Source organism: Ostrea edulis, chromosome 3 (assembly GCF_947568905.1).
Source record: "Ostrea edulis chromosome 3, xbOstEdul1.1, whole genome shotgun sequence".
Classification (NCBI taxonomy): domain Eukaryota; kingdom Metazoa; phylum Mollusca; class Bivalvia; order Ostreida; family Ostreidae; genus Ostrea; species Ostrea edulis.
Genome location: NC_079166.1, coordinates 832,502 through 976,680, shown reverse-complemented (window position 1 = coordinate 976,680; position 144,179 = coordinate 832,502). Strand labels below are relative to the sequence as shown.

General features: G+C 35.2%; 2 protein-coding genes and 6 long non-coding RNA genes across 21 annotated transcripts; 4 read left to right on the top strand and 4 right to left on the bottom strand.

Annotated features, from left to right (window-relative positions):
* Positions 1 to 4,908: 4,908 nt before the first annotated feature.
* LOC130053094 (uncharacterized) lies at positions 4,909 to 12,329 on the bottom strand. Its single transcript, XR_008801563.1, has 4 exons — positions 11,411 to 12,329; positions 7,959 to 8,098; positions 6,885 to 7,393; positions 4,909 to 5,150 (listed from the first exon to the last, which is right to left on the bottom strand). It is a non-coding gene; the product is annotated as an uncharacterized LOC130053094 (long non-coding RNA).
* Positions 12,330 to 25,933: 13,604 nt separating this feature from the next.
* On the top strand, positions 25,934 to 43,449 carry LOC130053088 (uncharacterized). Of its 13 annotated transcripts, none has more exons than XR_008801550.1 (13): positions 25,934 to 26,760; positions 27,005 to 27,145; positions 28,040 to 28,125; positions 28,376 to 28,479; positions 28,834 to 29,119; positions 29,591 to 29,724; positions 30,366 to 30,429; positions 35,646 to 35,690; positions 36,524 to 36,595; positions 37,095 to 37,147; positions 39,493 to 41,362; positions 42,851 to 42,955; positions 43,195 to 43,449. It is a non-coding gene; the product is annotated as an uncharacterized LOC130053088 (long non-coding RNA). The 13 variants fall into 13 exon arrangements; XR_008801546.1 differs by having other exon boundaries at positions 37,092 to 37,147; XR_008801549.1 differs by adding an exon at positions 30,956 to 30,975 and having other exon boundaries at positions 26,364 to 27,145; positions 30,366 to 30,425; positions 35,642 to 35,690; positions 37,092 to 37,147.
* Positions 43,450 to 58,594: 15,145 nt separating this feature from the next.
* LOC130053090 (uncharacterized) lies at positions 58,595 to 63,357 on the bottom strand. Of its 2 annotated transcripts, none has more exons than XR_008801559.1 (4): positions 62,600 to 63,357; positions 62,189 to 62,276; positions 60,968 to 61,076; positions 58,595 to 60,813 (listed from the first exon to the last, which is right to left on the bottom strand). It is a non-coding gene; the product is annotated as an uncharacterized LOC130053090 (long non-coding RNA). The 2 variants fall into 2 exon arrangements; XR_008801560.1 differs by having other exon boundaries at positions 63,109 to 63,184.
* A 3,191-nt stretch (positions 63,358 to 66,548) lies between these two features.
* On the top strand, positions 66,549 to 79,243 carry LOC130053095 (uncharacterized). Its single transcript, XR_008801564.1, has 2 exons — positions 66,549 to 66,822; positions 78,847 to 79,243. It is a non-coding gene; the product is annotated as an uncharacterized LOC130053095 (long non-coding RNA).
* An 896-nt stretch (positions 79,244 to 80,139) lies between these two features.
* Positions 80,140 to 84,266, top strand: LOC130053087 (L-rhamnose-binding lectin CSL3-like). The gene is made up of 2 exons (XM_056159683.1): positions 80,140 to 80,219; positions 83,878 to 84,266. The coding sequence occupies exons 1-2, from the start codon at positions 80,150 to 80,152 to the stop codon at positions 84,186 to 84,188; spliced, it is 381 nt and encodes a 126-aa protein (XP_056015658.1). The 5' UTR covers positions 80,140 to 80,149; the 3' UTR covers positions 84,189 to 84,266.
* An 18,517-nt stretch (positions 84,267 to 102,783) lies between these two features.
* Positions 102,784 to 106,215, bottom strand: LOC130053092 (uncharacterized). Its single transcript, XR_008801561.1, has 2 exons — positions 105,895 to 106,215; positions 102,784 to 104,310 (listed from the first exon to the last, which is right to left on the bottom strand). It is a non-coding gene; the product is annotated as an uncharacterized LOC130053092 (long non-coding RNA).
* Positions 106,216 to 107,748: 1,533 nt separating this feature from the next.
* Positions 107,749 to 108,975, top strand: LOC130053086 (E3 ubiquitin-protein ligase TRIM71-like). The gene has a single exon (XM_056159681.1). The coding sequence runs from the start codon at positions 107,782 to 107,784 to the stop codon at positions 108,907 to 108,909; it is 1,128 nt and encodes a 375-aa protein (XP_056015656.1). The 5' UTR covers positions 107,749 to 107,781; the 3' UTR covers positions 108,910 to 108,975.
* Positions 108,976 to 109,297: 322 nt separating this feature from the next.
* On the bottom strand, positions 109,298 to 120,830 carry LOC130053093 (uncharacterized). The gene is made up of 3 exons (XR_008801562.1): positions 119,828 to 120,830; positions 113,712 to 113,815; positions 109,298 to 109,377 (listed from the first exon to the last, which is right to left on the bottom strand). It is a non-coding gene; the product is annotated as an uncharacterized LOC130053093 (long non-coding RNA).
* Positions 120,831 to 144,179: the final 23,349 nt, after the last annotated feature.

Here is a 144,179-nt window from a genome sequence, read left to right as displayed (position 1 = left end):
TATTTGGACCCTTCTGAACCCCTAAGAAGTAGGTACAGTTTCTATAGTCATTTGGCCCAAAATATCAATTATTTCACTTGGAGCTCAAACCCTGACATTCAAACAAGGAATGGATTAGCAAACCAAAAATCTGCTCAGTTTGATCAGCACAATGATTTGTGTCATATGACGAGAGCTAGAAGTTGGCATAAAATTGCAGAAATGCCATTTTCAATGAAAATATTCACAATTTCAGGTGGTTTTTCTTTCAGGAAACATACAGCGCATGCGTCGAGCAAATTCATATTGAAGTATGTTTTTCATCTTAAAATAATGCACAATATATATCATTTTCATTTTGCTCGACAAATGCGCACATCTTTTCCTGAGCAATAGTCTGTATGACATTTGACAGTTTTCGGGCTTATTTTTAAAAAAAGGCGGGAAATGTCTTATTCATGATGTCATAATGCTATCCAATTAGGAATATCATTATGATTTTGTTGACATATTATACCTGGCATATATTTTACTTTTTTAAAACACTGAATAAGGTTAATTCCAGACACATTTTATAGAGAGAAAAATTTTGGGCCTTTTTGTGTATACAATCGTACCTTGTTCTTTAAAGGGCCAGCCCGTTTTGCTTGATATCGTAAGAAAGGCCTTGTCATTTTAAACATTTTTTGCTCAACAAGTATTTAGAAATTCTTTACCGTTCTCGAGCTATCTCTACAAGAAATATTTAGGGGCCAAACTGTAGCTCCCTAACGGGGCCACATAGGGAAAAAACGAAATGTACATATTGTTTAGATTATCATTCTGAACAACTTTTGTTCAATAATGCTTTTCAAAATATTTGTCGTTTTCAAGATATGAGGCGTCAATTATTTATGATTTTGGCCCTTAAAATCCCTTATTACGTAACATATGACCTACTTTTTGATTTGATAAGAACAAGCTCGTTTAGATGAACATTTCCGCTTCAATGACTTATTACAAAATATTAATAGTTTCTGAGATATTCTCATAAACCTTTGGACCCTTCTGGGCCCCTAATTTAAAGGGTCAGCCCCTTTTGCTTGATATCGTAAGAAAGGTCATGACATTTCAAACATTTTTTGTTCAACAAGTATTTAGAAATTCTTTACCGTTCTCGAGTTATTTCTAGAAGTAATTTTTAGGGACCAAACTGTAGCTCCCTAACGGGGCCACATAGGGTAAAATCGAAATATGCATATTGTTCAGATCATCATTCTGAACAACTTTTGTTCTTTATTGCTTTTCAAAATATTTGTCGTTTTCGAGATACAAGGGGTAAAAAATTTATGGTTTTGGCCCTTAAAATCCCTTATTACGTAGCATATGACCTAAATTTTTATATGAATAGATTTGGATTGTTGAGATGAACATTTTTTGTTCTTTGACTTATACCAAAATATTAACGATTTTTGAGATATTTGATCTAGACTTTGAGCCCTTATAGATCCCTAATTTAAGGGGCTAGCCCCTAAATCTTGATATTTTCGAAAAGATCTCGTAAATGTGCACAACTTTTGTTCTACATGTCTTAACAAAATATTTGCAAGAAAAAAGATATTGGAGATCAAAGGTCAAAAATCGCCGAACTCGGCGAAAAATTTTGGCATCCATTTTTTCAGGTCCAGGCGAGCTTTTAGGCAAATCGCCTCCGGTAAAATAGAATCCCCCACAAATCTTCTAAAATGTTTACTCTATCTTGTGTAGAAATTTCAAGACTCTAGCTTCAAAACTAACGGAGGAGATGTGTGGACAACAAGGCCCTTCAAAAAGTCACTAAAAGAGAGATAACTCCTGACCGGAAGTGACGTCAAGCACGAAATTTTGCAAGCAAAGTCTCGTCATCGAAAGACATCTTTCCTGAAAATTTCGTGAAAATCGATCGAGAAATGGCTGAGAAAAACGCGTGTACTACCAAGGAAAATAATAATAATAAGAATAATAATAATGAAGAAGAAGAACGCGAACAATAATAGTAAGGTCTTCCGCAGGAGACGGAAGACCTTAATAATGAAGAAGAAGAACGCGAACAATAATAGTAAGGTATTCCGCAGGAGACGGAAGACCTTAATAATAAGAAACAGAGTAAAAACAATATGTTCCCAAACTTTGTTTGGGGAACATAAAAAACTAGCTGTGTCATAGCTTTACAATTGCCTTTACTCAGGGGTAATTTTACAAAAGATTTTTCCTATGTATTACTATGTAATACTTCTGATCCTCTAATATGACTCCACCATTTTTGATCTCCTATTGTGGTCCCGGACATCTTATTCCATGGTGCCATAATTTGAACAAACTTGAATCTACACTATGTCAGAAAGAATTCATATAAATTTCAACTTTTCTGGCCTAGCGGTTGCTGAGAAGATTTGAAAATGACTCCACCCTATCTTTTTTATTACCTTCCCTTTGGATGGAGCATGGTCCTCCATTTTGCACAAACTTGAATCCTCTTTACCCAAGCATGGTTTGAGGCAAGTGTGGCTGATATTAGCCCTGTGGTGCTTAAGAAGAAGTCGAAAATGTTAAAAGTGCATGAAGAGACGAAAAGACTGATGCTGGACAAAATGTGATCAGAATAGCCCACTTTAGCTTTCAGCTCATGTGAGCTAAAAAGGGTTAATACTATATGCCCCAGCCATGGCATGAATGAGGTATAAAACATTTTACTTAATTTCATTAACAAACCTGTCATTTTCTACAGCAATAAAGCTATCCATGTCCTACAAAATGTTAGAGTCTCAGGGAAATTATCCTCATCAATAAGCTGGACATCTACGTAACTGCTACCTTGTAAAATTGATTTCAACATTAAGTACTAGGTAACCAAAATGATTTCTTCCCACCATTATATTATGCTATTAGAACACAAATATGTATAAAAAAATCCATGTAATCATTCTGAATGTACCACATTGATAACAAACCTAAATTTAAAAACACTCACAACACAATATCTAATCTCTGTATACTTCAAGTCCTATACGAAATCAATGAAAAGTTTCTCACCCCCTTACTTCCCAAAGTAAATTTCAGAAAATAGTCCTCCATCCCCTCTTGTCTCAATGCAAAGTTCAGAAAATAATTCTCATCCATGTCACCTCAGTACATAAAGTTCTGTAAACAGTTCTCCAACCCATCACATCTCGACGTCAAGTTCAGAAAATAGTTCTCCATCCCTCACCTCCCAACGTAAAATTCAATAGTTCTCCATCCCTTCACCTCCCAACGTAAAGTTCAGAAAATAGTTCTCCACCCCCTCACCTTCCAGCGTAAATTTCACAAAATAGTTCTCCAGCGCATCGTGTCTCAACATCAAGTTCAAAAAATAGTTCTCCTATCCTAAGGATATAAGGATTTTCCCCAAATGTTTACATGTAAAACTTTGATCCCTATTGTGGCCCCATTCTACCTCCAGGGTCCATGAATTTTATAAAACTGAATCTTCACTATGTCAGGAAGCTTTCGAGTAAATGTAAACTTCTTTGGCCCAGTGGTTATTGAGAAGAAGATTTTTAAAGATTTTCCCTTTATATTTGTATATAAAACTTTGATCCCTTATTTTGACTCCACCCTTCTCCTGGGGGCATATTTCAAAAAACTTGAATTTGCACTATGTCAAGAGGCTTTCTGGTAAATGCAACCTTTTTTGGCTCAGTGATTTTCAAAAGACGATTTTTAAAAGATTTTCCCTATACATGTATATTGATATGTAAAACTTTGATCCCCTATTATGGCCCTATCCTACGCTCGGGCGCCATAATTTTAACAAACTTGGATCTGCACTATGTCAGGAAGCTTTCATGTAAATTTGTATTTTCCTGGCACAGTCGTTCTTGAGAAGATTTTAAAGATTTTACCTATACATTTGGTTGTAAAAGTTTGATCCCACATTGTGGCCCTAATGAACCCCGGGGGTCATGGTTTTAAGAAACTTAAATTTGTACTATGTCAGGAATCTTTCATGTAAATTTCAGCTTTTCTGGCCCAGTGGTTCCTAACAAGATCATTTTAAACAACCCCACCCTATTTTTGCATTTTTGTGATTATCATCCATTTGAAGGGAGTATGGCCCTTAATTCATTTGAACAAACTTGAATCCCCTTTACCCAAGGATACTTTGTGCCATGATTGGCTTATATTTTACCAATTGTTTCTGGATAGGTTTTTAAAAAGTTGTCAATGTATTTTCACTATTTCGCAGTTAACCCCCATTGGAAAGGGGCATGTCCCTTCATTTGAACAAACTTGAATCCCTTTGTGTCAGGTTTGGTTGAAATTGACCCAGTGGTTCTTGAGAAGAAGATTTTTTTTATAGATGTTAATATAGTTTCACTATTTGGCTATTATCTCCCCTTGGAGAAGGGTGTGGCCCTTCATTTGAAGAAAACTTGAATTCCCTTTACCCAAGGATGCTTTGTGCCAAGCTTTGTTGAAATTGGCCCACTGGTTCTGGAGAAGAAGATGAACATGTGAAAAGTTTATGATGACCACTACGACAATGATGACGGAAAATGGATAAATTTCGGTAAGAAAAAATGGCCCCAATATATATCATTTCAGCCCAATAAATTTCAGAATGTCCCCACCGTTTTACAATAAATGGGGTCATTGGCCTGTTGTGTTTGTCCTTCCCAGGCACTGATAACCCTATAAATCCTATCCTCTGGAGTCAGACTTCAAAACAATTTACAATATGTCAGGAAGGTTTCACATGACTTATAAAGGTTTCGTCATTTCTAGCTCATTAGTTATATGGAGACGATTCTTAAATGACCCAATGCTATCTTTTTTCATTTGTTGATTATCTAACATTTGAAGGTAACGAATTTAATCCTTTAACGGTACTAAGTTTGGTTGAAATTGGGCTATGTGATTGTAGAGAAGTTGAAAATAAGTTTACAGACAGTTTGACAGACAGATGTACAACAGACAATTGGTGATCAGAAAAGCCCACTTGAGTTTATAGCTCAAACAAGCTAATAAAAGATAGAAATTTTACCAGCTCCATACAAAAGTTTGTCTCCAGAAATGGATCAGATGCTATGAGAACCTCTGTCTGCTTTTAAGAGATATCGGTAGGAACTGTTCCTACTGCAGGGTGTCACCATCTCATGAGGCCCAGGGAGCTGAAAAACCAAAGTGACAATGAGTGCTGGAATGACCAGAAATCAGACAAGTAAATGAAATTTTCAACAAATTAAAATCTTCATGAATTTTGTGAAAAGAAGCCTGCTTGTTATCTTCTAAACAGGAGACTCACTGGCTTTATCGGTCACCTGAGCATTGGTTATATGTAACAATAAGGATACAAAGGCAATGATAAGTTTCCTATATTGACCCTGTTTTGGAGCCTGACCGTGGCAATGTTTCATACAAAGAAGTAGAGATAAAACTAATCCAGAGTGAATTAAGGTAGAACTGCACTCTTTCTGACTTTCAATTTGGTCAAAGCTTACCTCATTTAAATAAGCAGAGGCCAAAATATTAGGTTTACATAACATTTTTGAGGCAAAAATTGTAACCCATGGGCCAGTGAAGATTTATGAACAATTAGGCTACCCTGCTTTGATTTGTTTTCATTGTTTGGGAATTGCAAAGTACAAAATGGGAAAATACCTGCTTTTTTAGCATGGGAATGAAACCTTATTTCAGCGCCCTAAAAACCCTAAAATTCCTGAAATTAGAGGGCATTTCATACATCATAACAAAGTATTCAGATGGTGGACAATGCATCCCATCTTAAGACAGACATACATACATTGCTGTACCATAATACGTCCCACCTACAAACGGGTTTACAGACATTGATGTATCATGGTATGCCCTGTCTACAGACAGACGTTCAGACATTGATATACCATAATACGTCTTATCTACAGACAGACTTACAAACATTGATATACCATAATCCATCCTATCTACAGGCAAACATTGCTGTATGATAATACGTCCCATCTACAGACGGACATACAGACATTGCTGTACCATAATACGTCCCATCTACAGACGGACATACAGACATTGCTGTAGCATAATACACCCCATCTACAGACGGACATACAGACATTGCTGTACCATAATACTCCACATCTACAGACGGACATACAGACATTGCTGTACCATAATACACCCAATTTACAGACAGATAGTGTTAAATCTAAAGCAAACTAGCATGGTGCTGCACCATGCCCCTTTTGGCTGGCGCCATGCCCTTTTTAATTGCACCATACTCTTTTTTCTCTATAAAATTTTTCAAAATAAACAATTGTTCTTTATTTCACAAGGTTGATTGAAAAGTTTAAAATCAAGGCAGCATGTACTAAGTCTTAAAGAGGCTTAATGATTACTCTATTAATATCATAGTATGATACAAAGAAAATGCCCGAAATTGTCTTGCCGTGACGAAAAATGCCCTTTTGAACATATGATATGTGTGCCCTCTCTAGATCCTAGATTTAACACTAGACACACATACAGATATTGCTGTACCTTAATACTCCACATCTACAGACGGACACACAGACATTGCTGTACCATACTATTCCACATCTACAGTCTACGGACATATAGACATTGCTATACCATAATACTCCACATCTACAGACGGACATACAGACATTACTGTACCATAATACTCCACATCTACAGTCTACAGACATGCAGACATTTCTGTATCATAATACACCCCATCTACAGACGGACATACAGCCATTGCTGTACAATAATACACCCAATTTACAGACTGACATACAGACATTGCTGTACCATAATGTATCCCATCTACAGACAGACATACAGACATTGCTGTACCATAATACTTCACATTACATCTACAGACAGACATACAGACATTGCTTTACCTTAAGTTAATACGTCCCATCTAAAGACAGGTATATAACATGTTGAATATTGGTAATGCACGACAGACGAAACACAGTGATGGATGCAGACCAACAGCAATAATCACTCAGGTAACCTGGGGAGTCAGGTACATGTAATCTACTGTTAATTCTGTAGGTAACTGTATGTAAACTGGTACAATACAGGCAGCCATGACTCATGTCTTTGACTACAAACCAAATTGACAACATTCAATCAACATTAATATGTAAAATAACATCATTAGCAAGTGCTGTATTATAATTTACATAGTCTAAGGGAGATAACTGTAAAATATGTGTTCATGCTCATTACATGAACTAAACTTTTTGCAATAAAAATGAATACTTCTCTGACTCTTCTCTGGGCAAATAAGGACACCCACTGATTGCTACACCCAGCAATTTTCAATAAAGTGTTCAGTCTCCAAGAGCAGGCAATGGTGGGGTGGTCAGTTAAATAAAATTCTTCTGCCCATTCATACAAGTCCCTAAAAATTTTCAATGATCAGTTATTGCCAAAATTGAGAATGTAAATGAGGCTGAGCTGATCGAGTCATATGTTGCCATCTGGTGAATGTCAAGACACTCGGGAGAAATGAGTACCTACATGAAATCCCTGTGTAGAGTGAGAAAACGAAGATGGCGTCGACTATTGCGTTAGTTTTATGTGACAAACAAAACCTAGCTCAGACTCATTTTTAAATATTATCTTTAAATTATGTAACAAAAAGACTTGATTTATTTCTACAAGAGATTATAAAAACAGTGTATATATTTTTTTCTTTTCTTAATTATTTGCTAGCAGTTAACATGGTTATTGGGTACAATATATATACTATGTGTAACAGTGTTAGTAAGTTTAACAATGAATGTTTGAAATCTAAGAACTGTTTTTAATAAAAGTGTTTTATTATATTCATGAATCATAAAACTTAAACCAGCCATTTTCATATCCATTGGGCCCAAGGGGCGGTGAAAGTTCACAAATGATTATTTAAAAATACAAGTTGATAGCCGGTCAAGTAACTAATTTAAAATAATGTAGCTCTGTACCTTGTAATGCTTCTTGAGAAACTTCTCTGATGGGACGAACAATCCTGGTCACTCTTCTGATAATGGACTAGGCAAATCCATTTCATGTCTGTGTGTAGGGTAGTGCTACGATCCCCACCATTAACTTAGTGGACAACATCCTAGATAAAATAAACAATACGAATTATAAAAAACATAAACAAATATCTCAGTACAAAAACAAAACAAGCTAGACATAGACAGGATTACGAGCCCGAGACAAAAAAGTGGACATCCTGAGCAGCGTTCAGATCCAAATCATTAGTTTTACAATTATTCTTTGATATTAATATTTTTTTTAGTTATTACACTAAATGATACATTTCTTATGCTGTGCCCCACAACGAAACCCCACAGGTGGATATAGTGCATCTTCCCCTACCTGGACTCAGGGGTCGCGATGTTAACTATGAATCTACAAGACATGGATATGCTAGTACACATAATTTAAAAAATATATATAATTCATCATGATTTGGTCCTTTAAGAGATTTTCATTAAAAATGTCTACTTTATTCATTCGTAATAATTACAACTTTTTTGTGACTCCATCCTAATCCCAGGGGTCATCTTAACATGAAATAACTGTAATCTGCATTGAATGAGGATGCCCATCTGAGTTGCAGCATTATCTCTTTAAAAAAAAAAAATCTCAGTTCTGTGTATTCCTTCTAGTGACCTCATCTTGAACACAAGAGTCGTGTTGTATACAAACTAAAGTACAAGATGATGCTTGCATATTTATTTGTAAAATGAATTTAAATTTTTGGTTCCTTAAAAGAAAATTTATCTTGGAAAAAAACACTTTTTCCTCATGTGACCTCACCCTGACCTCAGTAGTCATTGTGTGAACAAACTTGAATGTACACTTCATGAGGATGCATGTATATTAATTTAACTTAACCATTATAGTTCTTAAGATATATGACATAGACTTGATGGGCCTTACTGCTCACACGAGTTTTTGTATGTCTGTATTTCTGTAGCTGCTGTCCGATATAATTGTGTCTACAAACTAGAATCTACACTACATGAGGGTGCGGGCATTACAACATAAAGAATTATATATATCATGGTGGAATTTAAATGCATTTTGAAAGAATTTTTTTCAAATACACTTCTATATAAAACTTTAGACTGCTATGCTGTCCCATACTAATGGGTGGGTGGTGGTCACATTGGTGTGCATAAAATAAATTTTCTAAAATCCTTAGTCCTTACTACTAACACAGAGGTTACAATATTAAACAACTTGAACCTTTATATCAAATGTCATATTGTATCCTGTGGTTCTTTGAACCTCTTTTAATACGTCATCCTTGTCCCCAGAGACAGATGTGACCTAAACCAGTGGCGGATCTACAGGGGGTTAACACCCCCCCCTCCCCTCCCCTTAATCTCAGCGAGATTCGTCGAGGCTGGATATTTGGACTGACGCCTCTTCCGAATCTCAGACCAGTGTCACATAAAGTGATTCGGGAAATCTTGCCTGAACTTCGGCCGCTTGTTGCGATTAAAATGGGTTAAATTGAATTTCTTGTCCGCTTCAACTTTTCGCCTTAGACATCCTATTAACTCCCTATCACAATGAAACATGCATTTCTTACCTTTACAAGGTGTAAATCCCACAGTAATTCAAGTTGGCTATTTTCGAAGCCATTGCAAACGGCCACCATTTCATATTTTACCTTCTCAACACTGGAGAGTTCCGATATACTACTTCATGACAATTTGTACTATGATTGAAAATACAGAACTTACTGGTTGACAATTACTTTATACAAAGCATTTAAGCATAAAAATTAAAAGTAATAAAAAGAAAACTGTGTAATATTTAATCAATCTATTTGAAGGCGTCCTAAACTATCGGAACTCTTCAGTGTTGAGAAGGTAAAATATGAAATGGTGGCCGTTTGCAATGGCTTCGAAAATAGCCAACTTGAATTACTGTGGGATTTACACCTTGTAAAGGTAAGAAATGCATGTTTCATTGTGATAGGGAGTTAATAGGATGTCTAAGGCGAAAAGTTGAAGCGGACAAGAAATTCAATTTAACCCATTTTAATCGCAACAAGCGGCCGAAGTTCAGGCAAGATTTCCCGAATCACTTTATGTGACACTGGTCTGAGATTCGGAAGAGGCGTCAGTCCAAATATTCAGCCTCGACGAATCAGAGGCGTCAGTCCAAATATTCAGCCTCGACGAATCTCGCTGAGATTACCCTCCCCTCACATTTGGTTGAATAATTTTTTAAAAAGAAAGAATTTTTTGTCATTTTATGGCCTCGAGTAGAAAAAGTACACATTTAGGTCGCACCCCTTTATAATTGCCTAGATCCACCACCGATGTAAACAAACTCAAAGTTACGTTAGGCCTAATTTCTGTGCAAACGAGGGGGTTAGTTATATTCAGTCTTAGACCGAATGTAAATAATCCCCTCGTTTCCACAGAAATTACGTTAGGCCTAGGTTAGCTGCAATAATGTAGCCCAATCCATTTTTTTTTTATTCTGACGTTTTCGGGATAGGGCTACAATTCCATAGGATCTCCGTAATGGTGCAAAATAATTTTATGAATAACCGATAATAAACTCTGTGTATTGGTCCCAAATGTTGTTTACACCAAAAGGAGTACCAACTTTGTGCTCGGGCATGTCTAATAAAGGTGTTTTTCATTAAATATAATGTACAGCATGCAAAATTCTTCGTCTGCTCCGCCATGCTTGTTATCGCGAAATCTCGTAGGTGGATCTAATGAAAAGCCTAAACATTGACAATCAGCGCGAAAATGTAGTTACTCGAGCCACTTCGACAAAGGAAAGAAAATCATATTGTTGCAGAAAGAATTTACACTCTGTTGTTCGGTTTTTAACTTGATATTAAATTCAAACCTTCTCAATACCGACGAAATAGCTTTCGCCTCCATACTTGTCCATTGATGTAAATACCACCTTATATGGCATATGCAAATGACTTGACAACCGGAAGTTGAAACTTCAGTACATCAAACATGGCGCATAGATATGAATCGAGAAACTGGGATTTATCGAAATTGTTGAAAACGGTAGAATAGAGCCTCACAAATCTAAAGTTGCAGGTTGTAAATTTATATATTGACTAAGAAACATAGAATATCATTTTATTTACGTAAAGAAAGTCAGGAAATGTTTAGAATGAGCGCAAATGTTGCGGGAGTGACTCACTCCCGCATTTGCACCATTACGGAGATCCTAAGGAGTTGTAGCCCTCTCCCTAAAAAAAAAAAAAAAAAAAAAAAAAAATCAGAGAGGGCTACATTATTGCAGCTAGGCCTAGGTTGACAATCCCATAGATATTTCTTTTCTACAACTCACATATATAGATAAAAAACCAAACAAAATATTCAGTGTATTACCTAATAGCACTGTACCCGACAGTCAGTTTTGTTAAGTATACCTCTAAAGATCCCTAAATAAGCTTTTCTTCAGAATTCGGCATCCATTTCCGTTTTCACAGCAAGTGTCTTCTGCTTCTTAAAGAACGACAACTCTTGTAGATTTTAGTGGTATAAATGAACATGGACTGAGTTGTATTTCTTGATAACAAATCAGTGGCGGATCCAGAAAATTTCTTTCAAAAAGAGACCGCAAAAGAGCAAATGCTGATAATTTTTGGTTGATAACGTTCAAATAAAACCCACCCACTAGATCCGCTGCTGTAAATTATGTAGTGCTCAGCTAAAATTATCATTTCAAAATATCCGCGCATAATCTTCCGGCCACTCCACACACTTATTAAATTGTCCGAATACTGTACATTCACGACACATTTTTTACGCTTTGTCTGTAAGGTTGATTTGAACATTTTTTTCTCGCAATATTCAGATACAAAATAAGCCACAGGAAGACAAGCAGTCATTTCAAACCCCTGAAGATACCCCCCCCCCCTTAATTAATTTGTAAATGACAAATGCAGTAATTTTTCTATCGTTCACTGCCCTATTTCGGTGACTGTCCAGAATCGGTGACCTTTTGTTTACGTGTGCACGTTGTCGTTTCCGGGTGTAGATTATGTCATCAATTTCGCCGTAGTGTTTGCAAACATATATAGAGTACGTCTTTTTCCGAAAATGAACTACTAGAAGGAGAGTATGCAAAAAATGAACATGAGCATCCCAAAAATAGCTTCTCATTTACTTATTACTTTTTCAAGCAAACCTTCAAATTGATATAAAGTATACCAAAAGTCTAGAATTCTACACTATGTTATTATATTCATTGACGTTGAAGTCGCATATTCCTCCTGTATATATACGTTTTAACAGTTACAAACTGGTCACCGAAATAGGTGACGTCACCGTTTTAGGACCACAAAGTGACATGTGTTTTGCTACGTAAAATATATTCAATATTAACGTACATGTACCAATGAATTTGGAAATTTTGAGATGAAAATAAAGAACTTTAATTACTTTAAAGGTAGTTGTGCAATTTATTTATTTAATCCAAGTGATTAATGAGAAAATCGCGGTTTATCACTAAGGTCACCGAAACTGGTCAGTCGACGATACATTTTTTACAATGGTCCTGTGGTTTTGAATTGGGAAAAATGGTCAACATTTCAGTGAAATTGGGAAAATCAATTTTATCGCAATGTAAAAGTTATACGGTACCAATTTTGATGCACCAGATGCGCATTTCGACAAATGATGTCTCTTCGGTGATGCTCTTGAAACCCGAAATAAGTTTTAAAATCATATCAAACATTATATTATCTTTATTTTAGACATCTAATTTTCTTTAACCTTCTAAAATTTTCAACTATTTTATCCAAATCATAATTCTACGGAAGCCGATAGGTGCCAGGGTATAGAATTAATATTTATTTAACTGGCGACCGCCACTTAATTTATGTGGCGGCCGCCACTTACTTTAACTGGCGGCCGCCACTTATTATCTGGCGGCCGCCAGTTACGGGACTTTCGAGATACGGATCCACTCTGACTTTTATCGCGCGTTGAACGTAATTGTAGGGCATGTCACTTCCGGATTACAATAACAACTAAGTAAACAAACATGGAATATTTCAATTGCTATCAATTTCCTGCATTTAAATGCTATCTTTGATAGAAAGGAATCACTACAACCATTTTATAGGAAAATACCATTGATTAAATTAAGCGAGTCGGTGCGGGTAATAAATCTAGGGAATATCTTGAGGATATCGGTAAAACTTCACGCCTTGCATCCAATGGTACACGTCTAAATGCGCCTTTTCCCTTCCATCTAATTTACACCCAGGTACTAAGCACCAATAATGACTTGGATCGTCATCGTGGGACTGCGCATAGCTCTTTACGGACCGTCTGTTAGCGAAACACCATATGTATCGATGTCAACTTTGTCCTACAATTGGTTATTATCACGTGACCGTGGTGTATAAACGTCAAATATAATCGGTCGTTCCGGCATATCCCGAAAAACAATATAATTCGTATCGCTGAGTGATTATTTTGGAAAGATTTAGAATAGTACGCAAACACGCAGCATCGTTTTTCAAAGTGTATAGGGACAGTCGGATGAGAAATTGTCTTCTACAATTGTTGACAAGCAGAAAAGGAACCTAAAATGTCTCTTTTGTCCAAACTTTGTACTCCTAAATTGGAGGGAGGGGACTCCGTTCATCCTTCAATTGATCAGTTCATTCATTATTACATTTTTACCATTCATTACTACCACCCAAAGAGTGGGATGGGGGCCAATCCGCCAATTAATCTTATTTCACATGTGAAAATAATTTAGTTTGCATGTGAAAATAATAGAAATTGAACGTTGTAAAAAAAAAAAATGGAGCGTCAGCCCCGTGGTTCTACATATTTAACACTACAATCGAAAAACAATAATTTAATGCTCTTAATTATATATATATATATATATATATATATATATATATATATATATATATATATATTGTAAATTTATTGTTGTTTTGTTAAAATATGCATGTTTGCAGATTTTTTTTAAACAAAAGTGTTCTTATAAATTTGGGGGGTAGGGTTGTAAAAATCGTAAAAAAAAAACTAATTATCTCTGGTAAATTTTTTTTTATTTTATTTCATTTGCTTTATCATACATTGTTGCAAGTATTTATAACCAAATAACCCAAGCCAATCCATTTGTCATTTTTCTATGAGTTAATTTATAAACATCACATGATTTTTATGAGCCGAAAAATAAAGCAGACCTGTGATTTTCTTGACTCATTTTGCATTAAAAGCAACATGATTTTTTATTCACTATTTATTACAATAAAATTGGTTCTATTGATACTTGTTTTTATTGTGAGAACACTGAATTGAATGTCAGTATAATAGTAAATGATAATTTTTGCAAGCATACGATATGACATTCTTATACTTCTTAATATTTTGGTCAAATAGAAACAATTTCTGGATAAATATGTGTATTTATGATGTATGAATTGTATTTAATTTGTTTTGATTAGAAATTATCATTTTTAAAAATGTCCTTATTAAAAGGCATTACGGGTTGAAAACCTTAAGCTAAATGTCTACATCAGGCAGGTGTCTCCCGGTGCACTAGTGTAGTACTCTTTATATTGAAAATAATGATAATATCAATGAAAAATAAAAGAAATCGGCTAGTAAAGTGGATGGACAGTTATTCAAAATGTACCCCCCCCCCCTCGTGCCTTTTCTAAATGCAGGCCCCGGCCGTCCGATAGAACTTAACTATTTAAGTACACGGAGCAATTTTTATTATTTCTCGGCATAAGATAAATATGATTTTTTCACATCTATAAAGGTTCACAACCATAACCATTAACTCAGCTGTAATGTCTAATCATATTATCACTATTATAAACAGTAATTTATATCAACATCCATGGCGCAAATGAGAAGTCCGATAAAACTTGAAGACTCAGAAATGTACTAATTTTCAGCACAATTGACCCTCGAATAATTACCATTGTGATAATAACTTAGTTTAGTGCAATACATCAAGGAGGGTGGGTATGGTCCCCCCCCATTGTACTTTGTACACACACACACACACAGAGAGAGAGAGAGAGAGAGAGAGAGAGAGAGAGAGAGAGAGAGAGAGAGAGAGAAGGGGGTGCTGTAATTTATGAAATAAATGTCTAATGAGTTTGAATTAAAAAAAGTAGTTCAAAATTACTCGGCAATCTGCACTAATTCTACCCGCTAGATAGAGTCTCGCTCATTTGCTTTCATCTGTTTACCTTCACTACTTACCCACCCACACAACAATGTTTACAAATTTACAAACAAAAAGTCTATCACAAAGCATGTTCATTTACGAATGAATGAGAGAAATATATTCTACTTCAATTTATACGATAAGTCACTTGTGAGGTTTCAATTTAATATTACCAGAAGATTCCAGCGAACTTTCGTTTGCCATTTTCGGGCCATTTTCCGAAGGAACTATGTTAAATAAATCATTTAAAGGAGTATTTTTCTCTCCCTGTGTGTATGATTCTATGTATGAGTGTTGGATCACCCTGGACCCCACCCCCTTCAAAAATTGTTGCATCCTCCCCATGACCTGGAAAATATTGAAATAACATTGGAAATGTTCTAAATAGATCTCCTTATTTTGTTGTTATTGGTTGAATGTCAAAGGTGGATCCAGGCTTTTTTATTTGGATGAAAGGGAAGACGTTCATATACCACTCACTTTGATACCCCCATAATAAATTGTCCATAGGGCCATTTAAAAAATATGTTTGTTTGCCCTACAATTACATGTAGATCTACTTATTTCTAATCATTCCGAAATTTTCTTGTCTAATTCATAACTATTTCAACTTCATATGAAAAAAATCTACGTACTCGACCTTTTTATCCCGAGTCGGGAGAGGGCAAGCAAACCATTTTTTAAAAGATGGTTTAGGCTGAACTAATATATTTGGGGAGGGGGGGGGGGGAGGGGGAGGGGGGGTACATCTTACTGTTTACCAACAAAGCAAATTTCATCTCAGTCAGGGACCTAGCTTTTGTCATTCAGCATTCCAGGGACCTAGATACTGTCTCAGTCTATATACTATAAATATAGGTCCCTTTCTTCATACATGTATAATTTAAAAGGTGAAGATAACAAACAGAGATCCACCTCTTAGCTGTTGTTGCATGTACCATGCAAAACTTATCTAGGCCAGGCCTAATTTGCAATTTATGACACTTTTTTTTTTTACAAGAAGGAGGGGGGGGGTTCCCAAGTCAATTTGGCTAAGTCAATACGACACATAAATTTAATTGTGAAAGTTTAAATCCCTTCCCATCCATCTGCCGAATACTTTGCTGAGTATATTATAAAAAGATTACTGTCATTTGCAATTTTATGAGTAAAATTCGCGTCATCAATAACTGTGCACAAAGATATCAAAGGCGCGTCAACAACATGGCGGAAAATAGTCGCAAGATATCTGCAAGGTAATTATTGATTGATTGTATATTGTTTAACGTCCCTCTCAAGAATATTTCACTCAAGAATATTTCACTCATATGGAGACGTCATCATTGCCGGTGAAGGGCTACGAAATTTAGGCCTATGCTCTGCGATAACGGCCATTGAGCAGGGAGGGATCTGTATCGTGACACACCTGCTGTGACACGGGACCTCGGTTTTTGCGGTCTCGTCCGAAGGACCACCCCATTTAGTCGCTTCTTACGACAAGCAAGTGGTACTGAGGACCTATTCTAACCTTGATCTCCACGGAACTACTAATTATTGACAATTTTGGCTTTAAAAAAAAGCTTATTCAGTCACCTGGTGGGGTTTTCTGTTGTGATTAGGTTTTAAAATATTAGCAAACTGTTTTTATTAAAGTAAATCTGTTTTTAGCCTTTATTTGTATAGCAGCTAGATTTGGCCACTGTAAATTACAACTTGTTACATTTATCTAAGTAAGTAAATTTAGTATGTCTGACTGGATTAGCTTAGATAATAGTGGATGTTTTCCCGCAAGGGAGAGGAAGGTTTAGGGGTTCAAATGATCCCATGTATGCAGGTTACTGCATTTTGTTTGTCAATTATAACACAACGTTTAATTATCCAAGGTCTTGTAGCATCATTTCATTAAAAATGGGTGTGTTCGCCCCGATCACCTGTTTGCACCGAGTCAGTGAGTGACTTTGCCTTGAGTGGTTTGCCCCCTCCCCCCTTCCCCACCCACCCATTATACCTGTGTGACAGTATAAATTTAGCAATTATAGGTGTCATATTTTCAAAAGTTGATTTTAGTTTGTTTTGACAAATCGTGTCTTTGCTTTTTGCACTGGGAAGCTTTTTTGATGGATCTAAAACAGGGATACATTGCACTTATTTGAACAATAAAGTATTTATCAATAATTGTATAGGTCAAAATAAGATGGAGATTGAGGAAATGAAATTTATGTGACTTTAACCGACTTATTGCTTGACTTATTCATTTTACTTGTATAAACATAGATGAAGTATTCTGAAAAGAAAAGGTTGTATCATCTGTTCCTTAAATCGTAAATTATTTGGTATTGATCAGCAACTTATTGAATTTAATTAAAAGTGCTCATTAATCATCTTAATCTTTAACACCCACTGATCAAAGGAACCGCTAGAGGCAAATCCACTCAGTGAACAGGAGGTATCAGGACAACTCGCCCCAAGACAACTCGCTCTCAAGACAACTCGCCCCCTCTTCGGGACGACTTGCCCCCTCTCTTGAGATAACTCGCCCCTTCATATCATACATGTTTACAATGATTATTTTTGGTCTAAATCCAAGAAGTGTATTAGCAAGAGTTAATACATTTCTATTGATATAGCATAATATACATCACAGTCAAAAAGACATGTTCACATAAACAATGAACTTTGTGCCATATTATGCTGCTTGCAAGACGAAAGATTTTAGTAAAAATCCAGTGTATGGGTTAAGTAAATTCGTCATCACTTGTACGTACATGTAAAGTATATAATTTCAGCGGAAACAAGTTAGCGTTTGGTATAAGGAGAGTATTGGCTTGGTCTACAGCTGATGTAGTATAATTATCGAAAATTCGCGTCTGCTGTTAAATCTAATTGTTTGATCGATTTCCCCCAAGCTGTTATACAGTTATTTCAAACATTAAGGTACTCGTATTTTTCACTTTGAAATCGTCACTTAAAAAGAAGCCGTAAAGCAAAGCCGTTATGAAATTTCTAAAATGGGAATTGTATGATTTTTCAACAGGAATTATTTGTGAAATGCATTACATGTATAAGAATATTCATGCTTCACATTCACACTTTATATGTAGTGTACATACTGTATTGATAAAACGCACACATCTTCCAAAAAAAAGAAAGAAAAAAACCAAATCCCCAAATTTTATCAGTAATGGAGACAATTCATCAATTAACTGAATATCAGTAAATATAATTTTCCTAGCAGATTGAATAATGAAAAATGTTTGAAATGTATAATTAATTAAATATGTGTATAATTCTATTAGAATTTATCATGCGTTTTATTTTAAAGTATGAATTAAGACGTATCTATGTAGGGTTTAAAAGTGTAAAATTTTGTACAATTACACACACAAAATGAAAATAAAATGTGATAATATATTTATATCATATTGGGGGCGAGTTGTCTCAAGAGAGCGGGCGAGTTGTCCAGCATTCGAACAGGGAAGTGGGGGGCCGAAACCACTCAGCCGAACTAGTAATCGGTGAGAAAACTGCTGCGGTGGCCGAGAGGTTAGAGCGTTCGCCCCCCATGCGGAAGGCCGGGGTTCGAATCCCGGCCGCAACAGACCTAAGTCGTTAAAACAGGTAGTGACAGTTCCATCGCCAAATGCTCGGCATCAAGTGTGAATGTCACTAGTCCTCGGAGATGACCTCAAAAACGGATGCCCAGTGTCACAGTAGGTGTGGCACGCTAAAGAATCCTCACTGCTCAATGGCTGTAAGCGCTGAGCATAGGCCAAAATTTGAAGCCCTTCATCCGTCTTGGTGACATCTCCATATGAGTGAAAAATTCTCGAGCGAGACGTTAAGCAATTCAGATACAATACAATGCATAAATCATCTTGCATCTGTCCTCATTTGTGATTAGATTGAGTAATAACTCAAAATACTCTAAATACATACATAAGTGCCAGCAAGTTAACTCTATCATCAGAATTATTTTGACTGATGAGTCTTGTTCATAAAGATGGATTTTGTAGTAGACTTGAGTGTCTCTTGAGATATAAGACATATCATTTATTGACAGTATGTGGTAGGGCTCTGTCACAGTAAAAATAGTATGGGTCAAGTGGGGTAAACAATTTTAAGTCCTGGTTTTTAATCTTTTAAAAATATTTAAAAAATCATGAATTAAACTTTATTTGGTATTTAAAAAATCACTTTTAAAATGAACACACTGACTATGATATTGAGTTTACATTCAATTTGGTGTTAAATCTCAAAGATCCTCTGTTATCGCAATTCACCTTCGAATTAGTATGCTTTGGCCGATAGAGTATTGCGTTGTGTGAGGACACAATTGAATCTGTGTGTAATACAATTGCGAAATGCAACAGAAACTCTCATTGGTCCATATGTATAAGTCCGCCCAAATTCCCTTATACAGGAGTAATCAGCATTTGAAAACATGATGGCCAGATGCTAGATGAAAAAAAAAACTTCAAATGAAGAAAGAGAAAAAGTTGTATTCTTGTGTTGTTGTCTCATAAATTTAATATAAAAAAAATTCCTAACATATTTTCCTACTATACTTGTGTCCAAACATACCTTCAAAAATTTATTAAAGCCCCATACGACCCAAAAACTCGATCACAGCTTTTGATGATTTCGTTCGTAGACATAGCCATGTTAGGTAGCCAGTCAATTCGAATCCCGGTTCATTTCCATATTGGTACAATAGCGTCTAGATGTGTACTAATACCCCACAAATATTTTAGCTAAATTGTTTAAATAATATACCACCCCAGTCCTATTAAATGATAATTATTCAAATAGCTAAACTCACGGCAGTGCGGCTTTCATTAGTCATGAGCGGTCGCGCCGGCCGGTCTCCATCTAATGTCCTTATGTAGCATTTTCGTTCATCTAGAGCTTATTTTACTTTTACAAAAACTGGTACAAAAATGTTTTAATTTCTATTAATTATTTGTGTTGATAATAAATGAAGAGCGATTACATAACGTACAACCGATTTTATGAATATATACCAATAGCAAGAGTTCGAATTGACCGACTACCTAACATGGCTACGTCAACAAACGAAATCATTTGAAGCTGTGAGTTTTCGGGTGGTGTGTGGCTTTAATGAATATTTGAAGGTATGTTTGGACGCAAGTATATAGTAGGAAAATATGTTAAGATTTTTTTATATTGAGTTTATGAGACAGCAACACAAGAATACACCGATTTCAGGCCTCAACCGTCTGCAGCTTTTTGTGACCCATAAATCGAAGGTTTTTATAAGAGGTGGATCTTTTCAGAGAGCTATGTACAGTTCTCCAGCTACACTGAATCCGCTCGAGAAATCGGCCAATGAAAACTCTTGTTGTATTACATCAAACATGTCATTCAAATTGTTCAATCGTCTCATTCAATTGTGTCATCACACAACGCAATACTATATCGGGTAAAGCGTTCTAATTCAAAGGTGAATTGCGATAATGATTAACCCCTTTAGTGATCAGCCTTTCTGCATGTCCATCCATCTGTCTAGCTGTCCGATTCATTCTGATTTCAATACATGATTTACAAAATGGTCCTCTTCAAATACAGTTCTTTAAAACTACCTTTCTTCATAATGACATAGGCTTAATACACTAGGGCTCTGGTCTAGAAATAAGATTTCTAGTTATAGCACTCTATGCTGAAAAAGTGTTTTACCTTGGATGAAGTGATTCCAGTTGAATGTTTTAGTTGTAACAGACATATTACACTCTACAGTACAGTGATGGCTTTGTCTTTAACTATGTCATTAATTTAAGAAGATCAGGTGTAATCACACTTGGATTTCCTTGCCATCTTTTGATTTAAGACTGAATAAATCCATGAAAATCATTTTTTTTTAAAAAGCGGAATTGAAAAGTTCTTGAATCAAAGTTTTTAGTCATATTTAAGAACCTGACAGCCCTTAAATGTGCAAGATAAAGAATATTTGAGCTAGAATTTTGACTATGTTTTTGCTAAAGTTGGGCTTGCCAATTTTTATTTAAGTATCATATGTTTCAACCATGCTGCTCTTATCCTTGTTTTCTATTAATGTACTGTATATATTTAAAAAAAATGATTTACAGAAGATTAAGAAGTACATTCACTGTATATGCAAATTGTTATACTTAGTAAATATATTAGAGAAATGAATGGTCGGCACACTCAGGCTCAACATTAACCTTTTTTCCTACTTGTCCATTCGGACAAGGGACAAAGATATTTACTTGTCCGAATTTCAACTTCACTTGTCCGAAAAACAATTTCAAAAATGATCTAATATTGTCAACTTGAAAACTGTATTTAATTTACTTAAGATATTAGTCCATTGTTATACCTGCTTGATTGGTTTTTGATCTTATTCTCTTGATAAAAACAAAAAACACATGAAACAAAACTTTATCTAGACTTCCTATCTTGAATCAATGACTTCGTAAGATCCATGGATGATTGAAAATAGTACGCAAAAAGTGAACACCGATCCCGATCGAGTGTGACTCAGCTAGCTGGGAAAAGAGTACCAATTCATTTCCCATAGACCTCAATGTTAACCTTTGGCCCTCTCACTAATTAACTATATCGATTTTAAACAAATGACCGCAAACATTTCAAAGTTCATTCCAAGTGTTGATAAAAAATGACAAAAAATATATAGGGTCCCGTGCCTTTTATAGGCCATATTTGTACTTTTTTATAACACATAGCAATCTGCAGTAAATTACACACTTCATTTTAAGCACACCCCTACCATGGTAATTTCCTCAGTCATTTCTCGATTTTGTGCGATAATTTTTCATCCTGACAATGAATTTGAACCTCTATAATATTTCTTTCAATTCCAAATAATTTCACTCTTGATATTAGCCAATCACGCAACACCTAGACATTTATACCTCCGCTCAATCTTGGGTAAACTCTTTCCGGGTTACGCATACGGGGGTTTGGTACTCTCATTCCAGCTTACATAGCGATTGATATCGGGATTGAAGTTCATTTTTCATGCATTACTTCCGACTCTGAACTACCGATAAACTTTTCACCAAATTGTTTGGAGACTTCTTTGCATAAAAAAGCACTTGTCCAATCGGACAAGTGCCCATCAATACTCACTTGTCCGAAATGTATTTCCACTGGTACCGGACAAGCGGACAAACGTTAATGTTGACCCCTGCAGCAAACATTCTGACCTTACAGTATAATTTAAACTGCCATGGAAGAAAATTTGATAAACTGTACAAAGGGAATTTTTTTTATGAAAATGACATACACACAAACATATATATTTATTGGCATTGTGATGTTTTATTTAGAAAAGAAGGATGTCACCAGATTCTGAGGCTAAAGTTTTTTGCGAAGCAGGCATAGACAAGGACATTTTGATATCGAGTATATAATTATCAGACTAACCTATACGTACTATTTTCTTTCCTGTTGTAACTCAAACATGAGATGTTTCTTATTATACCCCCCGCAAACGAAGTTTGTGGGGGGGGGGGGTATACTGGAATCACTTTGTCCGTCTGTCCGTCCGTTTGTCAGTAGACGCAATTTGTCCTTAGTTTAATTCTAATACCGCTGGACATATTTCATTCAAACTTTATGCACATCTTCTATACAGTCTATACGAAAGTTTTTTGGACCACACAGGACATTCGGTCCTGTGTAATCAATGAACACACCGGACCGAACCAAATTTTGTCAGACCGAAAAACCTAATATAAAAAAGAGAAACACGTGAAAATGCAAAAGCAAGGAAATCGTATTTATTATACTAGTAATACTATACCAGGGATCCCTCCCGCATAATACTTTAGACGGTCCATGCGGTTTAATCACATTCATTTACGTATTTGGATTTGTGTGCTATTTTTTACTTATAACAAACATTTAATTGACTCCGCGTCAAAATAATAAAGCTTAAAACCGAATACTGAGACATCGGACATTCCGGTCCGGTGTAAAAAATGACACATCGGACCTGAGGCACTGCACATCGGTCAGGTCCGATGGTCCGATGTCTTTCGCATAGACTGTCTATATATTATGTAGTTGTGCATCTCCTATTTTCATTGAAATATTTTAAAAGTTATAGAAGTTACGCACATTTTCTTTTCATTTTGGGGGTTGCGCACTTTGTCCAGAGTTTGATTCTAATACCGTTGAACAGATTTGATTAAAACTTTATTCTCATCTTATATATATAATGTAGTTGTGCATCTTCTATTTTCATTGAAATATTTTAACAGTTATGGAAGTTACGGACATTTTCGGGTTTGGCATCCACATACTGTATCTGCAATCTTGTGACTTCTCGGTAAAACATAAAGTGGCTCATGTGTGTTGAATACTTATTTGTCAGATAGTATTTATAATCTCAAGTATCCCTGGCAATGGGATTCATAGTAAACTGCCTTTATTGCAGCTACTTAGAGTTGTTATACCAGTGGAAAAGATTACAATAATACCTTGAGTCAAAACATAAGAAACTCAACGAGTGTTGCGTGTTTTAAGAGAAATTATCTTAGAGATTATCACCATACTTTTTAAGCTTCATTTTGTATTCTATTTATCTTACATTCATAATTATTTCTTAAGTTTATATGTATTCTACTTCTTTTAATCTGTGTTTATTTTACTAATATCTATCTGTATGTATGTTATATGCAGGACCATATTGAAAACTAGCGTTATCGCTAAATATGTAATCCTGGTTAAATAAAGGTCTTATTATTATTATTATTATTATTATCTTACACCTCGGCCAATATGCATTTTATAAGAACCCCATATATTTCCGTATTATCCCTCCAAGTGTCTACATAACTTACAATATTTTCCTGTTTAACATTTTTAGCTCACCTGAGCTGAAAGCTCAAGTGAGCTTTTCTGGTTGTCTGTCGACTGTAAACTTTTACATTTCCGACTTCTTCTCCAGAACCAATGGGCCAATTTCAACCAAACTTGGCAACAAGAATCCTTGGGTAAAGGGCTTTTAAGTTTGTTAAAATGAAGGCTCGTGCCCCCTTCAAAGGGGAGATAGTCACAAAAATGCAAAATTAGGGTGGGGTCATTTAAAAATCCTCTTCTCAAGAGCCACTGGGCCCGAAGAGCTGAAATTTGCATGGAAGCTTCCTGACATAGTGGAAATTCAGGTTTATGAAAATCATAACCCCTGGGGGTAGGATGGGGCCACAATATGGGGTCAAAGTTTTACATACATATATATAGGGAAAATCTTTGAAATTCTTCTCAAGAACCACTGGGCCAGAAAAACTGATTTACATGAAAGCTTCCTTAATTACATAATTATGTTCCCCAAACAAAGTTTGGGAACATATTGGTTTTACTCTGTTTCTTATTAGGGTCTTCCGAGCTTCCTTCGGAAGACCCTTCTGTTATTCTACTGTTTCTTATTATTATTTTATTTTTTTTCCCCGCTTTTTTTGTACAGGCGATTTCTCGGAAACCTTTTATCTGATTATTATGAAACTTTCAGTGTAGATACATTGCATTAAGACCTAAAAACATTTTTTTCAAATTTTTGATATGTACCTCCGTTTACGAGTTATTGCCCTTTAATTGAATTTCGGGGGGGTGGGGTCTTTTGTCCAGCAGAAATCTCAGGAACTACAAATGATATCAGCAAGAAAATTGGAAAAATGTAGATAAGGTATTGTAGTTGTGCAGGAAGTTAAAATTATTGGCTAAACTTTTTAACTTCAGAAGCTATGTGATGGCAAATTTTGAGAATTTTTTTCCCATAGAATTTTGTTGCTTTTTGTGTAATATCTTTTAAGCTGGTATTAATTTGGTAAGACATATAGAACAAAAGTTGTGTGTAATTACAAGAGTTTTCGAATGAAATCAAGAAAAAGGGGCTGGCCCCTATATTTAGGGGTCAGCAGCTCATAAACGTGTTTTTTTAATACTTAAAAATGTTGACATATATTGAAAAAGTTTGAATGAAATAATCTTTAGGATATCAAATCTTGTCATTTGGTATGATAAGAAACAAGCTTTGTGCTATATTTATTTCTATTTCATAAAAGAAATGTGTGAGAATCGGACAGGAACAAGTTGTCTGTCCAGAATCAAAACATGAATGCTTGCGAAGAGAAGTTGATGAAGGCTATGCCTCTCGACTTCTCTAAAGAGAATAGTTATCTCGGACTATGTAAGGAGTCCCTTTTTTCATGACTCATGAAAGATACTGTCTAACCACTTTACCACTTTTGAATGAAGATAAAAGAATTTGTTACAAATCCTTATTAGTCTTTTGTCTGTCATTCTTTAAACAAAAATGCAAAAGTTCAACAATACACAGGCTAGAATAATATTAATATTGTTTATGTTGAATGGTTACTAAGTCGCTTTGTCCCAAAACGGAAATGCCCCATGCACAAACTTTCCAAAAAAAATGTCAGGGGCAACCAAGTTCATGTAGTATTGCCCCCCCCCTCCCCCAATTTTATTCATAAGTGCCCATAATACATATTCTGAGCACTCCAAATATGTGATACCTCTGACTCTAACCCCGCACATGTCACAATATAAAAGCAGGGGTTAGAGTTAGAGGTATGTTGGATTAGAGCACCCCAAAACTTAAACAAGCATATTCTGGAATGAATACATGAGTTGCAAACATTTGTTTAGAAAATTATATCATATGGATAAATATGTTTGTCAAGAGAAAAATTTTTAACCTTGGTATGGTGTTGAGTCATAAAGTTTAATGTTTAAAAAAAGGTGACCATAATTACCAAAAAAAAAGTTTTCTAAGCCATTATTACCTTTCTCAAATGTCATAAATGTTGAAATATTTTATCTTTAATGATTTATAAGCTAGCCTCTAGAGTTAAATTATTCTCTCAGTCATAAATGCACACTTCATGCTGCCAAAGTTTACAATTAATATACACTTAAAGGTCTTATGCAAGGAAATAGCCAATAAAAATGATTTAGTCAATTGTAGTTCTATATGTAATGGTTTGGGCCGTGGATATCGGCCTGGGTAGCTCAGTCAGTAGAGCACCTGACTAGTGATGCAGGGGTCCCGGGTTCGATTCCCGGTCCTACCATACCTAATCTCATTTCCTGTTACAGATTTGGTGCCGTTGACCACCCCTGGACTTGGAGGTGAAAGTCCTCCCAGGGGCAAATAAGAACTTGGGTTGCGTCTTCGCCCTTTGCGTCTTCGAGGGCGAAGACAATTTAAGGAGGGAGGAATGTAATGGTTCTGGCCGTGGATATTGGCCTGGGTAGCTCAGTCGGTAGAGCACCTGACTAGTGATGCAGGGGTCCCGGGTTCGATTCCCGGTCCAGCCATAGATTTTCTCCTTTCCTGTTACATATATATATAGAGACAATTTCTTTTCCTTTTTTTTCTTTTTTGGCATCTTATTTTAGGCCTACAGTATTAATTTTGGGCTCATTTACTAGGAATATTATAACTTTATTGGAATTGTCCCACTGAATTAAAGGGAACTCTTTTTTCAGGTGCGCATGATGCAACTTCCTGGATGGTGTGTAGTCTGTTTGTCAACATGTGAAACCCATGTGTATTTTGAGGTAGGTGTGTTTACTGTCAATTTTCTCTCTTAAATGCCGCATAAGGCGTCTTTTTCTGATCTCAAATTTTTGCCCAAGAATTGATCTTTATTTTCTCTTTCATTAATTATCTGATGACAGTCTATTTAATTAATTAATTTAATTAAAGCTATATAGTAACATATAGTGAAATTATTTCCTTGTGTGAGACCTTTAAAAGAGTAACAGGTAACGTTCATTTTGACTGCAATTTCTCTGATTTCAGGAGTAGCCTCCCCTGTTAAAGATCAATAATGGTGGATAAACAATGCAGGATGCTGTCATGTCATCAACAGAGAGTTTTGACACCCGTATACCCGTATTGCTACCAATCACCTCTGTAACCTTTGTTGTGTTCATCAGACAGGTAAGAAATACATGATAATTATTTTAAATAACTTTATTAAAATGAATAATAAAAGATAGAACAAATTCACTTGTACAAACTTCCTCGTATAAGAAAATGTCACATTTTACAATACGATTATACATCATTTACAGTCTATGCGAAAGTTTTTTGGACCACACAGGACATTCGGTCCTGTGTAATCAATGAACACACCGGACCGAACCAAATTTTGTCAGACCGAAAAACCTAATGTAAAAAAGTGAAACATGTGAAAATGCAAAACCAAGGGAATCTTGTTTATTATATTAGTAATACTATACCAGGGATCCCTCCCATATAATACTTTAGACAGTCCATGCGGTTTTAATCACATTCATTTACGTATTTGGATTCGTGTGCTATTTTTTACTTATAACAAACATTTAAATGACTCCGCATCAAAATAGTAAAGCTCAAAACCAGACACTGAGACATCGGACATTCCGGTCCGGTGTAAAAAATGATGCATCGGACCTGAGGCACTGCACATCGGTCAGGTCCGACGGTCCGATGCCTTTTGCATAGACTGCATTTATACATATCCTCATAGACGCAGTTGAATAGAAACAGTGCATGATAAAACATAACATTTATTACATGCAACACAATTTACAGAATATGTATTAAATACAAATTTCATACATTTAAATTACATACACAAATGATACACATCATCAATGCCCCCGCCCTTTTTTTTCACACTTACAACTTCCTTTTTAATTTTGGATCTGTTAGTGATTTACTGTAAGTGTCTTTTGATTTTTTATCTTAGAGCTGATATCTCTTAAATCTGTAGTATTTTCGTTGATATTTATATTTTAAAAGTTTTTGTTTCATTTTAAAGTAATTTTGCCTATTTTGTTGTTGTTTTAGATGATGGACCACTCTACTTCCTTTTACAACAGGTGCCCCTACAGATTCACAAAGTTTCAATGTTGATTTTCCATGACCCCCATTCAGTGAGTGCACAACTTTATGTATTCTACTTTCAAAATGTCTACTACTTGTAATACATTTTGGATTTGATTTTTAATATGCCCTAACCACAGATTCAGATTTTTGTGTAGAAGTATGATATTTAATTTTATCAAGATTATTTGGTCCTAAAGTCAAATTTATACAATCTTTTAACCAACATTTGTCTTCTTCTGTCATGTTTAATTCAAAGTCACTAGGCAACACTGAAGATTTTCACTTCTTGCTTTTCAGTCCGCGACAGGAAAAGGAATGAAGTTGACAGGATTTCCCGCACTGTCCTTGGTAGCAGCTTATGATAGAACGGACAGCAGTAGACATAGCCCGCTTCATCAAAGGTAAGTCTCCAGAGTAGTGTTTGTAGCAATTCTCGTACTCTGTCCTACTTCGAAGCTTCAGATCTAAGGCAAATCTCTGCATGTATTCTTTTATGGCTTTGGATCTTCCGGGAAACATGTGACTGCTGAACAGCGCCTTTGCTGTCTGTTTTCTTTGAGAGTCAAAGAAATGACGCAAGTCTTTAAGGTTTTCGATGACATGTTCTTGTTTTTCAGATGCCCCGGATGCAGCGGCACTATCCCCATCACTGGTATAATGGGAAATGTCTAGTGGATGGTCATCACCCTGCCTGCCTTATTTTCTTCATGCTGGTTTTATTCACATCTGTGATAATTTTTCCCACTTTGTTGCAGGTCTGCTGCATGTTGGTAGCTGATGCTGGTTCAATATTTGCGCCAAGAAGCATACCACGCATACCCTCTGTAGTAAGGCTGGTACCCATGTGACCGACAGCCATAGCCACATTTAGCTGTGCAGCTCTGCGTCCCCTTCTGGATCTCCCCACCTCTTCATACAGCTTTTCACTGTGACTTGTATAGTGGCACTTCTTACATCGGATGGAAAGGATCCATGCCAGGCCTCGTTTTTCCTCCCCATGCTGGTTCCAGTCCAGTGAACCATTACTGTCTGGAAACTTCTGTGAGTGTTCTTTAAATGCATTATTCCACAATTTAGCAGTCTTCTCTTGGTGAAGTACTTTGTATGGTTTTGAGTTTGGGTCATCTGACACAGCGTCCATGTTGGAGTCTACAGGCTGGACTTCACTTGGTCCGGGTCGCAAAATCTTCATTTCACTGCTTCGGCTCTCAGCATCGGTAACTGCAAACATTCCATTCTTCTGTGGCCATACAACATCCTGAAACTCTTCTTTACTTAGCCTTCTTATGGGTACTAGAGATTGGACTGGGCTGGTGGTCCCTGTACTATGCTGGCCCTTGTTGTGAGGAATACTTCCTTTTTTGAATTGATGTTGATGCAACCACTTTGGTCCCTTCTTTGGCATTATTATTATTTAACTGTACACTTGCAGACCTTTTCTAAGAATATGCTATTGTGTTGTGGTGTGCATGTTTATGTATTGTAAATTTTTATCTTGTTTATTTATTTTAGAGCTGCCTGGTCTTCTAAGAGAAACTCCATTCTTTGATGACTGATGGAAAAGCCTCATCACTCCCTACTGCTAAAGAACCACTTATCTTAATCACCAGCCATTTATCAGTGATCACTGTTATCAAAGCTCCATGGTACGTCATTGAAGTCTTTCTTGGCACCATTTTTTCCAGTCCCTGACTTTGTTTAGAATTAAGATTGACAATTTTTTGCTAATTACTTCCTTATAAATCAGTAAACTTCCTGTTTCTTAGTTAATTAGGGCTTGTTAATTAGAGTTGAAAAAACGTTTATGCAGATGGACACAAACTCCAACATCTCAGCTTGCATATCATTCCAAATTTTTTCCTAAATAATTGACTCATTAGATTTTTTGTGTTTTGAAAATGATATACTGGAGATCAATTTGACCAGAAATTTAGCCTAAAATTCTGCAATCTGTTTGGAAGAGTTATCTCCTATTTTTCATCCCTTAGGGTCAAAAATAGATTTTGATGCACTAGTATATGAGAGATAAATAACTAATAGACATTTTTCTGCAAATTTCATTTAATTTCATTAACTTTTAGTCATCTTAAAGGTCTTACGCAAGGAAATAGCCAATCAAAATGAACTTCGTCAATTGTAGTTCTATATATAGAGAGAATTTCTGTTCTTTTTTTCTTTTTTCGGCATCCTATTTTAGGCCTACAGTATTAATTTTCGGCTCATTTACTAGGAATACTATAACTTTATTGGAATTGTCCCACTGAATTAAAGGGAATTCTTTTTTCAGGTGCGCATGATGCAACTTCCTGGATGTTTGTCAACATGTGAAACCCACGTGTATTATGAGGTAGGTGTGTTTACTATCAATTTTCTCTCTTAAATGCCGCATAAGGCGTCTTTTTTCTGATCTCAAATTTTTGCCCAAGAATTAATTTTTATTTTCTCTTTCATTAATTATCTACTGAGAGTCTAGTTACTTAATTAATTTAATTAAAGCTATATAGTAACATATAGTGAAATTATTTCCTTAAACATGTTAAACAAACTTTCCCTTGACAGTCGTGTCGGAAAGCAAAATCCATTTTGATTAGTTTAACAAAATTGTTGTCAGGATTCATATTTAGTCAGTTCTTTAAACATGTTAAAAGTAAATATTATACTGTGCTAGTTATGTGCATTCATTTTTTGAAATGATGAAAAAATTCTACATATACCCCAAAGCATTACTTGAATTTCATTACTGTTTTTTACAGCTTGTACTAAATATCTAAGTGAAATACATGTACTTTTACATTAAAACAAATAGTGAATGGCTCTGAACACATGGTTTATAATTTATTTATCTATTAAAATCAAGAATTTTCATATTTGTTTTAGGTGCGACAGTATGTCTCCAGGTTAAGTGATTGTGTAGATTGATTCCCAGCATAACGATGATTTGCCAAAAGAGCATATGAATAGAAAATTGGTGATGCTTAAAAATATCAGCAGAATACAGAAATTAAGAGACACAGATGGACAAAAACCCTCTATTTAATATAATTTACATACTAGGTCTATACAACTAGAACATGTAACAAGTGAAATTTAAATGTATGCATATATTTACTGTAAATGTATTATATTCAGCGTGTACGATATTTGGCGGAAATTGATTTTTGAACAAGTTAGCGTGAATTTGATTTAGCGAATTCCTTTTTGTTTTTTTATTTATGTGTAGAGTGTAAGACATTTAGCGTTGTATTTGAATGAGCGGAAGTTGCTTTCCGCCAAAGGCGCTAAAAAGAATACACAACCAAATGTAATACGTTTACAGTATTAGAGCTGTTTTAATGTATACAATTGTGTATACATGGTTGCTTGTTTGTTGACTCAGTGTATAGAACATGTACTACTATAATGTACATCTTTCATGTGTTATTTCAATGTGATGTTGAATCACATTTAAAATACAGCAAAGCTTTTACAGCTGAATCCTGTTGTTGTTTTTTTTAATTATGTACAGTTTTGATTTCCAACAGATCAAAAAATAAACATAGAGAATTCTTCATTTCCTGTTATATTTATCTGAAATTTTTAAAGCTCACAGAAAGATTATTACATTGTGATTATTTTGTATTGAAGCAAAGTATTTTAATTTGTGACTTTAATAAGAAAAATCAAGTGATTTTTAGCTCATCTGAGCCTGAAGCTCAAATGGGTTTGTGATCAAAGTCTGTTCAGTTAATGTATATTATACATTTAACAGACAAGTTGTTATTTTCAACTTTCTCTCCAGGAGCACATGAACAAGTTTTTTAATAGGAGGGCATTCTTATTTTTCATTTCATCTGCAGGGATATGCTCTTTTTCAAGGGGAGAAATTGTGAATCTATATATCTATATATTTGAAAATTGATTAGATCAATTAGCTAATGAACTTGCTTCTAGAAAAGGCGAAACAACTGGCAACAGCAAAGGAGACAAAAACAACATAAAATCAATCACACAGCTATGAAGGAAGACCCACTCGTTGCTTTGCAACGAGCTTTGCTCTAGTTATTATTATTATTCTTTCTTTCTTCTTGGGACTTTTTTGTCCACGAGTGTTCTCAGAAACTACTCAAGGGATCAATATGAAACCTTTTTAGGATGATAGTATAGCATATGTAGATGTGCGGAACGAATGTCATTTTGTCTGAAAATGCATGCATGTGCATACACGTGCATTGGATTTTTTGTTTACAAACTTTGGAATCAGTCTAACTTTTTTTATTTTTCAATGAAATTGTTTCCTATTTATATCGTAGGTATAACTTGGGACCCTTAACTGTTTGGCATCGTCAAAATTTCAATTCTGCATGCGCATGCACGTGTGCTTCAATTTGATTGGATAATACAAAACCGTTTATAGCATTGACGCAAATTAAGGAAATTTAATTATATTTACAGGATAGGTAGACATGCTAAACATCTACAGATCAATGTAATAAAAATTGCAAACGCGCATGCGCACGCACGTGCATTGTCTTTTGAAGGTTCAATTCTTTCAATGACCATTACTTTTTTGTTTTTTGTCAAAATCTTTTCAAACTTGTATTGTATATGTATCTTGATATTCTTAACAAAAGTGTACAGTCATAATTACCATCCGGCACGTGCATGCACGTGTGCTAAATTGTGATTGGACGATTTTCAAATCGCCATAACTTTCTTATAAATGATGGAAACAATATGAAATTTATACTGTAAGTATATCTATCAAATGTCTATTGAATGACATCAACATTGATGCTGAGTCATACTCACGTGCGCGTGTATGCACGTGCATAGCTTTTCTTTCATTTTTTGGGTACTAAAATGGTCATAACTATTGAATTAAAAACTGAAATGAATTCAAATTTACCCTGAGGATCTATGATATGAATGTCTATGAAATGGTGTCAACAAATTTTCCATTATCAAAATCGCGTGCGCGTGAATGCGCGTGCAATGTAATTTTTTACGTCTAAATTTAAGTATTGGTCTATAACATTTTGAGATTGCAATGAATAGGTTTGAAAATTAGGTTTCAGGTATGTTTTAGGCCTCTCAATTTATTAGTAGTCTCAAAATCACTTCCCTGCATGCGCATGCACGTGCGCTTAATTCTGATTGGACGATTTTGAAATCCCAATAACTTTCTTATAAGTGAAGCAATCGATACCAAATTCATGTAGTAAGTATATTGTTCAAATGTCTATTGATTAGCATCAACAAAATTGCTGTGTCGTACTCACGCGCACGTGTATGCACGTGCATTGATTTCGGTCTTTGTAGTTTTGAGTTGCCGTTAATTTCTCGTTTTTCATTGAACAGTTGTGAAACTTCTGTTGTACTCATATGGTAAGACTTGTAATGTATCGAGATGGTCGAATTATTTATATGCACGTGCAAGCACGTATGTGCACGTGCACAAAACTCTCAGATCTTTATAACTGATTTGAACTAGTATGGAATGGACTGAACGTTATAAGATAGTTATATATTCACATGCTACACAGTTTGCAATGGTCAAAACAACTTGTACTGATATAAATGTCACCACTTACTAAATGGGGGAATGTTTGGGGAACATCTGTAACGGTCCCCGTTACAATAAGTACTAGTGTAGATTTGAGTTTGTTTAAATGATGCCCATGCTCTCTCATGCTCTCTCTCTCTCCCCCCCTTGGAAGCTGGCATTGTGCAGATTCAAGTTTGTTGACATCATGGCCCCTGGGGCTAGGATGGGCCACAATGAGGGATCAAAGTTTTACATACAAATATATAGAGAAAATCTGTTAAAATCTTCTTCTCTAGAACCACTGGGCTAGGAAAATAGAAATTTACATGAAAGCTTCCTGACATTGTGCAGATTCAAATTTGTTGACATCATGGCCCCGGGGGTAGGATGGGGCCACCAATAGGGGATCAAAGTTTTATATGCAAATATATAGGGAAAATCTTTCAAGATCTTCTCAAGAACCACTGGGCCAGGAAAGTAGGAATTTACATAAAAGCTTCCTGACATAGTGCAGATTCAAGTTTGTTAAAATCATGGCCCTGGGGGTAGGATTGGGCCACAAATAGGGGATCAAAGTTTTATGTGCAAGTATACATGGAAAAAAAAATTCCCTAAGCACCACTTTGCCAGGAAAGTAGAAATTCATATGAAAGCTTTCTGACATTGTGCAGGTTCAAGTTTGTTAAAACTATGGCCCCAGGGGTAGGATGGGGCCACAATAGGGGATCAAAGTATATAGGGAAAATCATTAAAAATCTTCTTCTCAAGAACCACTGCACTGTGAATGTTGACATTTATATGAAAGCTTTCTGACATAGTGCAGATTCAAGTTTGTAAAAATAATGTTCCCCGGGGTAAGTTTGGGCCACAATAAGATCAAAGTATGGAGGGAAAATCTTCAAAAATGGGACAAGATGATTCAGGTGAGCGATGTGGTCCATGGGCCTCTTGTTAAATATGTGATATTTGATTGTTTTTTCATGTAACTTATTAGTACATGTACCAATAAATGGTACCATTCCCAATGCACTAAAATGTTGATTTTTTCCTAATTTTGACACTAAAAATCCCAATTCAGCTCCTGACTTAAGGTAGCTCTCTACACTAAAGCTTATACTATTTATTACACTACTCACAAGATGGCGGTTTAAATGTTTTGTAAATTTATTTGTATCGATCAATTCGTTTGTCTATTATCATAGCTCGGTGGTTAAAGCATTGGGCTGGTGAACTGCAAATCTCGAGTTCAAATCTGCTAGAGTCTTTTGTTCGTATGTGTTGAAATAATTTGTTTGAAAATCATGATTTTATCCAAATTTGCATATTTTCTGCTGTTCTGGCATATATACTTATTATACATCATCATATCTTTTGTGATTAAATCAATTCATACTGATTTGAGAAACAATTTCAAGATGTAGTGAGCCACCTTAACAATACTTACAGGATGAAATGTACAAATTCACTTGTTTTTTATTTTTGTTTTTTGTTGTTGCTTTCTTTTGATTTGTACAAATCAGTCTTAATATTGCAAGACATGTTGTAGTCAGCCTATTATCTGACATTGACAACTTAAAAATGTGAGAACTAGAGATAATACTGTTTAATAATTTGAAACAATGTAAACTTTGTGATGGAGAACCACTGGAAGCTCATACTTAGTATAAAGATGAGCTGTGGGTGTGTTATAATCTTGCTCAAGGTCATTCCGGCAAGTTCAAGTTCAATAGCAGAAAAGTATTAACAAAATTATTTATTGATCAATAACTTTAAGTTGAGAATCATTGGAAGCTCATACATTGTTTTAAGATTTTTTAGGACCTAAGGGTGTATCATGACCTTGACCCATATCATAAGAACAATTTTAAGGTCACTAGCAGAAAATTTCAAAATTCATGATAGGTCTATAATATTCTAATAGTAAACGATTGGGTGTTCATATTTCTCTCAAAGATTACTTTTGACCAGGGGACATACATGTATGACTGGGACTTCGATTCAGCTATCTGAGTTTCATAGCATTGTATTTTGTCTTTCAGGTAGTTCATGTAGATTCTGACAAGGCCATAGAGAAGGAACTGGGGAAAGGTAAGCACTTGTTTAATAGTTTAAATGCAAATTGATTTTAATTGGGAATTGTTAAATTATTTTCTTCTCAGTGTGGCCTTTTAGGGGTATTATACTCCTTAGATTGATAGAAATACCCAATATACACTTTAGTATTCACCTTTTTTGTGGTTTACCTTATGCCCATTTATTGACAGTCTCCTTAATGACTGTATCAAAGTACTGGTTGCTATAGGAGATAAAGAGCAGACATATTATCCCTGAACATTATAATACTTTAAAATATTTATAGTTTTAATGATGGCCTTCTATGAAATGCCAAATTACTGCAGTAACTGCATTATCTTTCTGTTCTTTCACCCATTTGTAAGTCTGCCTGTTTGTCTGCAAAAAGAATAATTCTGTGATGTCATAACCCATATAGGTCATAGGAAGAAGTTGAGGTTATATCACTTTGTCTGACAATCGACCATCAAACCTTTAGATGTGATGTTATAATAGTTTGCTTGCTTTGCAACTTGTTCATATCTTATACAAATGATGTTGACCTAAGTAGAAGGAAGTCACCCAGGGAGTTTTGAGTTTTATCGCATTGTCCCTGTGACATATTCATCTCCAATTAACCCAGTTACTTATTCATCTCCAATGATATTAATGTAACAGGAAGGGAGAAAATGCAACGGACCAGACCGCGATTCGAACCTGGGCCCCTGAATCTCTAGTCAGGTGCTCTACCAACTAAGTTATCTAGCCACTGGCGATCGAACCTGGCTGACCGCTACAATAATATACAAAATTCATGAATACATGGTTTTAGTTTTCCTTTTTATGCCGTCAACATTTTTTTTTTGCAGATGCTACCAGACTGGGTGGTATAACTGATTGCATTTCGGACTCGACTAATGATTTTGTTTTTTCTGAGATTGGTAGGTTTTTTTTTATTTGACCATCAGAATAATCTTGAGAGTATATATTTACTATATGCTGTTCGTCATATAACTCAGTCATTTAGTGTCATTCAACCTTGAAATTTCTATTTTTAGTATCTTTGACATCTTCAGAACAGCTAGTTCACAGATTTTAACAGCATGTACATGTACATATGTATGCTATACTTGAATGTAGAATCAAATTAAAACTAAGTCTGATTGAACAGTACAATTGAAAACACAGTTGCAGTTTTAATATAATAACAGGCATAAGTATATTATACATAATTATGTTAAGGCAGCATCAATTAATGTTTAAAAGATGCTGTTGATTCTCTTCAACTAGAGCAGACACTCTTTTATACCCGTCTTTACCAAAAAAAAAAAAAAAAAAAAAGATGGAATTTTTTTGGGGATTGTAAATGAATAAAAATTCATTTTTGAATGTGTACTTGCCCAGCCATAGTTTGGCTAATTTCAGTAATTTTATTAGTAGACACCAAGGAGATACTGCAAATTAAGACAGATCCAGTTTCGAAAAAGAAAAATGTAAGTAAACTCTGTACAAAGGATAAATTAAATGTATTGGGGAAACTAGATGTAGTTTTAGTTTCACCAATATATATCTTGTGACACTCCATACACTAATAGATGCTCCACAAGGGTATTGTACAGCCTGGGATCAAATTGTGACAGTAATTGTTCAAATCATGGGTCCCAGGGGTTGGATGGGGCCACAATAGGGGATCAAAGTTTTACATACAAATATGTAGTTAAAATCTTCTTCTCAATAACCACTGAGTCAGAAAAGCTGATATTTACAAGAAAACTTTCTGACATAGTGCAGATTCAAGTTTGTTCAAATCATGGCCCCCGGGGGTAAGATGGGGCCACAAGTGAGGGAGGGTCAAAGTTTTACATACAAATATAGGAAAAATCTTTAAAAATCTTCTTCTCAATAACCATTGGGCCAAAGAAGTTGACATTTACATGAAGGCTTTCTGACGTAGTGTAGATTCAAGTTTGCAAAAATCGTGGCCTCCAGGGGTAGTTGGGGCCATAATAGGGACTAAGGTTTTACATGCAAATATATATGGAAAGTCTTCAAATATGGGCCAAGGTGACTCAGGTGAGCGATGTGGCCCATGGGCCTCTTGTTAGTTCATAATAAATGCTTTTTGAGAAATAATCAGATATCAATCTACATACTTGAATTTTGACTCTGATCCTTGTTTTTATTACTTTTCTCTAACTTTAAATTCTAGGAACATCAAACATTTGCTAAACACTGACTTGCTTTAGAAAAAAAATTGTTATTGCTATTCTTAGTTACTAAATCGAAAGATACAGAGACACAAAACATTTACTCATGAATTCTCTTTAAAAAAAAATCCAGTGAGAGATCAATCGAAGGGATCTGAAGACCCTTAAACCTGGTTATTCCCCTTGAATGTCCAGTTTTTTTGTTTGAGTGCTAGCTCTTCTCAAATACAGTAGATGTTTTGTGACCTTGAACTCTTGTCAACTCCAGTTACCATCCCTTTAATTTTATGTTTTGACTTGAATATCTTTGATTTTAAGACAGTTTAGGTTTTCTTAATTCTGGTCCTTACTCTTTCGACCTTGAATTTAGGGTCAAAGGTCAAGGCCATACATATATTTTCTAATGTTTGCATTTTTCAAACAAATTGATCATTTTTAAGTCAAAGTCACCTCTCTTTTACAAAGTACTATGATACGATCTCTTAGAGGTTGTGTTTAGTCCCCTAACAACAAAATGGAAGGGGACTTTAGGTTTGCACTCCGTCCGTCTGTCTGTCAGATCAGTTTTAAGCACTTTTTTCTCTGTTCTTACAGATATACATTTGATATTTAGTACATTGCTTTGCCATAACAAGTTACAAATCTAGTTTGAATTTTATCTCAGTCCGTTGTACATCAAACTTGGTGCTCAAGTACATTGTAAGGAGTAGGTGACCTCCATTGATTTTGATGTAGCATGGTCAAAGATCAAGTGTCAAACTGGACACAGGAATATACTGTCTGCTCAATATCTTGAGAATCCTTTGTTTGACAGACATCAAACTTAGTACACCGGTATATCCTAAAATGTAGATGACCCTTAGTGATTTTGAGGCCACATGGTCAAAGGTCAAACTGGACATAGGAAGATACTGACCACTCAATATCTTGAGAACTCTTTGCTTGACAGACATCAAACTTGGTACATTGGTACAGCATAAGGAGAATATGACCCCTAATGATTTTGAGGTCACAAGGTCAAAGGTCAAGGGTTAAACTGGACATAGTAATATATTGTCTCCTATACTTTAAGAATTATTTGATTGATTGACACTAAACTTGGTACACTGGCAAAGCATAAGGAGTAGATGACCCATATTGATTTTTAGGTCACATGGTCAATCCACTCCTGACATAGGAAGATATTGTCTTCTCAATATTTTGAATTGGTGATACTACTATAAAATTAAATGATGCATGTGTATAACCCTTTTCAATTTTGCACCATGGGGGCATATATGTTTTACAAACATCTCTTGTTTGGATTTGAATTAATAGTTTTGAAATTTATGTTGCAGATACATTTTTGGATTCTGTACTCATTGATGTTTGGGGAACATCTGTAAAGATCCCAATTGAGAATTATATAACAATTTATTTTCATAGAAATTAGGTTTGTGTGAAGGACAGTCAGATATAATATGAAATTTACTGTATAATAAGAAGTATTAGTACACATGATGTGTTAAACAAGATACTGAGTGCTAGAATGACATTTCTTTGATTTCTATGCAGAAGTATCCTATATACGAATATTGCTAGTATAAGTTCACCATCAGTATCATTATAATTCATTGCACATCTTTTTACAGAAACTAAAGAGTCGAAAGACCCAGCTGGAGAGAGATTCCCATTTCTCGACCAAGGACAAAAAAAAAGATTTAAAAGGTGCTGACTAAGGAGGCAACGTCTCCAGAAGTAACGGATGATGAGGAAGCCACCCAGAGGAAGGTCTTACCATTTATATGGGAGTCATCCCTGCTGCGTAATGTTAAGTGCGACCTGGACAGAGAATATGCTGAATCTTTGCAACTTCAATCAAAGAGACAAAAAGCCAAGGCCATTAGAAGTAGAACGGAAATGACTATGACCCCACCACCTAGGAGCATTCAAGAGTGGGCCGTTTCCTCTACTTATAAATGATGCTATTATTGTTAATAGTTATATTTAATTTCCTCATTTCTAAAGGTTCAAGGTCACAATTAATAATATTATACCGTTATTAAAGTTTTTATGAAATTTTAATAATGCTGTTGAAGGAGAATTGCAATTTTTCGGATGTTTATAATTGATACTGTTTAAGTATGTCTAGCATCTTAAAAAGTGTGATGACCTATATATTTCATTTGATAATTTATTAATTTTAACTTTAATAAATTGAAATAAATGCATTATTGATCATTTTATCAGAGAATATTGCAAGTATGGAGTTACCTTGATATATTTATACAGATTTGTTCTGCTTTAGTACTAGTGTATCAGTATTATTGCATCAAGTTCATTTGTGTGAATATAATAATATTTAAGAATGAATAAAACTGTCAAATTGTGGCTTGTATTCTCTGTACAGTAGAAGGTCTTTGAGCATCAAGTTGGAAACTTGATATCAAATGCATGTATGCAGAAACCATTTGCATATCAGTAGCTTATGCATGCGGAAACTTGATGTAAACCATATATAAACCAATATAGTTTATGTATGCGTAAACTTATGATAAACCATATATGCATGTTGATGGTTTACGCCTGCGGAAACTTATGATAAACCATATGTATGTCAATGGTTTATGGCTGCGGAAACTTGAGGTTTCAGGAAGTTTCCGTTGCGGAAACCATATGGATTCGTGGACACCCTAAGTTTCCGGAGTGCGGAATCTTGCTGAAACTTGAGGTTTCCAAGCGGAAACTTGGCAGAAACCTTATGTATACCTAAGTTTCCGCAGTGTTTCAGCCTTGCGGAAACTGCATTTTTCATCATGTGTAACCATAAAAAAAAATTGTGTAGCTTTTATTTGACTCAAATTATATCAGTTAAAATTCATACTATTGAATAAAAGTTGTTGAAACCAAAATATCAGAGAAATTGAAACTCGTGCTTTTCAAAAAGATGTTAAAAAAAAGTTTCATTGGTAGATTAGGATATGGTAGCACAGTGTGTAGAGTGGCTGCTTCATGATCGGAAGATTTTGGGTTCATGCCCCGAGCAAACCCTAAAATTTGGCAGTTGGTATGCAATGAGAGATAGATCAAGTAAATTTTTCATCAAGTGATTTTTTCTCAATGAAATATGTATTTTATAATTAAATATTTGCATGTATTTATGAGGCTGTGGATTTGGTTGGGATGTCTGCTTTACGAATTTATTCATATAATTCTTACATTTGCCTTTTAAGTACTACAGCCATATATATTGAATGTATAAATGTATATAGTACAGGAATTTTGTGGCTGCGTAGGCACTGTTGGTCAGGTTAACAGAATCTGCTTCCTTTTCTTGGGGGGATTATACTGACTGGTCTATTTTTCATTTGCGAAAAAAGTATTTTTTCATTATGATTCTTATTGATATTTCTAAATGTAAGGAAACTCACACCATTTATAGGAAATTCTGATATTTTTTATGCATAAAGAATGAAAGATTATCATTTGCATTACAGAGTTTGAAAGATAACAGATACAGCGGTAAGTCAAATGGAAATTTACATTAAAGTATTATCATGCAATGATTAAGGTTATTTCATTAGCCAAAAAATTAGTAACAAAACAGTTACAAGTGAACCTAGGTATCTCAAGCAATGATATCTTGAATACCATATCTATGTTAAATATAGTCCCTGTCACTTTAAAACTTTTCTCTGTATTTTACTATCGATATATCAAAACCTTGGATATCTCAAAGTTTTTCTATTGAGTTTGAGATAACTAAGCTTGACTGTATTTTTGTTTTAAAGGATTTTTCTATTGTATTTTTTATGCCCCCCCCCCCCCGAGTCCCGAGATCAAAGATTGGGGGCATGTATTTTTGGTCCTGTCTGTCATTCTGTCTGAAACTTTGCTGAACATGTTAGGGATCAAATTTCCATTCCCGAAAACAGCAGTCCAACATTATGCCACAAACACCTTTACATTAAGGAATATATTTCTATGCCCCTGAGATCGAAGATCGAGGGGCATATTGTTTTTATCCTGTCTGGCATTCTGTAATTCTGTCTGAAACTTTAACCTTGTTAATAACTTTTGAACAGTAAGTGCTAGAGCTTTGATATTTCACTTGAGTATTCCTTATGACAAGACCTTTCCGTGGGTACCAACATTTTTTACCCTGTGACCTTGACCTTGGAGTTTGACATACTTTTGGAAAACTTTACCTTGCTAATACCCGGTAACTTTTGAACAGTAAGTGATAGAACTTCGGTATTTCACATGAGTATTCTGTGTGACAAGACCTTTCCATTGGTACTAATCCTTTTGACCTTGACATTTGACCTACTTTTTAAAAAATTGACATTGGTCATAACTTCTAAATGGTAAATATTAGAGCTTTCATATTACACATGAACATTTCTTGTGACAAGATCTTTCTACTGGTACCAAGATATTTGTCCTTGTGACCTAGCTTGGCCATCTTTGGAATTTGCCATTATCGGGGGCATTTGTGTTTCACAAACACATCTTGTGAAGTATATAAATGTAGTTTTCATACAATATTGTCAAAAGTTTGGAGGGGGAATTCCAAGACTGATATCATTGACAATGATCTGAAGAAAAATTCTCTAACAATTGTTTAAACTGAGCAATAACCAAATTTTCAACATAACATCAAATGGTACATTGAAGTCATCATTAAATTTCTTTCAGTAAGAAATGATCAAGAAAATTTTCATTTAGATTAATGTCTGCAAACAAATTTGGGATTGAGAATTTAACTTAGTGTCGATGTACAACAGTCAGCTTAATAATTATAATGGTGGTATTATTTGAATGTACCATGCCAAAATAGTAGTCAGGGTTTGATACAGAGTGCACCTAACTCCGGCTCATGCACCTTGTGTCAAAACCTGACTACTATTTCGGCAAAGTACGTCCAAATAACACCACTATAATATAATTACATGTATCACACTATGGGTTAAAACTGTGAAAAATAAGTTGTTTTGTTTTTTTTCACAGTGAAATGGTCTAAAGAAGACACTGCATGTTTGACCAATTAATTTCAAAAATATGTGCAGACTAAATGTGCTGCCAGACAATTACAAAATAAAGTATACCTTCTAAGTGAGTTCTTATTAGTATTTTTTTTTAACCTAAGCCAGTAAAAAAAATGATGCTCTCTTAATTTGTTTATATGATGATTATGCTTATCAGTACACATTGAAAAGATTAACAGCATAAATGATAATAAAAAAAACTTTGATGTATATTTTCACACATTTATTATCAGACATTTATCATGAAATCTAGAATGATGCTTGCAATAAACATTGGTTTTAATTTTTCTTCTTTTCCATTTACAGGCAAGAAAGAAATAAGAGATTTTATGGAAGCCCATATTCTGGCATCCATATGCCATCTTTCGGTGAAAGAACAGTACCTCAAAATACGAACAAAATTATTCAATGAAAGGAAAACAATTTGAAGAAGATTGTCACTCACTTAAAATTCTGAGTTCATCATACATTCCTTCATGTATATACATGAAAATATTGTGTATCAAGTCTTAGTTCTCTGTGATTTATTGCTAATGCTAAATAAATGAATCATATAACAGAGATTATATAAATCCAGTAGACAATGAGAATGTCTTACATGTAGTGTTTCAGATGTGTATTAAGCTCTGAGATCTTAATTTGAAATGAAAAGCTATTCTTTTTTTAATTTGGTATGAAGCATCTGGGGGACATAAACTGTAAATTTCAGGATTCCCGCATCCCTGGGGCCTTAGGGGCGGGGCAAAAACTGCCAAAACTTGACCAATTTTCAAAAATGTTGTTTTCTACAACCGTGTATATTTATGGAAAACTAAATGCATAGTGGTGTCGAGCAAGGAGGCCTCAACCAAAATTGTAAATTTCATGATCCCCAGGGTAGTGGTTTTGACCCCAGGGCAGGGCCAAACTTACTATATTGTGTTTATCTGTAAAACACTTAAAAATAACATCTTCTTTAGTGCTGTTGATAATACATTGAAACTAAATGGATATTTAGAAAGAGCAGGTATTCCTTTACCAAAATTGTTAATTTGAAGATCCCATGGGTAAGCGTTTGGTATTACCGTGGGGCCAAAATGATCAGTTATTAAATGTGTGAACAATAGAAATTTTAAACTTCTTGATAACCATCATTCCAATTCTTTTCAAATTGAGTAATTTTCAAAAAAATCTTCTCAACAACCGCACATGTTTAAGAAAAACCAAATGCATAGTGATGTAGAGGAGGAAGGCCTCTACCAAGATTGTAAATTTCATGATCCACAGGGTAAGGGTTCTGACCCCAGGGTAGGGCCAAACTTAGTATATGGTATGTATGTTGATATTGTATAATGTAAATGCATGCTTAGGAATAGCAGAAAAGGATGTACAAAAAATTTTTAATTTTACAAACCAGGGTTTTGACATATAAATTAAGTGGCGGCCGCCAGTTGAATAAATATTAATTCCATACCCTAGCACCTATTGGCTTCCGTATCATTCCCATAACTCTTTGTTAAGTCTTATGTATATAATTCACATAGAACGTTTAATTTTTTTTTCAAATGCGTGTTTCATACTTTTATTATTGAGAAAAATGCAAGCTAAATTGGGAAAAAATTGGCAATTTTTAGGAAGGGAAAGGACCGAAATTCAGACCCAAAATGGGCCTAAAAAATCACTGAAATGATAAACATACATTCATGTTAGGTCCACCCCAATGCTCGAGAAGTAATAATAATAATAATAATAATAATAATAATGTCTTTATTGAAACAGGATAGCACAATTAGTTTAAAAACTAGTTTACATTGTGGTCCTGAAAACATATATATACAGACATCTACAGATACAATATAAAATAGTATATGAAGGTATGTTGTATACATACATGTACGCTATCTACATATTTAAAACTGAAAATAATAAAAAAAAAAAAATAAATAAATCTATATGGTTTTAATATTCTGAATGAATTTTTTTTTAAGGTAAACGGATTTAAAAGTTTCCAATGTTGGGTAATATTGTAAAAATTCTGGCATATTATTCCATAACCGTGAACCATAAATTGTAAAAGATCCTGTAAAATATCGTGTCTTTGCTTTTTGGATGTATTATGAATTACTTTGACTTAATCTGATAGATCTACTGCTAATTTCATGAACATACTGAAAAAAACATCTAAATAATCGGGGGTTAGACGATGTAAAACTTTGAAGACAAGAATGATAGTTCTATAGTTTGACGGATAGGTATATGATATAACGCAGTATCACAGAGTATGAGATCGATTTTCTCATGAAGTACACCATATTTCTGCAAACATCATATTGCATAGAGTGTGGTAGATATATTTTGGTCATTCAAATTTGTTACCGATTTCAGAAACCTGTACTTGCCTCAAATACTTCGTTCTCGTTTCACGAGTAGGTCTACAAAATTGAAATTGATGATTTAAACCAATCTTTCTCGACCATTATAGAAATGTTTATACACCTACAACAGAAATGATGCAGCAACTTAGACTAACTTATCTCCAAAACAAAAACATCATTTCAATATGTAAGCTCTCGCTAACAATAAACAAAAAAGTATGGAAAACAGTTTTTGCCATTAGTTGATAATGTTTAGCGTTAAATGTCGCAAAAACATAAGAACAATAAAAATGTATCTCTTATCAATTAATATTCCTTCAAACGTTTATGTAATGTTTGGTTGTTTGTAGTTGTAGGTGAAATACCACTTGTAATGAACGTGACAACGTTTGTCGCGATACGGGATCTCCGTTTTTAAGGTCATATTCGAAAGACCCGTGATTTTCACTTCGAAATGTCGAGCGTTTAGTGAAAGAGAAATCGCATCTTAGGTTTGATGCGGCCATGATACGAGCGGCCTTGAACTTAGCTTCTAATTGTACATACATGAGAATAATTTCCAGATGATTTAGTAAAATCGAATGTTTTTCAAGCATTGGACATTTGTCCCTCACAAGTGAATTGCATCGACTTTTTGATTTTCAGGTAGTGATAGAACACTTGAATTTGCAATACACCTCTTGGTGATAGTCAATATATTGTGCAACTAAGAGAAAAAGGGAGCATAAGTGTGAACAGGACGAGTGCTGTCAGAAATGACTCCATTGTCTCGAAAATTCCTTTTTACAAAAACCTAGGAATTTCAGCTTTCGAATTTTTTTTTTTAATTTGTGTAGCTCGTTTTGAACTATTGTAGTGTAGTATGGGGTCTCCGAAACTACCACAACATTGAGATGGTTCAGAATCGCGAACTTCATCATTATCAAAGATTCATTCCTTTACCTGCACTACATGTATGGCGAATTCGCATGGAAGATTCCAGTGGCGTAGCTTCCATTGAGGCAACCGAGGCAGCTGCCTCGGTGAAAAAACTCCCACCTTTTACGTTGTTAAAATGTCGGTAGCTTCTGGGGGCGCAGCCTCGGTAATATTCGAACCCTAGCTACCCTATGGATTCCTTCCACTGTATAAACTATACGATACTGGAATCGTCTACTATCAATGGACAACATTACTAAACATGTGTGAATCAATATAATAAGTCTAACTGGACATCACAAATGAAGTCATTATCTGAATCTTTAAATTCTAAAGAAAATATATAATAGGTTACTATTAATTGTGTGACACTGGTGATTTCAGAACAAGTTGCTTCATATCTATAAAAAGTAGTGGCTAGTACATATAAAAGTAAATCAACTATTGAGTTATGTTTATATAAAGATATTAAAACAAAATTTAGAACCGAAAATTAATTTTCCACGAGCATTCCAACATATCTAAGATCTTTACTTGCACTATGAAGATATGGTATATTTCCAATTAGAATAGAAACGGGGCGATACAAAGGAGAAGAATTAGAAGACAGAATATGTACACTGTGTTCTTTAGATTGTGTTCCCGTGGTGGAATAAATGAGATGAGACCGAAAAAATTGAGGCCCCGTATTACAGCAGGTGTGGCATGATAAAGATCCCTCCATGCTCAAAGGCCATAAGCGCCGAGTATATAGGCCTAAATTTTGCAACCCTTCACCGGCAATGGTGATGTCTCCATATGAATGAAATATTCTCGAGAGGGACGTTAAACAATATACAATCAATCACTTTTAATAGATTGTGTAGAAGATGAGTCACGTTTTACTACCTTGTACTGTATACTAATACTTAAATCTCAGAACAAACTTATTACTACTTGTACCCCACATTGTGTATGTCAACTTAGAGTGTATTATTTTTATTAACAATTTTCCCTTGGCAAACCACCCAGTTTATACATTCCGCTTATATTTACAAACAGTCTTTGATTTACAGAAAACACTGCGTAATTATTGTCTTTGTATTGCTATTATTTCTTTATCACAGTGACATGTAGATCCGATGGATCGGGTGTTTTTGAATTCGTATTTATACGATATGATGTATGTCATTATAATTACTGACTTGCTGTAACAATGCATGGCAAAAGAGTGCATCAAAAATGTCGCCGTGACTACACTAATCCCAACACAATAATATTTTTTTAAAGGGAAAATTTGGTGTCTAAATCTACAAGTCTTAAGGCCAATTCAACTTAATTGATAGATTATCATCCCCGTCCGCCCCTTAAAAATCGGACCGCCCCAATTTTTTTTATTTTGCAAAACTTGCGATTTCCAGAAAATTTTCATGCCCAACCCCAACTTCGGTATAGCAAAGTGAAAAGCTACGTGAACAGTGAAGAATATATATATATATATATATATATATATATATATATATATATATATATATATATATATATATAATTTCTCGTGTTCTAACGAGCGTAAATCTTGAAAAAGTTTGGTATCTTTCTGTGTTTGAAATTAAAGCTTAACCTGGAATTCCTCTGTGAAATAAGCATAGAATGATATCCATCTAGCATTTATGATTAAATGACGCACTTCTGTTGACAAAATATTTTCTCAGAAAATAAAAATAGAAAAATAAAATCCTCCCACCCACCCCATACTGTTTGGTGCATGTAGATGATAATCTACTAATTAAGTTGAATTGGCCTAATCATGAAAGACCAAGTCGCGGTCTTCGCTCAACAACACCTACTTTTTACTTCGACAAGAACTGTATATTTTGTGCAAATTTTCTGATAGGAAATTTGGCGTTAATGGCTTTTCTATATCCAAACTGTAGATTTCTCAAAGAAACTTATAGATTATTGTAGAGAAAGAAATGAAGAATAGTAAAAAAAAAACAATATCATCGTCCCGGCTAATTTGTATGCACCCGATTCAATTTATCACTAAACATGTAGCGTGAATTTTCTAACTCGTAAGCAAATCCCAACACCCTAAGCAAGTTTTTTTTTCCAAGATCACGAAAAATAGGTCAATCATCAAGGTCACAATGTCAAAATGTTTGGTACCATCTAAAGGTTTTGTCACAAAGAAAACACATATTAAATATGAAAATACTGTCATTTACCATTCAAATGTTATGGCCAAACTTAAACATTTCACAGACTGACAAACAAACGAACAGAGCAAACACGATTACGGGATCGTACACAGGGGCGGATCCAGTAATTGCCACTAGGCGGGGAGGGGGCGCAAGTTTATGAGGCAGGGGGTCTGGGGGCTGCCTTGAACTTCTGCATGGATTTTACAGATTTTATAGGGCTTGAAATATGTCTCCTAAGTAGTTATTTTTACTATTTTCTGTCATTTTGGATAAAAGTGAAATTAATAAAATGACGCAAATTTTAAGTTGTTTTTTTTTTTTAGGGGGGGGGGTGCAAGTTCTCCCAATAACAGTAATTAAATTTAAAAAAAACACATTTTGTCATTTCTTTCTCCGAGAGTGGAAGAAATTATTGCTTCTTTTATCGTTTACAATTTTTTAAACAAAAGACAATGATTTACCTTAATTTTGAAAATTTTAGAGGAGGGGGAGGGGGGTCTGCGCCCCCTTAAATCCGCCACTGATACACTCATGAATTTAAAATCTCAAACTGTTAAATAATTTTTATGAATTAATTATCACTTCGTTTACTGTCTCATATAAAAAGTATCTCATTTTGTGCCAGAATCAATGTTTACGAGTTTCATATTAACTCTTTTCATTTTCATCGATTTTTCTTCCAAAATAAGGCTTTACGCCTCATAAAAATTCATTCATTTGAAATTTTGGTATGAATAAGTAGTTTGTGAATGTTAACACCGTTCCCGATGATTATAGCAATTATGTTTCTTTTATTTCTTTCATGTGTGAAAATAAATGATAAATCCCGGTTGTCGGTGATTTTTTTTTTTATCAAAATGTACGATTTTGCCCCCAAAATACACGTTTCCCCTTTGTTTTGTGCTCTCGATTTTTTATATACGCTAGAGCATCCCATGACTCATCGTTTGAAAACAAAAACATTTCTGTTGCAATTAGTTTGAGGTTACGCTATATTTTTGGGTAGAATGACTGGACTAATTCCCCAGTACTAGGGACAAGTGTAATACATTTTATGTGTCAATACATTTTACATGTAGTCTAAAGATAATTTTTGAAATCGTGAAAATTAAATTGTCTTCTTTTTTTCATGAGCATCAGATACAATGTATACGGTTACATGTTACGAGTGTATCAAATATTTAATATTCCAGGGGCGGATACAGGAATTGTGGTTACGGGGGGCGCCACTTTATGAGGCAGCACTTGAGTCCTGAGCGAAGCCCTCGTGGGGGGTCCAGGGGGCGAAACCCTCGGAAGCTCATGGATTTTACAGATTTTATGGGGCTTGAAGTATTTCTCCTATTAAGTCAGTTGTACTATTTTCTATCATTTTAAAAGGTGAAATTAATAAAATGACCCAAATTTTAAGGTTTTTTATTTTTTGGAAAAAATTAAATTCTCTCAATCAAGTAATTCAAGAAATCGAAGGATTTTGTCAATTATTTCTCCGGGAGTGGAAGAAATTATTGCTTCTTTTATCGTTAGTACATTTTCCGAAACAAGATACCGCGATTTACCTTCAATTTGAAAACTTAATGTTTGGGGGGGGGGGGGACTGCACCTCCCTCTAAATCCGCCACTGTATTCTATACTACTACAGTCCAAAAGCTCTCATACTCGTATGTTTTATTTTCTACAACCAACTCTACATCTGGCCACAAAACAATATATTGGAAGTTTAATACGCGTTAATAAAATTCAATATTATTTGAAGTTCATGCACCTGTAAAAATTAATTCAACATAGTAATTTGCCACTGGAATACATATCAACTCAAATTGTTTAATGGTTATTTACCTCGTTTGGCCTTAAAGTTTTTCTTCCAAAGCTTTGCAAAGTTCACAACGGTTTTTCGTAAAAGGCACCATGCCTTTGTCAACAACTTTCATTCAGAGAAACATACAAGTTCTCGTTAGTAGCCTTAACTATTAAAACACATGTATTGCATGCTGTATTCGGCGAGTTAGTTGCGAGTCTTATTCACAAACTAAACAGTGTCCAGGTTGGAAGCTTTTTTCAAACTCGGAACATGGTAATAAACAGCGATTTGATATGAAACATGTATAAAAACTAGAAGCGTGTTTCAATTAAGAAAAAAAATAGATGGAAAAGGAATATGAAAAAAAATGTCTTCGTGAGGAAGTCGAACCCGGTCGTTTTAAAAGTACATTTAAGAGTTGACGACCTTTTTTTTCTTTCTCTCTTTTATAAGAGTCGACGACCTTATCCACTGAACCACGCAGTAGACCATACATTACTGGGGAACATTAACGTACAGGTGAAGTTGAAAATAATACTAGTGAAGTCGTTTCGATTTTTTTAAAGAGCTAGGTACGTTAAGAAGCAAAATCGGCCCTGTCTACAAATTTGATAAAATTAAACACATAAGATGTCCACAATATGTCATTGTCAGAACACATTCATTTTCCCCTATGTCTCTTGTCGTTTTCTGTAGTTAAATATAGCGTTGTTTCTTAAAAAACAAACCGCACATAACGTCATGACGTCGACGTTTATGAACAACGTTTTGGAAGGCAAAAAAGAACTATACTTCAAACTATCCGACCCTAAACGAAATAGAAAGAAATCTACAAAATAGAAGATAAGTGTGTTTAGTTTTAACTGTGGAATTAAGAACTAGGCTAGACCATGTTTTTGTAACTTATCATTACCAATTATTGCCGACAATGTGCGAATTTTGGCACAAAGAAAATAAATGTGAGGTATTACCTATGCATATAGTCAAGATTTAAAAAAATAATAATCATGAATTCTTTTTAAAATATATTTTGCGCTTGGTGCACGTCGCACGGGTTTTACATATTTGATCGATATTTACAACTTTTGTCATACCCTTTTACCCATGTGAAAAATACATTATAAGGAAAGTGACTGGAATCAAAATAAATCAAGATGAAGTTAGTGTATATTAGTTTCACATATTTAAAAGACTTGTTCTTACATGCGCGATTTTCTCATTTGCTTTTCAATTTAATTAGAATTAAATCTTCCATCCGCTCCCCGGTTTTCGATGGACGCGACGTATCGAACACAGGGGAGCGGATGGAAGATCTAATTTTTAATAGTTTGATTTCTTTTTATTTTTTTCTCTCAATTTTTGTATCCCGATTAGGAAATTCTGGGTAATTGTAGTTTACTAAGGAACTATTTGATGTTGGTAACTGATGCTACTTCTTGGAGTGTACTCAGGCTGTTTACACATGTGAAAAATACGCAGATTTGGTTAAATTTGCGGATAGAAAAAAAACACCCAACAAAATAGAAAATTTCGTGCTGGGTGTTAGGACAGGTAGTATAGAACATTTCTGACTGCCGTATTTGGCATCAATTTAACAAACTGATTTTTGATGATTATTTTTCCGATATAGGAGGCCGAATTAATATACAGTGATTTTTTCTTGAATTTGTTTTTTATTTACCAACAACGTGTCAATTCTTAATCAACATTAGGGTTCAAGTTTTAAAATATGCTTTAAATCTGCTTCATATTTAGATATTTTATTGAAAGTAGACATTAACGGCAAACTAACAACTCAACTGTATGACAAACGGGATGATTTCAGCTACTCCATCGTCAACTTCCACATTTATGTAGCAATATGCCATTATCACCTGCATATGGTGTTTATATATCTCAACTGATTCGATATGCAAGAGCTTGTTCTGCGTATAGTCAGTTTTTAAATCGAGGTAAGCTACTGACAAACAAGTTGATGGTACAGGGATTTCAACAGTCTCGATTGAAGTCAGCATTTCGCAAATTCTATGGTCGTTATAACGATCTAGTTCGTCAATACAACCTCGCATTGGGTCAAATGCTGTCTGACGTGTTCATACCGATTGTTAAGCCGTTCTTGGCACACTGATTTTGACTGCGGATAACTCCGTTTACCTGATCAGGATATGGGGCTCACGGTGGGTGTGACCGGTCAACAGGGGATGCTTACTCCTCCTGGGCGCCTGGTCCCGCCTCTGGCGTGTCCAGGGGTCCGTGTTTGCCCAACTATCTATTTTGTATTGCTTGTAGGAGTTATGAGATTGATCGCTGTTCGTTGTCTTCGCCTTGCATGATAAACAGTGTATTTATAAGATGTTAGATGTATATCGTATTTAACTCGGGGTGTTCTTTTTTCTCTTCTTCCTCTACCGCTCTCGTTTTTCTTTTTCTCTTTAGATTTGTCATTTTTTTTTTAGCTTAGTATGCCCGACAAGACCCAGAATTAGATGCATGAATAAGAATATGAAAATGATATTGTTTCACTGAAGATAATCATCAAATCACAAAGCAAGCTAAAGTTTTTCATGTCATAGCTTTGAAGTAAACTGTTCATTCATCTACCTTCATTTTACAATGATAGAAAGATGCTCAGCTTTTCATTTGATTGGATTTGAATGAAGGAAAACATCAAGAAAATTACATAGAAAAAGTTATTCTCAGTTGGCAGGAAATAGAAAGTAAGTTCATCGGGTTCGTTAGTCTGTTCTATCGACTTCCATATACTTAGTTTCACTTTGTATAAATAGTTCAGGTGAAACGTGGCTACCTCTCACATCAAATTTTGTCAGAATTTTGTCATGGTTTACTTGAACATAAATGTTTCTACGGATTGTTGGGTGAATCAATGATGCAAACATACATTTTTACATTTTTGAATAAATGGTGCACACACATACATCTTTACAATTCTGAATTAATGATGCACGCACACATCTTTAGATTTCTGAATTAATGATGCACACACATAGATCTTTACGTTTCCGTGTTGATATCTTTACAAATTGTATTGATGAATATTCTGTAGTTGTAAAGAGACGAATATTAAAGTAGAATTAAAGTGATTATAGCAAAAAGTGATCAATCTCATAAAAGATACAGAATTTAGTGTAGGGCAAACAGGGACTCCGGACACACCAGAGGTGTGACCAGGGTGAGGAGTAAGCATTCCATGCTGACCAATAACTCTCACCATGAGCTTTCTATGTGGATAAGGTAAAAATATTAATCTGAAGTCAAAATTAGTATATGAGGAAAGGGGCAACAATTGGAAAGAAACTCATCAGACAAAACGAAACCTAATGAGAGTTTGTATTTGTAAATTAGATCATTATAACGACCTCAAAAATGCAAAATGTTGACTTTAAGCGATACTGCTAAGACCCCTGTACCATCAACGTATTTGTCAGTAGCCTGCCACGATTTAAAAACCGATCATACGCAGAACATGCTCTTGCGTATCGATTCAGTTGAGAGGCATGAACACGACATGCAAGTGATAACGGAAAACTGCAACGTAAATGTGGGATGTTGATGGAGAAACTGAAGTCATCCTGTTTGTCACACAGTTGAGTTGTCAGTTTGCCGTCAATATATCTCTAATGAAGCTTGTGTGAAAGACTGTGGTGTCTTTTAACTGGAGTTCACAGAAGTAAAAAAAAAACCATGGTCGATATACACGTCTCTAAATTCGGGGCTGAAGGCCATAGCAAGATATTTTTTCTCATCATGTAGAAAATATGGAATAAATTATGTCGCTTAATAATATAAAAACAGAGCGGCTAATAAAGGATTCATGTCCATGGGAATTTTAGCGGGCTGTTGGAAGACCTGATCATCAAAGACAACGTGGATATTGTCAATGAAGAACCCAGTATTGTTTTAATGTAACCAAAATGTATTTAATGCAAGTAAACTCTTTTCTATCATATAACAACTCTCTTCGATGCGAGATAAATGGAGTTACATCAGGTGTGAAAGAATGGAATCTAACTGAGGTGAGTGGAATGACACAGGTGAAATTTCTTTAGCTTTATTTGTGTAACGTATGTGGTATATTCCATGTATACCTCCGCACAGTAAACATGTCAATAAATTAAATATAAAGTTACCGAAGGTAATGTTATCAAGTTGATCCACTTACTCATCATTGAAACAGGTTCTACACAATGGCTGCGTGAGGTTTTATTTTTGTGTACGTGACCCACTTGATGATTTATTTTCAGCTGAAATTACTGTTTGTATACGGATCCAGGTGAGAATGGGTCCCCAGTACCCATTGCTTGTCGCAAGAGGCAACTAAATGGGGCGGTCCTTCTGATGAGACCGCAAAGACTGAGGTCAAGTGTCACAGCAGGTGTACCACGTTTAATATTGCTCCTCGATTCAAGGCCGTAAGTGCCGAGCATAGGCCTACATTTTGCAGCCCTTCATCGGCAATGGTGACGTATCCATGTGAGTGAAAAATTCTCGAGCAGGACGCTAAACAAAAAACAACCAATCAACCATTAAACCGCCGCGGTGGTCTACAGGTTAAGTATATAGGTACCGCCGCGGTGGTCTACAGGTTAAGTATATAGGTACCGCCGCGGTGGTCTACAGGTTAAGTATATAGGTACCGCCGCGGTGGTCTACAGGTTAGAGCTTTCGCCTTTCATTTGCTGACAATACAATCTCTTACAAAAATTCCAACGAATGTTTGGCCTCCTCATCGCCGCTACAATTTTATTTATAGGAATAACGTGGATATGCATTTTATTTTTAATGTATGAGACATTCTCCTCCCGTCAATCAAATCAAAGAAAGCATTTTCTTATTCTAATGCTTGCATGAAACGTGAAGATAGCGAACAGTGATCAATCTCATAACTCCTATAAGCAATACAAAATAGATATTTGGGCAAACACGGACTCCTGGACACACCAGAGGTGAGTCAGGTGCTTAGGGGGAGTAAGCATCCCTTGTCGACCGGTCACACCCGCTAAGAGCCCTATATCTTGATCAGGTAAACGGAGTTTTCCGTAGTCAAAATCAGTGTGCCAAGAACGGCCTGATGTATGTAATTCATTTGCTCATGAGGTTTAATGTATTTGCAATGCATACTTTTTCAGCATCATATACAGGTATGTTTTTACATGTAAACATATTGACCTGTCCCAGATTAATATCGTGAGGTATTTGGTCTTTCAACCTATTGTTGAATTGAGTAAAAATATGAGAAAAAATCAATATCGTTTATTTGAAAGGACGATGGTGTATCATGATTTGAATCATTTATAATCCAATTGGTTAGAACAGTAATTCAGAAACTCTTGGACATTTATCAAGTGTATAAAACGCTCAAAACAAACAAACGAATTAATACAAAACCCGGTGCTTATTTGTATCAGAAAGAGAAGCGATCACACAAAATATCAGCCTCATTCTGAGGTTTGTTTTCTTTCTACCTTCAAATTTGTAATGTCGGATCAAGTTAACAATCAATGTAACAGAAAGGGAATATGTTGATCGACATAGATGTGGTAATGTCCCAGAGACGCTTCAACTTAACAGCTGTAAGAGAGAAAAACATTTCTATTGTGCGAATATTACGATTGAAGAAAATTACGTTCACTTAAAGTTCATATGACCCGATTTCCCACCCAGATTAAATGCGAGGTGTCTACATTGCACAAAGAAGAAGGGTTAATCTGAAAGCAGACGATCTGATTTCAGGACCTATGCAATGATCGTTTGCGGTTCTAAAAGAAAGAAAAATCCAGAGGTAAGCAATTCGGAAAGGTTCACTGTCTACGGTCAGTATAAGTAAACAAATATGAAGTATTTATGAATAAAATACTCAAACACGTATATAGGAACAGGGTCGCATGTGTTAGTATATAACAGCTTATGATGTATTACATATATAGTAAACAGTTGTACACATACAACCCTTCGTTACTCTTGGATTTACATTCAGCAAAAATAAAAAAAAACCTCACAAATTTAAATTAGAACATAGAAGACATTGAGGGGAGGGAGGGGTATGTTACACGTAAAAGAGCGAAACCGCGAGTGCCTTCAAATGTCTCATACCTGGACACAGGTAAACTACCTGTTTAATCAAACAATCCAATCGTAAACATTTTACAATTAATAACCCCTAAAACATTGAATATAATTACTAAAATGTGTTAATCTTTAAGAAAACGTATGAATATATTCGGTATCTATACTCTTATTTACCCGTTCAATAGAACATGAATTATTTATGTAAAACTTATACGGTACCAATGTTGATTCACCAGATGCGCATTTCGACAAATAATGTCTCTTCAGTGATGCTCAAGCTGAAATTTTGAAAATTCGAAATAAAAATAAACTTGTAAGAGCTAAAGTAAAACTAGAGTGCCAAAAAAGTGGAGCCGAATTCGTCCAAGGATAAGAGCTATACATGAGGAAGATAATCCTTAATTTTGAAATGAATTTCTAAATTTTATCCCAGAAATTAAATATACATCCGTATTTTCAAGCTAGTAACGAAGCATAAACCAAAACCTCAAATCTTGTTCATTGAGGAATACACGGTCGTCTAAGGATAGGTAGACTTATGGGATCTTTGAATTGTTATTTTATTTAACTCTTTTTGCTCGATGGTTCATGTGGCAGCCTCCTCTCACAGACACGGGAAGTTCAGATGAGCACGGATCAACTCATCCACCCACTATATACACCCAATTGATCACATAAAATGCCGATCTATGGTTCCTGTACAATTGCATTGCCAAGACTTGCAAGATATAACAAGACGTTGAAATCCGTACCGGGAAATAAGATATATGAATTGCGAAACCTTTGAAATGTGTATCCGATTTTTTTCCTTGTATTATAACAAATTTAGCTTTGTATATGAGACAGACTTTCGGAGGCCTTTTTCACCAGAGAATAAATGCGAGTCCCACATCAAGCCTAGCCACTCTAACCACAGAGTGGGCTTAAAATGGGTTTATCTGTATCAAATAGCTAACCTGCTTGGACTAGGGTTTCCCCCCATAAAATTAGATACGTTTAGACAATTTTGTAAGTCTAGATATAAGGCAATGTCGATCCCGTACGTTCTCCAGTATTTTACAATGGGTCTCAAACACTTTGGGAAGATGTAGGATGCAGATATCAAACCGAAAGGTAAAACATTAAAACAATAGAACTTACCTTTCCAACTGGAGGAATAATACGTAAGTTGCTTTTTACAGATGTCTATGGGACGTCGAAATGCGCATCTGGTGCATCAAAATTGGTACCGTATAAGTTTTACATGATAGCTTAATCTAAAATCGAATTTAAAGAGAAACATGTCTTGAAATTAGTTTGAATAATATTAATTAGTCCATTTTTCGAACTTTATTTTTCTTTTTTCGACATAATGATTTAATTCGTTCGAGTCTAGGATAAGTCTCATTTTAACAGACCATTTATTTTCAGCAACACTGACTGGACTGACCACAAAAGACTGGAGTGGAACTTCTTGCACACAACCGCTTTCTAAAAGATCTAAAATATACTGATCTACAAACTGTTCATCTCTATAAGTTTAATTGATTTTTATTTTCATTTTCATAAGAGAAGTTAATGCTACAAATCGAACAACTTAAACACTTTCTATAGTATCTAATATAAAACTGTTTTGCGCCCATATATTTCAAAAACTGAAGATGTATAAACAAACTTCCTTTCACCCCTTTACAAACGTATTGTGATTTTAAAAAAAAATGCAACTTGTTGCAGAATTACTTCCAACTGGTCGTTATGGACATGAAAAGTATACATACTGATCATCGGAACTTCTGCGTTGATTTGTTTGCGCTGGAATTGACCGATTTTGTACACCATGATTTTGATGGGGCGGTACACCACGACTTTCAAAGTCCGAGCTAGGTACAGTTAATGTTGATTATGTCGTTTGGATTGATTGATTGATTGTATCTTGATTAACGTCTCGCTCGAAAACTTTTCACTCATATGGAGACGTCACCAAGAACGGTGAAGGGCTTCAAAAGATTTATGCTCGGCGCTTACGGCCATTGAGCAGTGAGGGTTCTTTAGCGTGCCACACCTACTGTGACACGGGTCATCCGTTTTTAAGGTCATCTCCGAGGACCCGTGACATTCACACCTGATGCCGAGCGTTTGGCGATGGAACTATCACTACCTGTTTTAACGACTTAGGTCTGTCGCGGCCGGGATTCGGACCCCGGCCTTCCGCATGCGGGGCGAACGCTCTAACCTCTCGGCCACCGCGGCGGTTATGTCGTTTGGAAAGACCTCTTTACGTTTGTAAGGACGTACATTACACGACACCAGTTTTATACATCCCACCGTGGAAAGACCACGGTGGAAAATCCATTTGCCGCAAGTATACTTTTCGTATGCAAATTTTTCCTCTGGCACACAGTTTGTGGCACAGTTGTGGCACACACTTGCTGCACACTTCTGGCACACAGTGTGCGGCATATTTGCCGCAAGTATACTTTTCGTGTGCAAATTTTTCCTCTGGCACACAGTTTGCAGCAAACTTGCGGCATACACTTTCTGCACACTTCTGGCACACAGTGTGCGGCATATTTGCCGCAAGTATACGTTTCGTATGCAAATTTTTCCTCTGGCACACAGTTTGCGGCAAACTTGCGGCACACTCTTGGTGCAGACTTCTGGCACACAGTTTGCAGCAAACTTGCGGCACACTTCTGGCACTGTCTGCTCGAAATTAAGGGATGCTATATAAACTGTCATTACAAAACAAAAACACAATAACAATTCAATTAATATAATTTCAAGAACAATGACATATCAAGTAATTAACATATTAAAAAATACTAATTAAAAAAATTATTCAAAAACAGAAATGACCGGGTTCTTGTAAAATATGTTATCTATCATATGAACAACAGTAGAAACATACTGGAAAAATGACAAATTAAATGTAGTAATTTTTCAACAACAAAAAGAGAGAGAAAAAAAGAGAAGCATTTTTAAAATGTTACATGAATATCTTCATTGTTTTTAAAACATCTATAATGTACAGGGTCTGGAAAATTAAGTAAAAGCTGAGTTGGTTACATAAAGTATCATACTTAAAAAATGACAAGTTCAACTTCACCATGCACATTTAAATTTTTCAAAGAATGCCTGATCACTTCCGAAAAGACACATGCACATTTACAATGCTTCCATAACAGCTGTTCAAGGTCTGAAGGATGTCAAATAAATGCTGTAAGAGGAATTGATTACATAAAATAGGTACCATCTATTCAGGAAATGCTTAAACAAATGACAAAATTCAACTAAATGTAATTTTTTTGAAAAAAGTCTGATCACTTTCAAAAAGACACATGCACATCTTCAATGTGTCCATAACTACAGTTTCACTACATATACATTTTTTTAAATGTGTGATAACTTTCAAAAACACATATGCACATCTTCAATGTGTTCATAACAAATGTACAGTTTGAAGAATGTCAAGTTAGAGGTATAGGAGGAGTTAATTACACAAAATAGGTACTGTCGATTAAAGACATGCTTAAAAAATGACGAAGTTCAACTACATGTAATTTTTTATCAAAAAATGTCTGATCACTTTCAAAAAGGCACATGCACATCTTCAATGTATCCCTAACAACTGTACAAAGTTTGAGGAACATCAAATGAGAGGTGTGAAAGGAGTTGATTACACAAAGTAGGTACTATTACAGGGACGCTACTGTCGTTTGCCCACCAGTCATTCACCATTTTATAAACTGTTTGCACATTGTGCAACCCGACCAAAAATATAAAATATAATTATAACAAGATGTGAGAGAAAACTTAAAGAAACTGCAACAACTTCTAATCTACAAATATTGCATTGTGCAATGTTAAAAAGTTCTCGGTGAAGTCCCACCCTGGCCATGAGAGTACATTTTATTTGGAAACTGCTGCATAAAGAATTTTTTCAAGATACAAGAGAAAAATATCAACCCACAGTGGCACTTTTCTGGCCTAAGGTCAGGTTGTGATTTAATAGATTTGTGAATTTTGGCCGTTTTAGATCAATCATGTCAAATGAATGCTTTTAGAAAATAAAGTCCTTCTTAAACTAGCAAGTGCTATATAAATGATGCTATAAATGCTAGAATTGTGTATACAATTAAGACAAAGGAGTTGGCATGATCTTGTGTACATGTAATTAAGAAGGAGGTCTATCATTTGCATAACATGACTATGTGCATCAATAACAACAGGTTTCGACATCATTTGCAGACAAGAATGAAATATATTCAAAATTCACACATGTAAACTATGCACTTTTCCTCAGAAAAATCTGGAGACAATCTACATTAATTTTAAAATCAGTACTGTGAAGGACTTTATATTCTAATAAATTAATACAGACTTGTGGGCACTTATTAGGGAGAACACTGTAAACATTTACACAAGTTTCTCCATCATAAATGAACGGGAGACTAATAGGACTATCTCCATGCTGTCTGCGTGTTAGAATCAAAAACATGATTGAATTCTGGACCTTCTTCTAATCTTCCACTTGTTCAGTACTTGGTCATCACAATCACTTATTGTCCGCAACAGCTCTACTGTCCCATCCATTTGTTGTGATAAACTGTAAATAGTTTTTCGGTTAAGACAGAGTACCTTTACTCACAAATACATGTAGCAGTCTCATCAGATTCACTTGGCAAGTGTGTATAAATTGAAATGTCATTCTTTTTTTTAAAAACTAAATAACACTAAGTAACTTCATTAGTGATTTATACACATTAATCCAGGCCTGCATGTTGGAACTCTCAGATATGGCAAGTTGAAGACAGCCTATCAACACACCATCATAACTTCTGAATCTGCACGACTATCATGAAATATATTCTGAAAAAGGTATAAAATTTTAAATAATTACGAGATACCATTGGCCCTCCTATATACAAGTTTGCAAAGCATCTAACATAGGAGAAATCATTCTGGGGTGTGTACATGTAATTACCGTCACCCGACACCTGGGGCCACCGATTTTCAAAGCCGAGCAATAATCAATGTTGCGTTACAGCCCATTGGGCTAATACATGCAATATCTGATGTACAACTGTTAATATCACGCTGACCCGACTTTACGTACAAATTAACTTTATTGCCAAGACAAGATCTTCAATCCATTTTAATAACGTATATGCATTGATGTAGTGACAAAATTGAGATTCCGGAGGTCACATCCCTGATCATAATGCAGTTTAATTTTTCTAACTGGACATCTTGGTTCAAATCATAAGCATTTGAATAAAAATAGTAATCAACCATTCATTAAAAAGCACCATTTACTTAATAAACTAATTCAGTTTTGCAAATATCACCCGAGTAGAAAGTAAACAAAAAATAGCATAAGTATTACGGAAATAGGCCTAATTATTTGTTTGTTTTTCGGTATTTCCCCCTCTCTCTTCATTTTTTTAAAGTGCCTATATGGTCCTGTCCAAATGTATAAGGAAAAAAAATCCGCGAGGGCTATGATAATGCAACTAGAAGGAGTCTAATCTAATACAAAGGAAATTATTAAAAAAAATTAATTCCACATAATTTCAAAGAATTGAATGAAGCATGTGTAAGAACATTTTTTTATATAAAAAAAAAAAAGTTGTATCAGATGGGATTCGAACCGGGTGCCGAGAGAAGGTCGCGTGTGATGGACGGTATGCATTAACCACGACGCCATTTGTAACAGACAAGTTCTTTTCGCCTTTTATTCACAGTTGTAGTGTAATGTGATCAATGAATGAATCAATGACAGTGCTCCTATAAATATAAATAAATAAAAACACATTATAATTTGTTCTAGTGACTTAACCAATGTACAAGATTTGCTTGATCTCAATCATATATACAAACATATTTCCTTTGCAAGGATTCATATGTAGTACATGTATTATAAACATGCATTATTAGCAACATGAACAGATAGCAATTGCAAATACGCAAAGTTCACAAACCTAAACAAGGCACGCAATATCCGGCCCCAAAAATGGCCACCACGACAGGTCAAGGTCAACGTAATACACTGATCACCTACATTTAGACCTATAATAAAATAAACACTGTAAATATACTGAAACACACATATAACTCAAACACCGTTGTGTCACCGAAGTACATGTATGTAACACTCAATTATATTCTCCCATTAAGTATAAACAGAAAACATTAAGCTACAAACTAGTTCTCAATTCTCTATGTCTGATTAAAGCAAATGCTAAATATTGAATTCTGCTTCCTAACAGCATTGTTTAGCAAAGAATCTCCTACAATACCTTACACACGATATAGTGAATCTATGCACTCAAAATATTCACTGACAAATTATTGTGTACTTGAAAATGACAAATATATCACCAAAAACTTACACAACCTCAGACACGTCTTTGTTGTTCTGTATCTCGTGCAAAAATACCGCCAATAGCAGGTTCTATTATTACACACACTGACCAATCACTGACCGTCTTCATAAGTGTGAAAAATATTACACGAAATTATTTTAACTCAACAAGAGATACTTTTACCCAAAATTAATAGAATATAATACTCTTCAAAGTCAATTATAATTAATTTTACAATAATAATCAGACACACAGAATACCAAAAATATCTACGTAGTTGCAGAGTCTCAATGGCGCAGAGGTTAATGCATACCGTCCATCACACGCGACCTTCTCTCGGCACCCGGTTCGAATCCCATCTGATACAACTTATTTTTTTTTATATAAAAAAATGTTCTTACACATGTAAATTTATGAACGTAAACACTGACTTGCAAGATTTGACGCAACAACATACAATATGAGCAATGGTCAGTTTCATTTTGAACAATATATTAGGGGGTTTATAACTATAACAAACACAGTAATTCACTTACTCAATGACTGGAAGATTCTCCTCAGAATATCTGCATCAACTGTTCTCGACTCATGTTCAGAATGTTGTTTACCGGTATAACATCATGGCGCCTGTCAATCATTCTCTCACCTGAGGGCGCGCTTCGCAAGCTTCACTTTGTGGAGCGTAGCGTAACGCCCTCTGGTGAGAGATTGCCTGTCAATATCAACTTTCGCGCTCAGCATATATTGTGTGAATCCCACACCCGACGCATTGAACCCGATCTCTATTTACGATGCATAGAGCCGTAAAGCCCCACGAAGACCTACTTTGGTATACAGCTTAGATTATTCTAACCTGGTATAAATTAGCATTCCACAAACCAGAATAACGTACCTGGATAAAATCCTGATATGTAAATTATACGATATAAAGATGAATTTTAACCACTCTCATTTGATTAATTTCAACTCACAAACCCAGTATCTAAACTGTAATCAACAGATATACATGTAAATAAAGAAAATCTCTCTCTCTCTCTCTCTCTCTCTCTCTCTCTCTCTCTCTCTCTCTCTCTCTCTCTCTCCATTTATTTAGATATAGAATTTTTTCTCTCTACATTTTTTTCTAATTACTATATTACCCTTTGAACATCTACAATTCAGACGATGATATATCAAAGGAAAATCATTGTAAAGTACTATGCAACCCTGTCAATGTAGTTCATGCTAGAAGGTTTTGTGAATTTTTACATGAATGTTTTAAATTGCGCACCAAAAGTAGAGTGCTATAACTACATTTAATTTTACATGAATGTTTTGAATTGTGCACCAAAAGTAAAGTTCTATAGCTACATTTAATTTATGTAATATCAAATACCAAATTGCATACATAGTCTAATATCACAGGTACATATCAAATATATACTTGTATTTACATATATGTAAATGAACTGATAGTAATTAGTTTATTGTCATAATATATATCTCATATTGTGTAACGTGATTGTATGCCAACATGCTTGGTGAATCAATAAATAATTAGATTAAAATTCAGATACCTGTGCACTTACATTTTTCTTTAAAGGAGCATTAGCTGTGAAAGTGATGGCAACCATTTTTTTCTCAAATTCTCTCGATGATATTGAAATACATATTGATGACTAATAAGAACATTTATTTTTTATTATGTACAAAAACAAGAAAATTAATCCTAATAAAACTATATTAGATAACCGCCTTTAATGTAAAGAAATATATATATATATATATATATATATATATATATATATATATATATATATATATATATATATCTATGGAAGAAGTATTCACTGTACCCCGATCAAATCATTTCTCAAATAAAAAAACCAGCGAATACATTTTGCTGACAGCATGCAAAGGTAACTAGAGAATAATTATACTGTCTCGCAAGACAATAATATTCAATCACCAAAATCACATATTCATTTTCAAGAGGTTAAAAGGTGTTTGGAATAATAAAATACAAGTGTAATAATTACTTTAATATATAATATCTATTATAGGGCAACTTTCATTGAATTCAATATTTGGTGACAAAATGATCGCTAATTCCCATTAAGACAAGAAGATCGGTGGAAGGGGTGCGAGAAATGTTGCATATGTTCTATTATAGAAAATGTTAATTGTGATGGATATATTGAAATGGCTCTTTTATTCTAAATATTCAAGTAAGAGTCGTGAACTTTGGTGCCCTTACTGTTTCAGTTCTAAAATTTTAAGAAAAAAGTAGTGAACTTCTGGAACACGATTCTGAAAACCAAAGAAAAAGTTGTGGTGCACTTCTGGCACACAGTTTTGATTCTGAATACCAAACAAAAGGTTGTGGTCCACTTCTGGCACACTGTTTCATTTAGAAAAAGTTGCGGTGCACTTCTGGCACACTGTGCCACTAGTGACACACTGTGTGCTGCTAGTGACACACTGTATGCCGCTAGCGGCATTAGCTGCACACTTCTGGCAAACAGCTCTGGCACAGCACTTGCGGCAAATTTGCAGCAAACTTTACATTTTGGTAAGGGGCCTGCTTTGAATGCCAAATAGTATATTCAGTTAATGAAAAGCATACATGTACAATATGTAATAGGGATATTCAATAATTACCGATGTGCTCTCTCTCTCTCTCTCTCTCTCTCTCTCTCTCTCTCTCTCTCTCTCTCTCTCTCTCTCTCTCTCTCTGTGAAAAATGCGCTGTTTAAGGTACATAATTACTTCCATCATACTGTGTTAATATACATCTTGACAAATATAACTTGATCCAATTTCTTTAGCTCACCTGGGTCAAAGACTCAACTGAGCTTTCCTGATAACATTTTGGTCGTCTGTTTGTCCATCCGTAAACTTTTATTTTTTACGACTTTCTCCATAAATACTGGGCCAATTTCAATAAAATTTACCATATATCATACTTGGATAAAGGCGATTCAAGTTTGTTCAAATGAAAAAAAAATATGCCTTCTTGAAAGGGGAGAAAATCATGAAAATGCAAAAATATGGAGGGGTCATTTAAGCATCTCAAGAACCACTGTGCCATAAGAGTGGAGATTTACAAGAAAGTTTCTGGATATAGAGTAAATTCAAGTTTTTCAGATCATGGTCCATTGGTGTAGGATGGGACACAATAGAAGATCAAAGTTTTACATGCTAATATATAGGAAAATCTTCTTTAGAACCACTGAGCCAATTTTAATCAAACTTGGTACAAATCATCCTTGGGTGAAGGAGATTAAAGATTGGTTAAATGAAGGACCAATCCCTTTTCAAAAGGGAAATAATCACGAAAAGGCAAACATAGAATGGGGGCATTTAAAATCTTTCCAAGAACCACTGGACCAACAACAACCCCCCCCCCTCCCCCCAAAACGGATGAAATTTATCTAAAAGCTTTCTGACACATATATATATATTTATATCAGAAAAATCTTTGAAAATATCTCTTGAACTATATAAGCTAGGGCTTTCATATTTTGTTATATTTTTACAGCAAGATCTTTCATGTGATGCAATAATGTGTAATTTTGTGACCTTGACCTGGAAGTTTGACCCACTTATCAAAAACTTTGACCTACTCAATATCTTCAGAACTATTTAAGATAGATTTATCATATTTTGTATTTATACATGTACTTCATATGGCAAAAGCTTTTATTTCACTTCATGGATTTTGACTTTGTGATCTTGACCTCGAAAGTTTGACCTACCTTTAAGAAAACATAACCCACTGGAACTATTCTTGGTAGGGATTTCATATTTAGTGTGTAAATTCTTTATGGCAAGAGCTTAGTAGTCATTGTGACGTTGGAACTTGTGATGTGGAAATGACCTTGAAGTTTGGTCTACTTTTAAAAACAAGACCTATTCAATATCTCCTGAACTATGCATTTTTTCACGTTTTCTCTCTTTATTGAATTGCATTGAATTTATTGCGTAGTGTGTGAACAGTAGCTAGTGCCATGTTTTTGTTTACATGTACATTGTATATTGCTCAATAAAAAATAGCATGGTTAAAACAAAATGAGATGTGCCTGTAGTGTTGCACAATTTTGTTTATTAGAGTTACCCCCCTTTGTACATTGTTCCGGGTATGTAATCCTCTCCGGTTCATTTTTTATTCTGTTTACATGAGGATAGGAGGCCATTTTGGCTGATGTTTTTGTAGTTTCTGCTTGTTCCAAGCATTGCATGTGCCTTGTGGGTACACTCCTGCACCATATGTAAGTAAACTAAGCATTCACATGTATTTTCCTAAAGTAGTCTCTATAACATGTTCACATATTATGACTGTTTGGACAGACTTAATTTTCGGCACATGTCCATGTCTTAAAACATTGCTATGTATCGAGTCATTTTGAGTAAATTCGGTGCTACAGTTCATTTCATATTAGGATAGGTTTATGATATCTTGATGTATAATATCAAATGGGTTATAAGCCATTGTAAAGTTTTATTATGAGTGTAAATTCTATAATTATCTTCAGTTAGTTTAGGTATATTCTGCATGCAGCTCAATAGTGCATATAATATTCTTGTGATAGCTTAAGCCAGTTTCTGATTTAATTTTAATTTCAGAATTCTGACTTGTATTTGACCTACTAAATTGTTACCTGTTCAAGTCTGTCCTATTTGTCTACAGTTGATGTCTTGCTTAAAGTTAGGGTCATTGTTTACCATTTAACTGTACTATAAACTTTTTTGTAAATTTGTTTTTTCATTATTTTCAGTCTCTTACCACATGCACGTTCAATCATTCACTTAATAAAAGTGACACACTTTGACAGTGTTGATTACTGAATTGGTAGACTATCTGCACAGAGGCAGAATAGTGCCAAACGCTAGAAACTACCTGTACATGTATTTGTGTTCATAATTAACTTGTAAATTAAGAAAAGTCTGCTTTAGTAAATGTACTAGTTTATTTAACCTATGTAAACAAACACAGGGCACGAGCCTTGTTTACATAACATTGAATTGCGAGCTCTGTATCTCCCATGTACCTCGACAACTGACATTCATTTTTTGCTGAGCATTAGAAATAAGCATTTTAAACATTAAAAATGGAAAAATAAAATTTGAAAATTGTCATCTCAAATTTTAAAATTCAAATTAAACTAGTTTGTATGTGTTTAGTGTAGTAGCAAGAGAAGATTTCTCCTATGTTTCTCGTGAGTGTTAGATTGCAGGTGCACGTATAAACTCAAAAGTAGGATAACTTAACCCTCTCATTTGTATTTCATTTATAAAGCTTCCTTTTCATTAGTTGGGGTAGAAAAGTGGAATTTTGTTACAAATCGAACAACTTAACCATTTTCTATAGTATGTAAAACTTATACGGTACCAATCTAACATAAAACTGCTTTGCGCCTATATATTTCAAAACTGAAGATGTATAAACAAACTTCCTTTCACCCCTTTACAAATGTATTGTGATTTTTCAAAACATGCAACTTGTTGCAGAATTACTTCCAACTGGTCGTTATGGACATGAAAAGTATACATACTGATCATCGGAACTTCTGCGTTGATTTGTTTGCGCTGGAATTGACCGATTTTGATGGGGCGGTACACCATGACTTTCAAAGTCCGAGCTAGTTACAGTCGTTATATACATGTATGTTGTTTGCAAATACCTCTTTACGTTTGTAGGGACGTAAATAATGATAAAGAGGTAGTACTGCCATCAGACGGTTTCGTGTGTGGTTGGAAATGGCGTGTTTCCTTAATAGCCTGCATGAAGCGATTCTCAGCTTGATATATGCGTTTTTTATCCTCTGAATCCAATGCCAACTCGCCACATTCGTATTTTCTCACTGTAGACCACCCTGCTGGTGACTTGTCCGCAATCCTGATGAGCTTGTTTTTTTCCGCAAGCTTACTAATGAGCCAAGCTATGATATCCAGAGAAGAATAATCTGAGATATGCTTTTCTAGTTTGTTTAAATCAGTCAAGAGTTCTGCGTTAAAGTTGAACTAAATTTTGTTGTCTTCAATTCTAAAAACTTGACATATATTAGGGTGTGGTTAAATTTCTCCTTTAGTGACTCTAGCTTGCTGACTTGGACAGGTTAATAGTGTCTGCCAGGTTAGAACGCTGGTTCGATGTGTCTTGCAGTTTTGGCGTAAAATACCTGACCAGTAGGTCTCTGATCACAGGGAGGATTCCTGAATGAGGTTTCCTCGGTAGAGTTTTTTTTCCGTCCCGATAAGGAGCAAGAAAATAGACAGTCTGTTTGAATTATATGTTGATAGGATACAGCTTTATTATTTTTGACGTTATTATTCATGACGTCAATATCTTCATTGTTCAAAATGTAAAAGTTATACGGTACCCCATTCTGATGCACCAGATGCGCATTTCGACAAATAATATCCCTTCACTGATGCTCAAGCCGAAATTTTGGAAATTCGAAATAACAATAAATTTGTAAGAGCTAAAAGAAAAGCTAGAGTGCGAAAAACTGGAGCCAAATTCGTCCAAGGATAGAGCTCTGCATGAGGGATATAATCCTTAATTTTGAAATAAATTTCTAAATTTTATCCCAGAAATTAAATATACGTCCGTATTTTCAAGCTATTAACGAAGTACTTAGCTACTGGGCTGTAGAGACCCTCGGGAACTAACAGTCCACCAGCAGAGGCTTTGACCCAGGGGTCGTAATGTATAAGTTTTACAGTACCAATTTTGATGCACCAGATGCGCATTTCGACAAATAATGTTTCTTCAGTGATGCTCAAGCCGAAATTTTGGAAATTCGAAATAACAATAAACTTGTAAGAGCTAAAAGAAAAGCTAGAGTGCGAAAAACTGGAGCCAAATTCGTCCAAGGATAGAGCTCTGCATGAGGAATATAATCCTTAATTTTGAAATGAATTTCTAAATTCTATCCCAGCAATTAAATATACATCCGTATTTTCAAGCAAGTAACGAAGTACTTAGGTACTAGGCTGTAGAGACCCCCGGGGACTAACAGTCCACCAGCAGAGTTGATTACTTCTGGTAGCATCGGAATAAGATAGAAACCATACCACATATAGTTAAACGTACGGTTTAGCCAAAATCTGCCCTGTTTAGAAAATTCACCAAAATACTAAATATGGTATTTGAGATTATGCCATTTATGAATATGAGCATTGTTATTTTTTTTTTATCTTCCATAGCAGCTGTAATATATTCAACGGAAAACTTTATATTAACCTGACAACGTCATCAACTTTGACATTAATTTTGACGTGAAATACGAGAGTTTTCCCCAAGCGATGTTCTGAGTAGGAAAATAAAAACTGTATCACACATAGAAGTATTAAATTTTGATAAATGCGACATTATTGGTTTTTGTACTGATGTGTATTAAATGGAAATTGAAACTACATCAGATATGCCGCGCAGGGGCAAAAATTGCAGTTATTCGCGGAAAGCTTTTCTGGTGCAGAAATATAAACGTCGGAACACCAAATTAAAGAAATATTTATATACCGGTGACATCCAAATTTCTTTATTGTGGCGGATTTTAAGAAAAAATATGATTATATTTGTTAGAGTGTTGCGTACATTTGACAAAACCCCGATGACATCAAAGGTAGCTCACATTCAAATCACTGAATTTTATACGAAGTTTGGGTTATAACAAATGTAATTTTTCACGAATTGGAACATAATGGAATTCATTGGTATTTGTTTTTAATTGGCATACGCAATATTCCCTGAACTTTGATCACAAAACATCATAAATGTAGACTCACAATATTATATGCTTGGTATTTCGAGGAAAATATTTTATAGGTATACTCAGGTAAAAGCTCAGTGTTTCTGAGAAACTAGAAACACAACTTCAAAGGGGAGATAATCATGAAACGGTCACAGAGATCAGTTGTAGAGCGTTCGTTCCGTAACCGGGAGGCAGTGAGCTCGAATACCGCTCATGTCAAGGCCGCCTCGAACCTGAGACGCAGACACACATGTGCTCTTCGACAAAAGTGAGAATCACGGGTCTTTCAGATAGGCACCTGATGCCACCTCGAGTGTGTCCAGGGGTCCGTTTTTGCCCAACTTTTCATTTTGTATTCTTTATAAGAATTATGTAAATTGATGACTATTCGTTATCTTCAGCTTTTCATTACCTTAGAAAAGGAGGTCCTGTGTCACAACAGGCGTTGTGATGTTAAAACATTCAATGCTACAGCCTTAAGTGTTAAGCATGGATTTTAATATGTGGTACTTCACATAAAGCTGGTGACGTCTCAATTTGAGTGAACAGTTTCTCGATGGGATGTAACCCAAACAAAACATGAAAAACATGTATTGTGTTTTTAAAAATGAAAATCAATATTAGTGTTCCCCAAGCAATGAAATATTTTGTATCCATTGCAGATATAGTAGAAAACTGAACCGAACCAAAACCAAAATAAAATGAAAAAAGGCACAAACAGCAGATGAATGTTGAACCACACTGTACCTCACGAAGTTTCATGGCATACTGTATGCGTTGCATTTATTTATAGATACCGTGCGTAAAAGTGTGTTCCTGAATTACCTTCGTATACGTTCTGCCAAATAAATTGTTGTCTTTCAAAATGATCAAATTTTACACTTGGACTAAAAAAATCACTGCTGTACTTAAATATGATAATAATATAATAAAAATAGCCTAGGTGGATATTGACCTAGTTGAAACCATTTTCGCATGGTGGTATACCATATGTCGTTTTACGTTTAATCGAATGAATATGAATGGTAAAAAAGATAATGCTTGGATCTTCAAGGAATATATTGTTTATCAAAAGAATCCCCCATCGTTATATAACCTATTTAAATGTAGTTTACCTGGTATGTAACATGAATTCTCATTAATCGTTGGTTGGTGCTATTTGTACACTGTTCTGTTTACACTATAGCCATAACAACAAAACATAGCATCCGGTCTGTGAGATTGGCTTACATTCATCCGGATTTTTATTATCATTATGATTTTAATGAATGTCCAACTGTTTAAATGAATAACCATATGAGCATATACTATTTGAAAGTATGTTTACTACCCAATGATTCTCGTTTCCTCTTCAACTGCCATGAAGTGTGCATTTGATTAACGCAAATTATGTCACGATGGCGATTTTGTTAGCATTTTTCAGCTGATATTTTAACCCCTCTTCCATCGTCGCCCGGGATGAAACTAAGACGAATTTTAAGTTAATTAGTAAATTTTCTATCCACATAAAAATTGTCCCAGGCGACGAGGGAAGAAGTGTTCAATTTCACTGGTTTATCTTTACAAAAAAACCATGAAAACACCAAAAATAACCTCAAAGCCCTTACTTTATTTGATTATATATTACGCATGCGCATGGATGAGTTGATTTCTATATGCTTTTGAGAATTACTATGAGTTACTCATTTAGAAATTTGACAGGAAAATATCTGCAACGCAACATAATTTTCGTCCATAAAAGCCGGGCAGAATTAGACCAAAACTGTATCTACTTCTTTAGGATTAAACAAGTTTATGAAACAAATCCTCCTTTGATAAACACAATGTTTCATCTTATTTCCATATTTTGAAAAAGGAGGATTTTAAATTGTCCTTTGTCACATTCAGCAAAATGTTGACAGGACGGGGTATTGCGGACACTGGGATCTCGAAGTTGCTGTTTGTGTACTCGTGCGACAGGACGGGATATTACGGACACTGGGATCTCGAATCTGCTGTTTGTGTACTCGTGCGACAGGACGGGATATTACGGACACTGGGATCTCAAATCTGCTGTTTGTGTACTCGTGCGACAGGACGGGGTATTGCGGACACTGGAATCTCGAATCTGTTGTTTGTGTACTCGTGTGACAGCACGGCGTATTGAGGACACTGGAATCTTGAATCTGCTGTTTGTGTACTCGTGCGATGAGTCTTCCCGTTTGTACAATATATAACTCTTGTAGGGAATATTGATCAATATATCAGGTTTTCACTTTTGCAATTCATGTTGGCGTTCGGTGTTATTTTCCTTCCAGTTTTTGATATGATGGTTTCCCCTTCTTCAATATACTCACAAGTTTCATATCGCGGATCCCCACATTCAGGACTACATGTTGTCTATTTCTGTGAAATAAAGATTCGGCTGTTGTAAGGATTGCTTTTAAGGATTGGTGTTTACATTCTTCTATTTGAGGTTTTGCAGATTTTTAGATTGTTCTAAAATTGGGAAAAACGTTTTGTAGTCTTTAAGATGTTATAGTTTCTTGGATTTTGGGTAATGCCCAATGAAATGTTCTGCTTAAAATTTTTAAGGTTTTTATTGTATTTTCCTCAATTTTGACGTAGGAATGCTAATTAATTTTTTGAAACCCGTATTGGTTCCTGTTTGCCAAACTCTTTATTTCTTTTCCAAAAAAAATAAATAAAAATAAAACAATCGTCGAGATATTTTTTTTTCAGTGTCTTGGAATATATTGGACAGTATTGTCATCAAGAATATCTGGTAGTTGTCTGTACATTTTCTCCTTTAAAAATCCCATCACAAGGGTCGCGTATGTGGTGGCTACTTTTCTTATTATAACTGTTCCCTTTATCTGGAGAAAGTATTTCTAGTCAAAATAAAAATGGTTGTTCTAAAGTCCAGGTTTTAATCCTTCTAAACTGAACTCTTGGAAAACATTTATTTATTACATTCGGACATTTCTCCATCCATAAAAAGGGAAGAGTTATGGTAACAAAATGGTAACAGGCTTCAATATGGAATACTTGTATACAGGCTTATTACATGAAAACTTCCTAAAGTTAGTTTGGGGTTTACTGTTTTGGGAATATGAACCCATGACACATCTTGAAAAGCTTGTTACCAATTTACGTAATCCGTCTAGAAAATGTTGTGTGTACTTGGAGAAGGACCGGTAGCAATTGGAAGTAGTTTAAAATATATTGGTCTTGGGATTTTTATGTATGTACTCTTACAATTTTTGAGAGGATTTTATTGGATTTGTTTTAATTTCTGGATTTTAGTAGGCCACAAAAATTACTTGTTACTTCAGATTTAATTAAAAAGTCAAGCTCATTTTCTGTAAAAGTGTCTTTGAATATGCTTGACAAAATCGACTTTCAGCTTTGAACGACAATCTTCATATTGATTAAGTTTCGTTTGATAGAAATGAGTGTCTTGAAGTTGATCTAATACCATTTTCTGGTAATGATCTTTGTTCATGGTAACAATTGCACCTCCTTTATCAGCTCCCTTTAGAATGATTGACCCAGGGTTAGGATTAGATTAACCCTAAACCTGAATTATAGATGAAAGGTGGATATATCGAACAGTGGTCAATCTCATAACTCAATAATACAAATTAGAGAGTTGGGCAAACACGAAATAGAGAGTTGGGCAAACACATGGGTATGTTAAGGAGGAAGTCTAGCATATGTATAACATCAACGTCAGAGTACATGGTGTTTTAAAATATATGTGTGGATCCTCATCCTAAGCACCTGATCCCACCTCTGGTGTGTCCAGTGGTCCATGTTTGCCCAACTATCTACTTTGTATTGTTTGTACGAGTTGTGAGATTGATCACTGTTCGTTATCTTCACCTTCATGACTAGTCACACTATATGAATGTTTATGAGTTTCATTTATATTGATGCAGTAGCTGTGTAAAATAAAACAACTTTTTAATTGATCTTGACGAATGATAAAATAAAATTCAAGAAATTACTCTATACATGTACTTCTACTATTTTTACATATACAAATCACGTACATGTATTCACACCTTCCTTAAATGTGAGGTGAAGATAGCAAGGATTAAGCTCATATCTCCTTTAAGGAAATATAAAATAGAGAGTTGGGCAAACATGTCTATTTTAGAACAGATAGGGTTTGTTATAAAAGTAAAGTGTTTGAGCTATTATCGAGAAATAAGACACGATAACACAGGATATCCATAGATTTATTGTGGATAAAACATTGCTGAATGCTATCAGTTCTTTGCCTTGACCCACTTCATGGTTCTTGACCGCAACCATTTCACTAAATATTCAGATTTCACGACCAATTCTTCCTACTGCTATCGCTATTATCTTGATGAAGCGCCGAGGTATCTCGCATTATTCTTGGACGTATCCCACTGGAAGTACCTTGAAGAACAGATATGTCTGCGGCCGATCTCTTGTTCAGGGATGGTTTTGAAAGGGGGTAGTAGGACACCATTATGTTATTGATAAGGCATGCGATTATTATCAAACGGAGCATATTCTGAAAGATAATGAAAGTGTTTTTATATTCTGATGAAGCTGAATTTATTCTAAAACTTCTACGTGAAAAGAAGCATCTCTTGTGCCCTTCAATTCAACATTTAAATTTAGCGACGACGTATTAGCTATTAACAATAATTTTCATGCATTTCACTCGATATATCCCTGTGAACTTAAAATAAAAGACACCACAGAGTCGTCCACTTCTGCTTCATACTTAGATATATGATTAGAAATAGACATTAACGGCAAAGTAACAACTCAACTTAATGATAAAGAGGATGATTTCAGCTTTTCTATTGTCATCTTCCCATATTTATGTAGCAATATTCCATTATCACCTGCATATGGTTTTTATATCTCTCAACTGATTCGATACACAAGAGCTTGTTCTGAGTACGGTCAGTTTTTAAAAAGAGGCAGGTATCTGACAAAGAAGTCGATGGTACAGGGGTTTCAACAGTCTCGTTAAGAGTCATCATTTCGCAAATTGTCGTTATAACGATCTACATGAAGTTTGCTAATACAACCTATGATTAGATCAAATGCTGTTTGACATGTTTCATACCGATTACTAGGCAGTTCTTGGCACACTGATTTTGACTACGGATAACGTAGTCAATATGTAGGGCTCATGTCAGTGTGACTGGTCGACAGGGGATGCTTACTGCTCATAGGCACTTAATCCTTCCTCTGGTATATTGAGGGGTCCGTGTTTGCACAACTTTCTATTTTCCCATTGCTTATGGGAGTTATGAGATTGATCATTGTTCGTTATCTTCGCCTTCCACGTAAAATATTGAAATTGATCGGGAACTAAAAACATACTCCACTGGGTAGAACGGCTAATGAGAGCGTAATGTCTTTGTTGATAAATACCAGCAAGTACTGTACTCGAGTACCTGGTATGTCTAAGTCTTCATAATCCCTATTATTGTTATAGGTGGTGCTGTTGGTGCCGAGGAATGCTGACATTTACTGTCGTTTGTACTGTGGGTTCTGATATTTAGTGATAAGTGATGAGGAAAATAATGTCGATACTGAGAAGTACTGAAAAATGTTGTGGCTATTGATCTTACTATAGGCGTGAAAAAATGGATTGAAGACAACGTAAGGATAATAAAGGTGACGGTTTTAGACGGGGTGACCCCGTCTATTAGTTTACTGTCATTCGAGGCCTCAGAATGGAAGCCATGCCGAGAACACATGAATTGAATCTACTTGGAAGAAAAGAGTGCATCAATTACGTTGATCATTCTGTACACAGATTTAAAAAATATAAGATTAATATTTTGAAAAAAAGCCCAATCTTTTTAGTTTTCATTGATTTATTAGATGATTTTGAATTATCTTTCAAACAGAAACGATTGTTGTTTTCATGAGCAAATATTCTTACTTTGTTTAGATCCGGCCTTGTTTACGGAAGAAACCAAGAATATGTGAATGTATTCGGAGTTTGTCGTGTTATTTATTCTATGCACGCAAAAATAGTTTTAATGCAAGCCAACAATATTACCCCCGACAACTGTACAGGCAAGTTCTTTGGACGTTTTTCTTATTCATTTTGAGGTCAAAAGGTCAAAGTCTCTTTTTCACTATATACTGTAGATTTGAGCTTGCCTCTAACTTTTATACATGTACTTGCTGTTGCATGTTTCTCAGACTTTAAATCCTAATGACATTCAAGATACATGTTGCTTTTGAAATCCAAAGGCCACAGGTCAAGGTCACTATCACACTAAATACCTATTGCGGTCATTTAAAGCTTCATACTTATAAACTATATAAAGTACGTGCATGTTTTTACTTTGTGAATGCAAGCTTGCATAGTTTTCCGAACTGCAACTCGGCCATACGCATCTTTGATGCATAATATTTTGAAATTATATAATTTACAACTCTTTATATTATATTATTTAAAAAAAAGATGTCTGGCTTGTGGACTTGTATATTTATGATTGACTATCACATGTATATATCTTTTATTGCATAGGAAACTTCTAGTCCTAATGTGTGTCAAAAAATTTGAAATTATGTAAATGATTTGTTAAAATGTTTACAATTTACATGTACATATTTACAGTTCTAGTAGTTTAAAAACTATTTCTATGCCCCCGAGATCGAAGATCAGGGGGCATATTGTTTTTGTCCTGTCTGTCATTCTGTAATTCTGTCTGAAACTTTAACCTTGCTAATAACTTTTCAATAGTAAGCGATAGAGCTCTGATATTTCACATGAGTATTCCTTATGACAAAAAATTGTCCGTGGGTACCAACATTTTTGACCCTGTGAACTTGACCTTGGAGTTTGACCTACTTTTTGAAAACCTTAATCTTGCCAGTAACTTTTCAACAGTAAAAGCTAGAGCTTTGATATTTCGTTAGAGTATTTCTTGTGACAAGACCTTTTTGTGGGTACCAACATTTTTGACCCTGTGACCTTGACCATTGAGTTTGACCTACTTTTTGAAAACTTGAACCTTGCTAGTAACTTTTGAACAGTAAGTGATAGAGCTTTGATATTTCACATGAGTATTTCTTGTGACAAGACCTTTATGTTTGTACTAAACGTTTTGACCTTGACATTTGACCAACATTTTAAAAGGATTGACATTGGTCATAACTTCTAAATAGTAAATATTAGAGCTTTCATATTGCACTTGAGGATTTATTGTGACAAGATCTTTCTACTAGTACCAAGATATTTGTCTTTGTGACCTTGGCCAACTTCTGAATTGGTCATTATCGGGGGCATTTTGTGTTCCACAAACATATCTTGTTTTATACAAGTTTGGAGTGTTTACATGTCCATCTCATTATAACCTTTTCTGTGATACTGAAAATAGCGATGAAAACTCAGCATTGCAATTTATTTAACCCTGATCAGGCATCAGTCTGTATTATTAACTCAAAATCTCACATTGCAAGTGTTATATTCTTTACACAATCATAGTTCACTGTTCTGTATCGATGTTATTACTATTCAACAGTAATGCTTTTACAATTTTTAATTGTCCAGAAACTGGTATATGCGTAATATTATAAAATGCCTGAGTTTGCAGCACTTCGTGTCATATTGTTTCACTTGAGAAGACCGTTGTTTGGCTTGTGGACTTGTTTTATTTATGTTGGACTGTAACATGTAAATATTTTTCATTGCATAGGAAACTTCTAGCCCAAATGTATGTAACAAAAATGAAATTATGTTACCAATTTTGTTACTATGTTTACAATTTACATGTTCTTATTTACAGCTTTAGTAGTTTAGAAAATTTTCTTTACTAATGAAAGAATTGGAATGTTTACATATCCACTTGATTTTAACCTTTCATGTGTTATTGTCGGGTACCTGTAAAGTGCGAAACAAAATCTAAACGAAACGAAACGAAATGTACTGAAACGAAACGAAATCTACCGAAACGAAACGAAACCCTACGAAACGAAACGAAACCCATCGAAACGATACGAATCCTACCGAAACGAAACGAAACAGATTGTATAACCGAACTATTTTAATTATAGTAAATAAAATGGTATTTTAGGCCCCTGTGAAAGTTACCACATACAAATAAAATTCGCCTCCCTTTTGATGTTGGCTTTGGGCTTGACTGATACAAAGGCACAAACACCATACGCAGATGATAATGAAACACCGCCACACATATGCGGAAAGCCGACAATAGAGTTTGTCATAAAGTTATACCAAGTTTTCAGTTTGCGTTTAATATTTATTTTCAATAAAATATAATCTAAATGTAATGCACAATCACGGCAATGATGTCCCACACTGCGGAAATTGAATATTGCATAATGCAATATATAATTTAGACCAGAAAGCCTTACTGAAGTGTTGTCTTTCGAGTTCCAGTTTCACATTTACATATTGTTATTTCTAAAGATAATTATATACATTTCTTTGCATTTTCAAAGATATTGAAGATTACTTGTTATGTCATTGTTCTTGAAAGTATTCTGATTTGAAATGGTATTATGTTTTGATATTTTCAGTTGATGTAGAATTCTTAATTTTCAATAGACTGTGCCAAAACCTGAGGCAAACTGTGTACCAGAAGTGTTCAACAAGTGTTTGCGGCATGTTTTCCCCAAACTATGTGTCGGAGAAAAAAGGCATACGAACAATGTACTTACGGGATTGTCACGGAACTAGGCGTATCAAACTTGCCACAAATGTACTACAAATGTTTAGTGCATGTAACTGTCACATACGACGTATATTTTGATAAGAATTTCTATAATACATATCATCCCCACGAAACACACAAATAGATTTTAGGATTGATGTAGTTTCATCACATTTTTTAAAATGGGATATAACGATACACAATGTACACGTCCGAATGGAGTACATCTGTCAACTGTCCTAATAAATCTATACATATGAATATTCCCTTTGTTCAAAAGATTTAGGCAACAAATATTTTTTAGTCCAACTCCGACACCTAGAAATGAAAGTTCCAGGTTAATCAAAGTTCCAGGTTTTATGCACTGTTATTGTATACTGAAATACTTAGGATTCACCAGCATGGAAGTCTATATAATTATCTGTATCAGACAAATTAACAATTGAAGTTTATTAAATTGAAGCATGGTGTAAGTTCGCTAAAGATCTTTTGATGTTAACCTTTATATCGTTGTCATCCTCGTACTCCTTCAATGGATTGTGAAGATAACGAACAGTGATCAATCTCATAACTCATATAAGCTATAATCTAAAAGGAGTAACCATACGTTTGCAAATACATTGATAAAATCACCACAGATCCTTGTAAAATCATTTGTGACAAGATTCAAAGTATCCCTGAACTACTTGTAATGTTTACAAATACCAAAATAGTAGCACTGTTTTAAGTATGTGTAAGAATCACTACGACCGTGTTTTTGTTTGTTCAGGAGATCAATACTGTTCTTCATATTATTGCGAACAACCGTAATGATCTGGATCACAAAATTAATTTATCACGTCAGTAACGTTGGAATAAACACGTGAAAGCTATAGGGCATCATAAATAAGTCGATATAAAGGTAAAATGTGATTTTAATATAATGATTTTAAACACATGTCACATTTTCATTTCGTTGTCACCGTTTGTCAATTTTGTTAGCATAATGGCATCATGAGATATGTCACATCTTGCGATGACTTCCTTAGCGGTATCTATTGTTAATCTCACCGATTTAATCATTTTGTATCTGTTTGGATTTCAAAATTAAGGAACACGTGACATGTTTATCAACATAAATGCATGCCTTGCTGAACAAAAACACAATATAGTATGGTCACGTCAGGAAAATGAAGGCAGAAAAGATTTTACTGGCACTGTTTCTATCCCTACATGTATGTGTTGCAAGATACATTTCAGGTGAGTGTTTTTGTAAGGTGGTGAGGAGTAAATTTGTAAAATCTTATTCAGAACAATTACTGTAAGTTTTCCATACGAGGGCAAGTCAATAAGTAACCAGCCTATCCCATTTCCGATTGATTTTCCTGTCTTGTTTCAATACATGGTTTATACCTGGGTACAAAATAGCACGCGTATCGAGTCATTCTTCAATAAAGATATTGAATGTCAAACATGGCTAGTGATGCAAAGGCATGCTTTTCATCTAAAGTTGAGTACCGTGCTATACATCGGTGATTGTATTGAAAAGGTAAAACAGGCAAGGACATACACGGCGAGTTAGCCGATGTTTATGGGTCTTCTCCACCATCTTATGTACAGGTTAAATTCTGGGTAGGGGAATTCAAACGCGGTAGAACGTCTTTAGAAGATGAAGCCAGGTATGGACGCTCACTGGATGCCACTGACGAAGAAATATGTCAGAAAGTTTGGGATCTGGTATACTCTGATAAGCAAATTTAGGTGGAAGAAATAGCGCAGGCATTAGGCATTTCACATGGTAGCGTTTCAACGATGTTACATGATCGTTTAGGTATGCGCAAGCTAACAGCCCATTGGGTCCCTAAATCCCTTAGCGATGAGCAAATGACAACCAGGGCATCAGTATGCAGCACCTTGTTGAAGCGTTTTAGATCAAAATATGATTTTCTTCTACGTCAGGTGACTGTAGATGAGACTTGGGTTCATTATTATGAACCAAAGAGTAACGTTCAAAGTCGTCAGTGGGTAGGGCCTGGGTCCCCAAGGCTAACGAAATACAAAATGCAACCATCTGCTGGCAAGGTGATGACCACAGTATTTTGGGACGCAAAAGGTGTTATTATGTTCGATTGTTCCCCAAGAGAAATACTATAACTGGAGTGTACAATGCAAACTTGCTAGACCAGCTGAGAACCACAATTCGTGAAAAACGCCGAGGTAAACTATCTAAAGGCGTTACGCTGCGAAAGGACAATGCGAGAGTCCACACTTGCAAAGTTGCAATGGATGCTGTAAAGCGAAACGTGTATGAATTAATACTACATCCTGCCTATTCGTATGACCTAACTCCTAGCGACTTCTTCCTATTCCCAAACTTGAAAAGGGATATCCGTGGACGTCAGTTCCGGTCTGACGAAGAAGTCGTGACGGCAGTTGAGGAGTGGGTCAATGGAAAGGACCATTACTTTTCAGTTGGTCTAGGTGGATTGTGATGTAGAGCGGGGGGGGGGGCAAAACCAAAGCACGACCTTGAAGAATTCCATCTTTCGAAAGGGAAGTTGGAGCACAAGAACGATCACCAAAACCGGAACCAACGCCAAGTTCGTTCAAAACACAGCTGCAACAAATAACCCCACAAACGAAGATGATGCCGACACAAGCCTTGTCAGCCGGAATCAAAACACACTTCTCATGTAACTTGTCTAATTCTTTTATCACTTCTGGTTTACTAAACACAGAATGATATGTTGTGTTAATATGCCTAATGGGGGACTCCAATACTCACCCTATGCTTTTAACTCATTCTGACAATGTATCAAGTTCTTCCCTTTCACACCTAGCCCATCGTCTGGCATAATCTTTGACAGAATTCGTAATAGAGATGAATTTCTGTCGTCAATTAAAAGACCAAGGTTCTCTGTATGTAGGACCTTTTAGAATAAGTAAATTGAGGTCTTCATCTTCAACTAAATCAACATCACCAGTAATGACATGCACAGTTGGACTATAGTTGGAAGAAGATGAAGAACAAAAACACGTTGGTGGATTACGTATCAGATGGTCTATATCTAGGCACTGCAAAGTTTGTTTATAATTAAACAGTTTTGATGCAATAGTAGAAGTATAGCGGTAGGAAATACAGGGTGTAGACTTGAACTTGAAATAAGTTGGAATACACGACTGAACACTTTTATGACGAAGAATGTTGCTTATATTGACGATATATATTCCTTTGTTTGTACATTTGAGATTAAAGAACTGGCGGCATGATTCGAAAGGAATATCATCCATGACCCATGCTTGTTTAAAGAGCATGTGGTAAGCAACATCCATAATCATAGAGTTCAGTCTATATTTAGGTATTCAAGTATAGACTAGCTGTAGGTTCTTCAAATAACGTATGTAAAACTCTCAATGAAACAGAGTAAAGTTTTGTTCGAATATGGTGTGGACCTAATTGTCTGTTGACGTAAGGTAAAAGTGAATCAAACGTGACATCATTTATACTTGGTTTTTTATATGATCGATGTCCCTGACTGCGTTTCCGTCTTTGAATATTGGGAAAGAGTCCCATCACATTAACTTTATTTCCTTGTGGACCAGTCAAATTTTCCAGATCATATACCTTATCATTGCATCCATATGGAAATGCAGATTCCTGACCCAGTGATCTTCTCGTTGTCTACGAAAGGGGATACTTAATGTTGAATTGTTTCTGTGGTGGTAATTTTCCTCCGCAAATCCTTACCCTCATGGACAGGATGGAGTGGTCCGGTGCATTAAAATGCTTGTAAAGAAGTTGGTTATCACCATTATTCATTTGAAATCTCTGCCCCGATATTCTTTTATCAAGTGAACCCTTATAACCCACCTAAATTAAGCCACACAGGTTACACTCAATAGCGTAGACAACGTTAGAAGATTTACAAGTCAAATTATCAAAAGTTTTGGTACAGAAACTACGTCCAGTGAGATTACTACTAAATGAATTTCTAGTGATCAGTATATCACACATTTTACATTTTTTTTGCAGTTATGAGATTGAGTTATGAGATTGATCACTGTTTGTTATCGTCACCTTTCATTACGACACATTGTTAAAAATGTTTCGGTATTTTATCATAGGTTTATTCTTACCCATAAGTCATGAAAAGATGAAGATTTTGAACAGTGATGAATCACACGACTCCTATAAAGATTACAAAATAAGAATAGGATAAACACGGAGTTATGGACATACAGTAGTGAGATCAGGTGCCTAGGGAGTGTAAGTATTCCTGTCGATCGGCCCCATCCGCCATGAGTCCTATATCTTGATCAACATTAGTATGCATGGAGCGGTCTAACAGTTGTTTTGAAACACGTCGGGCAGCATTTGACCCAATGACAGGTGGTATTGATGAATTATATCGTTATACCAACCATATAATTTGCGAAATATTTGAAAGGAAACTGCTGAAACTTCTACAATACCGATTCATTTTTGTAGTCTGCTTCAATCTAAAAACTTTTAAGCAGAACAGCTATTCCGTAACGAATCAGTTGAGTTAAGTAAACACGTTATGTAGGTGATAATGGAATATTGCTACATAGATAGTTGAAGTTGACCATAGATAAGCTGACATTATTCCGTTTGTCATACAGTTGAGTTGTTAGTTTGCTGTTCACATTAATGTTCAATACATTATCCAAGTACGAAAGAGATGTGTTTTTATTTCGAGTTTATTTAAATACTGATCTTAATTTTGCCGATAGATCTTAAATGTATGAAATATAATTTGAAGTCAAATTTAAAAAATGCAAAAGATCCAGTAAAGAATGATACCCGATACGGCTAAGATACAGATATATTAGAATAGTTAGATATACATCGATTTGCCCATATATATTATGTTATGATTATGATATTGTCACGTAGGTAATGGTCCTTCCGAAGTGAATGTCTGTGAAAATGAGCATCTCTATATACGCTGTTATGATGAGGATGAATTCATCAAAATCATATCTGTTAACTACGGGAGGATTGGAAATAACACCATCTGCCCAGCTGCTGACCATTTGGTGAATGATATCAACTGTCAATCATCGACTTCAAAGGCAAAAGTAACATTATTATGCGATGAGAAACGTGAGTGCTCCTTGAAAGCGGAGAACAGTGTATTTGGAGACCCATGTGTTGGGACTTACAAGTATCTGAGTGTGGTACATACCTGTATCGAACTAACTTAAACAAACAATGAGTATATTGATAAAACACCCCAAGACTGTAGGGTATTAATGCTATTAATAAAATACACAGTTCATCAGTACTTTGTTACTGTTTTTTTTTGTTTTTTTTTTTTTGTTCAGCAAAATGAGAACTAGAAAAACAGACTGCGCAACGAAAGGTTTACGCATGATGGAAAGAAAAGCATGGAAAAAAGCATAGATGGAACATACCTTGTACATATGCGTACCATACGCTTATCTCCACTGTATGCTAAATGTACATCTAGAAACGATGGTATACGAGCATTGAAGTGTGGGCCTTTTACATACTCGTACGTACATCATACGCTAAGCATACATTTTATGTATGTTGTTCCTATGTTTAGCATGCATACTGTGTAAGCATATGTTATTCGAATGTTCGCTAATATCTGCTAAAATGCACTTTTCAACATGTATCTCATAAGCCTATATTATACTTACCACACATTGTCTTTTACTTAACACTTGATATTCATATCGACATCCACATATCAGGTATGACAATTCTTAAACATATCAATTGCATATGAGCTTCTTATATGTTTTATACCTTTAAAACTTATTCGATAGTAAATCACAAATACGTGTTGTAAAACGCATGTTATGACATACTTAAGGTTAATCGATCCTCGTGTGATGTCATAGGTTTTTACAAAAATCTTTATCAAATTAAAATTTCCGCATGATAGAAATATATATTTCAGAGGAATCTTATTCACTGCATAAAATAAAAAATTGGTAATCTATTGATTTTGAAAAAGTTTATATTTTCCATAGATAATCAATTCTTTGTCATGAAAAAAAGTTGTCAAGGGCAATAACTCCTATGCTGGTATTTCTTCTACTGTATGTCTATTATACATGGTTTCCGTAATATCCACAATTAATTTCTACATATTTATGAATTAACATTTTTTTTAAAACTGTTGACATTTAAAATTTGTCATTTCAACAAGTTTTTATCTATTTTAATTATTCTGTGAAAATGTGTGATTTTCTGATGTTACCATACACTTCCTTTTTTTTTATGTCTGACATCTTTAAAAATGTGGCAACATACACATTTTCTTTGGGTATTGATTAAATTTAACTATATTGAATGGAAATTAATACAGATGTTGCACTTTTAACCATTAATATTGATAAGTCACATGAGGATTGACCCACCTTAAGGTATACCACAAATGATAGGCGAAAAAATGATATCAAGGACATTGAAATATGACAATGAATAAAAAATCAGCCCCAAAAGGCAATTTCATTAGTCGTTGTAAAATGTCTAAATGAAAGGTGACGATAACGAACAGTGATCAATCTCATTAAACATATACTGTCGACCGGTCACACTCGCCGTGAGCCCTATATCTTGATCAGATAAATGGAGTTATCTGTAGTAAAAATCAGTGTGCCACGAACGGTCTAACAATCGGTATGAAACACGTCAGACAGCATTTGACCATTGATAGGTTGTTTTGGGAAACTAGATCGTTTTAACGATCATAGAGCTCGCAGGGAGTTACGGTACCTATACTGGGTTCCTAAACTACATAAAAAACCCTTACAAAGATACATAGCTGAATCTCGTAAATGCTCCACCAAGTCCCTATTTTTTCTCCTTAAGAAAATATTAACAGCTGTGAAGGAGAAACTTCACACTTACTGTGCGACAACACAACAGCTTGGCGGTTGACATTGTGAACAATGTTTGTTACATTTTGCACAGAATTTGGAAGGGTCATTTGCACTCTCTACATTGCAAGTAAACCATAGAAATTATAGAGACCACTCGTGTTTTTGTGTATGGATATTTTCTCACCTGGCCAGTCAGCCGATCATGATCACCCCTGTGACCAAAACCTTCTGTTCTTAAAAAGGGACCGGCATTATGAGGGGAAATTTCGCATGTTTGTTTGATGTCTGGTTTTCGGGGGTGGTTGGTTTTGTGGAAATTTCTTTGCAGGGAAGTTAAGATTTCTGCCGCGACTTTAAAAATCGGACAATGTTCATGGAGGACCGGTTTTCTGAAGGGCCAGGTTGGAGAAGTTTTTGGCCGTTTCAGAGAAGTTTCATTGTATATAATTAAAAACAACTCAGTGACAAGTGAAGTACCACAAGACAACAGTGTTCGATTGATTTATCCTAGAAAATACGAATAACAACAGGTAAAGAGTGAAAGTAATCAATGAAAGTTGACGATAACGAACAGTGAACAATCTCATAACTCCTAAAAAGGTGAAGATAACAGTGATCAATCTCTTAACTCCTATAAGCAATATAAAATAGAGAGTTGGGCAAACACAGACCGCTGAACACACCAGATATGGTATACGGTGCCTAGGAGGAGTAAGCCCTATATCCTGATCAGGTAAACGGAGTCATCCGGAGTCAAAATCAGTATGCCAAGAACGACTTGACAATCGGTATGAAACACGTCAGACAGCATTTGACCCAATGATAGGTTGTATTGGTGAACTAGATCGTTAAAACGACCATAGAATTTGCGAAATGCTGACTTCAATCGAGACTGTTGAAAGGAAAAAAAAAAGAACAAACAAAAAAAAAACCCAGAAAAAAACCAAAAAAAAAAAAAAAAAAAGAAACAATATATACGTAAAAACATCCCAGATCAAACTAAATGTTCAGATTTCATTTCAGCCTTAATTTTGCTATGAAAAAAATAATTCAAGAATCTGTCATCCGATATTGCTACAGCTAGGTCTATGTAATGGTTTAAGACAATCCTGTGCCATTAGTTGTAATTGAATCAGTGTAATTCATTATATTAAAAATGTAAAAAAAAAAAAATGTGAAAAATAGTAATAAAATTGGCATGATCCAACGGATGCTGGACACAATCTAATGAGTTAACTAGATATTCAGGTAAAGAAATACATAACACAGATCTACATATGTACTCCTCCAGACTGCAAATATTGATTTAGATGCATGTGTAAAGTATTTGATTTTAACTATTCTAAAGTTTCGACTTATATTCTGGAGAAACTAAAAATGTTTCGAAGAGGAAGGAATGTAACAAGATGGTATATTTTCCGCACATTAAACATATTAATACAAATTTCATTATTTCAAAAAATTACACATGAATAACAATGACATTTTTGGGTTTTTTGCGCAATCTTAGGAGGGTGGGATCGGGTCTATTGGAATATGGACTTTGTGTAACAGATATCCTTGTTTTAAATTGGAAGTGCAGCAGTCTAGAACACTCTTCAACCCCCCTCCCGATCTGCAAATCAAAATTAGTTTGGACAAATTATATATACAGTGGTGGATTGAAGCCCTTCCCCCTAAAATTTAAGGTAAATCGTGATCTCTTTTTTAGAAAAATGTAAACGGTAAAAGAATCAATAATTCCTTCCACTCTCAGAGCAATAAATGACAGAATGTTTTGATTTATTTATTTGCCTAAATAATATTGAATTACTTTGATGAGGAGTACTGACATCCCCCCAAAATCCTTAAAAATTGCGTCATTTTATTGATTTCCCTCAATCAAAAATGACAGAAAATAATAAACATTACTACAGAGGAGACATATTTGTATAAAATCTGTAAAATCCAGTGACTTTCGGGACCCAGACCGCCTGCCTCATCAAGTTGCCCACAACTGCAATTTCTGGATCCACCCCTGATATACAATGTTAGATTCAAAGCATGCAATCATTATTAGATGAGAGCAGCTACAGAATGATAAAGTAATTTCTAATTTCATGCAGACATTTTGCCTATTATACATATCTTCCGCTTTATGACACGTATCGACCAATCTCATTTCAAATCGAAACATTTCAAAACATAGAAGTATGATTCAAATAAGCAGGTAAATTCACATTTTAATTGTTTTTGCGAAAATGCATGCACATCTCATTTAGAGCTATTTTCTCCAATGAGTAAATCGATCGGTAATAAATTCCGCCATACGTTTGCAGAATTAAGTGCTAAATAATTCGTCGCCCGTCACTGTATTTTTCTAGTTGTTATGATACATGTAACATGTATCATAGATGAACCAGTGATTTGCAATAAATAACTCACATGACACAGACAGCATACACAGGTCAATACGTGAGGGGTACTACATAGACCTACCGTATATAATCGCCTCTAGGTCGGTTCGCCTGTAAGTCGGTTGTATATTTTGTAGGCCATTTTGGAGGGATTTGCCATTGACCCGCTTATAAGTCGGTATAACTTGTTTTCAAGAATCGGTTGACAATTTCAAATCAATGCTCTAACGTTTTCAACTCTGTTTCAAATAATATTTTTGTGAAATGTGCTGATATTTATTCATTTTCTCAACAAATCAATTTCAATAATATAAAATCATTAAAATATGTAAATACTTGTACTTTATGTATATAATCCTAGAATACATGAATAATATAATATGTCCACATCAATGTTAATCACATTAATCGTTGGAGTACGAAGTTGTTTGAAAAATATTATACGCTGTCCAGAGAAATGCTAATCTTTGTAGGACTTACCTATAAGTCGGATGTAGAGTTTTGGACCAATTTTTAACTCCCAAAAATCCGACTTATAGGCGAGTATATACGGTATATGCCGACAAAATGTTTAGTTCTCGGGTAAAAAATATTTTGCAATTATCTTTATTTACGTAATCGCGGAATACAGTACACGTTTTTATTGATAGTCTGGCATGGAAAAAAAGTTGCAGATTTTTTTTAGCTCTGGGTTTGTTCTTACGAAAGCCGGATAGGCTCATTTTTGAAAAGTGAAAAAAAATCTAACTCGTTATAACGAGTTATTATCGCGTTATAATGAGTTCATTATTTCGTTATAACGAGTTAGTTATCTCGTTATAACGACTTAATTATCTCGTTATAACGAGTTAGTATTTCGTTATAACGAGTTAGTATTTCGTTATAACGAGTTAGTATCTCGTTATAACAAGTTAATCATCTCGTTATAACGAGATAATTAACTCGTTATAAAGAATTGATTATCTCGCTATAATGAATTAGCTATCTCGTTATAACGAGATAGCTAAATCGTTAAAATGATATATCTTACGGAAACGTCGTAAGACCTTCTCTTATTTCCGACATCTAAGATTACAATGTAGTTTGAAAACAATTTAAGTAATAGCATTGATACATTTCCATGTACTTAAACAAATAAACAAAATGTTTTCTTAATCTAGAATTTTCCAAGATAAAGAAAAAAACACGTCAACTTCGTAAGTGTTTGTAAAAATTCATATTTTGTAAATTAAATCATCAAAGTATATCAAATTTGCAGATGTTTGTAAGTTTATATATCTTACCGGTAATATTTGAATATTTCTCGTGATATTTAACAACAGAAATAAATTCAAGCTGCTGTTAGCTTGGTCAGCCAGTGTTTACATTTATAATATAAAAGAAATGAAGTACATTGAATGATATTTTTCAGTGATTGTTTACTTTATTGGTGGATTGGCATTACAGGCTCGTAACCCTGTTTTTCAAAGTAAGGGAGAGGAGAGTGTTATGAGAAGTTGACTTCACAATTGTCTATAATTCTTTACAAGCAAAAAAAAAATAAAAATAAAAAATCTAAATAAACCCAACCTCAACCTTCAAAATGCTGGAGGGGGGGGGGGGGGATGGAAAAGACCGCACGCACACACAAAGTAAACAACGATTTTTACTCAAAACTCAAACTTCACAATCTTAAATCGTAAAGGGTCGGTGGGCGGGTGGGGGGATAGCGAGTTTTCGTCCTCCTCTACACGGGTTCAATTCATAGAGTAAAATGCTGTCTGACGAGTTACAGTGTATGTCAGTTGTGAGGACGTTCTTTATATACTACTTTTGACTACGGATTATTCCGATTGCCTGATCAAGACATGGGCTTACCGCGGGTTGCGACTGTCAACGCACGCCACCTTTATTTGTTCAATCTTACATCCTTAACAGTCAATACTACTTTGCAAAGAGGGGGGTTACAACCCAATATAACCCGATATATTTTACTTTGGATTGTAAAGATGGTTTTTGAATGTAAAAATTAACCGCAAATGTACGCTGTCAAACAGGAGGCCAATGAGCCACATCTCTCACCTAGAAGCCATCTTAGCCCTGCCGTTGTTCAAGGTCATTAGGTCAAACAACAAAGTATAACAAGGTATATATACAAAATATAAAAACCCTAAAATAGTTCAGGAGATATCAAATAGTTTTTTTTCAAACATAGGTCAAACTCCAAGGTCAAAAGATCAAACACCATTGTGTCACAAGGTCTTGCCAAAGAATATATACACAAAATATGAAAGCCCTACCTAAATAGTTCCGGATTTACTTAATATGTTATATTTTCTAAAAAGTAGGTCAAACTAAGAGTTCAATGTCACAAGATTAAAGGACATAATATGAAATGAAAGGTCTTGCCATAAGAAATGTGTATATAAGATATGAAAGATCAATCTTGAATAGTTCAGGAGATATTGTATAGATAGGTCAGAATTTTATTAAAAGTAAGTCAGACTTCCAGGTTAATGTCATAAGATCATACACCATGGAATCACATGAAAGGTCTCTCTGTAAAGAATGTATATACAAAATATAAAAGACCTAGTTTAAATACATCTAGTTCAAGAGAGTTGTAATGATTTTTTCTCTAAATATATCAGCATACAAAACTTTGATCCCCCTTTTGTGACCCCCATCCTAAACCCCGGGGGCCATGGTTTGAACAATCTGGAAAATATTCTATGTAAGGAAGCGTTCATGTAAATTACCAATTTTTTGACCCAGTGGTTCTTGAGATTATTATTCAAAATGTTCCCTATACATCTAATGTAAACTTTGATCCCTTATTGTGGCCCCACCCTAACCCCGGGGACCATGATTTGAACAAATTAGAATCTACTCTATATCAGGGAACTTTCAAGTTTCAACTTTTCTGACGGAGTGGTTCTTGAAAAGAATATTTTAAAAAATCATCCCTATATATTCGCATGTAAAACTTTGATTCCCTATTGTGACCTCCACCTTACTTCTAGGGGCCATAATTTTAGCAAACGTGAATCTGCACTATGCCAGAAAGCTTTCATTTAAATTTAAAGTTTCAGGCAAACTGGTTCTTGAGATATTTTTAGATTCATTCAATTTTTATTATCGTGATTACTTTCCCTTTAAGGGGCCTGTCCCTTCATCAGAACAAACTTGAAATATCTTTACCCAAGGATGCTTTGTGTCATGTTTGGTTGAAATTGATCTAGCAGTTCTGGAGAGGAAATTGAAAATGTAAAAAAGTTTACTGACAGACAGACGGAGAGACGGACGCCGGACAAAAAGTGATCAGAAAAACTCACATGAGCTTTCAGCTCAGCTGAGCTAAAAAGGGAGAAGCTCTCTAGTTCTACTTGCTTGCATTAGTAGTATAAATATATCTATATTTTCAATAAAATAATCTACATCTAGGCTGGCTGATTTGTTGCTCAAATATCGAGTTAGCTCGAACATGTTGTCAAACCATTGTGGTATATTAAAACAATAAAATATAAATTCATTCATGACAATGGAAAATAAGTATTTTTGTTGAATACAAGAAAATATATCGTCACCTATACATTTGTTTGAAGCTAGAAATAAACATTTTCTTGTTATCTTCACGACGAATAAAATTGTTATGTAATACATGTAGTTATCATAAAATCATATATTCAATTTTGCGGATTTTGTTAATTCATAATCGTTATAATCAAATTTTGGAAAGAACAGGCCCATAGCATTTCCATAGGTACTAACTCGTTATAACGAGATAATTAACTCGTTATAACGAGATACTAACTCGTTATAATGAGATAATTAACTCGTTATAACGAGATACTAACTCGTTATAACGAGATACTAACTTGTTATAACGAAATAATTATCTCGTTATAACGAGATACTAACTCGTTATAATGAGATAATTAACTCGTTATAATGAGATAATTAACTCGTTATAACGAGATACTAACTCGTTATAACGAGATAATTATCTCGTTATAACGAGATACTAACTCGTTATAATGAGATAATTAACTCGTTATAACGAGATACTAACTCGTTATAATGAGATAATTAACTCGTTATAACGAGATACTAACTCGTTATAACGAGATAATGAATTCTTTATAACGAGTTAAACATTTTTTACTCTTTCAAAATGAGCCTAACCGGCTTTCGTATGTTATCGTTCAATTTGGTTATACGTTTAAAAATATGCACATATTCTGACCAACGCATTGCGATTCCGTCTTTCATATCTGTTTTGAATAGAATAAGGATAATATTTCCACTTATGCGATACCGCGACATCTATCGAACTCTCTTTGCTGTCAGCGTGAACATGGCATTGAAAATCACGCGTTTATATCGTTATCTCATATTCGCTAAAACACGCCATAATGACATTCACACAAATTATCTAATCCTAAGGTCCAAGCTGTTATGAGTTATGGTTTTGTATCTTTAATCAAAATCATAATCAATGCATGTCACGACAATCATGACCTGAGTACGTTATTCGAGTTGAGCAGTGACTTCAAAAACGTCACAATCATACGTCATGTTGCATATCAGTATGTTCAGTAGAATATTAACTTTTAAAACTTGACTTTTTATGAAAAAATGCCCTCGTCAATGGGCTTAATTTTGTAATGTTTTACATTTTCGGGATCTTTGTATAAAAGGGAATACTAGTGCTATAAAAAGTACAAGAGGCAAACTTACGGGTTAAAAATCTGGTAGAATTTTGAAAAAGAGTATCATCCATAAGATTATACTAATTGGTAGAAAAAATATATTCTAAAACACAAAAAATAGCATTTCTTATACTGTAAATAAAATTTTAATTGGTTGCCATGGCAACAAAGAATGCACATTGAGCAGCTTTACAAGGTCTACGTCAGAATTTTTTTACTTTAAACATAATATTTGGACCATAAACATTTAAGGAAGCATATGAAATTACTACTCATCGGGCTTTGTTTCCATGGTAACAGATTAAAAAGAATTATTTCATCTATGCAATTTTTCACTTTGTTTTATAACTGTACAACTTTTGAAGAGTGCATTGAGCATACTCATGAAGAAAATACAATTCCAGCTCAAAAATGATAAATGATATTTATTTGGCAAGTATTGTAGTATCACATTTATTACCTTCAATTTCCCAGTGGACGGTTTTCCACGATCCCGCTTCCTCAAATATTCCGTGTTTCATTAGCCCGAACCTGTCTTATACACACTGTACTATATCTTTGAAATAAATGTTCTTTTCTTGTTTCATTGCTTAATGTTTGTTTACATAGTTGAACATACGACTGTAACCTTCACGACAATATAAAGCTCGGTCAGCGGTGGATCTAGAGGGGGAGGGGGTGAATTAACGTAAAACTAGTAAAATGACACTTAACAAATCTGTTTTATGTCGGTAAGATCCATGCCGTTATGCAGATGGTCCTCAGACAAAATTAAGACTATTTTAAGATATACTAGAGAAGACCACATTTTTATTCTTACTTGATGATATCAGTCGCGTTTTCTACATTTCAAAGTTCATGCGATAAATCGCTCGATCGGCGTAAGTAGATATCATAGCATTGAAATTTAAAGTGCATGTAATTAGCATGTTGGAAGCAAAATGAGATGTGCCAACCATTAGAAATTATTTAATTATGTTCATAATCAACTTGTAAATTACAAAATCTGCTTTCAACGGAACTTTTACTAGTGTAGTTAACCTATGTAAATAAAAATATGGCACGAGCCTTGTTTACATTACAAAGATATGTGAACTCTGTATCTCCCAAGTACCTCGACAACTGACATTCAAATTTTTGCTGACCATTAGAAATACCTTAATCCACACAAAAGAATATTTCATTCGTTCAAACGATTTATGCAACAAATATTTGTCTTATCCGACTCCAGCACTTGGTAATCAAAGTTTTAAGTGCTTATACCATTAGTTACATGGTTTGTAGTTGACGTGGTATGGTTAATACGTAGTCAGTAAACTCCGTATGAGACGAATATATCCTACCCACTGCTTTTGTGGTAGTACAGTTTTAGCATAGAGAATGTAGGATGCATTGTGGTCTGAAACAACTATGACGTCATGCACAAGTGACGTGGAAAACTGCGTTGCTTTCGCATTTTCGTTCATTGTTACTTCCATTCCCTCACCAGAGGACGCGTTACACAAGCTTCACATTCACCGCTTGGAACCACGTGACAATATAATCACATGGTATAAACAATCATTCTCGGTTTCCTTTCCCTTTATAAGTTTTGGCAGCAGGTGATACATCAGGCTCTTTTCATAGCCCACTGGCACTTTAATAAGTACATATTTACCATTTAACTCCTTTTCTCTTATTTTACAAGTTTTATCGTATTTTTACAGCCTTTCTTACGTTTGATTCCATGTTTACATTTTTAACTCCACCACGTGAATGTCCTACATTCATACGCATATTACGAAGTAGTTCCAAATTTAGGATCCGAACACGGCGGTTTTAAACAATTTACAGTAAGCATCAATTTAATTGCACCAAAAACATTTCATAATATGACAAAATATTTAGTCCAAAACATAAATGTTGGATATTAGAACTTTTACAAGATTTCTGTAAAAAGCCGTTGACATAGGTGTAGTGCGAGGAGCGCACGGAACTCTGGGTAGAGAATGTGTTACTCCCAGTGTCCTTTCTCATTTATAACAGTAGGGAATATGTTTCTTAGACCGAGGTTTTCGGTTGTGTTACTAAGTAATCACAGTAAGTAGCCACAATGACAAGGAAAATAACCCGACTATGTGATACTAAGTAATCACAGGAAGTAGTCATAATGACAAGGAAAATAACCCGACTTTTAACCGTGTAAATAAAAACTGATGGCTTCCACTGATGGTGTATGCAGTAGAGTGATCGATGTGAACCAATGATGATACTATAAATTTTCAGGATATAAGATTCACTGAAATACGTAGGATTCATGAACGTGAAGGTTTATATACATGTAATCAAAATTACAAGTTAATGTTACTCGTATAATAATAATAATACCATATTTATATAGCACCCTTTTCATACACTATGTACGCACAAAGGTGCTTTACAATGCATATATACCTTACAACAGAATGTTATACGCATAAAACAGAGAAAATAAATAAAACATTAAAAGCTGTACCTATCCGCATTGTACATATAAAACATGAAAACACAAGATACCATAAATATGCTAGATAAGAATAAACATCAGTTTCAGGGCGTATTAAAATAATAATAATAATGAAATACACACACGCACACACAGCATATAATGTCTCAGGTATAATACATTAAAACATACAATTCTTTTTTTTTTCTTTTTTCTTTTTTATAAAACATCACAAAATGGTACTCGAAAGCTAAGACACACAGTCTTTAGTTTTCACAGTTTTTCACAAAATCTAACCTACACGAATGACTGAAATGATAGAAACTAGTCCTGGAAAACTTGATGGAAAAAATGTGTTTTCAGTGACTTCTTGAATGCACACAGTGTTCTACAGTCCACAGTATAACCACAATTACATCTGTGATGTCATTTGAAGCACGTTCCAAGTTTGGTAACAATTTGTTGTTATTAACTTTGATATAGTTCTCTTCCTCGTACTCCTTAAATATAATTCCAAAAGAGTAAAGGTAAGTTTGCAAATGGATCTATAAAAGTCATCATATATCCTTGTAAAATGATTTATAACAAGATTTTGAGATCCCTAAACAATTTATAATGTGTACAATGCATTGATAGTAGCACTGCTGTGTGGATGTGTGAGAATCACTAAGGCCGTCGTTTTCTTTGTTCAGGAGATGAATACTGTTCTTCATGTTATTGGAACAACAGTGATGATCTGAATCAGAAAATTAATCATATCATGTTGTTAAAATTAAGATGAACGCATGACAGAAATAGGATATTATAGATTACTAGATATTGTGGTGACAATGTAATTTTGATGTAATTATTTTAAACATGTGTCACAGGTTCATTTCGTTTTCAGCGGTTCTTAATTTTGTTAGCATAATGACATCATGGGATATCTCGCATCTTGTAATGGCCTCCTTAACAGCATCTATTGTTAATCTCGTTGATTTAATGGGCATTATATTACTGGTGATGTTGATACCTTTGAAAATGAGGACCTCAAATCACTTATTCTAAAAGGTCCTAAATACAGAGAACCTCTGTCTTTTAATTAACTGTATTTTAAACGAACTTGGCATTAATTCCACTTTTGGTAATCGTAATTATACTCCAACTGCCCTTTCAAAAGATGAAATTCTTCAAAATTATGCTTCAGTTTTAGACACATTTGATATATCAGTCAATGGGTCGAATGAATATGAGTTACCGTACCTATACTGGATTCCTAAACTACATAAAAACCCTTACAAACAAAGATACATTGCTGGATCCAGTAAGTGCTCTACCAGGCCAATATCTTTGCTCCTCACGAAAATAATAACAGCTGTGAAGGAGAAACTTCAAACTTACTGTGCGACTACATATGCCAGAAGTGGTGTTAAACAAATGTGGATTCTAAAAACTTCTAAAGAACTTTTAGTAAACTTGAAATCGCAGAATTTTTCCCTATTCAATAACATTAAAACCTTCGACTTCTTAATACTATACACGACTATTCCTCACGATAAATTAAAGACTATACTTTTTGACATCATAGACAGTTTCTTCCTCAACAAAAATGGAAAACGGAAACATTCATATCTAGTGATCAGCCATACAAAAACTTACTTTGTTAAGCACCACTCTGATTCCACGCAGAAGTACTCTGAAGATGAAATAAAAATAATTATACCAGAGTTCCTGATTGACAATATCTTTGTGGTCTTTGGTGATCAGGTCTTCCAACAGTCTGTTGGAATCCCAATGGACACGAATTGCGATCTTTTGTTAGCTGACCTGCTTTTATATTCCCATAGTTTAATCAAAACTCCTCTGTGAGAAATAAAACTTTCTTGCTGTGGCCTTCAATTCGACATTTAGATATATCGACGATGTATCATTTCTTAACAATAATAATTTTCATTCATATGTCTATTCGATATATCCCAGTGAACTCGATAAAAAAGGACACCATAGAGCCGTCCACTTCTGCTTTATACTTAAATATTTTATTGAAAGCAGATAATACAGGCAAACTGACAACACAACTATATGACAAACGGAGTGACTTCTCCATTGTCAACTTCCAATATTTTTGAAGCAATATTCCATTATCACCTGCATATGGTGTTTACATCTCTTAACTGATTCGATATGCAAGAGCTTGTTCTGCTAATGGTCAGTTTTTAAATCGAAGCAGGCTACTGATAAACAGGTTAACGGTGCAGGGGTTCCATCAGTCTAGTTTAGAATCAGCAATTCGTTAATTTATGGTCGTTATAACGATCTAGTTTGCCAATACAACCTATCATTGGGTCTGACGTGTTTCATGCCGACTGTTAGGCCGTTCTTACGACACTGATTCTGACTACGGATAACTCCGTTTTCATGATCAAAATATTGGGCTCACGGCGGGTGTGACCGGTCGACAGGGGATGCTTACTCCTCCTAGACACCTGATTCCGCCTATGGTATATCCAGGAATCCATGTTTGTCCACTCTCAGTATTGTATTGCTCATAGGAGTTATCAGATATTGATCACAAACTTTCGTGAATTTTGCCACTAGTTGCAACAAACATGCTGCAAATATGCTGTAACTGTGTGGCACGGGGCTTACATTTTTATAAGGGTTACTATGATACACAACCACATTAAATACTCAAAATGGATATTATGCTTCATATATTTTCACCGTTGATCTAAATGGCTGTAATGGCAAAATAGGTGCACAAGTAGAGAACATGTTTGAAACATCCTAATCTAAGATATGCGCATAGAGGAATATTCCTTTCGTTCAAAAGATTTACGTAGTAAATATTTCTCTGGTACGATTCCGATACTTTGTAATAAAAGTTTCAAGTTTTCTTCATTCTGATTGTATACTGAGATACCAAGAATTCACCATTATAAAGGTTTATAAAATGATCTACATCAAATAAATTACAAATGCGTCTTACTGAAATGACCACATTTACGTTTGTGATATAATTTGAAGTTCGGTAAAAATATTTTGATCAATGTTTCTGCTATTAACTTTGATGTCGTATTCGTTATCATATTCCTCAAATGTATTCTAATGGATTAATCATGCGTTTGCAGTTATATCTTTAAAAATCATCATATAGACTTGTAAAGTAATTCGTAACAGGAAGTGGATATCCCTACATAATGTGTAATGTGTGCAACACATAGATAGTACCTCAGCTGTAAGTATGTTTGAGAATCACTAACACCGTGTTTTCGTTTGTTCAGGAAATGGATACTGTTCGTCATGCTATTGGAACAACAGTGATGATCAGAAAATAAATTAATTGTATCAGATTGTTAACATTAGCATGACCGTGTGGAAACCATAGGACATCATATATCGGTCAATATTATGGTGGCAATGCAATTTTAATCATATACTTATTTCAAACACATGTCACATGTTCATTTCGTTTTCAGCGTTTCCTAATTTTGTTAGTAAAATGACATAATGGGATATGTCCCATCTTGCGATGGCTTCCTTAGCAGCATATATTGTTAATCTCACCGACCCAATGATTGAGCTTTACACATTCATTTTACATCTGTTTGCATTCAACAATTCAAGGAAGCCTCTACCACGTGACAGTGTTATCTATATAAATGGATGTCTTGTCCAGCAAAGTGCAACACAGTCTAATCAATTCACGAAAATGAAGTTAGAAAATAACTTACGTGCAGTATTTCTATTCTTTTGCGTTGCAGGACATGCTTTAGGTGAGTGTTAGTTATGGCGGTAAGCAGCACATTTTTAAAATCTTATACAGAGTTTTTTTTAGGTTTCACATAAATTAAATGTCTACTAGAAAGATGAAGATAACGAACAGTGATCAATCTCATAACTCCTATAAGCCATATAAAATAGATAGCTGAAGAGACATTATTTGTCGAAATGCGCATCTGGTGCATCAAAATTGGTACCGTATAAGTTTTACATTATGACTCCTGGGTCGAGGCCTCTGCTGGTGGACTGTTAGTCCCTGAGGGTCTCCACAGCCCAGTAGCTAAGTACTTCGTTACTAGCTTGAAAATACGGATGTATATTCAATTATTGTTATAAAATTTAGAAATTCATTTCAAATTTAAGGATTATCTCCCTCACGCATAGCTCTTATCCTTAGACGAATTTGACTCCACTTTTTTGGCACACTGTTTTTCCCTATAATAGCTCTAAAACTTCATTGTTATTTCGGATTTCAAACATTTCGGTTGAGCATCACTGAAGAGACATTATTTGTCGAAATGCGCATCTGGTGCATCAAAATTGGTACCGTATAAGTTTTACGTAGTTGGACAAAAAACAGACCCCTGGAAAGACCTGGGCCCAGTTTTTCGAAAGCTGGTTAACTTTAACACTGGTTAAGTTTAACGTAGTGTTAACTCCTAACCAAGTGATTAGCTAACACAATGGTTAAATTCTGTTTTTCGAAAGCAATTCCACATATTGAATAGTTAACACTGTGTTAATTAATCGAGTTAACCATTTGCAAATCATTTGATTACCCATAATGCACACGTACTTCCTATGTAAACAAAGAATGTAGGAGTAGATAAAAGTCTTGTTTGTGGGAGATAGCTGATGAAATGTTCATGTATTGGTTAGTTTCGAAATGCATGACAGTGACTGTGGACCATGTACTTATACTTGTATATTCAATTTGAATAATCATAGAATCATTAGAGCATTATATAATGATATATACTAGGCCCAAGCCTAGTTGAAAAAAAAACCCGGTGTCTATCTTGTAGAAAGCAGGCTCAATGCATAGTTTATCAAAGTGGAGGTTAATAGAGAGTCGGACAAGTTGATTTCACAATTGTCTGAAAATACTTGACAAGCCAAAACAAAATAATTTATAAACCCCCTCACTAAAATGAGTTCTTCTAAACAAGTCGAACCTCAAATCCAAGTTGCGTGATGGGGGGGTGGGGGGTTAAGGTTTATCAGCAAAATATATGGGTTCAGTTCATCAGTTCAAGCTTACATTTCAACTACCAATCACTGATGCTATGATATGAAAAAAGCGGGGAAGGGGGTTGTAAGACTTTGCATGTAAAAATAACAGTAAACGTACGTTGTCAGAAATAAGGGGGTGGGGTGCTACATGTTTTGAAATAAGAAATAAACATAGGGTTTTCTATATTGTTTAATTCATAATTGGATAAAATTTATGGGAGGGGTTTAACGACGATGCTAGTCTATAAAAATATTTAAATCTCTAAGAATATCTAACTTTCTTTTTTATACTCTTAATCTTATTTTCCCCAAAGCAGTTAAAAATATTCATGAAGAAAATGATAAATTAATTTACCTTGTGATAGTCCGTTCACATACATAACTATAGCAGTTTATATCTATGTTCTTTTTATGGATTTATTTATTTTAATATTATTTTTGTTTTGAATACAATACTTGATCCACCACGTCATTTCTACTAAGGGATATTAATCTGGAATATCAACAATGAAAAATTCTTCTTCCTACGTTTGTGTTCACAAGTATTCTGTATTAGCCTGAAATGAATACTGTTCATATTAGATAACCTTAAAAAAAGAAAATAAATTATACATGCATGCACGTTTCATGCATGCAAATCTTCATTTGAATCAGTTTTCAAAAGGTCAAGGCCAGTGCAAACGATAATGTTTTTAAAGTTGGCGTTTCAATGGAAATGATCATCATGATCTAAGGGCCTACATGCACTTTGATATTTGGAAGAAAAATAGGTAAAATTACATCTTAAGCATGCGTCCTGTTCCAGGATTTCATATAAGTGAATATAATACGAGTCCCCCCCCCCCCCCCCGCCGACACCCCCACCCCCTATTCAAAGTTTGTACCGAAAGTATCTATAGATACGTGCAAGATATTGCTACTGACAGAAAAGTTTAACACCATCATCCAGCTGTAGTAGTTTTTTTTTGCATTAGCTGTTTCTCTTGGGTAAATTTCATGAGATTTGACGAATATACCAATTTATGACAACATAAACAACACACCGTCATAGTTCAGCATCAGTACACACCTCAGAATGTCCGAGTCTTTGAAATTTGCATGATTTTTGGTCTGAGGCGGACAGAAAATGAAGTTGGTGGCCATTTTTAACAGCTGTGTTAAAACTTAACAGGTACTGGAGGTGGATTAAAGTTAACACAACATTAACACAGTGTTAACGCAAACTCGCATTTTGAAAAACAGTTAATCACATGGTTAACTTTAACACAGAAGTTAACACCGGGTTTACACTGTGTTAAAATAACCAACTTTCGAACAACAATCGTGCTTTTATTTGTAAAGGACTAAGACCATGTTTAGCTATATCGGCCCTGTGGTGTGTTAAAAAATAAAGTAGAATGTACTGAAATAAAATTGTTATCATTTGATAATATAATCTTTATACCATCGCGACGTACAAAGATTTCCCCGCCAAAACGTCAGCTTGTGGAATTCTATACAAGACAAAACCGGTATCGGTCTGGTTTTCTGCAGAAATCTCCACTTTTTTCAAATTTAGTCATATAATTCATATAAAACACGACCTTCGATCCAGAAACTGACTGTAGTCTATCAAAATCTATCAATACAAATAAATTTTGCACGAACGATTTTTTGGATCGAAAGGTGTGCTGTTGATGAATATCAACTTTGAATTAATCGAGAGCAATCCGGAATTATTTATTTTTGTGAGAGTTGTGGGTATTTTATTATGTTGCTTTGAAAAATTAAAACAATATACTTATGTGGAGTCTACATCATCTCCATGCAGAATACACTCCTATGTGGTGTTTTTATCAAATGTTTGTGCAGGAATTCTGAAAGCTATAGAATTTTGATGCGTAAACAAACGAATCTGCTGTCCGACAAATCGGACCTTCAATGCTATAGAAAGTTTTTATTTAGACGACACCAACAGAATTACTAAGATCAAAATGAAAAGAATTTATAGAACATGCATTGATATAACTAAAACTATTGCCGATATATCGAAAGTATAACGTTAACTAGGGCAAGTAAATTTATGAAGGATTTTTGTGCGATTGACGTCTATGACGTCGTAAAATCCGATTGACGTCTATGACGTCGTGGCTTAGTGGTAGAGAGCCCGTCCTTCAATCGGGAGATCCGGGTTCAATTCCTACCCGTGTCAATATTTTTTTTTTTTAAATCATACTGTTAACTACATTTTTCTTGGCGTTATTGAAAAATTAATTTCTTTCAAGACACTGAAGATGAAATTATACCTGAATACAAATAAAAATCAATAGGCCTATGCAATCACAGAACACCAAGAAAATATGCAAGGATTACAGATTACATTTTTTAAAATTCATTGAAAAAAAACCCCAAAATACTTTATTTTCGGACTTGATTTTATTTCAAAGTATGAACCAGCAAAAGATAATGGAAAGGAAAGTTTTTCCAATGCATCTAATGTACAGAAGAAAAGTCAGAAAAAATGTGAATCCATTAGCTCTTCGTCATTTCCTGCAGAGTAAGAACTTTCTTGTTGAAACCACCACATGCTATTTTGTGCAGCAAGTGTAGACATGTGTGTCAGTAAATTCACATCCAACAAAATTGTCACCACCAATCTGGGCCACTTCCTGAGACAAAGTCTCTACAGAAAATTTCAATACCTCTCGACAGAACCAGGCCTGGGGTAATGGTAATTAAATGACAGCCAGTTTCAATGTAATGGGGGTGTAATGGACCATTTTTGCATTACAAGTAATGGTAATGTAATGCATACTGTACTGCACATATTGTTCATTACATTTACACTACTTCAAATATTTGATGATATTTTGAAGATTTAGAATAATTCATTTTATTACTGATTGACTGAAGCATTTGAAACATTGATGACAATCAAATGCAATGAATAACTTAATAGATATGTTTCCTAACATTACTGAATATTTTGTGTACTTATGTTAATGTATAATTAAAAATCATAATACAGAAATAATTTTTCTGCCATTTCTTTAATATCTGACAGTATGTTATGTAAATGTGTAATGCAAATTCACTCTCAAGTAATGTAATACATTATATTTCAAAATAGGAGTAATGGTAATGTGAAATTTTCTAGGTAATGTAAGGCGTTACATTGCTATGTAATTGACCTCAAGCCTGGATAGAACACCTTCTCATGCATATATGCAAGTGCCTTGGACTCCAACTTGTCATTTCCTCTTTTGCAAGATTTTCAGCATTTCTTCATAGAGATCATAATTCCAACTGCAAGGTGTCCAAGATGATGAATTCAGACCTGACCAGTGTTTTTGACAATTTGATAACTTTTGACTCTACACTTTTCATCATTCAAAAAGTACATTATGACATTCATAATTCAACATGCAGATTTTCATTTGAATCATCAAATATGAATTCTTCCAATTAATACCCCCCCCCCCCAAAAAAAAGAAAACACTTTAAAAACCTCCACAGGTATATTTCAAATGACATAGAACCATGGTATCAGGATGTCTCTGGAAGTGCCATGGGTTAATAAGGGTTAAACTTCAGAGTCGACATGTTTCTTCCAAGCAATATAGTCTTGTTTGGATCCAGTTTTTCCAGTTCTGATATAACTGCCTGATACTGTACAATGTAGGTGTCAATCTGGTCCCCCTATTGTGGGAATCTGTTTCCACATAACTGCTGTATAATCTGGTACCTTGCTATTGGCAGGCACAGCAAGGAAGCTATTCCTGCAGTGATGTCCAACACTTATCCGCATGTGTCACTGATGCCACTATCATTGATGAATCTGATGGCAGTGATGATAGCATTATTGAGGAGTAGGAATATGGATTCTTGTCAATCTGATAAATGTCACCCTTGCCATCAATTTTCGCTGTACATATTATATCATCCTGAAATTCAAATTACTCCAGTATTATATCATTATCAAAACTATATCATAAATGAAAGGTGAAGATAACAAACAGTGATCAATCTCATAACTCCTACAAGCAATACAAAATAGATAATTGGGCAAACACGGACCCCTGTATTATAATATTCATATAAAAGTTGTACTTTCATTCCCTCATGTATTTTCATTGATATAGAATTCAGAAAAATTACATTTATGTATTCGGTGGGAGATTGACATGTCTCCAACTAAACAATAGAGGACAGTTTAGCTACATGTACATTTCTGCATAAATAATTATATACACATACATTTCATTTGAATTTGATTCCCCATCTAATAATTTTTGTTGTAGCTAATGTTGATATATTATCTTACTTCACAATTATCAGCAAATTCACAAAATATTTTTATCTTTCATACTCTTTCTTGTGGTAGATGTATGGAAAAATTTAATATTCAATAATATAAAGGAGATTTAAGCTAACAAAAAATTATATGCTTAAATCATGGTAGTACTCATGAAATTCAACATTCTCTGAGTGATTCTATGTCTAATCCCAATGCAGGCATGTAAGTTGTAAGCGTAATTGTTGAAATTAAGTTTGACATGTTTACAATTTATCTTGAAATAAGGCATATTTAAATTATAAAACCAAACTGTTCTTATGATTTTCCTGGCTTAATGGTGCTTTTAAGTATTTAAAAATTATTGAATGTAAAAATCATTCCGACTTTTCTAATCCATGTTTCCGCGTAAGGCCAAAAATATATATATATATGTTAATTGGTTTCCACTTTCCCGACCTACCCTAATTAAAAATTTCTGCTGACCCTAACACATTTTTTTCTATTCTCACAGATTTTGCAAATGTCATCACTACAACAAGAATATATTTATTGACTTATGAAGTTATTTATTATGCACTAATACCAGACAGATTCCAAAACACAGAAACAGTTTTTGTTTACAGTAAATTGAAGAAATGTATCGATTCATCATATAACTTTTATTTGATTACTAAATAATCACTAAGTTAAGTTTAAACATAGTAGAATACTAGAATACCAAATCATTCGAAAATTATTCAACCTATAACGCCCCACAGGCCTACATGTTACCCCAGAGACATATACCATTATGGAAATATACATCTATATACAATTATATGTCTCTTTAACCTATACAAATACTTTTTAGACCATACAATGATACATGGAAAGTTCAAAGTGGGAAGTGAGTCAAACATCATTTAAAAAAATTCAAATAGACCCGAGAAGGTCATGCACTCGGAATTGAAAATGGCATGATCGTGAAACAGCTGATTTTTCTGATCAGTTGATATACATACAATTTTAAATCTTAACAATAAATATATGTTGACAACAGTTAACAGATTTGTTGTGGGATTTCCAACAGTCCAATGCGTGAATATTATGAGTTTATTTCAACACACCACAGGCGCACCATACTATTCGTTCCATGCGACTTGTTTATTATTTTTAAGAGCAATTGATACACCTCTTTGGTTATACAGTTTAACGAGTAGAGGTGAAGTATATTCATATTTCTAAAACTTACGTTGAAATGCGATGAGTACATCCTCTACAACTTCCACGAACAGCGCAAACAGGCTAACGGCGCAGCGTGTGAAAATGGCCGAATGAAGGATTGAAAAATATGGTGTGCCATTCGGGCTATAAGTAAAATAACCTTCTTGCGTATTTGGGAAAGAAAATTTCTTTTTCAAGATCTTATTATATATTAAACCACTCATTGCATAATCATGTTTTACAATACGTTACCACTTCTAATAATATATAGCGACGTTGTATGACGCAATCTTAAAAAGTAGAGCAAATTATAGGATTTATACTAGTAATGTAAACCTAAAAATAGTGTTCTTTCATGAACTCTACATATAAAAACCAATACATTATAGGAAAAGAACATGTTAGAGAATATTTCTAACAAAAAATTATTCACTTTGGACGTTAGGCCGAATTTTGATAAACATGGTCTTAGTCCTTTTGAACGTAGGTGAAATGGAAGGAAACGCGACGATGAACAACATATGTATAAGAGAGAATTAATAGAAAACCCTAACTTTTTGGGAAACTTTATTTACCCTCATTCTTTTTCGTTAGAGTTCCGTGACCTCTGCAAGACCATTTGCGCTGCGTTTTGTTGTTGATGACTGTCACAATGCACTATTTACAACAGTTATGTTCTATCACTTTTGTTAGATGAATAAGTGGATCAAATATCTAAAATGGTTTTGCAAGATGATATTTTTTTGACAGCTGTCAGTGCACTCCATGATACTTTCGTTTTTATCTGACCTTATGTGGCTGTGGCGGATAAATAAATGTATATAATATACATTGGGTGTGCTCACCACAACGATCACGGTACAATGTAAACATTTTATCTATATTTTATCACATGTTTCGTATTATCCATAAATCATGAAAGGATGAAAATTACGAGCAGTTATCAATCTGATAAGTTCTATCAAAATTAAAAGTAGGGAAAATGAACATCTGGATATACCACAAATGGGATCGTGTGCCTAGGAGGAGTAAGCATCACCTCTCGAACGGCCACACCCAACGTGAACCCTATACCTTGATCAGGTCCCAATCATGTAGTTTTCGATATTGTTCTCTATATCTCTACCACGTATTCATGGCGATTTATCTTTGTGCAATTGAATAAATATAATTTTCATTGTCCAAGTCAAAACACCCTATTGCTAATAAAATTTCAAAGAATACTTTGCTAATATAACTATACATTGATTTAATATATCCCAGTGAAGTCGAAATCAAAGGCACCACAGAGTCCTCCACATCTGCTTCCCACTTAGATATTTTATTGAAAATAGATGTGAAAGGCAAACTAACAACTCAACTTTATAAAAGAAACTGGATGATTTCAAATTCTCCATCGTCAACTTCCCACATTTTTGTAGCAATATTCCATTATCGTCCGTATATGATGTTTATATATCTCAACTGATTTGATACGCAATATCTTATTTTGCATATAATCAGTTTTTAATTCGAGACAGGCTATTGACAAACAAAGTTTTGACAGTGTCGTTTGAAATCAGGGTTTCGCAAATTATATGGTAGTTATAACGATCTATATTGCCAACACAAATTGTCATTGGGTCAAATGTTGCCTGACATGTTTCATACCCATTGTTAAGCGGTTCTTGGAACACTGCTTCTGACTAAGGATATCTCCGTTCACCTGATCTAGTTATAGTTCTCACGGCGGATGTGACCGGTCACAGAGATATTATTACTCCCTTTAGGCACCTGATTCCACGTCTAGGGTCCGAGATTGTCCAACTTTCTATTTTTGAATGCTTAAAGGAGTCATGAGATTAATCATTGCTCGTTTATCTTTATTCACTTTTTCACCGCCATTGTCAACCGACGGAAATCCGCCATTGCGGAGATGAAAACTAAACATCTGGACGCGCTAAATAAAAATACAGATGAAATCACACAGAAAATGGCGGAACTCAAACAGATCATGTCCGACTTGAAATCAATCCTAAAATCCAATGACGTCTCCTTAACCTCTACTTACAAATCTAGGAATTCCCAATTTAGAACATTACCGCCTAAAGTCCGAGTCACAGCACCGAGTCTCTCTCCTCAGAAAATAAACAAAGATCAGCTCAATGTAATGTTCGGTTCTCTGTCGCCATTATCCATTAACACAGAACATGGCGACACAATGAAGTCAGCAGAAGCTGTATCGTCTCCTCCAGTCAAACCACTGCTTGATGAGCCGCGCGTCACCGCCACCATAGACACTAGGTATGACTTTCTATACAGTGTTAGCTGTCTGAGTGAAGATCAAGTCTGGACATGCGGGACTAACGAAACCATGAAGCTGCTCGACCTCCAGAGTAAACTACTGACATCAATAAAAACCAAGTCAGGGGACGAACCAGAGGACATAGCAGTGACACGGGACGGGGATTTTGTTTATACTGACCCTAGTAATAACACCGTGAACTTAATTAAGAATAAAAAGATACAGACCATGATCATACTACAGGGGTGGAGACCTCGCTCTGTCTGCTGTACCGCGGCTAACGACCTCCTGGTTACCATGTACAGTGATGATCTCAAACAATCCAAAGTCGTGCGTTACTCCGGCTCCACAGAGAAACAAAGCATTCAGTTTGATGATCAGGGTCGTCCTCTCTACTCATCTGGTGGTGATAAATACCTCAGTGAGAACAGGAACCTGGATCTCTGTGTGGCTGACAATAATGCTAGAGCAGTAGTGGTGGTCAATCGGTCAGGAAAACTCCGATTTAGATACACTGGTCATCCCTCTAATATAAAGCAATCATTTACTCCACATGGCATCACTACAGACAGCCAGAGTCACATCCTGACAGCAGACCATGACAATCATCGTATCCACATCCTAGATCAGGACGGACAGTTCCTCCGTTACATTCACTGTGATTTACGCGATCCATTAGGTTTATGTGTGGACATCAGAGACAACCTCTTTGTGGCTGAGTGGGGCACTGCTAAAGTGAAGAAAATCCAATATCTATAAACACAGTGTTAATTACACAGCTCTACAGTGTTAATTACATAGCTCGACAGTGTTAATTACACATCTCTACCCAGCGTTAATTACACAGCTCAACACAGTGTAATTTACATAACTGTGTTAATTCCTGTTAATTACATCAGCTTGTTAATTACAGCCCTGTGTTAATTACAGTCCTCTGTACATTACAGTCCTCTGTTTGTGATGTGTAACATGTACTTGTGTTTGTGAGTTTAACAGAACATTATTTTGTTTGTGAATTAATTTGTGTTTGATTCTCCAATGTTTATATTAGATAAACATGATACAGAGTTCAGTCTTACATTATTACTGAGTACTTACTTAGATTTGTAGTACTGTAACAGAGAGTGACCCAAACGTCCAGTCTTCATCACAGATCTTCAGATTCAAGGTCACAGTCTTCTGTTTACCATCAATAACATCACACCACTTATCTAAATCTCCACCGTCCTACAAAATAAACAAAGTGTAATCATATCAAACTGAATTGTCAAGGATAGTCTGTGATATGTAAATGTAATGGGAAGGAAAAGAAGATATGGCTGAACCGGCAATCGAATTCAAGGCCCTTCGTTCCCATGATATGACAGGACCAGGAATTGGACCCGAGACCCCTGTATTACTAGTCAGGTGCTCTAACCACTGAGATATCCAAACCAATATCCATGGTTTGACTGGACCGGGAATCAAACCCGACACCCCTGTATTACATAAGTAATAGTCAGGTGCTCTAAACACACAAAACTATCCAGGCCGATATCCACAATACAAAGTGAGCTTTTCCTATTGAAATTTATCTGTTGTTATTGACTTTTTACATTGTCATATTCTTCTCCACAACCACTTGGCCAATTTCAATCAAAACTGGTACCATTCATCCTTAGGTAAAGGGATTTCATGTTTGTTCAAATGATTGATTGTATCTTGTTTAACATTTAAATTAGACCTATATTCAGCACTTGCAGCCATTGAGCAGTGAGGATTCTTTAGCGTGCCACACCTACTGTGACACGGGACATCCGTTTTAAGGGTAATATCCGATGACCCATTACATTCACATCTGATGTCGAGCGTCTGCCGATGGAACTGTCACTACCTGTTTTAACAACTTATGTCTGTTGTGGCCAGGATTCGAACCCTGGCCTTCCACATGCGGGGCGTGTGCTCTAATCTCTAGACCACCACGGTGGTACCGTTTGTTCAAACCAAGGGTCAAAGGGAAAATAATCAAGAAAAGGCAAAAATAGGGTGGGTTATTTAAAAATCTTCTCAAGAACCACTGGGTCAGAAAAAATGAGATCGATGTAAAAGTTTCCTGATATAGTATAGATACAAGTTTGTTAAAACCATGGCCTCCCTGAGTTTGGGTAGGACCTCATCAGGGGTTCAAAGTTTTACATGGAGATATAAAGGAAAAATCTTCTTCAAAAGAACGAGAAGGTTATAATTAATCATATCAATATGTAAGCATCCCCAGGTAGTGCAGATTCAAGTTTGTTTAAAATATGGTCCTCGGGGAAGGGTGGGGGGTGAACCACAATAATGGACACAAGCTTTTACGGGGATGTATAGGAAAATGTTTTTGAAATTCTTCTTAATCTCAAAAACAACAGGGTCATGATTAGTCATGTTAATATGCAAACACGTTCATATAGTGCAGGTAATTCACTTTAACAAATCATTTTCAAGTGTAGCAGGTGTGTGGATTCAAGTGTTTTATATGCCTGCGACTATAGCTGGGGAGGGGGAGGCATATTGTCCTGTCCTGTATGCCTGTCTCCTACTTTAACATTGCTACTAACTTTTGAATTGTAAGTCATATGGCTCTCATATTTCACATATCAGCATTCTATGTAAAAAAAAAACCTTCCTGATATTACCAGGGATTCCAGCCTTGTGACCTAAACCTTAGTGTTGGAGTTTTCTTTAAAAGAAACCCAAACTTAGACAGTATATCCTGAACTATTTAAAGTACAGCCTTTAGATTTTGTATATAGATTCCTTCTGACAGAACCTTTCATTTTACATCATTGTCTGTGACTTTGAGCTGTAGCGTGGATCCTTTTAGCTTTTATCTCCGATAATATACTGCTTTTGAAATCAAGAGGCCCACAATTCTTATTGGTCACATGGATACTAGTGAAAAAGTATCGACACTACTCTCACAGGCTATGAAATCTAGAAAAAATTCTTGTTCTGAACATCTAAGCTAAATTCTAATGTTCAGCAACAGTTTAAAAAAAGATGTGGTCTTAAAATTTCGCTGCACTCAAAAGTGCATACACTGATGAAAGGCTTGAAATAATAGGTGTATTAACATTAAAATACATTTATCAAAAGATCATGAAATGTACAATTTTGGTAGATATTTCCTGCTCTACATCACTATGCATTTAGTGTTTCTTACATGTGTGTGGTTCTTGAAAAGAAGATTTTTAAAAAATTGGTCAATTTTTGGCAGATTTTGCTCTGCACCTAAGGCCCAGGCATGCAAGAATCCTGAAATTTACAATTTATACTCCCCTTGTTCCAAATATGTTTCATACCAAATTTGAAAAGAATGGAATGATATTTATCAAGAAGTTAACCATGTCTATTGTTCACACTTGTAATAACTGACCATTTTGGCCCCACCCTGATACCAAAAACCCCTACCCCTGGGATCATCAAATTTACAATTTTGGTAATGGACTACCTGTTCTTTCTAAATAGCTATTTATACTTACAATTTAGTATCAACAGCACTAAAGAAGATGTTATTTAAGTGTTTTACACATAAACATTATATATCAAGTTTGGCCCCGCCCTGGGGTCAGAACCCCTACTCCAGGGATCATGAATTTTACAATTTTGGTAGAGACCTTTCTGCTCTACATCACCATGCATATAGTTTTTCTTACACATGTTCGGTTCTTGAGAGAAGATTTTTGAAAATTGGTCATTTTTGGGCAGTCTTTGGCCCGCCCCTAATGCCCCAGGGGTAGTGGGGTCCTGAAATTTACAATTTATGTCCCCCTTGTCCTAAAGATGCTTCATACTAAATTTGAAAAGAATTGGACAGGTATAGTTATCAAGAAGTTAAAAATGTTCAATTGTTAACTCATGTCCGACGACACACAACGCACGACGACGGACGACAACCAATTGCAATAGGTCACCTGATTTTACTGAGGTGACCTAAAAAACTAGCTGTGTCGTAGCTATACAATTGCCTTTACTCAAGGGTCATCATTTTACAAAAGGAGAAGATTTTTCTTATTCATGTATATTACTATGTAATACTTCTGATCCTCTAATATGACTCCACCATTTTTGATCTCCTATTGTGGTCCCATCTTACTCCGTGGTGCCATAATTTGAACAAACTTGAATCTGCACTATGTCAGGAAGCATTTATATAAATTTCAACATTTCTGGCCTAGCGGTTCTTGAGAAGATTTTTAAATGACTCCACCCTATTTTTTTATTACCTCCCCTTTGGATGGAGCATGTTCCTCATTTTGCACAAACTTGAATCCTTGAAGCATGCATGTAGTGAATGCTGGATAACTCGACCTCAAGACAACTCGCCCCCTCTTCGAGACAACTCGCCCCCTCTCTTAAGACAACTCGCCCCCAATACTATATATACATATATATATATATATCATCACACTTTATTCCTATTTTTGGTATTTTGTTTGTACAAAAATCTACACTTTTAACCCGGTAAAGATACGTCTTTTTATTTCATACTTTAAAACGAAGATCATGGTGAAATTCTAATAGAATTATACACAAAATAGAAAAAAGGTATAATTTTCATAATTCAATATTGACTAAGAATTATATTTACTGATCTTCACTTAATTATTTAAAAGAAATAAATGTCACCAGTATTACGAACATTTTGGGATTTTTATTGGGGGGGGGGTGTATCAATACGGTATGTATTACGTAAGTGTAAAGCTTGTGAGCGTTTTTCAACTACATTTTAATTCTTGTTGAAAAATCATGAATTTCCATTTAAGAAATTTTATTACAGCTTTGTTTACTTATTATTTTCACGGGGCGATTTCAAAGTGAAAAGTGAGTACCTTAACGTTTGAAGTAAATACTTAAGAGCGGGGGAAATCAAAGAATTAGATTTAAAGCAATACAAACAGATAATTGATAATTAATTATACCACGCCGGCTGAGTAACCAACTAACACGCTCCCAACCAAAACACAGCCTGTGTCTGCTGTAATCATATATTTTTACATCAAAGTGATGATGAGTGTACTCAACCCAAGCACTGATCAATTTAAAGCTAGGTTTTGGTAGGGAGTGTATTAGCTGGCTAATCAGCCGGCGTGGTATAATTAATTAAATAAAAAGACGTATCTTTACGGGGTTAAAAGTGTAAATTTTTGTACAAACAAAATAACAAAAATAGGAATAAAGTGTGATAATATATATATATATAGCATTGGGGACGAGTTGTCTTAAGAGAGGGGGCAAGTTGTCTTGAGAAGGGGCGAATTGTCTTGAGGGCGAGTTGTCCCGAAGATGGGGCGAGTTGTCTTGAGGGCGAGTTGTCCTGATACCCATTGAGGCAAGTTTGGCTGATATTAGCCTTGCGGTGCTTGAGAAGAAGTCAAAAATATTGAAAGGGCATGAAGAGACGAAAAGACTGATGCTGGACAAAATGTGATCAGAATAGCTCATAGCAAGCTCATGTGAGCTAAAAAGGGTTAACACTATATGCCCCAGCCATTGCATGAATGAGGCATAAAACATTTTACATAATTTCATTAACAAACCTGACATTTTCTACAGTAATAGAGCTATCCAAGTCCTACAGAATGTTAGAGTCTCAGGGAAATTATCCTCATCAATCAGCCGGACATCTCAAGTAACTGCTACCCTGTAAAATTGATTTCAACATTAAGTACTAGCTAGGTAACCAAAATGATTTCTTCCCACCATTATATTATGCTATTAGAACACGAATGTCTACAAAATAATCATGTTATCATTCTGAATGTACCACAATGAGAACAAACCCCAATTTAAAAACACTCATAACACAATATCTAATCTCTGTATACATCAAGTTATATACGACATCAATGAAAAGTTTCTCACCCACTCACCTCCCAACGTAAATTTCAGAAAATAGTTATCATCCCTGTCACCTCACTACATAAAAGTTCTGAAAACAGCTCTCCATATCCCTCAACTCCCAACGTAAAGTTCAGATGATAGTTCTCCACCCCCTCACCTCCCAATGCAAATTTCAGAAAATAGTTCTCCACCCCTTCACCTCCCAACGTAAAGTTCAGAAAATAGTTCTATACCCCCTCCCTCCCAACGTAAAGTTCAGAAAACAGTTCTATACCCCCTCACCTCCCAACATAAATTCAGAAAATAGTTATCTTCCCCTTCACCCCATAGTTCTCCACCCCCTCACCTCCCAACGTAAGTTTCAGAAAATAGTTCTGCACCCCTCACCTCCCAATGTAAAGTTCAGATAATAGTTCTCCACCCCCTCACCTTCCGACGTAATTTCAGACAAGAGGCCCATGGGCCACATCGCTCACCTGAGTCACCTTGTCCCATATCTGAAGACTTTCCATATATATTTGCATTAAAACCTTAGTCCCTATCATGGCCCAAACTACCCTTTGCAAACCTGAATCTACACTATGTTAGAAAGCTTTCATGTAATTGTCAACTTCTTTGGCCCAATGGTTCTTGAGAAGAAGATTTTTAAAGCTTTTTCCTATATTTGTATGTTAAACTGTGATCCCCTATTGTGACCCCATCCAACCCCCGGGGCCCATGATTTGAACAAACTTGAATCTGCATTATGTCGCGAAGTTTTCATGTAAATCTCAGCTTTTCTGGTTAAGTGGTTCTTGAGAAGAAGATTTTTAAAGTTTTTCCCTATATATTTGTATGTAAAACTTTGATCCCCCCTTGTGGCCCCATCCTACCACCGGGGGCCATGATTTGAACAAACTTGAATCTGCAATATGTCAGGAAGCTTTCAGGTAAATTTCAGCTCTTCTGGCCCAGTGGTTCTTGAGAAAAAGATTTTTTAATGACCCCACCCTATTTTTGCATTTTTTTGATTATCTCCCCTTTGAAAGGGACATGGCCCTTCATTTGAACAAACTTGAAAGCCCTTCACCCAATGATGCTTTTGGCCATGTTTGGTTGAAATTGGCCCAGTGCTTCTGGAGAAGAAGTCGAAAATGTGAAAAGTTTAACAGACAGACGGACGGACAGACAGATAGACAGACGACGGACAAAAAGCAATCAGAAAAGCTCACTTGAGCTTTCAGCTCAGGTGAGCTAAAAACGGTTCTCACCTCTCACCTCCCAACCTAAAGTTCCGAAAATAGTTCTCCAACCCATCATGTCTCAAAGTAAAGTTCAGAAAATAGTTCTCCTATCCTAAGGATATAAGGATTTTCCCCATATGTTCGAATTCACATGTAAATTTTGATCTTTATTGTGGCCCCATCCTACCTCCAGGTTCCATGGATTTGATAAACTTGAATCTGCACTATGTTAGGAAGCTTTCGTGTAAATGTAAACTTCTTTGGCCCAGTGGTTATTGAGAAGAGGATTTTTAAAGATTTCCTCTTTATATTTCTATATAAAACTTTGATCCCTTATTGTGACTCCACCCTTCTCCTGGGGGCATAATTTAAATCAAAGGCCTGAAGGGCCTAAGAGTCGACTCGCACTTCATTGTCAACTGGAATAGGTAATCTTGAAGGAGCAAGATCGAAGTAATCAAGGATGATGAACATCGTGTGTATGAGTTCGCATATGCACGCTTCTTTTATCAGGAGTTACACTTTAGTGCATCATAACTGTGTAAGGTGACTAATTTTGACTAAGTCATGACCACTGACAATTAAATTGCATGTACATATCCAACATGGATGTAAAGAGCCATTGCTAACTGATGATTGTGCTAAACAATCCATGATGTACAAATGCTAAGAATTGGAGGAAAAGCAGTATGTTGTCATATGGCACATTATATCACAACAGAAAACCCTCCAATAAGTACCACAGTGGTTGTAAGAAGATGCCATCCAACAAAAAGTTTAACAAATCAATTCCTTGATCTTAAACTTTAGTCAATGTTACAATGAATATGCAATTGACATCTTTAAGAAACATCGCTGTTTTTACTGTACTGACTCTCAATGCATGTTCAGCAACTAGTCATAAAATGCTACCATCAAAACAATAAAGAAAAAAAGAAATGTCAGAGAATACAAACATACAACACCCCTACATGGTGCCGAATTGAAAAGGGTTATACACATAAGTCATTTAATTGATAATAGTACCAAACCGATTCAAGTGGAGATGTTGAGTGGACAATATCAACTATGTCCAGCATTGACCGACCTTGACCTTTGACCATGTGACCTAAAATAAATAGGAGTCATCTACTCCATAGGATATACCAGCGAGCCAAGTTTGGTGTCAATCAAGCTACTGATTCTTGAAAAGCAGGAGACAATATATTACTATGTCCAGTTTGACCCTTGATCTTTAACCATGTGACTTCAAAATCAATAGGGGCCATCTATTTCTTCAGATGTATCAGTGTTCCAAGTTTGATGTCCGTCAAGCAAAGGGTTCTTGAGATATTGAGTGGATAGTATATTCCTATGTCCATTTTGACCCTTGACCTTAACCCATGTGACCTTAGAATCATTAGGGGTCATCTACTATTTAGGATGTAACAGTGTACCAACTTTTATGTCTGTCAAGCAAAGGGTCCTCAAAATATTGAATGGACAGTATATTCCTATGTCCATAGTGGACTGACTCTTCACCTTTTGACCTAGAAATCAATAGGGGTCCTCTTCTACTCATAACCAACCAATATTTGAAATATCATAATGATCAAGTGAATGGTTCCAAAGATATTGAGCGAACATGTGGTCTGCCAACCGACAAGTGCAAAGCAATCCCCCCTATTCTTCTTTGAAAGAGGGCATAAGTAATTGTTTACAAAATCTCATATAGTCACATGAATTTAGAAATATGGCTGAAATGAGTTTCTGTTCTTCAGAAAAATGTAAATACTGACTATTACAATGACATTAATGGTCTTCCATAATTCTAGAAAATGATATTCGTATTTAACAAAATATAATACGCACTTTTTAATTTTTTTATGAGAAGGGACACATACTACATGCCACTATAAAGGTTTTTGACTCATTAAAAATGTTTTAGTCAATGTAATGTGCACTTAGGTTTTTGTCACATTGTTACCTATCTACAAGCACAAAATTATTTTAAAAAAATATCTTACACCCTGTAACTAATTATTAAGAAACAGCCAATTAAAATTTATCATCATTCAATTTTTAAAACTGCCATGATATTATGACACCGTGACTAGCACGTTTGTGTACACGTCTTTTGTCACCTGATTTTGTCAGATTTCTGCATGATTTCTACCTGATCAGGACATAGGGCTCACGGCGGGTGTGACCGGTCGACAGGGGATGCTTACTCCTCCCAGGCACCTGATCCCACTTCTGTGACCGTGTTTGCCCACCTATCTATTTGGTATTGCTTATAGGAGTTATGAGATTGATCACTGTTTGTCATCTTCGCCTTCCATGTTTCCCGTTTTTCATGGGTCTGGGAATATGCGATTACTTTTGAGTTTTAACTTTCCTTTTACAGTAAACGACTGATGTACTTTACCGATTTAAATCCAGTGAAAGTTTAAAGGGTTATGTTTGAATTCATCATTTAGTACCAATTACTGGCTTTGATTAATTACCGATGGGGGTCGTTATATTGCACCTTGGTATACAATTTTTGGAAGATTGGGTGATGTTTTGATTACAAAACATTGAACGCTCGCATCGGCTATTTAATTGATATGAACTTTAAACAAAGAAAATATCGAGTCTGTTAAAACTTTATTGTTACAAACTCTCGTGCTTTGCTGAAATTAACATTATTTCCCCGAAAATACTGCTATGCGTACAAGGACAAGATTGCCGTTTTCTTAAGAAACAAATTTCCTGCACTGTAAATAAATTCTAGTGCATGTTTTTTCATTATTTCCACAAAGATTGTACACATTTCCACACTTTACAGGCCCCAAAAGGGGATGCATATTAAATATATATCCGGCACATTACAGTAAATGTGATTCTCTAGGCCTATTTCTGACTGTAGAATAGTCTGAAAGCGAAAACATAACAAACTGAACGACTGCTTCCCTCGTCTCAACCCGGTAGATTCCTGCAGAAATAGTCACATGGTTTAGGCTTTGACACGCTTTCGAAGATGCTTCGACGGAGAGTATGATCAGTCTTAACAGACCAATACCATTTTCAAATATTTTCTATGCTTTCCCAACCTCAGAAAGCGAGATATTACTTTCTTTCTTATTAAATATTTGCTTACAAGTTATTTGTTTCATGTTTAAGAATCTATTTTTGTAGTTTATATATGTATACACACATCCGTCGCATGTTTAATAAAAAAGTACAATCGCCTGTGTGACAGTTATTGACTTAATTTGCTTACATCATGTATCCATGCGCACTATGTTTAGTTTCTTTAAACGTATTGAGTGGACTCATTTAAATTACATTGTTATAAGATTGTCAACATACATGTATGACGTTTCTTCAAAACTTAATGAAGCTGTTCAAAAAAGCAAATAATTTTTTTTAAAAAGATCTTTGTGCGTGGGATTTATTTGCTGTCGGTGTAAGAATACACAGAAAGTTTGTGAATCGCGATAAATCCGCACGCCGTTGACAGCAAGGAGTGCTTCACGAGCCGACTCAAAAACCTGAATTTGCATTATCTCAGGAAGCTTTCTGGTATATGCAAACTGTTTTTGCTTGGTGATTTTTCAGAAGATAATTTTAAAAAGATTTTCCTTATACATGCATATTTATATGTAAAACTTGGATCCCCTATTATGGCGCTATCCTACACTCGGGCGCCATAATTTTAACAAACGTAAATCTGCACTATGTCAGGAAGCTTTCATGTAAATTTATATTTTCCTGGCACAGTGGTTCTCGAGAAGATTTTCAAAGATTTTACCTACACATATGAATGTGTAAAAGTTTAATCCCCTATTGTGGCCCTAATGAACCCCAGGGGGCATGGTTTTAACAAACTTAAATTTGTACTATGTCAGGAAGCTTTCATGTAAATTTCTGCTCTTCTGGTCCTGACAAGAACATTTTTAAACAACCCCAACCAATTTTTGCATTTTCATGATTATCTTCCCTTTGAAGGGGGCATGGCCCTTCATTTGAACAAACTTGAATCCCCTTTACCCAAGGATGCTTTGTGCCAAGCTTGGTTGAAATTGGCCCACTGGTTCTGGAGAAGATGAACATGTGAACAGTTTATGATGACCCCGGACAATGGACAAATTTTGGTAAGAAAAAATTGCCCCAATACACATCATTTCAGCCCAATAAATTTCAGAATGTCCCCACCGTTTTACCATAAATAGGGTCATTGGCCTGTTGTGTTTGTCCTTCCCAGGCACTGATGACCCTAATCCTATCCTCTGGAGCCAGACTTCAAACAATTTACAATATGTCAGGAAGGTTTTGCATGACTTATAGATGTTTCGTCATTTCTAGCTCAGTAGTTATGGAGACGATTCTTAAATGACACAATGCTATCTTTTTTCATTTGTTGATTATCTAACATTTGAAGGTAACGAATTTAATCCTTTAACGGTACTAAGTTTGGTTGAAATTGCGCTATGTGATTGTAGAGAAGTTGAAAATAAGTTTACAGACAGTTTGACAGACAGATGTACAACAGACAATTGGTGATCAGAAAAGCCCACTTGAGCTTATAGCTCAAACAAGCTATAAAAAAAAGATAGAAATTTTACCAGCTCCATACAAAAGTTTGTCTCCAGAAATGGATCAGATGCTATGAGAACCTCTGTCTGCTTTTAAGAGATATCGGTAGGAACTGCTACTGCAGGGTGTCACCATCTCATGAGGCCCAGGGAGCTGAAAAACCAAAGTGACAATGAGTGGTGGAATGACCAGAAATCAGACAAGTAAATGAAATTTTCAACAAATTAAAATCCTCATGAATTTTGTCAAAAGAAGCCAGCTTGTTATCTTCTAAACAGGAGACTCACTGGCTTTATCGTTCACCTGAGCATTGGTTATATGTAATAATAAGGATACAAAGGCAATGATAAGTTTCCTATATTGACCCTGTTTTGGAGCCTGACCTTGTCAAAGGGGCAATGGATTTTAAATTTTAAATTCTGGTTTTTTAAGGTCTTCATTGGAAGGGTCTGGGCCTTTCCAATTGGGAAAAATAATGGCATTTGTTTGAACTTGGGAGAAATGTTTCATACAAAGAAGTAGGGAGATAAAACCAATCCAGAGTGAATTAAGGTAGAACTGGACTCTTTCTGACTTTCAATTTGGTCAAAGCTTACCTCATTTAAATAAGCAGAGGCCAAAATATTAGGTTTACATAACAAGTTTGAGGCAAAAATTGTAATCTATGGGCCAGTGAAGATTTATGAACAATTAGGCTACCCTGCTTTGATTTGTTTTCATTGTTTGGGAATTTCAAAGTACAAAATGGGAAAATACCTGGTTTTTCAGCATGGGAATGAAACCTTATTTCAGCGCCCTAAAAACTCTAAAATTCCTAAAATTAGAGGGCATTTCATACATCGTAACAAAGTATTCATATGGTGGACAATGCATCCCATCTTAAGACAGACATACATACATTGCTGTACCATATTACGTCCCACCTACAAACGGGCTTACAGACATTGATGTACCATGGTATGCCCCGTCTACAGACAGACATACAGACATTGCTGTACCATAATACACCCCATCTACAGACAAAGATACAGACATTGCTGTACCATAATTCACCCCATCTACAGACGGACTTACAGACATTGTTGTACCATAATACTCCACATCTACAGACGGAGATACAGACATTGCTGTACCATAATACACCCTATCTACAGACGGACATACAGACATTGCTGTACCATAATATTCCACATCTACAGACGAACATACAGACATTGCTGTACCATAATACTCCACATCTACAGACGGACTTACAGACATTGTTGTACCATAATACTCCACATCTACATACGGACATATAGACATTGCTGTACCATAATACACCCCGTCTACAGACAGACATACATACATTGCTGTACCATAATACTCCACATCTACAGACGGACATACAGACATTGCTGTACCATAATACTCCACATCTACAGACGGACATACAGACATTGCTGTACCATAATACACCACATCTACAGACGGACATACAGACATTGCTGTACCATAATACTCCACATCTACAGACGGACATACAGACATTGCTGTACCATAATACACCCCATCTACAGACTGACATACAGACATTACTGTACCATAATACGTCCCATCTACAGATAGACATACAGACATTGCTGTACCATAATACTCCACATCTACAGATGGACATACAGACATTGTTGTACCATAATACACCCCATCTACAGATGGACATACAGGCATTGTTGTACCATAATACACCCCATCTACAGACAGACATACAGACATTGCTGTACCATAATACGTCCCATCTACAGACGGACATACATACATTGCTATACCATAATACATCCCATCTACAGATGGACATATAGACATTGCTTTACCTTAAGTTAATACGTCCCATCTAAAGACAGGTATATAACATGTTGAATATTGGTAATGCACGGCAGACGAAACACAGTGATGGATGCAAACCAACAGCAATAATCACTCAGGTAACCTGGGGAGTCAGGTACATGTAATCTACTGTTAATTCTGTAGGTAACTGTATGTAAACTGGTACAATACAGTCAGTTATATATGATGTCTTTGACTACAAACCAAACTGACAACATTCAATCAACATTGATATGTAAAATAACATCATTAGCAAGTGCTGTATCATAATTTACATAGTCTAAGGGAAATAACTGTAAAATATGCATTCATGCTCATTACATGAACTAAACTTTTTGCAATAAAAATGAATACTTCTCTGACTCTTCTCAGGGCAAACAAGAGGTACTGTGAGCAATGCTCACTAAGAATACCCCCCGCTTACCCCAATCTCCCAAAGGGTGTTGGTAATAGGTATAAACTACCTCTTTTCTGAGTGTAAAAAACAAATGGCATGACAAACCGAACCATATTGCTACTTCGATGTCCAGTGCGCGTGACCTTTGACCTTTTGACCCCAAAATCGATAGGGAACATCTTCATCCCATGGGTAGTCCATATGTATGATATGGTGACTGTAGGTGGAAAGGATAACGCTTTAGAGCCCGGAAACCATATTGCTACTTCGATGTCCAGTGCGCTTGATCTTTGACCTTTTGACCCCAAAATCAATAGGGAACATCTTCATCCCATGGGTAGTCCATATGTATGATATGGTGACTGTAGGTGGAAAGGATAATGCTTTAGAGTCCGGAAACCATTGCGTCTACAGACGGACGGACGGACGGACAGACGGACAACCCGATTCCAGTATACCCCCCCCCCCCCACAACTTGTTGCGGGGGGTATAATAAGGACACCCACTGATTGCTACACCCCAGCAATTTTCAATAAAGTGTTCAGTCTCCAACAGCAGGCAATGGTTGGGTGGTCAGTTAAAATTCTTCTGCCATTCATAAAAGTCCCTAAAAATTTTCAATGATCAGTTATTGCCAAAATTGAGAATGTAAATGAGGCTGAGCTGATCGAGTCACATGTTGCCAGCTGGTGAATGTCAAGACACTCGGGAGAAATGAGTACCTACATGATATCCCTGTGTAGAGTGAGAAAATGAAGATGGCGTCGACTATTGCGTTAGTTTTATGTGACAAACAAAACCTAGCTCAGACTCATTTTTAAATATTATCTTTAAATTATGTAACAAGAAGACTTGATTTATTTCTTCAAGAGATTATAAATACAGTGTATATATTTTTTTCTTTTCTTAATTATTTGCTAGCAGTTAACATGGTTATTGGGTACAATATATATACTATGTGTAACAGTGTTAGTAAGTTTAACAATGAATGTTTGAAATCTAAGAACTGTTTTTAATAAAAGTGTTTTATTATATTCATGAATCATAAAACTTGAACCAGTCATTTTCATATCCATTGGGCCCAAGGGGTGGTAAAAGTTCACAAATGATTATTTAAAAATATAAGTTGATAGCCGGTCAAGTGAAACTTATTTAAAATAATGTAGCTCTGTACCTTGTAATGCTTCTCGAGAAACTTCTCTGACGGGACGAACAGTCCTGGTCACTCTTCTGATAATGGACTAGGCAAATCCATTCCATGTCTGTGTGCAGGGTAGTGCTACAATCCCCATCATTAGCTTAGTGGACAACATCCTAGATAAAATAAACAATAGGAATTAAATAAAAAACATAAACAAATATCTCAGTACAAAACAAAACAAGCTGGACAGGATTACGAGCCCGAGACAAAAAAGTGGACATCCTGAGCAGCGTTCAGATCCAAATCATTAGTTTTTCAATTATTCTTTGATATTAATATTCTTTTAATTTACACTAAATGATACATTTTTTTATGCTGTGCCCCACAACGAAACCCCACAGGTGGATATAGTGCATCTTCCCCTACCTGGACTCAGAGGTCGCGATGTTAACTATGAATCTACAAGACATGGAGATGCTAGTACACATCATTTTAAAAAAAATATAATTCATCATGATTTGGTCCTTTAAAAGATTTTCATTAAAATGTCTACTTTATTCATACATAATAATTACAACTCTTTTGTGACTCCATCCTAATCCCAGGGGTCATCTTAACATGAAATAACTGTAATCTACAGTGAATGAGGATGCCCATCTGAGTTATAGCATTATCTCTTTTAAAACAAAAATCTCAGTTCTGTGTATTCCTCCTAGTGACCTCATCTTGAACACAAGAGTAGTCACTAGTGTTGTGTACAAATTAAAGATGATGCATGCATATTTATTTGTAAACTGAATTTAAATTTTTGAATACATTTCTATATAAAACTTTAGACTCCTATGCTGTCCCATACCAATGGGTGAGTGGTGGTCACATTGGTGTGCATAAATTAAAATATTCTGTAAGTCCTTAGGCCTTACTCCTAACACATAGGTTACAATATTAAACAACTTGAACCTTTATATCAAATGTCATATTGTACCCTGTGGTTCTTTAAACCTCTTTTAATACCTCATTCTTGTCCCCAGAGACAGATGTGACCTAATCCAGTGGCGGATCTACAGGGGGTTAACCCCCCCCCCCCCTCCCCTCACATTTGGTTGAATAATTTCTTAAAAAGAAAGAATGTTTTGTCGTTTTATGGTCTTGAGTAGAAAAAGTACACATTTAGGTCGCACCCCTTTTAAAATTGCCTAGATCCGCCACCGATGTAAACAAACTCAAAAATTTCTGTGGAAACGAGGGGGTTAGTTATATTCGGTCGTTAGGCCTAATCACAGGAGTTTGAAATTCAATAAAGTTAATAAAATGTGCTATGCTTACAAACTCCTGTGGCCTAATTTCTGTGGGGGTTAGTTATATTCGGTCTGAGACCGAATGTAAATAACCCCCTTGTTTCCACAGAAATTACGTTAGGCCTAGTTGACAATCCCATAGATATTTCTTTTCTACAACTCACATATTATGCCGTTACCTATATAGGTAATTAACCAGACAATATATTCAGTGTATTACCTAATAGCACTGTACCTGACAGTCAGTTTTCCTAAGTATACCTGTAAAGATCCCTAAAATAAACTTTTCTTCAGAATTCGGCAGCCATTTCCGTTTTCACAGCAAGTGTCTTCTGCTTCTTAAAGAAAGACAACTCTTGTAGATTTTAGTGGTATAAATTAACGGTAACAGGTCGTTCCGGTGTAACCGTGGTGGAGGTCGCTGGTGCTCAGGGTCGCTCTTAATAGAATATATAGGGAAAAGAACGACTCGGATCACCGGCTTCTGCGCATGCGTGGTATTTAACTCGAAGCGGTGCCCTACTGGTTTTAAATCCATAGTAATAATAAACCCCCTTCTCAATTTTCTGTTTCGTATGCACATCATAACTTGAAAGATACAAATTAACTTGTATTATCCAACTCCAAAATTGATATTTTAATGCATAAGATTTCTGAATTATGTCTAAGATATCTAATAACGAATAAACAACTTGAAAACAATGGCTGTTTATTCAAAGCATATTTACAATAGTGTTATCTCCATAACAATTCCTAAGTCATCTTTTATATTTTAATCACATGGCAACAGGTGTGAACAAGGCACAGCTAGACGCCTTAAACTTGGATTAACGTGCAGGTGTAAACAATTATCTGTAAATAAAATAACACCAGGTTATTCTACCGTGACCAACCTTCGTAATCATAAGTACAAATACCACTCGCCCAATTTACGAACAATACGTAGGCACATATTCAACATTGTTTTATTATTTATTTATCTATTTTGCATAGTATGTTTCTTCTCTCACCCTCTTTTATTTCAAATATATTTTCTGATTATCTGAATTCAAATTATCTCCGATATGTGAACAACCACACATCTACTGTATACAACTTGGAGGTTTACTTTGGGTGTTTTTGTACAAAAGGTGCAAATGGGTGGCGGTTTGATTTGAACTAGATAATTTAAGTGTAGTTTCAGAATTCGGGAGAGAAAAAATGGGGAAAATAATTATTTTGAATTAATTATGAGCGTCGGTGTCTGGGGTCGCTCTTCAAAATGACCGTTTCATATTTTCTCACAACTGACTAGGGTATGGTCTGTAAAAGTTGCACAAGGTGCAAATGGGTGGCGGTTTGGTTTGAACTAGATATTTTAAGTGTAGTTTCAGAATTCGGGAGAGATAAAATGGGGAAAATAATTATTTTGAATTAATTATGAGCGTCGGTGTCTGGGGTCGCTCTTCAAAATGACCGTTTCATATTTTCTCACAACTGACTAGGGTATGGTCTGTAAAAGTTGCACAAGGTGCAAATGGGTGGCGGTTTGATTTGAACTAGATAATTTAAGTGTAGTCTCAGAATTCGGGAGAGAAAAAATGGGAAAAATAATTATTTTGAATTAATTATGAGCGTCGGTGTCTGGGGTCGCTCTTCAAAATGACCGTTTCATATTTTCTCACAACTGACTAGGGTATGGTCTGTAAAAGTTGCACAAGGTGCAAATGGGTGGCGGTTTGATTTGAACTAGATAATTTAAGTGTAGTCTCAGAATTCGGGAGAGAAAAAATGGGGAAAATAATTATTTTGAATTAATTACCCTCCTTTCCCTCCATCCTTTCATAGATCCAGACTTTTGGATGATGCCACAGTGACAACACGTGTCTTTGATGACCATTCCTCCTATCCGATGGAACCAGATGCCAGCACAATTCCAGTTTTCCTTAACGACCTTACTAACACATTTGCTTTCATTTTATCTAAGGTTGGGATTCATGTGCAGTGTGACCAGTCAAGATCATTCCTACTCATGAATGATGTTGTTTTTCAGGTGTTTAATCAATGGAGAAAATCTAAAAGATCTCAAAATCTTTTGATTTCAGATTACTTGTTCACCTGGCACACCAGAAGCACTACCCCAATGAGGCGAATTGGAAACCTTGTTCTCATGACCCAAGAGCAAGTGCAGGCATACACTGGTTGGCTTGAATCCTACCTTGACGTCCGTGATTTACAGCATTTCCGAAATCCTGTGGACAATTAAGAGGTTTGTGGACCTAATTCTGTAACAGAAACTCATGACAGGTAAATAATAAATCAGTATCAATTGAACCTGGAAACAGATGCATTGATCGGCGAGTCCACCTGATTTTTATGAACCTTGATACTAAATGGACTTAATGTAGATTGCAGAAGCTTTCATTCTGTAAAATAATCTACCCACCTTTCTGAGACTTTGATGCCAATTTTGAGGTCTGTGGACCTATAAGGTATGTACGTCAGGTAAATAATAAATCAGTATCAATTGAACCTGGAAACAGATGCATTGATCGGCGAGTCCACCTGATTTTTATGAACCTCGAGTACATCAGTGCGAAAAATGTGTATATATATATATATATATATATATATATATATATATATATGCAGTTGTTGTAAATAGCAGTTTTATTGTTCTTCAGATATTGTAAATAATATACACATATTTTATTATTACTCTCAATGTTGTATGCTGACTCTCTGTTATGTAATTATTAAAGGTTTTAATAAAAACTTATCTTTTTCATAAACCCATTTAATATCAATCATTCAAATTTTGCCTCTCATGTTATTATTAACCTTTTTACTTCACACAATCCGGAAAAAAAAATTACTTGAATTACATGTAATGCATTAAGAGAATTACACAATTTGAATTTATTTAATACTAATAATAATGCTTTGATTAAATAATGTACAAGAAAGTGGTAGTTAAAACAATTATGGGGGTCACTATTCATGGTGTAGAAGGTAATTTGAAAACAGCAAAATAACAACTTTATTATTTTCAATGGATCCATAATAATAAAAACATTCATCACAGCATGAAATTCTGATTGGCAAGACATTCTTGAAAACTTTGGTTTAAAACTTTTGTTTTCACCTTTTGAGCACTGACCTTTTCTTCATTATTGTTCAGGCCAAATAAAAACATGTGTGGTTACAGTTAAACGACAGTCCATAATTTCCCCCCCCCCCCCCCGACCCTCAATTATCTTTTTTTTCGGTTTTTAATATTTCCTAAATTCGTTACCATATACAAATAAATTACACGCCTTTTTCAAGATTTTCTTTTATGAGAAGGGTTAACTTTATTTACCACTATATATAGGTTTTTGGCCCATTTTCCTTCAGGTGAAGCTTTAAGTTCTTTCATAGCCAATATATAGATACCGCTCAAATGCTAAGCTGTAAACACTTACAACAGGCCATCTAACGTTAGACAGAGAGTGACATAGAACTAAAAAAAAATGCTTAAATACACAACTGAGCTATCACCCTACTTATTTTTGAAACAGTAAGAAAGATTTAAAAACTTGGAAGAGTTTGAAAACTGTAACCTGGGTGAAATATGACAACATGATTTTGGCAAATGCACTGATTTTGTTCTGCATTTTTATTTTTAAAAAATATATATATAAGTCTTAGAATTGTAAACACTAGGGTGATCCCTACCAATTTTGATAAATATATGTAAATGGTATATGCAAGGAAGTGACGATAAAAGGAAACTGTTTCCATCTTAAGTCTATAATAAAAAAGAAATTAAATATCATTCCTACATACCAACACTATATTTCAAGGGATTGTAACTGAAACCACACATAGTATTTTATTTTGTCTCTTCATTTTGGCTTTCTATAACATTTATTTTTATTCATTCCAAATTAGATCATACTTTTTACATTAAGCACTGAAATTTTTTAAAGCCTCATTATAATTGTTAATGTTTTGTTTTTACTTACTAAGAAAATTTAAGGACTTTATTTTTCATTTGGGTTTAAATTTTTATTCAAAATTGTGGCTCATATGAGGATACCTCCACGTGGTATGAGCTGGGCAATGATGTCACAAAATTACCTTCTTTCTTAGTCTTATTAAAAGAAGTGACATTAGCAGACATCCTCGTATTGTAAATATATATCTGTATCTAGTTTAAAAAGAACGCACGTTCACATTATGACCCCTGGTCTACTTTTTTGGGGATTGACAATGTTATGGTTTTGGCAATTATTTAATTAAGGAAATCAGAGGTCATGATTTGAAAAAGCTTGAATCTACAATACCTGAGAATGATTCCATATTAATAAGACTGATCACTGTTTGTAAACAAATTTCTTCATTCCTCCTATCTAAAACTAAATTGCCCATTGCCAATTGTGTTCCTCACTTACCCCTGAAGGGTTAAGATTTGAGCAAACTACTTCACTACTTGAAGATGCTTACATATAACTATGAATAATCATGACTTTGCTGTTCTTGAGAAAAAGATTTTTACAGTTTCTTCCTATGTATTTGTATGTAAAACTTTGATCCCCTATTGTGTCCCATTCAACACCCGGGGGCCATGATTTGAGCAAACTTGAATCTGCAACTATGTCAGGAAGCTTTCATGTAAATCTCTGCTTTTCTAGCTCAGTGGTTCTTGAGAAGAAGATTCTTAAAGATTTATTCTATATATTTGTATGTAAAACTTTGACCCCCTACTGTGGTCCCATTCAACACCCGGGGGCCATGATTTGAACAAATTTGAGTCTGCAATATGCCAGGAAGCTTCAATGTAAATTTTAGCTTTTTTGGCCCAGTGGTTCTCGAAGATTTTTAAATGAAACCCACCCTATTTTTGCATTTTTATGATTATCTCCCCTTTGAAAGGCTCATGGCCCTTCATTTGAACAAACTTGAAAGACCTTTACCCAAGGATGCTTTGGGCCAAGTTTGGTTGAAATTGGCTTAGTGGTTCTGGAGAAGAAGTCGAAAATGTAAAAAGTTTAGACAGACAACGGACAACAGGTGATCATAAAAGTTCACTTGAGGTTTCAGCCGGTTTTGCTATTTTGATATATAGCCTATCAAACTCCAGTAAGATGAGGGTGATACCAGACAGTCAACATTAGAAAGTGCACTGTTTCAAAATTACTTGTTGATATATTACAAATATGCGTGATGCTGTTTTATAACTGACCTTTAGGATGTTTCTTAGTGTTTGAAATTAACCATAGACCGAGTCCATGTCAAATGGCACTGGTCTATAACAATTGTAATTGGGATATAACAAAACGTGTATGTTAATTTTCTTAGTTTAAAGCAATTGAGAACACCTTTTTGGAAATGGAAAGAAAATATGCTTTATAAGTACTTTAAAAGTCAATAAAAATGTTTTAAATTTGTGTTATTTTTTTCAATGTTGCGGTCTATGCCAATTCGATGAGGTCTATGTCATCTAGTTTTGGCATAAACCCAGTCTGTACTAAGTTTTAAACGAATTTCGAAAACTGCTTTTCTGTTACTTTAACTTTAATTCAGAAAAATATACTGACAACACGTCACACCAGCATATTTCTTTTCTGTTTTACCACACCCAAACATATAAAAGGTGTGGTGACTACAAATGAAGGGAAGAAATACATTAAAATGCACCATTTTAAATCATTCTTTTTAAATGGGCTAACCTCCCCCCAAACCCCACAGTAAGGTATAGATTTGCCACTGTATTTGAGTGCAACCTGATGTTATTAAAGAACAGACGTAGCTCAAAAATTGCAAATTCACATGAAATTATGCTACTCTACAGATTACTTCGAAAAAAATGTATAATTCAAATCCAACAAAAAAATCAACAGACTGATTGAAATGGATCACAGATTTAAATGTATCACAATGAGGGAAATTGGGATGTTTTGGAGAATTGACAAATTCAAGGCAGAAAGAATTAAAAGGATCAGTAAATGATGTCATAATACTTGCCCTTTGACCCCTAAATATCAAGGCTCTACCATATAGAAATTTCATGCAAATGATTATGCACATTTTTACTGTATGCTCGAGAATGTCCAATATATAGGATGTTCTCTATTCGTTTTTCACAGGGTAAATAATTCATATTGTTCATTCCAAAGATAATTGATTATTGCATTAGTATGCAAACTTCACACTAATTGCTGATTACAACCATATAAAATGTTTACAATTACCTATGGGTCGAATTATGCGAGCGTCGAACAGCAGGGCTACCGCTATATTTAGAGCGACCCTGAGCACCAGCGACCGTGATCACCGCTACACCGGCCCCAAAACTAATCCGTCCCCTATTATAGTCGTTCCGTCCCAGGTTGATCCGGCCCCAGTCAATCCGGCCCCTAGGTTTATATTTTTAGCTATTACTGTCTTCTTATTTACAGTTAATGCTATACTTTTCATCCAAACATCAATATAATTATATTGTTTGTAATGATTATAACCATGATTTAGATTTAGATACCTACACATTTCATTTATTTTAAAATATTACATCATGTAAATTTTGAGTATTATAAGTATGAAAAAATAATAAATAGCAAACGTGCCACTCAAATGAAATTTTGATAATGAATTAATTCTCTATAAAATTGTCTATGTTATTATATTTGATCTTTTATTTTAAATTTTAAAATTGAACTTGTATTGCTTTAATTCAAATTTGATGAATTAATACGTTTTTTATTTATCATATTAAACAATGTTTCATCATTTATAAAACATAAATGTACTTCCCACCCCATTACATAAATCAGAAATAGAAATTATCTATAAAAAGTATATGGGGACGGACTGACTGACTACGGTAATTGTGGCCGTAATGATTTGGGGACAGATTGACCTGGTTGATCGACATTCTAAATTAACATGTCTTAAAGACCCCCCAAAAACACCGTACGGTTGCTCCACGGATGACTGAATGTGGGCGGAGCTTATCCATGGTCAATGTTATTTACCTGGCCAAGAGATCAGCTGTTGTGTATATTTTTATGATATACACAGGAAATTTCTCAGGTTATTACAAATTATGCTTAGTGTCTTGATTTGTGCAAAAAAAAAAAAAAAAATAATAATAATTAAAATTTCTACCTACATGCATACCGCATTTCTATTTCCCGTAAACCTTCAAACTTGGTCATATTTATGTATTGCAAATGACAGGTTTAGCCCATTTCTAAACCTTTGCTTTTTAAAACTTCTAATTAAATTGTTATATATCGTATATAAATAATTTCCGAAATATAATATTACCCGGCGTTTCCAGGCACTTCCTGGTGTCTTGGGAGTTCGCGGTGTCGTGGGTGTAGTAGGTAAAATATCCATGTTTCGAGAGAATGAATAAATCCCAGTAGATCTGTGTACATGTACAACCAAATGAAGAATGGTCAAGATACCCCTCAATATGGACCGTCTGTAGGGTTTCTGTAGCTGTAGTGTTTGCGTAATGGTGGTATCCCAAACAGAAGCTGACACGAAGTCTTCCCCCCTCCTCTCTCTCTCTCTCTCTCTCTCTCTCTCTCTCTCTCTCTCTCTCTCTCTCTCTCTGGTTTCTGTGGACGTAGTGTTTGTGTAACGATGGCATCCCAAACAGAAGCTGACACGAAGTCTACACCCCCTCCTCTCTCTTTAGGGTTTCTGTGGACGTAGTGTTTGTGTAACGATGGTATCCCAAACAGAAGCTGACACATAGCTAGTCTACCCCCCCCCCCTTTCTCTCTCTCTCCCTTACTCTCAATCATTGACTAAATGAGTAATTACTGTCATACGTATGCAACACTATTGTCATGCCATATTATTTCATCTATATTATTGCTACAGTTTTACACATTTCTCTCTCTCTCTCTTTATAAACATAAAACCGTGATAAATTATAAATAGCTCAATAACTCTCTCTCTCTCTCTCTCTCTCTCTCTCTCTCTCTCTCTCTCTCTCTATCTTTATAAATATAAAACCGTGATAAATTATAAATAGAAAGATCTCAATAACTCTCTCTCTCTCTCTCTCTCTCTCTCTCTCTCTCTCTCTCTCTCTCTCTCTCTCTCTCAATATAAAGCCGTGATAAATTATAAATAGAAATATCTCAATAACTTATTTATACTTTTTTACTGTTGTTTGATTTCTGATTGTGTAATTTATAATCCATGTGGTATCTCAAACAGCAGCATTTTTTAAACTACTGTAACAGTTTTACGCATGGGCAATATAACCATTATACATGTTGATGTGCTGCGCCAATAAAGAATTGTTCATGTTTTTATAAATATAAAGCCACAATAAATCATTAATAGAAAATATTCCAATAATTTATGTTTGTTTTTTTTTTTTTAATATTATTATTGTTTGATTTCTGATTGTTTAATATATAATACATGTATAAAGATGGAGAGAGAAAATACGATGATAAATTGCATTGTATAGGGGACGTTAGAAATTAAAATATTCTAGGTGCGAGTCAATGCTATCAAAACTCAGGTATACTGGGGCTTTCCTCGAGATCTGAAGACTGCCGGTCATCATTAGCCATGATTGTTATCAAAACATCGTTCTCGGGTAGCTGTAGACCATGGTCTCTGCAAACGTCAATCAACCTAAGCTCTATTGTTAAAAGCTTGATTGACCAGCGGCTTATCATTGATCGCGACACAGGTGAAATTTGGGGGCGTTAACTTAAAGTTGGGTCTTTAATAACAAATCAGTGGCGGATCCAGAAAATTCTTTCAAAAAGGGAGATGAATTGAAGACCGCAAAAGAGCAAATGCTGATAATATTTGGTTGATAACGTTCAAATAAAACCCACCCACTAGATCCGCTACTGTAAATTATGCTGAGCTAAAATCATTATTTCAAAATATCAGCGTAAACTTAATCTTCCGGCCACTCCACACTTATTAAATTGTTAGAATATTGTAGATCCACGCCACATTTTTTACGCTTTGGCTACAAGGTTAATTTGAATTTACTTTTCTCGCATTATTCAGATACGAAGACAAGCAGTCATTACAAACCCCTGAAGATACCCCCCCCCCCCCCTTAATTGATTTGTAAATGACAAATGATATACATAGTTTACATTCATGTTAGGTCCACCCCAATGCTCGAGAAGTAATAATAATAATAATAATGTCTTTTATTTAAACAGGATAACACAATTAGTTTAAAAACTAGTTTACATTGTGGTCCTGAAAACATATATACAGACAGCAGTATTATACAGACACAATATAGAATAGTAGCCTATATAATGGTATGTTCTAGACATACATGTACGCTATTTACGTATTTAAAACTGGAAATAAATAAATAGATAAATGAAAAAAAAAAAAACCTGAAAATAATCAAAAACAAATCTATATGGTTTTAATTTCCTGAATGAAAAAAAATAATAAAAAATCTAAGAGAAGCGGATTTAAAAGTTTCCAATGTTGGGTAATATTTTAAAACTTCTGGCATATTATTCCATAACCGTGAACCGTAAATTGTAAAAGATCTTCTAAAATAATATGTCTTTGCTCTTTGGATGTATAATGAATTACTTTGACTTAATCTGGTAGATCTACTGCTAATTTCATGAACATAAGTGGTTGGAAAAAAAACAAACATCTAAATAATCGGGGGTTAGACGATGTAAAACTTTGAAGACAATAATGATGGTTCTATATACAAAATAGTCTGACAGAGGCATCCATCTAAGTTGCTGCATCATTTCTGTTGTAGGTGTATAAACATTTCTATTTAAAATCAAAGTACTGAAAGTACTGAAAGACAGGGTTGGTGGGTTAGTGACTGATTGATTGTAAATTGTTTAACGTCCTTCTCGGTAATTTTTCACTCATAAGGAGACGTCACCAAGACCGGCGAAAGACTTCCAAATTAGGCCTTTGCTCGGTGCTTACCGCCATTGAGCAGTGAGTGTTCTTTAGCGTGCCACACCTACTGTGACACAGGACATCTGTGTCTAAGGTCATCTCCGAGGACTCGTGACATTCACACCTGATGCCGAGCGTTTGGCGATGGAACTGTCACTACCTGTTTTCACGACATAAGTCTGTCGAAGCCGGGATTCGAACCCCGACCTTCTGCATGCAGTGCCAACGCTTTAACCTCTAAACCACAGCGGCGGTTAACAAGGGGGGGGGGGTCATTAAAGAGACTGATAAATCTGTGTATTGTAACGTCTAAATTTAATTGAAATTTGAAGGATGTTTTACCTCCTACTTCGCAGATGAAGGGAAATTCGTTCGTACAGATATCGTCGTCCCAGTAACCGTTACCATTCCAGTTCAGTGTCCCACAATGCTGAGTTCCTTGGTTATTGTCGGGGTTGTTTGTGGACCAATTGGTGTACGGTACGTTCTCTCCCGTGGTGATTGACCGCCAGTTATCTTCGCCTCCTTGGTCAGTAACTCCAATCCATGTGGGTTCTTTCATATTAATGATGAAAAGTTTCAATGCTATAACCATTTATATTTACACTTTTCAGTGAAAGTTGAAGATAACGAACGGTGACCAATCTCATAAATCCTATATGGAATACAAAATAGAGAGTTGGACAAACACGGATTCCTAGTAATTCGCGCTACAACATGAACAACGCTTATCCCCATCTATACGTAGCTAGCCACGGGTGTCGTTGTTTTGAATTATATTCCTTAGAGACATAGAGTGCTTTGTTTCTTGGCGAAATATATTTTCAGTGCGGAAATTACGCTATAAATTTTTGTATGCATTTTTACAGTTAAGGTAAGCAGCATTCAGGGGCGGATCCAGGAATTGCAGTGACGGGGTTGCCACTTTATGAGGCTGGGGGCCGCCTTGAGGCCTGGTGGAGGCCGAGTGGGTGAAGCCCCCGGAAGCTCCTGGATTTTACAGATTTTATAGGGCTTGAAATTTGTGTCATATTTAGTCATTTGCACTATTTTCTATCATTTTTAATAAGGTGAAATTAATAAAATGACGCAAATTTTAAGGGGTTTTTTTCCCGAAAAAATTAAGTTCTTCCAATAAAGTAATTTAAAAAATCAAAAGATTTTGTCATTTATTTTTCCGGGAGTGGAAGAAATTATTGCTTCTTTTATCGTTTAGTATTCATTTTTCTAAACAAGATACCACAATTTACCTTAAATTTGAAAATTAGCTCACAGGGGTATATCGAATCAACATATGAATGAAAGATGTATTATTGTTTATAGACAAAACGTCGTCGACATATTTTAGAGAAATTATTGCCACAAAAATATCATACCATATAGGGGTGTGTGTGTGTGTAATATATACATACTTCAGGTGCCCGTGGTTTTGTTTGTGACGCGGTCGATATTTTCTTTGATGCATTGTGATGTCATAAGTTTCAGAGGATACTGAACCTGACTGAGATGATCCTGAACGTGGGATCCCACTCTGTGAAATCAACAGTATCAAAACACAAAACACTGATGGGTATATATGATAAATGAAGATACGGATCAAACGTCTAAAGTCGCTTTGACAGTTGCCCCATACACGCCCGAATAACTTCGATTTTTTTTTTAATTCTACGTGCCTGTTATGTACAAAGTGTCTACTGGTTGCGCTCGCTCCAACCGTAGCACAGTAAACAGACCAAGAAACAAGAAAAACAAAGATTCCAAACTTCGTTTGGAGCACATACAGTAGGGAATAACTGAATGCTTAGAACAGAGAAAGAAGGTGTTGCATAGAGGCGGTAATATTCCCTAATCGGAGCTCTGTGGCTGGTATCTAAATACAAGTGACGTAGAACATACCTTCATCTCTATTTAAACTCTTACATGTATTATGTATTTGCGATTTAAATACCTGTAGGATTCCCCAGTACTAAAGGCAAGCCTATAACATTTCATGTGTCAATACACTATACGTCCAAGTATAATTTTTGAATTCATGAAAATTAAATTGTTTTATTGTTTTCTTAGTATCAGACATAATATATACCGTTATGAGTGTATCAAATATTTTATATTCTATACTACTACAGTTCAAAAGGCCTTATACTCGTTTGTATTATATTCCACAACCATTTGTACATAACTCTGACCACAAAACAAAATATGGGAAGTTTGATACTCATTAATAAAGTTCAACAAAAAATTTAAGTACATGCACCTTAAAACATAGATAGCATAGCAATTTGTTACTGGAATACATATCATCTCATCCATACGAACTGTTCAACATTTATTTACCTTGTTTGGCCTTTTTCTTTCCAAGCTTTAAAACATAGAAGGTAAAGATAACGAACAGTGTTCCATCTCATAACTCCTATTAGGAAAATTCTCGTTAGCAGCCTTGACTACTGTAAAAACGCGGGTATCGCATACTGTATTCGACGTGTTTGTTGCGAGTCTCATTCACAAACTACACAGTTAGAAGTTTATTTCAAACTCGACACATTGTAATAAAAAGAGAATTGACATGAAACAATTATAAAGCCTTGAAGTATGTTTCAATTAAAGAAGAAAAAATCTAGATGGAAACGTAATATTGAAAAAACAATCTTGTGTCCGTGAGGGATTCGAACCCGGTCGTTAAAATAATATAACTTTTAGATAAATGAAATTATACGACCTTATCCATTGAACCACGAAGAACACGTTACTTTCTAAAGGCAAATTAACGTATAAGTGAAGTTGAAAATGGTATAAGTGAAATCGTTTCGATTTTTGGAAATTTACAAATAAATGCACCCGTGGAACAAAATTTCAAAGTAACAGTTTTTTTTATCGAAAAACTCGAAGAACATATTCATGCTAAATTAAATTTGTTTCACAGAGGTAGTTTTTCTGAAATTCGGGGATACCCCTCTATTTTAACACTACAAATCATATAAATCGCTTATTACTTGATTTAAACTCAAATTATTTTAGCTAATTCTTGTTAATACACGTCTTTTAAACTTATTTTCAAAAATGTCGGATTAAGTTCCAGTTGGTTTTATCATATATTTTAATAACTTGATTTTATCGATCTTTCACGCCACACATTTAGGGAAATTAACATGAGACGTGCAACACATTCTTTCTTTCTTTTTTTTCATCGTACGAATACCAACCTGTGGTATACTTTGAAGCTAACCAATTGTTTTCCTGGGCAACCTTGATGTGTACCAAATTTCCACCTTGAGTTCGGCAATACAACTACAATAATACATTTACACCAGAATGTTTCAATACTCATACATTCCTGTAGTTGAAACATTAAACCTTCAGGAATGTCTGTCATACTAACATTTCCTTTATGTATGTAGCAAATGGTGGAAAAATACAACGAGTTATATTACCATAGATATTAAAAAAGCATATCGATAACAGTGAAACACATGAAAGGTGAAGATAACGAACAGTGATCAATCTCATAACTTCTATAAGCAATACAAAATAGATAGATGGGCAAACACGGACCCCTGGACACACCAGAGGTGGGCTTTTACATAAATTTTAAAACAGAAAACGCTTTGAGGATTCATTGAATGCTGGACATTTTGTTTTTCGTATTTACATTTTATAAAATGCCGTGTATCGACATGAACATGATACATACCTGGACTCCAATCCAATTGAGTCGCTGAGTATTGTGATAATACCAATGTCTATTGTATTTTTCCATCCCGTCCCTGAAAATGAATTTGATTCATTAAATTGATTGATTGGTTAACTATTCGTTAACTATTTGTCCGATCGAAAGTTTTCCACTCATATTGAGACGTCACCAACTGCAGGTGTAGTACCACAAATTAGACATATGCTTAGCGCTCAGGGCCGCAGCAGGGAGGGTCCTGCTAAGGGACCTCCGTTTTTAAGGTCAAATCTGTAAGACCCGCGATTCTGACTTCTAAATGCCGAGCGTGTGGCGAAGGAGCAATCACTACCTATTTAAACGTAAAGGTTTGACGCAGTCATAACTCGAACTCACGATCTTCCGGTTCCGAAATGAACGCTATACAACTGAGCTACCGCGACCGGTTCATTCAACGATTGTCGTCAGTGTTAAGCAACTACATATTTTTAAGCAATGCTAGCAGGTGTTAATTTCTACCCCCTCTCCTCCCTATGAATCTCTAGTTATATTGTTAGTTATTTGTTTACCAACATATGACTACAATACTCAAAAATTTCAAATGTACGCAGTTTGTATACATGTGTAAGTGTGTTACAACGTCATGTTGTAAATATGAGTGAACGTACAGTTAACTATTTACCTGAACATGCTTGGATATTTACAAAATTTGAATTATTCGACAAAAGACCGAAATGTCTATCAAATGTATGTTCATAAAATAATCATATTCAATTGATAGAGGTGATCGTTACTTTATTGAATTTCAAATAGACTCAAATTATACTATTTCCAGTCGTATATCTGTGTTGAGAGATAGCATGCACCTTTCATGCATACATAGTACTTTGCATTCTTGTATGATTTAGTACACAATTTGCGATCGAAAGCGAAAATCTTAAATCTACTTAATTCTAGAGAATAAAACTTAAAACCTGCCGCTGTAGTTTGTTTTTGGAATAGCAGCTTTATTTTCAGTTTTGTAAATTCATATCATTTCTTGTGGCAGATTTGTTCCACACCTTTCACCTTCCACGATATCAGCAAACATTAATCTGGAGGAATCCAGTAAATAAGTTATATAATCTATAATATCCCTACACATGCATCGTTATATAGCTATATTTTGTATTGATATAAACCATTAATTCTTTCTTACCAGCAATCCCACTTGTTCCATAAATGCACACACTGAGTAGTAAAACGAACATCCTCATCTCCATTTCTTCTGTCAAGGATCTCAGTTATTTATAGGCACTGTGATATAACAATAAGATCTCAGTTATTTATAGGCACTGTGATAGAACAATAAGTTCTCAGTTATTTATAGGCACTGTGATAGAACAATAAGTTCTCAGTTATTTATAGGCACTGTGATAGAACAATAAGTTCTCAGTTATTTATAGGCACTGTGATATAACAATAAGTTCTCAGTTATTTATAGGCACTGTGATACAACAATAAGTTCTCAGTTATTTATAGGCACTGTGATATAACAATAAGTTCTCAGTTATTTATAGGCACTGTGATATATCAATAAGTTCTCAGTTATTTATAGGCACTGTGATAGAACAATAAGATCTCAGTTATTTATAGGCACTGTGATATAACAATAAGTTCTCAGTTATTTATAGGCACTGTGATATAACAGTAAGTTCTCAGTTATGTATAGGCACTGTGATACAACAATAAGTTCTCAGTTATTTATAGGCACTGTGATACAACAATAAGTTCTCAGTTATTTATAGGCACTGTGATATAACAATAAGTTCTCAGTTATTTATAGGCACTGTGATATAACAATAAGTTCTCAGTTATTTATAGGCACTGTGATATAACAATAAGTTCTCAGTTATTTATAGGCACTGTGATATAACAGTAAGTTCTCAGTTATGTATAGGCACTGTGATACAACAATAAGTTCTCAGTTATTTATAGGCACTGTGATATAACAATAAGTTCTCAGTTATTTATAGGCACTGTGATATATCAATAAGTTCTCAGTTATTTATAGGCACTGTGATAGAACAATAAGATCTCAGTTATTTATAGGCACTGTGATATAACAATAAGTTCTCAGTTATTTATAGGCACTGTGATAGAACAATAAGTTCTCAGTTATTTATAGGCACTGTGATAGAACACTAAGTTCTCAGTTATTCATAGGCACTGTGATATAACAATAAGTTCTCAGTTATGTATAGGCACTGTGATAGAACAATAAGTTCTCAGTTATTTATAGGCACTGTGATATAACAATAAGTTCTCAGTTATTTATAGGCACTGTGATATAACAATACGATCTCAGTTATTTATAGGCACTGTGATATAATAATAAGTTCTCAGTTATTTATAGGCACTGTGATAGAACACTAAGTTCTCAGTTATTTATAGGCACTGTGATATAACAATAAGTTCTCAGTTATTTATAGGCACTGTGATATAACAATAAGTTCTCAGTTATTTATAGGCACTGTGACATAACAATAAGTTCTCAGTTATTTATAGGTACTATTTGACTTAACATCTTCAAACTTTGTCAGTTGAAGCATATTGAGTCCTTGGAATATGCAGGCTATAAATTAGGTCACCTTGATCTACTTTTTTATTTCAAAGCTATATTTAAATCAAATGCTAAGAGACCTAGAATCATGAACCTGTTTCAGTTGATGTATCTTGAGTCCTCGGAGTGTGTCAGTTAAGAAGTACATGTAGGTCTCTGTGATATACGTTTTGAATTTCATGGCTATATTTAGATATTTCAGGTACTAAGTGGCTTAGATCCATCAAACTTATTAAGTTGATGCATCTTGGATTCTCAGAGTGTGTCAGCTAAAAGGTAGGTCACTGTGACCTACTTTTGCTTTTTTTGCAAATCTATACATCTTTCAAACTAAAAACCCAAGGATCACCAAACCTTCACTTAACTCACTCTTTGTTTTTTATTTCAACAGAGCTGAAGATGTTAAAAAGCAATTTTGTTGATATTGGTTTTAAGAACCATTCTCCATCGATGACATGAACTGTAATTGCATTAAAAATCGGACAAAATACAATGCGATCCCCTTGTTCTAATTGTATGCATAATAAAGTCGGTATTTTGCACCCCAAACCGTCTCTATGTCCCTCAGACTCCCTTGAAAAAATTCATGTAGAAGAGAAATATATACTACCCAGATATGCACGTAGGTTAAAGACCCAAGTTTAAGTTAACATCCCAAATTGTAAGCTACCTGTCAATCAAACATTTAACAATAGATCTCAGATGGAGTGACATCTGCAGACACTGTGGTCTGGATCTACCCCAGAAAGGTGTTTTGATAACAATAACAGCCAGTATCTACAGGTGTTCTTTCGATCTTGAGGAAGCCCAGTATACCTGAGTTTTGATAGCATAGATCTGTCCACAACTGCTATTTTCTTGTAATTCAATTGTTTTTAAAAAGACCCCTGAACAGAATTAATTACACAATCAGAAATCAAACAATAATTAGCACAATAATTTCTAAGACTTGTAACTTATTGAAATAATTTATGTCATCAATTTATGATACCTCTATATTTATAACAGAAATTATTCATTGGGTCAATGACTGAGAGAGAGAGAGAGAGAGAGAGAGAGAGAGAGAGAGAGAGAGAGAGAGAGAGAGAGAGAAAGAGGGGGTGGGTGTAGAATGTGTGTCAGCTACCCTTAGGAATACAACCATTATTCAAACAATATGACCACAGAAACTCTGCAGAGGTCCCTGAGACAGGCCCTGTGTATATCAAAACTATTTTTAAAAAGCACGAACAGGTAGATTTCTACCATGTTCGGTCTCTGTGTATTTCTTCGAGTGTCATGGGGTATAGCAATTTTACCTTGGTAGACCCTGGCCACTCCAGGTAAATAACATCTGTTTAGATTAGGCTCCGCCTACATTTTCACTGACCGTACGGTCATGAGATGGGTCTTTAAGTAACTTCATTTTGCAATTATTTTGATTCCCTAATTTAATATTGTACTGTATGATATCCCCTTCATACACTATCATGTGATAGGTCTTTAAAACCCTGTTAATTGATGCATCTTGGTTAGTGAGAATTTTTGCCTCTTCTACAATGTATCAGAAAAGCGATTCTAGGCCCATGGGCCTCTTGTTTTGTTTATTTATAATCTAATGGAATAATCAAAATGAACGTGAAATAATCTTCTTGAACTGTCGGCAATTTGTGGCGTAGACTACGGTTCTAAACACAATATTTTCAAATTTAAGGTAAATCGTGGTCTCTTGTTGAGAATAATGTAAACCATAAAAGAAGCAATATTTCACTCTCGGAGAAATCAATAAAATCTTTTGATTTATTGATTTACCATTATTGGGAGAACTTACATTTCCCCCCAAACCCTTGAAAATTTGCGTCATTTCATTATTTTCACCTTATGAAAATTGACAGAAAATAGTAAAAATGACTACATAGGAGACATATTTCAAGATATGTAAAATCCGACCAGGGCTTAATCCTGGACCCACTGGGGGCCTCAGGGCTGCCCTCAGGGGTGTTGCTAAAGTGCGGAACAGAAAACCGAACGGAATGGAAAACGGAACATGTTTTAAGCAATGTTATGAGAAGGTCAGCATTTTATAACGTCAAAAAGGTTTATTATGAAAAAGGGAAACAGGAATTACAGAGAGAACAGGAAGCCATCCTCAGAATCCACCATTTCATATTAATACCTCATACTAATGCATTATGTATTTTCAAACGGTGGATTTTGTGGATGAATGTACCAACGTACAGGTGCTTGCTTAATATTTGTCATAGTAAGTTTTAATAAAAATACCAAGCAAGAGCCTGTTGGTACCATCCCTTTTCCCGGCTTTGTCACCCCCCTCCGTTTGTGACAGTATGTTGTTTCACAAATGAAGAAAAAAAGATAAATATACCGAAAAAGACTTGAATTATAATTGAACCCCTTTCAAATTGTATTACTTTATTCTAGTTGATACCCTAAGAAAAGATTTTATGAACCTACCCAATAAATAAAGCCACCCCCCTCACCTCCGAAAATATCATTGTAAAAGATAAAATAATGTTTTCAGCAATTTTCCCCAATCATAGCCTGTTTAAATCAAACGTGCTTTTAATCGAACTAGATGCAAGGTGAAGATAACGAACAGTGATCAATCTCATAACTCATACAAGCAATACAAAATAGATAGTTGGGCAAACACGGACCCCTGGACACACCAGAGGTGGGATCAGGTGTCCAGGAGGAGTAAGCATCCCCTGTTGACCGGTCACACCCGCCGTGAGCCCTATATCCTGATCAGGTAAACTCAGTTATCCGTAGTCAAAATCAGTGTGCCAAGAACGGCTTAACAATCGGTATGAAACACGTCAGACAGCATTTGACCCAATGCGATGTTGTATTGTCGAACTAGATCGTTATAACGACCATATAATTTGCGAAATGCTGACTTCAATCGAGACTGTTGAAATCCCTGTACCGTCAACTTGTTTGTCAGTAGCTTACCTCGATTTAAAAACTGACTATACCCAGAACAAGCTCTTGCTTTTTACATTACGACCCTTGGGTCGAGGCCTCTGCTGGTGGACTGTTAGTCCCCGAGGGTCTCTACAGCCCAGTAGCTAAGTACTTTGTTACTAGCTTGAAAATACAGATGCATATTTAATTCCTATTATCAATTTAGAAATTCATTTCAAAATTAAGGATTATCTCCCTTATGCATAGCTCCTATCCTTGGACGAATTTGGCTCCACTTTTTTTGGCACGCTGTTTTCGGCTATATTTAGCTCTAAAACTTCATAGTTATTTCGGATTTCAAACATTTCGGCTGAGCATCACTGAAGAGACATTATTTGTCGAAATGCGCATCTGGTGCATCAAAATTGGTACCGTATAAGTTTTACATCGAGAGTTACATGCGCAGTACTATGCAAAAGGAGAGGTTGACTGGGCTTGCACTAATGCATCTTTACCATTCATTAGAAATTGACCAAAAGGAAATTGTACAATCATTTATCAGGCAAGGAAAACGAAGATTATTTCAGGCAAGTCTCTTTA

Coding starts and splice junctions, on each gene's coding strand:
- LOC130053087 (XM_056159683.1), top strand. CDS start 80,150: ATGAAGGCAGAAAAGATTTTACTGGCACTGTTTCTATCCCTACATGTA. Junction 80,220..83,877: donor TGTTGCAAGATACATTTCAG/GTGAGTGTTTTT, acceptor ATTGTCACGTAG/GTAATGGTCCTTCCGAAGTG.
- LOC130053086 (XM_056159681.1), top strand. CDS start 107,782: ATGAAAACTAAACATCTGGACGCGCTAAATAAAAATACAGATGAAATC.